Source organism: Uloborus diversus, chromosome 8 (assembly GCF_026930045.1).
Source record: "Uloborus diversus isolate 005 chromosome 8, Udiv.v.3.1, whole genome shotgun sequence".
Lineage (NCBI taxonomy): Eukaryota > Metazoa > Arthropoda > Arachnida > Araneae > Uloboridae > Uloborus > Uloborus diversus.
In genome coordinates, this window is record NC_072738.1 from 38683583 (window position 1) to 38811307 (window position 127725).

The 127725-nt window shown below is 32.6% G+C and overlaps 3 protein-coding genes across 3 annotated transcripts in view; 1 reads left to right on the top strand and 2 right to left on the bottom strand.

Moving 5' to 3' along the window:
* Nucleotides 1-8883, bottom strand: part of LOC129227584 (popeye domain-containing protein 3-like) — a 23129-nt gene extending 14246 nt beyond the window's left edge. Inside the window, exons 1-2 of the mRNA XM_054862169.1 lie at nucleotides 8079-8883; nucleotides 4510-4612 (exon numbers count right to left, since the gene is read on the bottom strand). Coding sequence (XP_054718144.1) covers nucleotides 4510-4612; nucleotides 8079-8665 — 690 coding nt within the window. The 5' untranslated portion in view covers nucleotides 8666-8883. The remainder of the gene's footprint in view (nucleotides 1-4509; nucleotides 4613-8078) is intronic.
* A 31428-nt stretch (nucleotides 8884-40311) lies between these two features.
* On the bottom strand, nucleotides 40312-68007 carry LOC129228318 (putative protein-lysine deacylase ABHD14B). Its single transcript, XM_054862993.1, is given in 5 exon segments — nucleotides 40312-40497; nucleotides 40499-40614; nucleotides 49365-49530; nucleotides 55889-56178; nucleotides 67898-68007. Coding segments are annotated over 5 exon segments (768 nt in total). The 5' UTR covers nucleotides 67908-68007.
* A 619-nt stretch (nucleotides 68008-68626) lies between these two features.
* Nucleotides 68627-121293, top strand: LOC129227328 (vacuolar protein sorting-associated protein 53 homolog; the record flags this gene model as incomplete). Its single annotated transcript, XM_054861872.1, is given in 16 exon segments — nucleotides 68627-68686; nucleotides 70275-70357; nucleotides 71186-71298; nucleotides 73782-73912; nucleotides 84733-84886; nucleotides 85836-85951; nucleotides 91738-91857; nucleotides 95032-95110; nucleotides 96834-96901; nucleotides 100375-100447; nucleotides 107253-107395; nucleotides 110802-110964; nucleotides 116008-116103; nucleotides 117664-117755; nucleotides 119421-119660; nucleotides 121152-121293. Coding segments are annotated over 15 exon segments (1746 nt in total), but the record flags the coding sequence as incomplete, so codon positions are not given.
* Nucleotides 121294-127725: the final 6432 nt, after the last annotated feature.

Genomic DNA, 127725 nt, shown 5'->3' on the forward strand with positions numbered 1-127725 from the left:
ATAATTTTGCTGAGCCGAAAGGTGGGCTAAGGAAAAAGGAGAAGCGTCAGGCTGCCAAATAGCAACTGTCTAACGACCTAAACGACAAGGAGGAGACTAGTTAGACATCTTCATAAAGCTCAAAACTCGCGGTCGCCAGTCGCCAAATGCGACCAATTTTCAAATTTTGGCGACCATTATTTTCACTTCAGTCGCCAATGTGGCTGCCATTCGCCAATGCAACCTTCCCTATAGTCTTGACATATGACCTTTCCCCAAATTCTTTTGTCCACTAAAAGTTCGGCTATCGGATCTTCGTAGATGAAGGAGGGAAAGGGGGGTGGAGTATTGTCCAATTGTGGTTAATTGTGCTATGTGTTCTTGTTCTAAATAGAAAAGGGTCATTCCGTGTCAGATCATCACACGGTTTAGGACGGACCGTCACAGAACTGGATGAAACTTGGTACATGAAGAGATTTAGCCCAGTTATGAATGAAAATGCTAAAAAAAAAATTTCTTTCACCTCATTCAAAAGTTATTAAATATTAATTATTCAAATTTTCATCAAAAAATGCTACACTTTGAGACGGTTAAATCTCATTTTCTCAGAAACTATAACAGATACAAGCTTGAAATTGGTCTTGTTTTGAAGCTCTTTTAATGTGCTTTAATTTGATGTGCAACTTGATAAAATCAAAAAATAATAATTTTGAAATTTAATTAAATTAAATTTTAAAATTTTAATTTTTTAAAAATGGACAATTTTAAAATTCTGAACAAATTTACAAAATTACTTTGTGTTATCCTCTAGCATATTACCAAGTTTCATAATGGGATCTCAATGGGATCAGATGATACAGGGAGGACAAGTTTTACATATATCAAAGTTTCTGCATTTTTGGACAAAATACCTTTCTGATGGATTACTCAAATATTATTCTAAGTTATTAAATTAGCACAGGAAACTATAAATGAACTGCTAATAGTAATGTAAAACCTTCTAATGTCTTACACCTACTTTAAAATTGAATGAAATTAAAATAATAATGGAAATGAAATAAAATAACTGAAAGTTAAAGAAATGAAGTTTGCACAGCAGAAGACAAGGCTTGAATGCTGACTGAAGATAGTTTCAACAGGAATTGTGTATTACAGAACAAGAAAGTATTATAAACACCAGAAAGAATCCCTCTATCCCCCCCCCCCTTTTTTGTGGAAGGATCATTTTGTAATCCCAAATATACCCTCCCCCTCCCCTCTCCTAAAAATTTTCAGATCATCTTCATCCCTTCACCCCCCCCCCAAATAAATAAATAAAAATGAACATTTTATGCTCTATTTGACAAGCATTTCTAGAGGTTTAGTTTCCCTCTTCATGTGCTGGTTTTCTTTTCTAAAAAAAGACAACAAGAAGAAAAGAAAACATTATGACTTAAACAAAACAAAAAAAAAAAGGATCTTGCAAAAAAAAAATAGTTTCAGTTTTATTCCTTCCAAAAGTCTAGACGCTTTTGATGCAAGGGCACTTTTCTTTTTGTTCAGTTAATATGTGTTACAAAAGAAGTTCATGTGAGTGTACTGCTTTTGATTATTTTTGGAAGGGGTTTTGGTAACTTAAGGTGCAAAATCCTTTCTTTCAAAAAAATATTGTCGCCCCCATGCCATAAAATTATGACAGGCTTTTATTAATTCATTTCTCCCTTTTCTTTAATATTAATAGTAGCTATTATTTACTTATTTATTTTGTGTACTCTAAAATTAATATTGCTACAAACAATTATTTTGGCAAATTTTACAAAAACAAAATTTGATTATAACCTCCCCCCCCCCTTTTTTTTGGAATTAGTAAGTTATCTTTTGAAACTAAAGGGGGGGGGTGCATTTGATATTTTATGGTACTGCTGACTGAACTCCACAAGAAAAAACATGAAACATGTTGAAAAATTGGTCAATCCCAAACCAGTGAAAGGTGGAGAAAAAAGCAGTGAGGCAGAACGAACCATTGGATCTCATTCTCAATAGCCACCCCCAGTCTGTTTCATTTTGTTAGCAAAGGGGATGAAAAGGGTAGCTTACTGTTTCAGATCTGAATTTGTAGTGGATTATTTTAAGTTCACATCCCAAGAGAAAATATTTTCTTTTTTTTCCCCTTTCTTCCTTTCCTATTTTAAAATTTTATTTCTTTTTAATTTATTTTTCTCAATAAAATGAGATTTAGATGATTAATATTTTTATTAATGAGTTATTTTTCAGGAACAAATCGTACTAAGAAAAACTTCATTTCTAGTAGACAGTTCTGCATAAAAAAGTGAACATGTTTGAAGCATATTTATTTATTTATTTATTTTTTTGCACATAAAATAATAACTATTCAGCACAATAACCCATATTTTGGCAGATATGTGAAACTTGTCCTCCCTGTATCAACTGATCCCATTAAGATCCCAATATGAAACTTGGTGAGATGTGAGAGGATAACACAAAGTAATTTTGTGATTTTTTTCAAAATTTTAAAATTGTCCGTTTTTGAGAAATTTAAATTTTAAAATTTATTTAAATTTATTTTAAATTAAAAAATTTTGAATTTCATTAAGTTGCATATCAAATTGAAGCAGATTAAAAGAGCTTTAAAACAAGACCAATATCAGGCTTGTATCTTTTATAGTTTCTGAGAAAACAAGGATTAAGTCTCAAAGTGTAGCATTTTTTAACAAAAATTTGAATAATCAATAATTAATAACTGCTAAATGAGGAGAAAGAAAAATTTTTTTTTAGCGTTTTCATTCATAACTAGGTTAAATCTCTTGATGTACCAAGTTTCATCCAGATCTGTGACGGTGCGTCCTAAAATTGCTCCAAATTGTGTTGATTTGACGTGGAATGACTCAAAACAAAAATCGCAATGACGATGACAAATTCGTTACAAAACTTCTATTTCGAAAACTCTGTTTTCTTTACACGCGATCGTAAAAATAGACAAATTTCATACACCAATTTATAAAATTATGCTTTTTTGATCTTAAATTTATTTTTCAACTTTATTTCTCCTTAACAAATGGCTATTTCTTCGTTTTGCGGTATTTTTAAACTACGCGTTTTCAAAATGGCATCGCGCGTTTTCAAAATGGCATCGCGTTGTTATTGGTCATTTTTACCAGTTAAGACGAAAATGTCCTTTCCAAAATAAAAAGAATTGAAAAGAATTAACTTGTACATTTGGTTTACATATGAATAAACAAAAATGGCGCCTTTGAGTCAAAATGCACCGAGACAAGGTAAAAACGATATCGCTAAAAAAAAATTTTTTTTTGTAAGATTTTTGATTTTTTTGTTTTAATCATATTGTTTGTTTTTCCTTTTTAAAATATAAAACCTACTGGAGGAGAGGACATATCCGTTTATTTACTTTATTTCTCCTCAAAAAAGTTATTTTTAAGTTTCGCGGTAAATTTTCAAAATGGCGTCCCGCGTTTTCAAAATGGCGCCGCGTTGTAGATTGTCCATTTTCACCAGTTCAAAGAGGAAAATGTGTGTTCCAAAATAAATAAAGAGAAGTACTATCGTATTTATAAAACACATAAATAATTTAAAAAAATGGCACCCTTGCCTCTAGAGAAGGTGGAAAGAATACGGCTGAAACCCTTTTTTTCTTCTGCTGGATCTTTTATTTCATTTTCTGGTTTTATTTTCGTTTTTTTTATATTGTTTACCTTTCTTTCATTTATTCATTTTTTGACACTCAGGCTTCGATTTTTATAAAATTCTGCATGCATTTGTAAAAACAAAAAAATATTTTTGCAGAATCGCAAATGGTTTAGGTTTTACATTCTGTTCAAGTTTTTGGTATTTTGTTGTTTTCTTTATCAAGGAACTAATTCCTGTTTTGGTTGAAAGCCGTGATGTTTCTAGAAGTTTTGAAAGCTGAAAAAAATTAATAATAATAATAATAATCTTTTTTATTTATTTATTTTTTTTATCTTGAAGTGTTTTGCTTAAAGATAAATTAATGCAGATATAGTTTGCAAGAGAGATGTTAAATAATATCTGGGCAGGGGTGCCCGTTCTCCCCAAGTTCAATCCCCCCCCCCTCTCCAAAATTTTTCCTCAACCCTCTTTTCCTTTTTTATTTTTAGCTCGCTTTTTATTTTATTATTTTTTTAAGGATTTTTTATTTACTTATTTATTTTTAATTATTATTTTATAAGAAACGTTCTTTGCTACGCCAATGACATATACACACATACTAAATAAATAAACGGAATAAAATGAATTAAATAATTTAAATTAAAATAAAGTTTGGCTATCATTTTTTGAGATTTGGTAGCCATTGGCTACCAATTCAAAATTTGAGTTTTGAGGTATACATCTTCACTAATTAAAGTCGCACAATTATAACAGTTAGCTAAACATGTAGCCAGGAAAATTACAAATCTGTCTACGCTTAGTTTCCTGTCGTTCACCAGCAGTAGAGATGACATAAATAGATAGTCGCATACAATATTTATTAATTTTAGATTGTTCAAAAATTACCTGATAGTTATCGTTTGTGCAAACACCAAACCATTCAGGAGAATCAAGAAATTGCTTGGAATCCACAATGTGCAAGGCATGACCATGTTGGGACACAACTAATCTGAAAAGACAGAGGTGATATTGAAATGGAATTTGCATTGCATTAAGCTACATTAAGAAAAATTACTTAATTAGATGAATTTGAAAACATGAAAATGAAATGCTTGTATTCATGATTTTCAGATAACACCAATTAACATATGATTTGTTCTGCACATGTCTTTACCTTATTCTGAAGTACTTTCAAATAAGGAATCCATATCTGCTATCAAAAGTTTGCTATGACATATAGTTTTTAAGTTATTATACTGTCAATATTCTATTTTTATATTTTTTAGACAGATTTTGATCAGGCAACACAGTATTTAATCATAAAAATAACATAAAAATCTTGCTGGCCAGATCTTAAATTTTTGGCCATTTTAGTTTTTTGTAAAATGTTGTGAAAAGTACTGCAGGGAAGATGCAGATTAAAACTCGCTTTTGCAGCAGTAAAAAGGTTGAATTTGCTGCGGCTTTGGCAGTAAAATTGTGAATTTAAGGTATACAAAATAAAAAATTAATTTTTGTAGCAAGTTAGAGCAACTGCATATCTCACACACACTAACATGCATTAGACACGTAAAAAAATAAAAAAAGGAGTTCAAGGGATAAAAACTCCATAACTCCAATTAATAAGTCGATATTCACTTAATCTCACTTTTTATTATTTTCTGATAATATTTCATTATTGACAAGCCATGCCCTATTCCACTATTGCTCACCTAAATTTACTTCACTTATTTACTTTGCTACTTTCATGCACATTTTAGTTACTGTGCTTCTACCTTAAAGACCCAATTATCCGCTATAAATGGATTGGTTGAAAGGTGGATAAGCTAATTCAGAGAAGAATACGGAGGGTTATATAAGAGCTGACAACATTTGTTTTTATTCAATTATTTATTTTTTTTTTTATTTGAATTTGGAAGAACTAAAGAAATTAAATATTAAAATTTGGAAAACTTATTTGTTCATTTTTACCACTTCAATGGTGCCTTTTGCTGAATCCAGGGTTGGGTTTTGGACTGTCCAAAACTGGTTTAGGACAGGACAGGTGGTTTTTACCGCCCAAAACTGTCTAAAAGTGTCCGATACTGTCCAAAACTATGATAAAGTTAAAGGGGTGTAATCTAATCAAGTCGTATTGACTGCAATATTCGTAATGCATAAATATAGACATAACCAAGGTTTAATTAATAAGTTTTTTATAATATTTTTTTCTAAAATGTTATTTTAAAAAATATTTTACTTAAAAAAATTGGCAATAACTACTACATAAGAACTTTCTTATGTAACCGTTGGTAGAGTTATGAGAGGAAATTCACAACACTACCCTGACAACTAATTTCAGTTCCATTTATAATTGAAAGGAATATTATTAAATGTGCAATATTTAATGATGAAAAAAAAAGCTTAATTTTTAAAATGATTTTTGAAAATAAGTTTTACATGATGTTTTAACCAAAATTATTTTTACATCATAGATTAAAGAACAAGAAATTGATAATAATTAAACACTTATATTGTAAAACTTGTGTTATTCTTTTTTTTTTTTTTTAGATCATATTTTTTAATACATTCTGAAACCACAAAAAATTGTAACTTATTGCATTTAAGTCGATTATTGCACTGTATTTTGAACACTTTCTTTTCACACATGCATAAATGTCGAAAAATTTGGTCTACGGAGGAAAAAAAAACTACTGCATACAAATTTAAATTTTTAATAAAGAATTTAATTTCTACATAATTAGATTAAAATCAGCTGCATAAATAAACTACATATATATTTATACTTGAATGTTCACATAGAATAAATATATGTGTCAAAAAAAAACATTTTTGACACATTTTGTTCCGTTTTTGATATTTTCTCTCAAAATAGTTTCTCAAGAAATAGTTTTGGACACTTTCGGACACAAGGGCTTTGAACAGGATGATAAAAACTTGCCAACCCTGCTTTAATTTGCACACATGCATAAACATGGGGAAATTTGGTTGCTATTATCAAAAAAAAAAAAAAAAACCCACTAATGGGAAGAAATTGAAATTTTGATCAAGAATTCAACTTCTATGTAACTAGATTCAAATCAGCTGCATAAATAAGTTGAATATTTTTCATTGAATTAATGTTCAATATAAAAAATTACTTTGATACATTTTTATTCTGTTTTTGATGCTTTCTCACAGAATGCAATTTTCCTAAAAATATAGTTTTGGACACTTTCGGACAGTTTTGGACACAAGGGTTTTGGACAGGAGGGTAAAAACCAGGGTTTTTACCGTAATGTCCAAAACCTTGCCAACCCAGCTGAGTGCATTTTAATTAAAGCTTTATGTTTGTTAAGTTGAAGTGCAGGTTCCCACTGAAGCAAAATTACCCGATTTTATCTTTACTGATTTAAAAAAAACCTCTAAAAATATGGAACAGAAATGAGGAAGGATAGCCATCGTTAACTTTTCCCTCTTGCAATTCTAAGTTCTTTTCTTATGAAACATGAGAAAAGATCATTAATTTGTAATTTTTAGTTTCTAAAAAAAGAGAGGTCAAGGCCCCTTTACATTTAGAAATAAGGGGGCAGTTGCTCCTCTCCTCCCCATTCCCATACGAGCTGCCTATGCTTTTACCCCCACACTTAAAGCACTATTATCGCAAAGTTAGAATTACTTTTGGAGCAGCTCTTCAAAATTGCCAAACAGAAGTCAAAAGTTAAAATGTTTATTACCTACGCTATGGTACCGTATATATTCAGGTGATGTTGACTTCTTTACTTTGAGGTGGAAAATCAGAAAAAAAATCCAAAACCCCAATTTTTTAAAAAATGGGAATGTTTTGCCACAACTTTTGAAAATCAAACGTTTAAAAAGAAGGAAAACGAAATGTAATGAGCATACGATCCAAAATGGGCAATTTTATACTTTTGCACAAAAAGAATTCATTTATACGATTGCAATTTCTGCAACTGGTTTGATTTTTATTGCTTTATTATTTTGAGCTAATATCAAGAAAGTTTTGCACTGTAGTCATTTCACATGCATTTTTTAAAAATAAGCATGTTTTTCCTCAACAATTGGGTGTATATTTACTTCTTTAGCGTTTGTCTAAAAGATTTGGACTGAAATCAGGAAAATGTTCTTAATATCTAGTGTTTTTTTTTCCCAAAGAACTATTGAGAGAAACTTTTGGAAGTCCTGCCTTGAGGAAAAGTCAATCCCCTAACTTTTAACCTCAGTTTTTGTACTCTAAATTTCTTGATCAATATGCAAGTTTATATAGTAGTTTGTCATGGGTAATGCTGTAGTTGTGAGTAGGGGGCATCTTCCGAAATATATGGTTTTTTTATTGTAAAAATAATGCAACTGAAATGAAAATTGTTTCGGACTGCCTTTTCTTTTGGCGAGTCTCCTTAAATATTTTTTTTCCTAACTGCAACATTAATCCTGGGAATCAAGTTCAATGTGACAAGTCTTATACATTGTCTTACCTTCCAGATAAAACTAATGATAGTCGATCTACTTTGGTAACGTTTTCAACACAATAAGGTTCACGAGGTTTCAAAGACTTGATTTCTCTCATACACTGTATGGCTCGCTTAAACTCATGTCGAGATACTCGAAGAGGTTGAAAAAGTTCGCGGTAGACACCTTCCAACTCTACACTGAATTTACAAGGCCTTAATAAGTATAAAATTATTGTCATTTGAATCAAATTTACTACAGTAAATACTGCATTCCATAAGAAAGTATCCAAGGCACAGAGTATGATCCAACCCCAGAGAGTGAAAAATAGAGATCCTATCATCAAACATGTTCTCATATACAACAAACCATGGATACCAATGGGAGCTAAGTATGACAGAAATAAAAATGCATTCGCTATTTGGAATAAAATGTGATTTGGTGGTAGCCACTGATTGAAACAGAAAAGCCAATCCAAATCTGACGATGAAGAATTACTGATGTTAGCAAAACTTTCGATGATGTTTACTGTGACATTGTCTGGATGACTCAGAATAGGAAAAAGTTTAATAAGTTTTGCATCTTCTGTACCATTAAAAACAAGCCCACTCATGCTCAAAACAGAATCATCTTTTTAATCCAATTTAAGAAGTTTGTTCATAAGCATTCTCCATTTTTTCGCGAGTTCAAACTGAAAACAAAATTGGGTACGATGTGCTCCATAACATGCATGAAAAACGATAAATAACGTGCCATTGGTTTTACTACATAGGAAAGCGTAAATTAACAGCTATTAACTGACAACAATAAGTGTAAATAATGATACGAGAAAATTCGTACATAAAAAACTAAACAAAGGTCAGTTCGCGAAAATTTAACACTGTCCGCCATTGCCAAATGGTATTAACTAACTACCGTAATAAACGTAAAATTAATGATTTTTGAAATTATTACGGCAATCATTACCAACATTTTCATTAAAAAATGCTACTATGTTTTTACTTTTTGCATGTATGATTTTTTTAAAGCATAATTAGCTTGAAAGAGTCAACATGAACTCAAGTAAGCCAATCCTAATATGATATTTTACCCACGTATGTAAATTTCACACTAGGATTAGCAATATGCGTTGAAAACAGATTGGGGGGGGGGGGGTGCTGTGCCCCTTTGTCGGATTAATTGATATCACCTCAAACATTATTGAATGTCGACTAAAATTTCGCTTTTAGAGCTATGAAAGGGAAAATTGCCAGTTCCATATCCCGGCCTTTTCACCCAAAGATTGCCTAAAATCGCGTTTTTAAGATTTCAATGGGATACTTTCACGCCGAGAAGAAGAACACCGCGGATACGGCTCCTTATCCTTATGCAAAACAAACGCATAATGCATATGGTAATGTTAAAGGTATTGGGAGCGTGGCGTTAGCTGTCGAAATTAGGTTTTTTCGTAAAGAAAAATGCTAACAAGCAGTTGTGCGTGCAGATGAACGAATAATGATGATAAAGAAGAATGCATGGAGCAGGAAATATCCCTCAAAATCCTTCCACATTCAACTACAGAGCTAAAAAAATAAATCGGTTGTCAATGTCAAATCACGATATTCAAGGTTGTCACGACGGCCATGTATGACCACAAGGATTTTATCGGACTAAAAAAGAGTATTGAAAACTGATGCTGTGTCAACTTTTTCTTTCTTTTTGTGCAAGCCATCTTGTAAGAAGGAGGAATACAAATTTTATGCCTCGAGCTGCTGAAGCATAGTAAGTTATTTCGTCATTAATCTACACTTTATAGTCGTTATGTTTACATCAGTTTTGCCCATGTAACGTTGAATGATATGTATAATACTTCTTGAATTTTCATTTATTCCCGTTAAAAAAAAAAATCAAATAATGGAATTTTTATAAACAAATCATTCATTTTTTTTCAGTTATTTTTTTTTTTAGCTTTGAGTATTAAAAAATGATGTTGTAAACTTGTCTCACTATTAGTACAAAAAAAAAAAAAACTATACCACCAAGTGCAAAAAAAACTATAAATTATTTTCTCTTGTTGAATAGAAAGGTTTATTCTACTAGTCCTGCAATTACCTGAATTCATTCTTATTTCCTTCATCCCTGAACATTAGTTCTCAGGTTAAATAAATTTTCAACATTCATATACAGCTCATGCATTCCATTGATTCAGGTATATTAATTGTAAATTCATGTGATATTTGTCAAGTAATATAAATACTGTACAAAATTTTAATGATTAAAACTAGTCTTTGGAGCTGTGCCATATTTATATCTTTTAAATCTTAGTAATTTCCTGCTGAAGAGATGAAGAACACTTATCATTCTATATTTGTTATTGGATGATTAAACATATTTTCTATACTGTATACATATTATGTGATTCGCCAAATCTTGTACCATAAATTGAATGCCAAGCAGTGCACCTTCAATGCAAAATTACTTTTCTGAGTACCTACAGGTCTGCTTTACTGTTATACTATGTTCGGTGTGAGGGCCCAACGAGAATACAAACATTTTTGACAAAGCTGTTGAAGTGAAATTAAGAAGTGCATTTCAACCAATGTACAGTACAGTAGTCTCGTTAATCAAATTTAAAAATTTCTTTAAAAATCCTGTTTTTAAATAGATATGATTTTAAGTTATGAAAGTAAAAATATAACTCTGAGTGCAGGAAAGATTCCATTTATATTTTGATCTATTAATAAAGCATTTTCATGACCGTGCTTCATTGAAATGTCACTTGTGTTTGAAACAGAAGATAAGTAGACTAATTCTTTGTTAGGAAATACAGTCAACTCTCGATAACTCGAAGTCCCATGGGCTAAAACGTTCGAGTTGTTGGTACTTCGAGTTATGGGGAATTTTCACAACAGTCTCAAAAGTTTGGCATCTGATGAAAACTTCGAGATAAGGAATATTCGAGTTATTGAGATTTGACAGTAATGTGGAAAATTATTCATATGTTTTTAAATGTCTTGTAAACAATTCTAATTTTTGTAACAAAACATAGTTTTTTTTTTTTTCATCCCGATACAAAATTGTTATGCCTCTTTAAGGATCTCTTTCGCTTTTTATACGTAGTATCCTGATTTTTGATTCTCCAGCGTTACGAACGGGACATTTTTTCCGAAAATCGCTCATTTGTTCATTAATATTCTTGCATTTTCAACAATTGCTTATTTGTGTTTTTTTTTTTTTTGAGCAATAACGATTGCTAATTGTTTTCATTTGACCGTCCTTGGCGTTGTGGTTCCTTTTTCAGCTTGGACCGGGAGCCTCTGCAGGCGCGGCTCCTCTGGTCCTAACCAATGTCCTCTAAAATCAGCTCGGCGGTGGTGTTCATATCCTACTTACACACACGCTCATACACTCACACATGCTTTTACACACATACGCACGCGCCTTCGTGCATACACACAGGTCTACGCACACACACAAGCCGACACATGCACGAAGGCGCTCCTACATACACAAAACTATAAACACGTAACCGCCCAGGCCCAGGAGAAGGGGCAGGCTTGGAGGGACAGGAGCCGTTTCCAGAAACAATAACTCCAATGAGTAGGGTCCTGTTGCAACTCATGATTGCGAAAAACATAGTTTGGATTCAAAATTTCATAATTCAAATTAATTTTTCTTTTCTTTTTTTTGTCAAATGTTGAGTTTTGATAACTTTTCTACGATTTTATTCATTTCTTTTATTTAAAATATTAGGCAAAGGACAAAGTGTGCTAACTCAATGAAGGCTTGCATCCATGAACATTTTTGAGAACCAGTCAATTCAAGTAAATGTTTTTCTTTTGGACATTAAAGTATCACACTAGAGGTATTACTTTTAATATCTTTTCTGTTTATAAATGATTTTTTATTTTTCAAAGTAAATAAAATATTTGTGTAATGTCCTTACATAAAATTGATTTTCCAAACACAATTTTGTATTTTTTAGTTTCCTGCTGCATTTTCAGATGGATGAACATTTATAAATGGAGAAATGTTCCAATTCTTACACCTTCATTGGATACATACCTGGTATAAAGTTTTCCCATTAGTTAGAACTATCTAACAACTCTTGTAAATGATTATTACACCATCAATTCTTAATGACATTTTAAAAATAGTAGCAAATAGCTTTTCTTTTCTGTGATGGAAATATACCTCCTGGGGAACCCGCCTTGCTTCTGCAAAAAGGGGTAATGCGCTTATTGCATCATACCTCCAAAGTGGCATCCCCACTAGAGTGCTTTTGATCTTAGGTCATGTTCAGAAGCTGTTTAATGATGCTCCAGTCTGGATGCCACTTTAAGGTAGTGTGGAAATTGATGCAGAACTTTATCTTTCTTCAAAAACCATTACAAATACAAATGTGACGACCAGCAACAGGCTGTGGGCCCAGCTAGGCTGGTTCTAGTCAATTAATTAGTCCGCAATGAAGATCAATGGCTCTCTTAAAGCTATCCACTCCCTTGCTCATTACCGCCTCTTCCGGTAAGCTATTCCAAGTGCCCACGACCCTGCTAAAGTAGTAGTTTTTCCTGATTTCCAAGTTAGCCTGAGATTTAAATAGCTTTAAACAATGACCCCTTGTCCTGCTTTCCCCGCAAAAATTTAACCCATTTACATCTTTCATTTTGATAAATTTAAATAACTGAATCATGTCCCCTCTGACTCTCCTTTGCTCCAGGCTATACATGTTAAGCCTATTAAGTCTGGTATCATAATCTAACTCTGAGAGTCCCCTTACTAATTTAGTTACCCTTCTTTGAACCCTTTCCAATACAAAAATATCTTTCTTCAGATAAGGCGACCAAAACTGAATAGCATACTCCAAATGAGGTCTTACTAAACTCCTATATAAAGGCAGAAGAACTTTCTTAGATTTGTTTGAAATAGATCTATTGATAAACCCAAGCATTTTGTTGGCTTTGTTACTAGCAATACTGCACTGTTGACTAAACTTGAAGTCCTGATTTATAAAGATACCCAGATCCATAATATTTTCTGCCTGATTTATGACTGAACCCTGTAAACGATATCTCATACGCTTATTTCCATGACCTAAGTGTAGCACTTGACATTTCCCTACATTAACTGCCATACCCCATTTATCTGCCCACTTAGTAATATGATCTAAATCCTCTTGCAGCTGTTTTACTTGTTCTTCATTTTCGACAACCCCCATAACTTTTACATCGTCAGCAAAACAATTCATGCTTCCAGAAATATTTTCATTGATGTCATTCATAAATATAATAAACAAAAGAGGCCCTAAAACTGATCCCTGAGGAACCCCACTTAAAACATCACTCCAATTGGAATGATTTCCTCTCACAACTACTCTTTGCTTCCTACCAGTAAGCCCATTTCTAACCCAAAGTAAAGTTTTTCCTCCTATTCCTATGTCAGCTAACTTGCTGAGAAGAGCAACATGCGGTACCTTGTCAAAAGCTTTTTGAAAATCAATATAAACAACATCCACACATTTTTTTTGTTATCTAAAGTTGAGGTAACCTTGTCGTAGAAATGCAATAAATTAGTAGTACAGGATTTACCTTTCCTGAAACCATACTGTAAACTAGTCAAAAGACTATTAGTCTCTAAGAACTTCATGATCTTAATTTTGATCAAAGTTTCCAAAATCTTACAAATCATTTAAGTCAAACTTACAGGTCTATAATTCCCAGCAATACCTTTAGACCCCTTCTTGAAGAGTGGCGTTATGTTAGCCAGCTTCCAGTCCTCTTGCACCGTCCCCGAGTTGCTCATTGAAAATATTCAAAATAACATCCACTAATTCCTCTGCACATTCAACTAAAATTTTTGGATAAATATTATCTGGTCCCGGAGCTTTAGTTGCTTTAATCTTTTTCAAATGAAATAAAACCTCCTCCCTGGAAAATACAAAATCCTCAAGCTGTATAATAGCTTGTGTCTTGTTAGTGTCAACTGTTGAGATACAGTTATCGTTAAACACACTGGAAAAAAAGTTATTTAGAACATTTGCAATATCCCTATCGTTTTGGATTAAATTTCCATACTCATCAACCAAAGGCCCAATTTGACTGTTTCGAGCTTTCCCAGAATTAGCGTAAGCAAAAAACCTCTTAGAGTTCCCATCAATGTCATCTGCCAGCCTTTGCTCCAATTCCCTTTTCTGAATCCGTACCAAATACTTAAACTTTTGCCTTGCCTTACCATACTGGAGCCTCTCCGCACTCTGACCAGTTTCTTTAAACTGACGAAAAGTGGCTTGCTTATAATTAAGAGCTTCTTTAGTCTCCCTGGAGAACCACATGGGCCAAATTTTGGTACTAACACCTTTTCTCCTAAATGGAACATAATCACCAACCGTATTAGCAAGTTTATCCTTAAATTCCGTCCACTGCTGATCTACGTCGCTATTATCCAATCCTGACGAAAAAACCTCTTTCAAGCTCTGCCTAAGTGCAGCAAAATCAGTGTTTCTGAAATTGGGCACAAACCTAAAATTATCATCTTTGCACACTTCAAATTTAACCCGGAACCTAATGCTGTTATGATTACTATGTTCAATATGCTCCCCTACACACAACCCCTGAACAAAACTACCTATGTCACAAAAAACTAGATCCAAAATCGCCTCCTCTCGAGTTCCCTGAGTTACAACTTGATCTAAGAAACAGTCACCAATTACTTTTAAAAATTCCTCTTCTTTGCCATTACCAGGATAAAAATTATTCCAATCAATACCCGGAAAATTGAAATCCCCCATTATGATAACGGATCCCTTACAGGACATGTCACTAATAATACGGTACATCTGTTCATCATGTCCCTGGTTTGAATTAGGTGGCCTATAAATGTTTCCAAAGCTATAGTGCCTAGAAAGAGTAGTGTGTCGACCGGCGCTTTTTTCCCCACGATTCTTGAAGACAAATTGTATGAAAACCGCTAGATGGCAGTGCGGTCGAGATGTACGTTCAATTTCGCGGTGTTTACATTAGTAGACGTGGGATTTTGTTACAATTTAGTTCCGGGTTTCTCTTTTTTTACCTTTATTTCGTGAATATTTCATGAAACAGCGTTTAAGGCTTTTAATGGAGGCATCAAAGTTGAACGTTGGATAAAATAAAGCTTCATCTTGTTTCGTACCAGGGTGCAAAAGTGGATACAAAACATGCAAGGAAAAAGTTACGCTTTTTAAAACTCGAGCAGATGAAGAAAAACTAAAGTGGAACTCGTTAATTCCCAGGTTAGATAAAGTTTTTGATAAATATTGCTCATTTTGTGCTCTGCATTTCGAAAAACATTTTATTGAAACGCATTTTAAGCATATTATAAATGGTGAGGAAGTTTTGATTCCTCGGGGAAACCTTTTTTGAAAGATGAGGCAATTCCGACAATTTTCCCAAATCTGCCAACATACTTTACTAAAAAATTACCAAAGAAAAGGTCCATCAGGAATTATGCAGTTAAAAAAAATGTTCCCTGCTTGAAAAAAATAAAACTTGATTTTTCCGCAGATGAAACTGAAATAACCACGTAGCTTTATTATTAGTAGAGAAATAAGAGACGCGCAGTTATTGAATACTTAAGGCCATTCATTAATTACGTAAGGATGATTTTGGCAATTTTTGATCCCCCTCTCCCCATGTAAGGGTACGTAAGTTTTTTCACACAGCCCCCCCCCCCCCTATTCTTCCGTAAGATTCCATTTCGTTTTTCAAAATGATAAAATAACAAATCTTGGAATCGTTACATCACTGGAATCGTTATTAAATTCACATTATTAAATTTAAATAGTAAGTTTAAAGTAAAGAAATAGTTAGAATCTAAACTGAATGTTTTTTCGACATTTTTTTTTTTTGATGTAATATTAATTAAAAATAAAACATGCCATACATAATGCGACTTTTATTATATTTTACACTATTCATTCTTTGTAAAACAAATAAAAAAACATCTTATCCTAACACGTTTCTTACCTTCCATGCGCAAATGGAACATAATCTCTGCCAAATCACTTGTTGACCGCGCAATTTCTAATGTGAAATACCGACTTGGTAAATATTACTTAAGAATGAGTTTGACCCCCCCCCCCCCCCCAAAGGTACGTAGAGGCTTTTCCAACCCCCCTCCCCCTCGGGACCCTTACGTACTTAATGAATGGTCCCTTATAGTCTACTATTTTCATTGAAGATAAATTAGCATAAGGTAATTTTATATGCTTCAAAAAATAAATGAACACCCATGTAACAAATAGCACTTATTACAGAATTTATCTTTTGCGCAGAAATAAGTTCAATCCGAAAAACGGGGCATTTAAACTGCGAAATGAGCATGCAATCGCTGATTTAAAACGAGTCTGATTGAGGAGCATAACGTACACCTCGAGCGCAGCGCCATCTGGTTTTTCCTCAGATCTGACCTCACTTTTTCCCCGTCGATCGGCACACTACTCTTTCTAGGCACTATACCAAAGCGTAGCTTTTTGCCCTTACTGCTCATCAACTCCAGCCAAACCATATCAATATCAGTAGGCTTATCATTTATGACCAATTCATTGCAAACATAATTGTCTCGAACATAAAATAAAACCCCACCACCTCTTTTACCTACTCTATCCTGTCTGAACAAATTATACCCAGCAATATGTAATAACTCTGCATCAGATTCGGTAGCCCATGTCTCTGTAATTCCAATAACATCCAACTTCTCATCCATAACTATGCTTTTCAATTCATCCATCTTGTTCCTAATACTGCGAGCATTGGTATAGAAAACTTTAAGCATGCCTAAGTTGCTTTTATTTAACACCCTGAAATTTCCTAAATTACAATTGTTAACGTTACTACTCTTGTTCGACACTTTATTTAAATTTCTAGCAAAACGCAAAAAAATTTCATTCTCTCGATACCTGATGCTTGAACCATGCTCCCCATTCCAACTTAGTTTTTTGACTCCGAAGCCCCTAAAATTAATCCACTAACCATTTTGACCCCTGTAGAGCTCAGATGCAGGCCATCCCTAGCAATCCAATCCCGTTTACAATGACTCCATACTCAAACGAGAAGGATTTGCACGCAACATATATTTCTAGGTTATCACAGTTGAAGTGGCTAACATCCCATCAGATTCATTGGCATAGCGAAAAATTTTGCAGACAAGGCTGATTTTCATAAAAACAATGGATTTTTTTTTTGAAAATAAAATTATTTTATTTGAATGTGTCATTGTTATTTTTTATACAAACTGTTATCAAATTTTTTAAAAATCTTAACTCCAAAGTATCATTTCCTAAAACTAATAACTATGGACAAAACACAAGTTTAATCAAAATTTTCAGTCACTTATAAGCATAACGAAAATACATTTTGTTATAGGCTTTACTTCCATCTACTCAATTAGGGAGTTTCGATTAGACAGGGCAAAATATACTGATGCTTGTAATTTATTTTCTTTTATACTATTTGTGAAGTGAATGTTTGTGAAAAAAAAAAAAACCTTGATTGAAATAAATTGAATTTTTGTTCAGATTTTTTCACATAGATTGCAATTCCATTCATTACCCTGTATCATGGATGGATGAACATGACCTATATTCCAACATCCTGAAAAATGCTTCCAGAATTTAGTCAGAAACAGAGAAGGTGCATTGACAGTCGGAAGTGGACTAAGATAACATTTGCCACCTATCCCTTCCAAAATTTGAGTTATTTGCAGTTATTCAAATCCTGTCCTGTAGTTTAAGTGGGGAGAAAAATCTCTTCTTGAGAGGGGGGGGGATTTCTGGATAACTACACAAAGAGAATAAGCATCAATGAACTGTTCATTTAATGCTGAAATAAACAAACCTAAATATATCTTTCATAATTTTATGTATACCTAAATTTTTTAGCCTTGCATTGAATACCGAAAAATTTATTAAAAATCTAAATTGAAAACAATATTTTTACATGAAAAACAAGCATAAACCTTAAAGCATTTGTTTTACAAAACAAATTCAAAACTCTAAATTTAGAGAATCAAAACAGAATTCCAGCTATTTCTCAATTTCTGTTGCAAAATTATTGTTTGTTTTACCTCTTTACATTTCAATATTCTTCTTACATTTCAAATACAAATGAATGATAATAAGTAAGATAATAAGCATGACAAATCAGAAATACAGCACTGTTTGTATGTAGAAGATCAAAATTTCATTTAATTACACTATTTAGCATTTAAACACAGAATTTTTGTTGGTTTGTATGTCATTGTTGAAAGTCCAAAGACCATTTCGGCAACAAATTTCCTGAAGTCATCAGCATAATAAGAAGCATAACAAACATGAATGGCATATTATGTATGAAAGTTTATCATTTTTTTAAACAACGTCATTAGTTTTGATAAAGCTGTCAAGCTAAGAAAACTTGGAAAATGATTTCTGGACATCCTTGTAAACTAAATATTGGAGATCATTCTATTATACAATTCTTTAAGCGAACAGTACAATACTATTATGAGTTTTCTAGAACATCTGCATCAGGGCTATAATTCAGGTAGTAGTTGAGCTTTCTTCAAGTTGCAGAATATCTGGAAGAAACTTTAAAAACATTAAGGGTAAATAAATTTAAAAGCAGAAGTAAAACTCTTCAAATGTGCTAAATCATCAATACGACTGAACACAATTGGCAGGAATGTTTTTTTAAACTAGTTCATAAAATTATAAATGGAAAATAAATAAACACTTTAATTGAAATAGAGCTGTATTTCAACTACTTTGCATTAAGTGTGTTGTAAAATTTAATTTCAAATAACAGGATGTGTTTTAAAAACACTTGAAAAAGTAAAATACATATTACAGGGGAATATTTTACCTAAATCATCAATCTCTTTTGACTAGCATAGATTGTTTTTCATTTAATTATGTACATAAAATTATGTACATATTTGTTACTGAGCATCATCTTTGCTCTTAAGAAGAGAAATCATCAGTTTATGGTGACTAAAATAAGTAATGAACGTTCGTGATTCTAAATTTTTTAGGAACTGTGAGAAAACTTGCTTGTTTTTTCTGCACCTCACTTAGGAATATCCACAACAAAACTGTAGGGGGAGGTGAGGCACGTTGGACAGTGGGGCATGTTGTACGGGTTCCAATTATTTGAATAATATTAATTTTTTTTTGACCAACAAATAGCTTCTATGGTCCTACAAATCCTATAATGAAGTCACATGGTACAGTTATATTGAACAAATTTTATTCCAGAAAGTGTTATTTCAGCAGTCCTGAGTACTTTTCAGAAAACTATGAATTAATTTTTTTAATGGTTTTAGTCAAGATTGTGGGAAAAAAAAATTGAACTCCTGTCTTAAACATTCACATGAATGCCACTACCTCATCAAAGCGCTTACTTGTAATTGTGACTGAAAAAATGTGAGTGCATACTAAAGAAATTAATTAAACTGTTTTTGTTTGTTTTTAATATATAAATTTAAGTGAAGTAAAAATATAGAGAATGCAATATACTGATGCTTGAATTTAAATTCTTTAAAATAAAGCCACATTTTTTAGTAAATTCATTTATCTATACCTGATATTTCAGCTGGCCACATTGATGGGCTATAATTCTCCAGCATAAAGCAAGAAAGAGAATAGCCCAAGTTTTGCAAAGAATAATGATAATTCAAAGCTATTAAATTAGCAAAGTGTAATATGCGATTAGAGTAGTCAAACTATCAAATAGAAATTTATCTTCTGCTGCATGAAGTATCTTATATTAAGTGACGAAAAGTCATTCTTTAAAAATATCAACTATTTATTAAACAATTAACAATTGTAAAAGATAAAATGAGAAAATAATAAAGTAACTTGAAGAATCAATAACTCAAAGCCATACGCAAAATTAAAGTATAATGATGAACTTTGTAGACCTATTATATCTATTTACTAATTCTATTAAATATTACCGAATGTTCCATTGAAGATGTTTTCATGATCTCTATTCATAGATCTCTAATACTAACATTTCAATAATGCATCACGAACACTAAGTTCGGCGAGTTCTAGTAGTATCTATTAGATCACATCTAACTACCGATCAGAAAACTAACTTCCTATTAATCCATTCTAAAAACTGTGAATGGCTATCTCGATGGTTGAAAAGCCATGAGCCGAAAAACCCCCAACTGCAACCTGCAAGTTGGCAAACTAAAGCATCTATCGTAGATGCGAGAAGTGAAAAAGAGAAAGAGTCATATCACACGAGCGTATAAATACTGCTTTCCCAATTAGCATAACGCGTCGTCACAAGTTCGACACGTGCTGAAAACACGTGTGCAAAAAGCTTCTAGAATGTCTGAAAACGAGTGACGTCATCTGACCTTCAATTCGCCGGGAAGCGAAAACAGATTCACTCATTGTTTACGTTTTCCTCTGAAGTTGAAGTACGCGGGAAGAATCGCTTGTCTAAGCGAAAAGGATATTACAACGCGAACATGCTAACATGCATAGTAAGTTTACAATTAAATAGCTTTAGTTTGTAAATGATGAGATACATATAATTAAATAATAACATTGTGCTTAGGATAAACTTAGTGTTTATCAATGTCCCCCCCCATCTCATTATCTTACAAATTCAATAAATTAAAAATAAATTCATATGGCTTCAAGTTTTACATATAAATTCTTTTACAACAATATTAGTAGAAATTAGAAACACGAAAAGTATTTTTCATTGGGAATAAATACAGTAACCCATCGAACTTCAAATTTTCACAAGAATTGTAGAAAAAAAAATTTTTTCTTCATTATTCATCATTGATTGAAAAATTGGGTAGACAGTCCTGTGAAATGTCCTAAGAAAATACAGTCCTTCCATAGATACACACTCAATCTGAAAATAGTTACAACATACAACAAGTAACTGTTCAAATCAGCACAAGATGTATAAGCACTTATAAATTTTTAGTTGTATAAACACATTGAAAGAAAAAAAAATTATGTTTTGACTTCTTAAATACGTGAAAACAATGCGTTAAGTTATACATTTATGATTTGTAAAAAAAATTTCAATAAATTTAGACAATTCAATGCGAGAGTCATTGGTTTTGTAAATATGTCCGATAAATTATCTTTACTTCTGACATATTTAATGTTAAGAACATCTTTATATATTAAATCTCTAATGAAAAACAATTTAACATCGATGTGTTTACTTCTGTGATTTTCAACTGATGATTTTACAAATTGAATAGCAGCTTGATTATCAACAAATAGCGAGGATTTTACTTTAGATTTTACAGTTTTAGTTTCAATACATTCATTCAAAATCCTATCAAACCATATCAATTCTTTGACAGTTTCAGTCATTGCGACGAATTCTGCCTCCATAGTTGAAAGACTTACACATTTTTCTTTAAAAGTGCGCCATTCTATGGGCGAATTATCAAGCAAGATAAGTTGACCTCCGACAGATGTTCGGTCATCTCTATTTGAAGCGAAATCTGCATCAGTATAAGCAATGATTTGGATTTTGTTACAATTTAATTTCAATTTTAAATTCTTTGTATTAGAAACATAACCAAGTAATCTTAATAATCCGTTCCAATGGGTAATACCGGGATTACTTTGAAATTGACTGAAAATGTTAATTGCATAAGATATATCCGGTCTAGTTCGATTTGCAATAAAACTTAAGCATCCTAATAGATTTCTATATGGTAATTTACTCATTTCTTTGATTTCATCGTCATTTTTCGGACAATCTTTAGTTGAGTAGACACAACCTTTACTAATTGGTAATGACGAGATAGGAAAATTATATTTACTAAATCTTTTACATACTTCTTCAATATAATTAGTTTGATGTAGGTGAAAGCCATTTTCGCCTTCTTCAAATTCTACACCTAGTAGTTTTCTCGTCTTACCCAATACTTTTAAGTCAAAATGTTTACTTAATAATTTTAAACAATTTTTAATATCACAGTCCTTTTTACCAAAAATAACGATGTCATCAACATATAATAGCAAAATTACACTAGAATTATAAAATACACAATTGCAACATGAAAATTTGTTAAATCCTAATTTTGACAAAACATTGAAAATTTCATTGTACCACAGACGTCCACTTTGATGTAATCCATAAATTGCCTTATTTAATTTGCAATATAAATTTTCCTTTCCTTTTTCAACAAAACCTGGGGGTTGACACATATATATTTGTTCGTCAATTGGGGCATACAGATAGGCATTTTTTACATCACATTGAACATTTGACCATTTTAAACATACTACTAATAATGTAAAGAAAAACCGAATTATACCAAATTGAACTACTGGGGAAAAGGTATCTTCAAAATTTAATCCTTTAATTTGAGCAAAACCCTGAGCACAAAGCCGTGTTTTGAATCTTATAATATCCCCCTGTTCGTTTTTCTTAAGTGAATAAACCCAGCGACTCCCAACTGGAGTGGTATTTGCTGGTAATTTGGCCAAAGTCCAAACATTTCTATCATGCATACATTGGATCTCAGACTTCATTGCATCATGCCATTTTTCCCGCTCTGTTGACTTAAGAGTCTGTTTATAAGTGCGTGGAATTTTAATATCATTTTCTAGTCAAGATTCTGTTATACTTGAACTAGAATTATGGCTTGCAATTTCCCCCTGAAAGGTATCTTTCCCTTGAAAATTAAATAAGGATGGTTCAAAAACAAGATTTAATTTATCACAATATTTTCTTACATCATGAACAGATCTTAACCTTTTAGATTGACCCTTTTCAAAATAATATATGTCATTTCTTGACCCATCGGGTCTTGGAACAATTTTTCTGACCCATGTTGGATTCCTCATGATCCTGGACTTGTCATCGTCTGACGTATCCCCCTCAGTATCTGAATCACTATTTGAATCTGAATCACTATGAATGTTAGATTCTCTGTTAGAGATTTCTGGCACGTCAACGTCAGATTGACTCTGCTCCTCCTCAGTTTCAACATCCGTATCATTATCGAGTGGACGAGAGGTTAGAGGCCATGATAAAGTATTATTATCCAACTTAGAATGAAAATGGTCTTTGTAAAAATGACCTTCTTTAAAAGAAACATTAATGGATTCAATTACCGCGTTAGTATCAGGTATCCAGATACGATAACCTTTGGTACTAAACGCATATCCAATCATAATACCTTTTTGGGCTTTAGCATCCAATTTGTTTCTACGTTGTCGTGGAGTGCCCACGAATGAAATTGTGCCGGAAGGCTTAAGATGTTTTACAGATGGTTTATTACCGCCATATAGTTCAAATGGAGTTTTGTCCTGATTGGAGTGACATACCCTGTTCCAAGTGTATGCAAAATACAACATTGCATCTGGCCAGAATTCTTTTGGCAAACCACTTTCTATTAACAAGACACGGGTACAATCAGCGACAATTCTGTTATAATTCTCCGCGGAACCATTTTGTTCTGGCGTGTAATAATTAGTAAGTTCATGTTTAATACCAAGCTTTTCACAAAAATTATCCAAATTATGATTAACAAATTCCTTACCATTATCTGTTCTAATAGCTTTTTTTTCTTATCTAAAAATCTTTCAGCTCTAGTAATATGCTTTTTGAAAATTTTTGCGACCTGACCCTTTGATTTAATGGGATACAAAGATGCGCGTCGAGAAAAGTCATCAATGATAGATAAGTAAAATTTTTCACCATTTTTACCAGTTACATTGCAAGGGCCCCATACATCAACATGTAAAAGCTCTAATGGGTATTTACTACGTTTTTCAGTCAACGGCTTGAAACTGACTCTTTTAAATTTACCAATTTTACAGTCGTCACACTGAACTTTAGAATTTTTAAACTTTGGTAAACCCCTTGCTCCCTGCAATTTACTAGTTTTCTTAATACTATCAATATTGACATGCGCCAAGCGCTTATGCCAAGTTTCTAAATCTTCAACATGACTAGATTCAGAATTAAAATGACTAGAATTTAAAGGAATTTGATTTGACTTTTTAGAATTTACAATATATACACCATTCTTAAGTTTTGCTTTTAAAATTAGACCTTCTTTGTCAGAAACTTCCACAAAACCATTCCCCCCTTTAAATTTAGCTCCTCCTTTGTCGAATTTTGTACCAGATAACAAATTCCGCCTTAATTGCGGGGAATACAGAACATCTTTTAGAACTACAGACCTTTTTCCAAATCTTACTTTAATATCTCCTTTCCCTTCAATCGGGAAGGTCTGATTTTTGATGGCAACAGCCATTTTGCTATTTTTTAAAGGTGTAAAAGTTCTAAACCAGTCTCTGTTTCCAGAAAAATGATCACTGGCAGCAGTATCAAAAAGCCATACAGAGGGCTTTTCCTCTACATGGTTTAAGTTAGCTTCACAAATAAAAAAGTTCTTGTACTCACATCGGGTGCTTGAGGGTGAACGATTCCTCTCCCTTGAAAAATGTTGTTTCCTCCTGTATGGGCTCCGTCCTCTTCTATTGGTTCTGTCCTGGGATCCTTGACTTTTCCTGTTCTGGGCTGAAGAATTCCGATATAGTCGTGGACAATCTCTTTTGAAGTGTCCAGGCTGCTTACAATAGTAACACAACTTTTTCCTGGTTTCAACATGAGCAACTTCTGATTTAGTATTTAAATTTTCACGAAGTGCTAGACGTCCTTCTTCTACTATTAGATCAACTATAATTTCTTCAAATTTAAAAGTTGCATCTGGTCTGATTAATATCGATTGTATTATATGGTCAAATTCTATAGGTAAATTTTGTAACAATTGAAAAATTAGAAAATCTTCAGGGAAATCTTTGTGTACAATTTTTATCTTCTCGTAAATGCGTCTTAAGCGGGCTGCGTATAGGTTTAATTTTTCTCCCGATTCTATTTTGCAATTATTTAACTCTGCGTACAGTTGCATCTGAATGCAGCGGTTTTCCGGGAAGAAGTGATCTTTGAGCTTTCGCCAAGATAAGGTAGGTTCTTCTATATTTTCAATTATCTTTTTAAATTCTTGTTCGATGTTAAGAAAAATTAACGATAGGGCAAGTCTCTTGCGGTAGTGAAAATCTTTGATATCTCGCTTAGTGACGTCAGTCTTTTGAAATTACGGGAAGTTCTTCGGAACCAATGACAATATCCCAGCAATCTTTTTCCATAAGTAGGAATTTGACATTTACCGCCCATTCGGTGTAGTTGTTGCTATTCAATTTTTCTATGGTGTAAGTAGGACCTGCCATTTTCAAAAAAAAATTTCAAATTTTTCTTAAATTTTAACTAAAATAGTCAAAGATGTCGACTCTTGGATCCATCGATTCATTTTGTAAATTAGTGAACGGTCCCCCCCGTCACTAACTATCATAGAAATCTTGAAGAAAGGTAATCTCTTGAAAAAAAGTTCAAATTTGGAAAAAATTCATCAAATCTTGAATAAACCTGTATAAAAAGTTCAATTATCTTGCAAAAAATTCTTCCTAATCTTCTTTTAAATCTTGACACTTGAAAAAGGAATTAAATTTCCGATAATCTGACTTCAGACAACAGCATTATATTTCATCTCGTATTTGACTAACTCTATAATCTGGGCTACCATAACCATTGATGGGCTATAATTCTCCAGCATAAAGCAAGAAAGAGAGCCCAAGTTTTGCAAAGAATAATGATAATTCAAAGCTATTAAATTAGCAAAGTGTAATATGCGATTAGAGTAGTCAAACTATCAAATAGAAATTTATCTTCTGCTGCATGAAGAATCTTATATTAAGTGACGAAAAGTCATTCTTTAAAAATATCAACTATTTATTAAACAATTAACAATTGTAAAAGATAAAATGAGAAAATAATAAAGTAACTTGAAGAATCAATAACTCAAAGCCATACGCAAAATTAAAGTATAATGATGAACTTTGTAGACCTATTATATCTATTTACTAATTCTATTAAATATTACCGAATGTTCCATTGAAGATGTTTTCATGATCTCTATTCATAGATTTCTAATACTAACATTTCAATAATGCATCACGAACACTAAGTTCGGCGAGTTCTAGTAGTATCTATTAGATCACATCTAACTACCGATCAGAAAACTAACTTCCTATTAATCCATTCTAAAAACTGTGAATGGCTATCTCGATGGTTGAAAAGCCATGAGCCGAAAACCCCCAACTGCAACCTGCAAGTTGGCAAACTAAAGCATCTATCGTAGATACGAGAAGTGAAAAAGAGAAAGAGTCATATCACACGAGCGTATAAATACTGCTTTCCCAATTAGCATAACGCGTCGTCACAAGTTCGACACGTGCGGAAAACACGTGTGCAAAAAGCTTCTAGAATGTCTGAGAACGAGTGACGTCATCTGACCTTCAATTCGCCGGGAAGCGAAAACAGATTCACTCATTGTTTACGTTTTCCTCTGAAGTTGAAGTACGCGGGAAGAATCGCTTGTCAAAGCGAAAAGGATATTACAACGCGAACATGCTAACATGCATAGTAAGTTTACAATTAAATAGCTTTAGTTTGTAAATGATGAGATACATATAATTAAATAATAACATTGTGCTTAGGATAAACTTAGTGTTTATCACACATGAATCAGTTTTGAAAGCCGTATGTTGCGCACCACTGTTTTAGAGCATTTGAATTCCCTTTTATTTCAATGTTCTATTTCCTGACAAAAGTATTGATTTTCTAAAGACTTCAACAAAGTAAAATAAGCTTTGATAAATTGAATATTTATTTATTTATATATTAATTTTTATGAGTGGTTGAAATGAACTCGGATGCAATTGAATTACTTTTGAGTGGGTGAGGCAAAACCATGAACATGTAATATATGAATATAAATAATGAAAGAAAAATTACTTTTAAAGTTGATGCATTATAATAATAATAATATAAGAAAATAAATAACTCTGATTTAAGGAAGAAGTTACTAAACACTTTATTTTGCATTGGTTGAAAACATTGGATAAATATCAAAATATCCAATATATAGTCGACTCCCGCGACTAAGCAATCCGACTTACGCGAAAGGGCTATAACGCGATTTTTTTCAACAGTAAAGAATTTTTGAGCTAGCGCGAATTCCTCGCCCGCAACATGAAAATTTTCGGAAAGGAACCGCGGTGAGTAAGTTGAATTTCCGTGAACGGACCTTCATCCCTTTAGAATCACTGAGAGCAGAAGTACCCACACTGTACTAGTCTTTTATCGCTTATATAAATAACTACTTCTCATTTTCTATTATTTTTTTTTCCTTCTAAATGCGAAAGTTAACGAAATATAACGACACCAAGGAGCACTGCTTTATCTAAAGTTGGTGAAGATAAAAAGAAAAAGAGAATGTTTCTGACAATTAAAGAAAAGGTAAAGCTTTTTGAAAAGCTGAAGCTGAACCAAAAACTGCTTCGAAGGTTAGCACAACAATTAGGTATGACGGTATGAGTGAATCTTCCATTAGTACAATTAAAAAGTCAAGAAAAGGAAATCCATAAAAGTTCACCGAGTAATAGTATCCAAGCAAAATGCAAAAATTATGAAAATGGAAGCTGTTTTTTATTGTAAATTAAAGAAACCAGGAAGAGGGGTAATGCCATAGATGGAAACTTTATAAAAGAACCAATGAAGCAACTGTATTTAAAAATATATTCCAATAACTGCAGCATAAATCATCATTTTCACTTTTTTTAAGTTGCAAATATCATTACTGAATCAACTGTACAGTACAACTGTAGGGCATTTGTTCTCCTTACTACATGCTATACATACAGTACTGGTTTATTTTATGTCTTTCTTTCCCATTGATCATTGTTTTTGTGCATCATAGCAGTATTTTATGTTGAATAAAACGGCTTTTTTTTAAAAATACAAATAAAAATTCAGTTCTTTATGTAAGAAACAGAAAGTTATGGTTAAGAAAAGGTTTTTAACTGTTTAAGGTTGTGTTTACACGTGTCTAAAATGATTGGTTATGCTTATAAAAGTTTTTACACATACCACAACGCGAAATTTCGACTTACGCGAGGTGTCTTGGAACGCATCCCTAGCGTAAGTCTGGACTCGACTGTATATCAAAATATCGGATATTTTCGAACTCTGATCTTTACAGATAATCTCAAAACCCCACGATGAGCCTTTATTTTAAAATGCAATTCCACACTAGTTAAAATTTAACTCCACATTAATCGAGATAGGATTATTTAAAAATCATTTTCCCACCAAATATCGAAATTTTTACGAACTTGATGTGGGGTGAGAACTTCATGTACTTTATTTTTCTGCTGATCTAGAAGAGTAGAATTTTTCTAAAGTTTGATTCCAAGAAACAGGTTGTGTCATAATGACACACGATAGACGTGAAACAATTTAACTATTCATCAAACACTTTTGAACAGATTGTGTTTCTTATTCATATTTTTACATAAAATTATATACATGTGTCCACTGATAATGATCATCTTCTTCCTTCTTAAGAAGAGAAATGAGCTGTTTACGATAACTAAAGTAAGTAATTACAAATGTACATATTGATCTCCGCAATGCCTGAACACAGTACATGCAACCATACAAAATGAGAAAGGAAGCGAGAAGAGTGTAATGTCTCACTTTTCTCCAATACCTGAAGGCAAGAAAGCCACTGCTTTCCTTCTAACTGACATTGCTTATCCCCACCACTTTTCGTCACACAAAAAGGTTGGATCATAACTTCAAAGCCATCGAATAAAAAGGGTCACTTAAAAAATCTTTGGTTCAGCATTTTATCATAAAAGTATTGATATTTCAACTCGCAAAACTTTAAACATACCTAATTTCTGACAAACAAGAGCTGTGGCTGGAAGGACTTTTACAATCTCAAAAACCCATGATAACGGTCCTGATCTCAAAGGTAATTCAACACTTGTTAAAACATAATTATGTATCAATCATGGCCATAATTATTTAAAAATCATTTTCTCAATAAAAATAGAAATTTTTACTAACCTGAAGCGGGGTGATAGCATGCACTTTATTCTTCAGGTGATAAAGAAAGAGTAGCATGTAAAGGAAATAACTAGGCAACCTAAAAATTAGTAAACCCTAATTAGAGCATAATAAAAAGTACCAACACACTGCTTGAAACGAACTTAGAACATATCAGTTTTCTGTTTATGATGGAACACACAGCGAGTGATATGCTTGTTGAATAAAAAAGAGTAAATTACCAAAATAACCAAAACTGCCTACAATTCATTAAATTTTTAATAAAATAGTACATTTTAAATTGGCTCGCTCAACCTAAAAAATCCATAAAAACTGCCGTGTGTCAAGCAAGTGTTATACTTCATATCCACCTCAAACGCTTTGGCAAATTCATGAGGTGACATTAATTTCATAATCGAATTGACATTTTTTTTTACAATTTTTAACCAATAAATATTTGGCAAAAAATCATAACAAATCATTTTTCCTTAAATCTAAACGTTATTAAAAGATACTGCCAGCAAGCATTGAAAGTTCTATAATTTATAAGCATTTTATTTCCTCTGCATCTCCTTTCAAAAACCAAAAATTTGACACTGTAAATACTTGCGTTGCATAAAGAGAAGATTTAACTTGGAGTTTTATAGCTTGAAGGAATATTGAAAACGATACATTAGTCAATTTTTGTCAATGATCAGGAAAAATAAAAACCCTAACATTAAAACATAAGTTAAAATGGGTTTTAATATCAAGTCACATTTATTTATAAAAAAAATAATTCTGCAACATATAGCATTTATAATACAAATTACAAGTTAAGACATCCTCACGTACATCACAAGTGTATGTTTTGTTTACTTCCACTCGTCGCCAAGCACGAAATTGATCGCGCCAAACCGAATACAGAGATCTATCGTTAAAAAAATTTAATTTACACCATTTAAACTTTTGTCTTGTGTTAAAGTGTTGTTTTTCAATAACGTTGTGATTGGAATAATCGATTTAACAGGAAAACTAACTATAAAAGACCCAAATAAAGTGTCAGAAGGGAATTTTAGCACACCGGAACACATGTTCTTGATATAATTATGCGATAGTTAAAGAAATAGGAATGGACTCAATCAAGTAAAGCTACACACGTATAATTTGAACATTGTAGAACAGTAATATGAGCATTAAAATCTTGGACTCACCTTTAATTTTCCAGATTCTGGGTTTTTCCACAGCACTGTCATACGCTCCATGTTAATCCTACAGGAGAAGAAGAAACACTGCCTCAGGCGGTCTTCGACCAATAGGAAAATAATGCTGCGTTGTCGCAACTCTGAAAACTACGTTTTCATATAGGGACTCTATCCCCTATAAATACATCATTGAGTACATACCCTTTGACCTCCCTCTCCCCCCCCCCCCCCTGAAAATTTTGAAATGATTAGCCTGCCCAGCCCTGGAAATTTTTGAAATGGTGGGTCTGACTTTGGGGTTTGCTGTGCTCCTGAAATCAATAAATGAAGGAATGAGTGGAATCAGGCCCATTATTTAGGAGGCTAGGAAGGGACAAATGGTGTTCCTCAAGTTTGAGAAATAAATGTTTTTTTATACAAGTTGTCGTGGCTTTAGTTGTTTTTTTGTATTGATTTGCATTCAGAAGGGAGGGGTTTTAACCTTACCTGTGGGGGTGGGAAAATTCAACCGCTCAACAGCATTTAGTTTTATGACAAATTGTCGATCGCAGTATGGCGTTAATGCCCCTGTAAGTACTGATGTACCGCTCCCCTCCTCCTTCCCCTAAAAGGATAAATCTGGCTGCACAAGTAACCAAAGTATTCCTTCATTTTATTGGTTCATTTTAATCAAACCTTGTTTTTTTTTCTTTTTAATTAAATCTGTTTACTATGCGGTTTATTGCAACAAGTATTTAACTCTCCACAAATTCTTTTATAATGAAGAAGGCATATCATATTTTATGTTCTGAAATAATGCTTAATACATAATTTGTAAACTAAACAAGAATGAGCTTATTGTAGATATAAATTACATTACTAAACACAATCACTAATTAAAATTATCAGTTATCCAATGTTTTGAAGCACAAAAAATGCAAATAATTGCAGACACGTGTTTTGGTGTTACAAAGGAACACCTTTTTCAATGCAAAAAAGTATGAGCTTCTGGATGAAAAGTCATCCGAGAAAAACAACATGGTGGAAAAGGCGACAGTATAAATACCAAAAAATAGAAGTTAAACGGAACAAAAAAGATAAAAAAGACACCTGGAGCCGAAATTTATTATATAATTCCATCAGGAAAAAAAACGTTAAGTAATAAATTTCCAGGAAAACCCATAAACAATACAAATAGTCCAAAAATGAAACCACTCTGAATAAATTGGCAATAAATTTACTGACAGGAAATACTATAGAAGCATTGTAACAAATGGAGAAATGCAGAAAAAAACAGTACTAATTCAATAAGGTATGAAGTGGTAAAATTAACAGCAGAATATTATGATAAAACGACTTTTTTTTTAAAACTGGGAACCATTTATAAATTCAATGTTTAACCAAATAAATAACAATAGTCTTTGAATTTCATTTTTGCATTTATATCATTTCAGAAATGTACTACAGATTCTTAAAGAATGTAACCAGTTTGAGCAATATTTGCTTAGAATTTATTTATTACTCATTCCTTGATCTGTAGCTAATATGCCAATAAATCTAAACCAAATATCGTCCTTCGTCATATAATTGCTGTCAAGTCTCTGTACGTACAAAACAAATGATTTTAGATTGTTCGGTTGATAGAAAATTAAACAATGGAATGTGAACTAGATTAAAATGATAAATACAATGAGATTGCAAATTGAAAGTTCACCTTAAATATTTCAGATATCTGTCAAGTAAAGTAGGGGAATGTGTGACAAAGTGAAATAGTTAAGATGACTGAGTTTTTTTGAAATGAACCAATTGGAAATATACACAATAGTAGCACACATAGAAGGAAGTTTGTATTTAAAATAAAACTTGTGTGCACTGAAAAACTATTTTTTATTTCTAGGAATATAGGGGTAGAAGTGACCGACTTGTCACATATAGGACATTTTCCGCAAAAAATATAGGACAAATGTAGGACACATTATATAAATAATTTTGCTATGAAAAAAGAAATAATACATATCATATATTATTTATTTATTCTTATCAATGATTTTGTTTTAAAAAAAAAACCTCAAATAAAATTATTCCTTACACCTGAAATGACTTTCCTGTAGTTGAAAGAATAATTTTTGAAAAAAAAAAAAAACCAGTGTACTTTATAGACGAAATAATTAAACAAAATTTGAACAAAGAAAATTTTAATATTTTCTTCCTAACTCATGACCCAAGTACTTAATTCCACTGTTCTTTGATTTTATATCTAAACTGAACCCTTTAACACTTGTATTAAAAACAAACAGAGCTTGAGAAGGATCCTCTTGACGTTTGTCAGAGTCTTCTTCATGCTTGAATGTTTTAGCATGCTGCCTCAATTGTGAAAATCTACAATTGCTTATGGCTTATGGGCACTGAACAGTTGCAAAAATGGCAAAAAGCGGTAAAATCATCTTTTTCTTTGGAGCACCATGCACCAAAATTTGTAGAATTAATGTCCTCCTGGTTCAAAAACAACAAAAAACGGGAATATAGGAAATATAAGACATTTTTCAAAAATATAGGAAATATAGGACGACTTTGATGCTTTTCTTGAAAATATAGGATATATAGGACTACCTCGATCCCAGGAAATACAATTGCGCCTTTAAAAAAGTGGAAAATTTTCACTTTTTTTTATGGGGCGAAGTGAAAAATAAAATATTTTTTTAATGAAAAATGTCCTATTTAATTATAAAAAATATTTCTGATGAAATGTAGTAAATAAAATGTTGAACAAATGAGATGCTATAAAAAATAATAAATGATGATCAAATAAATTTATTAAATAATAAATGTATGAGATATATATATATATATATGAGAATGAATAAAGAAGTGAATTGCTAAATGAAGGAATGTAAATGCAACGAAATTTTCAAGTATGTACACATAATATGAGTTCAAAGCATGTCGTGATCCCGCGTAAGATACTTGTGGCTTCCACGAGGAGGAGGGCACGAACAGTACCCTTCCAGGGTCATGTGGAAAACTGTTCCAATATAATAAAAACAAGATTACTAAATGATTTTTTTTTTCTGAGCAACAATTGCCGTTATCAATGATTAATCCTGAGATTTTCTTTACAATATCTTTTATAGAGCAAGATTAGCTACTACTTTACTCCAAAATTACTGTAATTTGTTTATTTTTCCAAATTATAAGGCAGACAAAAATAAAACGTTTGAAGCCGCATTCCATCTAATTTAGTTCAGATTGTAAAAATCAAATCTAGTTCTTTTAATCGTTTTTTTACAAGTTTAAAAGCATTTAACGCTGTTATATACAAGCGCGACACCCCAATACGAAAAGCAAAGAGGGATGTCTAGTGTGACGTCACACAGCCATGGTTTAGGCCTTGAATAACTTCTTCCTATTCCTTCTCTTTCCCACACGACCTCGGTTGTGATCAGTGTGTTTTCCACATTTCTAACTTGTGAAGGGCTGTTGAAATGTTTCCCCTTTTTTTTAAAGCAATCACGAATTGCTTATTGTTTTTACTTGACCGTTTTAGGTTCCCGTCCATCCATTCTTGGATTTTTGGAGGGACTCCACCTAAGTCGCCCCCTTCCGATGCTGCTCATCCAGCGAGCACCGCCTCCAGGTTGCGTGCATTCCATATCCTACACACACACGCCTGCAATAGGATGTCACAAACAAAAAAAAGTCTATGTTTCAAGTTGCACACCCTCAAATATTTTTCCTTTTAGGTCAAATCATTTGTAAAAAAAGTTTCATATAATTTGATCAACCCGTGCTCATTTGCGCCCGAAAGTAACCCAGCCTGTTTACTAGGCCGAATATAAAAAAAAAATTTGAAAGTTCGAAATTTCATTTTGATAAAACATTGCCCCTATAACCCTACATGTACCACAAAAATATTCATCCAAATTAAAAAATATTTAGGTGTCCATCAGAATGGCAGTCGGAGAAAATGGAGTTTTTCGATTTATCTTGTAAAAAATTATATACATTTCAATAAAATATCAAATTTAAAATCATTAGCGAACACATTTTCAAATCAACATTTGCAAATGAATAATAAATTATACCCTATTACCCGGCATACTGCAAAATTCGGGGGTCACCAGGTTTTCAATAACACTTGCCTGGTCCTTTCCGGCATGCCGGAAAAATCGAGGTTTGGAAAAAGAATTAATACTATAAAAAATATATGTTCAGTTTAAAAATGAATATAAGTTCTATACATATCTTATTAGTATTAATAAACAGTTTAACTTTGTACAGATATTTACTAACAATTTCATTTTTTACTTATAAAAACAAGAAGAAAAATATTGTTTAATTACGAATAATTTTATAAAAATTAAATTAAAACTAAGTAAGCAAACATTTAAGCAGTAAGTTACCACCCCTAAACAAGTGCAAGTTTACCATAACTATTCAATAAATAAAAATTAAACTTACCTCTCTAAAAGAAACCTAAAATAATTTATTTAAAAAAATTATGGACAAATCGCAGTAACAATGATTGCTTCTGAATTCATTACTTTATTGGCATATAATTGAATCCATTAATAATGACCTACCATAAATAACAAGCACATATTATTATGCAATACTGTTGGATATATTTAGATGTTATAGAGTTAATAGCCTACAGCTAAGCTGAAAATTAGGCAACTCATTTCCAACTGAATTTTGAGGGAGTGGTCTGCCCGAAGAAAATAAAATATGAATCACTTTTTAACATTGAAAACATTTATTTAACATATATTATAAAATAGTTACATTACAATAGTTTAGTCCTCCAAAGAATATTAAATTATGCTAGGTCAAAAGGATCTTACAGTAAGTCCATGCAGATGTCAAAAGTTCTGTCGGCGTTCCACAGTGAATTCCCCACAGGTAGAAGGACGGCATCGCAATTTCCCCATAATTGCACGCAGGTCAGTTCATACCCCAGGCGTCAAATTCACCATATCCAGGAAAACATTGAAGATGGACTCGATCCTTTTCTTTGCATTGAAGACCAAACAACCCACTTAAGTCGGACTATAACTTTTCATTTTTATAAACATCATAACAGCATGCGCTTCCAAAAACTGCTGGAATCAATGAAGAATCATTCAAAAAAAACCGACCTCCCCTAAGAGGCCAGTAGCAAAAACTTTATGAGGACATGGACGAACACATACACAAACAACACAAAAAGAGAAGACCAGTGAGAGAGAGATCGAGCTACGGCCGGTCCGAGTATTTATGGCCAGATCCGACCGTGCTCGTAACAATGTGACGTTACCTTATTTGCATATTGCAAGAACAGCTCAACCCAGGAAAACACAGCTTGCAGGTTGCACAACTCTTATTTAATTCGACATTCAGCACCCAACCCCTCAACATGGTTATCTTATGTGATCGACATGTGCCTTGTCGGAAGTTTACCGACAACTGCCGAATGGCGGCAACCAATCATAGCGTGCCACAAATTTTTCCGAACACTTCCGATTCAAACTCAAACATTTGAGTGTCAGTGGCAGGTGGATGGGATTTCCCGTGCAAGGTTTTTCCCGGAATGGCAAAAGGTAAGTTACAAATCCTTTTTTTTTTTTTTTTTTTTAAACAATATTGGTGAAATCCTTCAAGAAACAAAAATAAAGGCATTTAGCCCAACAAATACACATTTTTTTTGAAAGAAGGTTACTTTCGGGATTTATTAATGTTTCTCCTTGTTGAAAAATAAACCTCCAATTATCCGGTATGCCGGAAAATTTGAATTTCCCGGCATGCTGATCAACGTCGCGTTTTTCCAGCATGCCGGATAATGAGGGATAATATGGTATATTTAAAATGAAAACTTTAACCTAAAGTTGAAAAAATTAACATTTTGAGTATTATGTGGGAGACTTAAATATTGCAATAGAGCAAATATTTCTATTTAGCACTAATCACCGAGTTTCCTGTTAGATAATGTACAGAAAAAAATAAATTTTTTGAATAAAATTACAAGGTTTAGGCCTCTGCTGGGCACCTAAATATTTTTTAACTTGGATAAATATTTTTGTGGCACATGTGGGGCTATAGGGCCAACGTTTTATCAACGTGATATTTCAAACTTACGAAAAAAATTTCAATATGGCGTAGTACACACACTTTCAGGCGCAAGTCGACACGGGATGCCGCTGTTCAAATTATATGAAACTTTTTTTACAATTGTTTTGACCTAAAAGGAAAAATATAAGAGGATGTGTGACTTGAAACATCGGCTTTCGTTTTTTTTTTGGGGGGGGGGGGGGGAGACACCGTAGCCTGCACACACACCTACATGCACACACACTTGCAAACACACATACATCTCACACTCATCATTGCAAAAAGAATTTTAATTCAAGATGTCAAAATTCAAATAATAATTATTATTTTATTCATTTTTTGGAATAAATGATGTTTTTCCCCCTTTCTTTTTCCTTGGGGCAACCAAAATCAATACATAAGGTTTCAATAAACAACAATTAAGCTGCAAAAAATTCAAAATTGAACTTAATATAATAACTAATTTTTTGACAGTTACACAGTTTAACAAAAGAGAAATTCTTATTGTTCAATGTAGTTTCTCGTTTTCCCTGAAAAAAGCATTTTTTTTTTGAAGACTTGACTTTGTCAGAAACAAAAACCAAATAGAAATTTTTCCAAAATCAAATTATTTGAAATTTTCATTTCCAAATCGATGAAAATAATGATTAGTAAATCCTGAAAATATACTACATAACTCTCATCATCAATATTTTTATCTAATTAAGTTTCTCTTTCTTCTTAAACTCTGAAGTTCTATGCTTCTTGCCAGATAATCATTTTTTCTTTTGGCAGTATATCTTACTTACTCAAAAGTTAAAACTACTGTTTATTACATAAGTTTCCTAAACAGTCAGTTTTTTGGCTATTAATTATTGACTAATTTCTTCAATAAAAACTTATTTTTATATCTCTTCAATTAAATTAAATTGAGAGATTGCAAAAGTAATGTTTTGTTTAGTGCAAATTATGTACTTATTAATTGCTAGAAAGTCGCCCGTCAAGGTATGAGAGGTGAAAATTGCTTCTACTCTTCTATATTTGAATGAAGCAATTGCCCGTTTGGTGATATTTTGATATTTGAAATTTTAACCCTAACTCCAGTGGATTAACCCTAAACTCTAGTGGATAGCGTTAATTTTCAACCACTTTTTTGATTCTTCATTCCCCTAAAATGACTGTCTTAAACAGTTAAGTTACCGGATCAAGTTCAGCCTTGTCACAATGAAGCCTTTCCCTGCATGTTAAACATTACCAAAACATATTATCAAAATTATCATGCCGTGGCAGAGTTTCATTGTTGAAATTTGCGGGTTACTCAATCATTGGCTATTATTTAGATGAGGATTCTTAGCTATTTTAAAACATTAGAACAAATGTTGCTTGATTTTATGTGATTTTATAGACTCATTTTTTTATATTACAATTTAGTGCACAGCAAGCTTAACATTAAAAAACTTTTTAAAACAACATTATTTCTTCTTTTTTTTAAAAAATATATTTTAATAAAATTATCAATATTTCCCAGATATGTGAAAACCTTCAGAAAACATTACGTTTTTTTCAAGAACAGCTGGCTTTATTCTGTTGTGCCAAAAACTAAAATTCCTAAGAAATGAGAAAACCCTGTATACAACCACCAGATCATTGACTATTTCTGATCTTCTACTGGAAAACTTAAAATATGCTTTAAAAATATGACATTTTAAACAATTTAACAATACTATTTGTGTTTTTAATCCATTTCTCTGTCGCATACTTAATAAGCTGCCACTTTGCCCTTTGAAAGTTGGATGCATTTTTAATAGGTTTGTTAAACAATTTTTTTTTTTTTTTTTAGTTTTAAGCAACTGAAAATACATACAGTTGGCTCTCTGTTTTAACAAACGCTCTATTTAACTACGTTCTCCCTTTAACGACGGCTTTTCACGGTCCCAGATGGTCCACTATAGTGTTAAAAGCATTCTATTTTAAGGACGCTTTCTTCTTAAGGACGATTTTTCGTGGTCCCTTGAAAGTCGTTAGAGAGCCAACTGTATTTTTAAAAAAAATTTGGTTTTTAGTTATGGAAATAAGAGCAACCCCAAATTAATTTTTTGAACTTGTTTAACAAGAATAGAAGGGAACTCTATAATAAATGTAGAGATTCAAGTCCGCCAGTACGCCATTTGTATTAGAATTAACATAATCTGTAAATTTTACCTGGATTTTTTAAGTAAAACTATAAAATATATTTTTTTAAATCATCTTTTTTAAAACCTTCTCAGAAATTATTCAAAAAATATAAAAGAAAAATTGCATAAAAAAGTTTTATCAACAATAGAAACTTTACAGGTGTTGAGATTTCTTGACTACATAGCATTATCAGGTGCACCAAACATTTTTGTTTAAACTTTCATCTACATGCAAAAGTTTCATCAACAATGTTTAGAAAATTATACAGAAGCTTGTGCCATAGGTTTGGATTGCTTAAATAAGCTGAATGCTTTCCTTCTGGGATCTCAGCCCCTTGGCCATTTGGAAGTTGACATAACTTTGCAGAGTTAGTTCCACGATCTCTTTCACCCCATACAATTAAAGATGGTACCTGTAAAAATCGAAATTCAGTGATTTAGGTATAAATAATAATCTGAATTTCCAATAATTTAAAGCTGATATTGGAAGGAAAAAATGTTTCAAAATGTGTATTTTTAAACATTTCTATAAAAAATATTTTTAGATTCTTGAAAATCTTGGAAAAATTTTTCTTCCAAATTTCTGGTCGCAGCAAAAGATGCTTTAAAAATATGACACTGACGAATTATTCTGAAAATAACAAAATGCCGACATATTATGACACTTTAAGTTACTTTGCAGATAAAAAAACAAGCATAGCATGATAAATAAAATTTGAGCACACTTAAAAATGACTGATTCTTTTTCTGGCAGAGGAAATTGGTAATAAAGGATAAATTTCCAGGAAAAAATCTTTTCCATTGACAACAATAATGCATGCAAAAGTTTCATCATTCTAGAATTGGAGTACAACAATATTTTTTGCTGATGCAGGGTGGCGACAGGAACTGGGAAAAAAAGTTCCCTGACTTTTCCCTGATTAAGTTCACCAAATTTCCCTGATTTACATTACCAATGATAATGGTTTCCTTTCTTTGCTCTACTTGAAATCCATTGCATGTTTTTATAAAATGCAGTATTTTAAACGTTTTAAGTTGTGTAAAGTTGATGAACTAAAGATGTATATTAAAAAGATGCTACCTTTTAAACAAAATGGTAAAAAAAAAAAAACATATCAAGTCAATTTTTTTGGGGGGGGGGGGGAAACTTCAGATATTTTTTTTTCAATTTTAAGGCAACTTAAACATACTTACTCTAGTTTTAAAAACATAAAGGAGTTATAAATTGAGTTTTGTGTGTGACTGAAAAATACATATAATTACTGCATAGTTAAAAATTTTGAACATTTAAACTTTGAAGACAAAATGGAGAACTTAAGACATTTCTTAAGATTATAGTTACACAATCAATAAAACTTTGTTTTTCTGTTGTTAATAATAAGTTTTAACTTTTGTTTCTTTTTGTTCTTCCCCTTCTTGTAACTTTTCTGCACCTTCTATTTCTTTTGCTATGCTAATTTCGGATAAATCACTTTTCTCAATAGCTGATTTCAGTCATTGGTTAGCTAATTCTAATAGAGAATCTGGAGACTCTTGATTGAGTTTCTTATCTGTGCGATCACCTCTGCCTTCTCTTTAGAGTCGTTCAGTTGATATTGTTTTACATTTGATTTATTCTTATGCACAATTAGAAGTGCTATGCTAAAGAAAGAAAAAGTAGGAAAAAAAGGGAAAAGTAGGAAAATAAGGAGGGGACCTAAAAAGTAGGAAAAAATACGAACGCTTCGGGGTCTGGTATAGTGCATTGTGAATGTCATATCTCTATGAAATTCTCCTAAAGAATCTAATGGTCTGTTTTAAACTGAAACACAAAATAATTTCAGTTTGTTTGTAAAACTAAAAATATATATATTTTTAATATTCAGTTTTATACGTATGACTAAACCATTCCTTTACGAGATATTTACCTTAATAGCAGTTCAACCTCGGTTTCTTCTTTAAATAGTGCATGATTCTTTGACAATCTTCATCCTGAAGCACGTCATCATCATCAATGGAACATGGGCTGTCATCAATGATGCTCATACTAACGGGTGCAACAGGAACGAAGCCGGCCATCTTGTCAGAATTATTTAATAGATACTTGAGAGAAAAAGGCTCCACTCACGCTAGGGCTTACTATTACAGGTTTTTTGAGATCTAGTGCAGTAATGACTTCAGTCAAAAATTGGCCTCTATCAAGATCGTTAATAGCAGCACTCCGTCCAAACCCTGAAAATTTTTCAAACAATGCAAGCATAAAATTAATTTAATAGCAACAAATCTATTCAAAACAAAAAATAAATCATCAGTTTGAAAGGCTGTCCAATCTGTTTTGGATTTTTTAAAGCAGTGATCTCAAACCTGTGGTTTGCAAGCAATTTTCATGCGCCTGTGAACAGCTAGCAAAAACTGATTTTATATTATCATTTTTATAGTTTGCAATTAAATTTATTGGAGAAAATTTTGGATTAACCTCATTTCACTAAATATAATTGTAGTGAAAATATTATTGTGTGTGTTTGCTTAGGGATTAGGAAGCGTATCAAGTGGTCCTCACTAGTGAAAAGGTTTGAGAATTGCCTTAAAGGATGTAAAGTCCTACACTGTTCAAACCACACACTAATTTTCCAATTTATTTATTTACTAGTTGACCCAGGGGCGCCGACTTGCAAAAATTATTGAGGGGGCTAGACTGCACCGGTGATCCAGGGGTTATGTAATCCCACGGCGTCCTCCCGCCCCACTTTTCAAAGAAAAAAACAAGTTCAGATTTTTTGAACCTTGAAAATGCGAATTTACATATTTTCTGGTGTATATGATTTATACAAACAAACAATATGTGACATGGTCGTTTTCAAAGTCAATCTAAGATTTTGTATACAAATTTTCTGGTTCAATTAGATCATGTCACTTGTCTTCAATGTGGGATATTTTTTACAGTTCTATTTTGGCGGAAGTTGTGCAGTTCTGTGGCTAGGCATTGATATAAGGTAGGGCTTGGACTTGCATGGAAGAGTACTCCAAGTGCGCTTAAATACAAAAAATATTGGGAGGGTGGGGGACATACCGCAGATTTAACCCCAGGAAATTTTCTAAATTGGAGATAGAAAAAGTAAGTTTTACAGTTTTTTAAGCATTTTAGAGTTATATATTATCAACATTAGAACCCCGAAAACTCTACTCTCGCTAACTCGACACATGTTTTGACTTTAAAACACACACACACAAAACCCCTCATGTACGGTATTTTCGTTAAAAAGTTAATTTAATTTATAATATAATAATTTGTTTTTATACTATTACAGAATAGTGAATACATTATATATAAAAAGATTGAAATTATATTTAAATAAATCTTAAATTATCATTAAAAAATTAAGCATAAGATATTGCTGTCGCACTTTGATTAATGAGTGAAATAGCTAATTTAAACTTGCTTTTAATAAGGCTCAGAGTTCATTAAATAAAAATAATATCCCACAGTTAATTTGTTTAATAAAGTTAATATAGTATGTAAATAGCGGGTTTTTATAGGGTCTTATACCCTAAAAATATTGAAGTATTTGAAAATAACTAATGCAGGTACTATAGTAAATACAGTGATAAAATAGTACTAATATTTTGAAATTTTAAATCTAACATTCTGTATGTAGTTAATTCTCTATTTTACAGAGATTTTTAAAATTGCTTTAAATATCAATATTAGAGCTGTCAATAGAAAGGTGCAAATGTCAACCGCCTGGAGTAGATTACCGAATTTGAAGTCGTCGACGACTGGTCGAATATCCAATTCATCCAAATTATATCGCTGGTTAAGAACAGCCAAGTTGTTCAATCACTTCTTCCCCCATTGTTAATCGGAACAGACTATCCGCTGGTTCGCACACTGGGGACAAATTCTAAGTGCTCGCAGCACCGTAACACTATCATTATTCACACCACTCTTTTTCAGTTGACATATTTTTTATTGTAAAAATTATTTGTTGTAACTCATTACTGAATGTATTTTACAAGGTAACTATCTTCAAACAAGGAAAATAAAAAATACTGGAACAAATTTGTGAGTTTAGAAAGCATTAAATAACTAATAATTTTCTTAAATTATTGGGGGGGCTCTGCCCCCTCAAAATTTTTTTGAGGGGGCTCGGGCCCCCTCAGGCCCCATGGAGTCAGCGCCACTGGTTGACCTGTCTAAGGCATTCAGGCTCGAAGACAGGGATTAGAGTGAGGATTTTTAAAAATATACAACATAATTTTGACAAAATTTTAGAACATTTTAAAGACAAATGTTAAATATCAACAAAAACAAACACACTGCTATTTCTAGTATATGCTTCATCTTTGTAAACTTTGTTGCATCCTCCACTCCCCCCCCCCCCCCCCCCCCCACCAAAAGAAAAAAGAAAAAAATAAATTTTTTTTTAATGTTTGCAAGTAAACTGTTGGAAGTTTACATATGCAAAATTTTTAAATATATTATGCGATTCTATGTGTAAAATAATTAGAATAACAACCAAATAATAATCAAACAGACACAAATAGTTATACAGTTGGCTCTTTGTTTAACGACTTTCAAGAGACCACAAAAAATCGTCCTTAAGTAGAAAGCATCCTTAAACAGAATGCTTTAAACACTATAGTGGACCATCTGGGGACCGTGAAAAACCGTCATTAAATAGAGTGTCGTTAAACAGAGAGCCAACAGTACTTTCAAATCAGAGTCACTGCATATGCAATATAGCAGACAACCCAGTTTTCGGTCTTAGCCCTGGCTTAGGGGTGGTAACTTACTGCTAATACACAACGCATATGTTACTGCAATATATCTTACCCCTTTGCAGCTAAATAAAATTAAGCTGCAGAAATTCATTGATGAAAGAACAGTGAAATCAATCTGGCAAAACTAAGCATCTAGGGCAGCGGTTCCCAACCCGTGGGCCGCAAGCAGCATGGAACTGGGCCGCGGACGCTGAGTAGAGAAAGTCTATTCCAAGCATTCCAAGACAAATCTTGGTAGGTACCAGTTTCTCGGGACGATTCGCTAGTGAGATGAGTCATCGCTCAAAAGCTTCCCTGCCACCTGTTCATTCAGGAAGACCCCCTACTGTTCAGGGGTCGACAGCCCAGGGGTCAAGTGGTCAAGTGTCCCTTTTCAAGGTCAATGATCTCCTCCCTCTTTTCGATGCTTGTATTCCGGACTTGTTTTACACCTTTGTCAATAGTTAATGGTTGTGGTTTTCAGTTGATAAATAGCATCGCTCTGTGTCTGTCTGCTGTGAGGAAAATGTATTTCACTTAAACATGGATTCTTGGATTCGAACAGGGTCTTGCCGTAAGACAAAGACAGCAAGTGATGAAGTGATTCCCGCATCTGTTTTGCCTTCAGCTAGTACTGAAACTGCGCTAGTCGGTAAGTTAATGTCCGGTCCAACTAGCAGAAAATTAGCAAAGAAAAGTAAATCATACTTTAGAAAATACAACCCAGATTTTATAAAATTCGGCTTTATTTCTTCTGGTTCCGAATAAGAGCCCATGCCTCAATGCTTGATTTGCTTTGAAACTTTGTCAAACGAATGTATGAAAGTCTCAAAACTTGAAAGAGATCTTTCGACTAAGCATCCTGAATGTGTGGGAAAGTCTTTGGATTTCTTTCAAACGAAGAAAAGAAATTTTTCTATGACAAAATCCACCATGGAAAAATCCTCAAGGCAAAGCACTCTAAGCACCAGAGTTTCTTATGAACTAGCTTTGTTAATTGCAAAAAAGGGTTCAGCTCACACTGTGGGAGAAGAACTTATCATACCTGCCGCAAAAATTATAAGTAATGCTTTGTTTGATGAAAAATGTACAAAACAAATTAATGAAATTCCGTTATCAAACACAACAGTGAAAAGAAGAATAGATGAAATGTCAGAAAACGTAAAAGAAGTTCTCGTTACTTTCCTGAGAAAAAGTGAATATTTTTCGCTCCAATTTGACGAAAGTACGGACGTTGCTGGCCAGGCTAATTTATTAGCTTTCTGTCGTTTTGAATGGAATGGAAATATTCAAGAAGAAATGTTATTTTGTCAGTCTTTGCCAACAAGAAAAACTGGAGAGGAGATTTTCAAAGCTGCTGACAATTTCATGAAAGAAAATGAAATAGATTGGAAGAAATGTGTAGGATTGACAACTGATGGAGAACGAGCAATGTCAGGCATTCATATTGGTTTGGTCGCCAAAGTTAAGACAGTTGCTCCCTTGGTTCAATGGACGCATTGTAGCATACATAGAGAAACTCTTGCAGTAAAAGGCTTGGACGCGTCTTTAAAAAAAACTCTTGACGACGCAGTGAAAATCGTGAACTTTATCAAAGCAAGACCTAAAAACTCCAGACTGTTTAGTGTTTTGTGCGACGAAATGGACGCTGAACACAAGCAACTTTTGCTTCATTGTGAAGTTCGATGGCTCTCGAGAGGAAAAGTTTTGACAAGGTTATTCGAACTCCGCGATGAACTCTTGATTTTCCTAACGGATGGAGCAAATGATGGAAAAATAGCAAGTTCCCATTTAGACTGCATAACTGATGAAAATTGGTTAAAACGATTGGCCTATTTGGCAGATATTTTCAATTCCCTCAATGTTCTGAATTTAACTCTGCAGGGCAAGGATTGTCATAAGTTTTTTGTGCAAGACAAAATCGTAGCTATGATAATTAAACTTCAGAGATGGGCTCGAAAAGTAGACCAAGATTCTTTTGATGCGTTTCCTACTTTGCATGACTTTATTGAGACCAACGAAATTAAAGTCGATAGAAAAACAGCTGCAACCATAAAAGATCACCTCAACGCTATGGCCTCTAGCCTCAGGTAAGCTGAAAATTTTATTCTCCTTAATTTTTTGCCAGTATTTTAATACGTCTTATTATTAAAAACATTAATTTTCTTAAGAACTTCTTTAAAAATTAAATATTTCAAATAATGCAATTTTAAAACTAATATTAACAAATGATAACTATTTTGTATAATATAGTGTGAGTGAATATTCATTCATATGAATGAGGCTTTTAGTAACTGAAGCAGTATTAAGATTTTTCATATTTCTTAGGCACTTCTTCCCTAAAATTGAGGATGAAATTCAGTGGATCAGAAATCCCTTTGAAGAGAACTACCTTTCCAAACTGAAATTATCTTCAAGTGAAGAAGATTCATTAATTGAACTATCATGTGACCAATCTTTAAAATCGCTTTTCAAAATAACACCATTGGTCCCGTTTTGGATAAACGCTCGGCAAGAATATCCAGTTATTGCCAAAATTGCACTCTCACACTTGATGTGGTTTTCTACAACTTATCTTTGTGAACGAGCTTTTTCAACTATAGTATTTTTTGAAGAATAAATACAGAAACAAGCTGAATGTTGAGAGCGATTTGAGAATAAAACTGTCTGGTTTCAATCCAGACATTGAATCACTGGTGGAAGACAAACAGTGTCAAAAATCCCATTAAGAATCTTTTGACTTTTAATACTTGTTTTTGACTTTTTTACAATTTTGTCAGCTACGTGGATTATAATAAAATTATTTTCGTTAAAAAAAACATCTTAAAATTCTTCTGGTACATTATCTTTTACTTACTGCTGAAAAATTTGCATTATATATATACATACACACAAATACATATGCTGTTTGCCATTAGAAGTTATACAAAGCAGTTAGTGGGCCTCCAAATTTTTCTGACGAAATTAGTGGGCCACGCTACTGAAAAGGTTGGGAACCGCTGATCTAGGGTAATATTTGTATTTCTTGTGCAAAATGATAATACTTAAATTAAAAGTAAACAGCTTTAATTGTGATTGAAATTAGAATTACTGTGCATGTTTCTGCATTATAGTTTACCCCTTAGCAAGGGGTAAGCTAAAAGTGAGCAAAAAGGTATTTGTTCACTTTTTCCAGAATGCAAAATTGTGTAGAGTATACAAAGCATTGTTAAAAGAAGAAGTTTAAAATTAGTGCACTCTTTCGTTATCAGACCAAAATAAATTAATTTGTTTGATCAACAATTCTTTAAACTTACTTCCATTTCATAAATTCATCGATGTTAATTATTTTTTAATTACTATTTTTAGTTTTTAGCATTATTACCCGAGGTGGAAAATTCTTTAGAAATTTCGGGAAATCATGAAAATAAGAATAACGCCTTTATTTTATTTAATAGTCTGAAAACTGAGTACATATTTTAAAATAGCAATATACATTAAAGAAGTTTACTTTATAACATTTATAGTATTTAATAGAAAGACTGCAAATGCATTAAATAAAACTTTTTCTAGGTGTTCAGGATCCAAAGGGAAAACTTTTAGGTTTTTGAACTACTGCAGAATTTTTTTGATTGCATAAAGAAGCTACAAGTATTTTTTACTTCGAAAAGCTATGATTCCACATGTTATTGCGTCATTATTCATCTCCAGCAAATTTGCCACAAGGTTTATGGGACCCCCTGAATATACACTATGGTTATGACTTAAAATTTTTTTCTCCAAGTTTTTAAATGCCTGTGGCAAATGGTGAACTTTGTGCCCTGACTACTAAAAAACTGCAATTGCAGATGACTCTAAAAAAAAGTTCCTTTGCCAAAACGTTTCCAGTTCAGTATATTACACACTGTTGTAGCCTGTAACACCAATGACAAGCAAATGAAATTGCTCACAATTAAAAACTTATATGGCCACAAAAGTGATTTATCAACCACAGGACATGGTGATAGAAATTTAGAAAAATAAGTCACTTGTCCAATGAACCAGCAACAAAAAAAAACTCCCTGGCCCCACACACTTTTAGTGGTCTGTTCTTGCTTTCTGGTTTCTAACAATGAGAAATTAAAGAAAAAAGACTACAATATGAAATAAAATTAACATGACAAATGGAGTTAAATAGCCGTTTCCAGTAGATATATCTGAGAGAATCAGAATAGGGAAGAGAAGGATACAATAAAAGGCATCTTTCTGTTCACCACACCAACACTATTTAAGGAATAAGGAACAAAATCTTATCTGTGTTATTGTTTTGGAAGGTAATAGGGTGACAAAAACTAATGCTGTTAAAATATCTTTACCTTTTTTTTTGCAAAGAAAACCTAAACACTGCAAATATAGGTGTTTTCTCTCAACAGTTTTAAAACATTGAGATTCTTCATATTTTTGATTTGAAAACAAGAACGACACTTTACAGTACTAGTCCCATAGACCACTAAAATTGATATTCTGCAGGTCTGATGGATGTTTTTGTGGTCTTGGACCAGTGGACCATTGTTAATTTCTAGCCCTGGGACATTATCTGCCAGAATAATATTCCTACAGGTTATTAGTCACAAATACTCTTCAATAAATCAGGATTTCAAGTTTAGTCAACAGTGCAGCATTGCAAGTAACAAAGCCAACAGAATGCTTGAGTTTATCAATAGATCCATTTCAAACAAATTTAAGAAGGATCTTCTGCCTTCATATGGGAGTTTGATAATATCTCATTTGGAGTATGCAGTTCATTTTTGGTCTCCTTATCTGAGTAAAGCTATTTGTGCATTGGAAAGGGTTCAAAGAAGGGTAACTAGGCTAGTAAGGGGATTTTCAGGTTTAGATTATGATGTCAGACTTAAAAGTCTTAATATGTATAGCCTGGAGCAAAGGAGAGTCAGAGGAGACAAGATTCAGTTGCATAAATTTATCAAAAGATGTTAGTGGGTTACATTTTTGCACGGAAAGCAGGACGAGAGGTCATTGTTTTTCGCTATTCAAATCTCAGGCTAAACTGGAAATTAGGAAAAAATACTACTTTAATAGGGTTGTTGGCACTCGGAACAGCTTATCGGAAGAGGTGCTAATGAATAAGGTGGTGGATAGCTTTTAGAGGGCAATTGATCTTCATTGAGACTAATAAACTGACTAGGACCAGCGTAGCTGAGCCCAGAGCCTGTTGCTGGTCGTCACCTTTGTATTTGTATTTAAAATACATGACAGGAAACCTAGTTTTCTGATCAAAAGTTTACCACAGAGATTTACCAGAAATTGATGGATGAAATTCAATATTAAATTGCACTGCACCCATGAACTACTTTTAACACACTTGAATGTTGACAAATCAGCTAGAAATATATTATGAATGAATATTTTTGTCTTGTAAGGAGAGAAGAAAAAAGTAACCAGAATTGCAAAAAAAAAAAAAAAAAAAGAGGATTTGAATCTGAAGTTTGTTTTAGCAAGTTCATTTTTACTGTGCTGAATGCACTCTACTTTTAGAGTTTTCACCTGTAATTTTTATTAGTATGGAACATTTTTAAAGAATTGATCAAAATAATTGTCATTTTCTGATTCTGTATCAAAAAGTTCACTATTTCTTAAAGTTATAAACCTAATATACACACATACATATAACTCCAGTCAAAGTTCACAATCCAAAACTTTCAATAACTTAAAAAGCTGATTATCATTAAAAAGATTATCAAATTAAAGAAAAATAAAAATCAATGCAAAACAAAATTTTTTTTCTTTGTGTGTGGAGGGGAGGGGGTCAAATTTACACGTCTGTATGTCCTTCTTATTCAAAAAGATAGAATGTGTTCTTAAATGTAGAATGGCAATGGTGTAAATCATTAACAAAGGGGGAATGGTGTAAGTCACTTTAAAACAAGTTACAAGTAACTTTTGATAAAAGTTGATTCAAAATTTAAAAAAAGCACCAAGCTACAAATATAAATCTCGTTTTTGAAAATGAAATTTAAGCAGTCTTGAATCTGTATCAGCCCGTTTTAAAAACCTAAATCTTCCACTGAAAAAGACCATAAATAACTACAAAGCTCATATCATAATAAAAACTACTGTGACAGATTTTAATTTATTAAAACTATGATAGTGAAATATGAAACACACATACAAATTGTGACAATGCATACATTTATGATAATCCATATGATGAAAGTAATCATGAATATTGTTGTGGGATTTACCTGGAAGATCAACAGCAACTGTATAGTACCCAAAAGCTGCTAAATTTCTTAAAGTACCAAGTGTATTCCAGGTTTCTGAATTGTAAGACTGACCATGTAGTAGCAAAACAGATATGCTACGATTAGAACTTGCTGGTTTTGCATAAAGAATATGAATATCACAATCCTATTACAAGCAAAAGAAAACATGTAAATACATACATCTTAATGATAAGTATAATCAGGATTTCAATCATCTGTACAATATGGCATTCAAATAAATTCTGACACTGCAATATAGTGTGAAAGACAATGGCACAAGCAGCCTATTTTTGGAATGGGATCACCACTTTTGATGTGAGTGGCATGGGCGCCCATACACAAAATTTTAAGGGCGGGGGGGGGGGGGGGGGGGGCTCAGATTTCCTCATGGTTTAGCAAGATATTTTCAACATAGAAACCAATTTTAGTACGGATTAGAGTTATTAAAATTTGACATTTTTAATAACTTAATCATTAACTGCTGGAGAAAAAATGTGTTTACATTTTTTGAAAAAAAAAAAAAAAAAAGACTAAAAGCAAGGAAGTTCAAATTTGTAAGGGGGTATAGAGCCTCCAATAGCCCCCCCCCCCATATGGGAGCCCTTGGGGGTGGTGTAGTTAAAGAAGGCCACTGAGATGAAATGTCCTGGATAGCATATCTTTCAATTAGAAAAAAAAAACTCTCTTTATAAGAACAATGCTCATCTTCTGAGTTTCAAACTGTTGCCAAATTTAAGAACTGTAAATACGGGACAGACTTTTAAAGGGAGATGGGGGGTGCCATTTAAGAGGGAAGAAATCTGAAAATCAGATTTTCACAGCCTTAAATTTAATTAACTTTTCTCACTGACATTCACAAAGAAAAAGGAATATACTACAATAAGCATATGAATACAAACTACATTTTTTACAACAGCACAGCTGTTTTCCTTTGTGAATGTTAGTGCGAAAAGTTCTAACGCAATGTTTGACATTGTAAACTTTGTATTTCCCAATTTATTAACAATTTTTTCCAGACTTGGAAGATATAGCAGTAGTTAATATGGATGACTAATATTTAAAGAAAATATGCACTGCTTCTCTAGCCAATGGGGAAATTGGAATGATTAAAATAATTTTAATGCATCATTAATAGACAATTTGTTTCTTAAATTCAGCAGAAATAGGATTAAACCTTACAGTTGAGACAAACTAAAAGAGGTTAACAAAAAAACAAACTAAAATTCAAAATCTTAATGAATAAAAACTGAACAGTTTTTTTTTTTTTTTTTTTGTAATGCAATAATTATAACAACAAAATGTTGATAAACCCAATTTTTTCAAAATATCACATTTGATACTTGATTTTACTGCTGCAACAATTAATTTCAGGATGTTACGTGTTTTTCAGCTGTGATAAATTTTACTGCAACTTATATGTGTTGAATTTGTCCCTACAATGAGTTCTGTTTTAACTAACTGAACAGAAAGTCATTATGCTTTAACACTAGAAAGACGGAAGCATTCATTTTGAACACAAACAGTTTTCAAATGCTCATGTTTGCTGCGTTTATTTTTCAATTTTTTTTTCCTTCATTGACTTTTTCTAACTATTTATTAAGAAAGACAGAATGCTTTAACACTAAAAAGATTGAACCGTCTATTTTGACCACGAACAGTTTTTAAAAGCTCATATTTGCTGCGTTTATTTTTCAAATTCTTTTTCCTTCATTGACTTTTCCTAACTATTTATTAAGATCTTAAAAAAGTAAATTTTACATCTTTATGGTTATTATTATAGTTGCTATAAACAGGGTTGGCAAGGTTTTGGACACTATGGGAAAAACCCTGGTTTTTACCATCCTGTCTAAAACCCTTGTGTCCAAAACTGTCCAAAATTATATTTTTAAAGAAATTGTACTTTGTGAGAAAACATCAATACCAGAATAAAATGCATCAAAGTAGAGAACATTTATTCAATGGGTGAACATTCAACTTATTTATGCAGCTGCTTTTAATCTAGTTATATGGAAGTTAAATTCTTGATTAAAATTTCAATTTGTATGCATGAGTTTAACTTTTATTTTACTTTTTTGATAATAGTTCCCTATGTTTATGCATGTGCAAACAAAAGACGGGTTAGTAAGGATTTTACCGCCTGCTCAAAACCCTTGTGTACAAAGCTGTCCGAAAGTGTCCAAAACTATTTTTGTGATAAATATCAAATACAGAACAAAATGTGCCAAAATATTTTTTTTTTTACTATTTAATATATTTATTCAATGTGAACATTCAAGTAGAAATATATATGTAATTTATTTATACAGCTGATTTTAATCTAATTACATAGAAATTAAATTCTTTATTAAAAATTTCACTTTGTATGCATGTTTTTTTTTTTTTTCCCCTCCCATAAACCAACTTTTTTGACATTTATGCATGTGTGCAAAAGAAAGTGTTCAAAATATAGTGCAATAATTTACTTAAATGCAATAAATTACAGTTTTTTGTAGTTACAGAATGCATTATATTAAAAATATGAACTAAAAAAAGAATAGCACAAGTTTTAAAATATAAGTGTTTCATCATCCATTTCTTGTTCTTTAATCTATAATTCAAAAAATAATTTTCGTTAAAACATCATAAAAAAATAAGCTTTTTTTTCTTTGCATCTAAATATTTTTGTACATTCAACAACATCCCTTTGAGTTATAAATGGAACTGAAATTAGTTCTCTTGGTAATGTTATGAACTTTCTTTCATAACTCTATCAACAGTTACATAAAGAAGTTTTTATGTAATAAGAGTTTTTGGCAATTTCTTTTAAGTAAAATATTTTTTAAATGAACATTTTGGAGAATAATATTATCAAATACTCATTAATTAAACCTCATTAATATATATATTTATGCATTACGAATATTGCAGTAAATACGAATTGATTAGATTACACCTCTTTAGCTTTAGCACATTTTGGGACAGTTTAAGATAAATTCGGACACTTTTGGATGGTAAAATCCACCTGTCATGTCCTAAACCAGTTTTGGATAGTCCAAAACCCAACCCTGGCTATAAATGGTTATAACTAAAAAGACTAACTACAGTTATTTTGGCCACTCAACGAACTTTTGCTTTTGCGTTCCGTTTTGTTCACTTTTCTGTTACATATGTGCACTATGGATTTTTGTTAGTTGTTAGGGTGAGTAACATTCTTTAGGTAGCAAGTGTGAGTAGCCCCTGCTGGTCAGGGGCACTTCTTTGCACCATTAGGAAATGCAAAACAGATTTGGGTCGCATGCTTCTTTTTTCTGCTGTTAGAACAGGGAGCAAAGGGGAGAAAGGTGAATAAGAAAAGCATGTGACTCAGGGTTCGAAAATATCATGATATTTTCGAAATAAGTATCAAAATATCATGATATTTTCAAAATAAATATCAGATATATATTGTGATATATATATCACAATATATAGCGATATATAGCGACTGATATATATTGGCGAACCCTGATGTGACTAGACACGCGAAATTCTATTAGTTCAAAAAAGGGTTAGGTTTAAAACAAGTGGATTCTAAAAACTTGTACTGTAATTCTTTTGTGCACCAAAACATGTGCTTTGCATGAAACATAGGCTTTTATTTCCTTCGATGTGCCTTGTCACATAATTATCTTCATGATGTCGCAAAGGGCCGTTAGTAAAAAAAGCTTAACAGAAAATGAATTCTACAACTGTTGCAGGAATTTTCTGAAACTTATTCTGGCCCAGATGAACAGACTTATCTGAAGAGTACATTCCTAACAATGAAAATAATTTACTTTCATCAAATGATTGCGAATGTTTTCCGGCACATGGACCTTAGGAAAAAGGAAACAATGTCTAATGAAATGCTACGGAAACAAAACTATAAACATTTGTTCCGATTGCAAAAAGATTGTTAATGGCTTATGTAAAGGCAAATTGATAAAGATGAATGTTTGTAAATATTGTAAAAGGGAGTTATGCAAGTACATAGCAATATTTATGCATGTATGAAAACAATGACATGCATGGTCAAAAATACGTGTTAGTTATTACATGCTTAGAAAAATATCTCCTATTTTGTGCAAATTTAAAATTTCTAAATATGAATTATGTAATGCATGTGTATACTACAGGTGATCAAACGTAAAATTAAGAAGAAAAAAAGTTTCCTCAGATCGATTTACAGCAGGAGCGGATCTAGAGGGGGGCCATGGCCCCTCCCAAAGCCTTGTGATTGTAGAAATTTCTTTAAGAAAAAAAAACGGAAAATATTATGAGAAGATAACAAAATTTAGCACATGTGTTTTACTGAAAAAGAAGTATAGGCCTTAACTGGGAGATAAATTATATCCCTATCCTCAAAACAAAACTTTTATTTCCAAAATTTTTCTATCTCTAAATGCTGCTGTTCTCAGAGTATACCTATTGTTCACAAGACCAAAGAGAGCCTAAATTTTTGTTTTTATGGCTTCAATTTTGAAAATAGGGGGAGAACCCCCTTTTCCCATGTGTTTTGACAAATGCCTTGATATGTAGCAAAAAATTTCATTTTAAGTCCTTTATTTGGAAAAAATGTCAACAGAAGTTAGCTTATCCAGCCCTTATCACTTAACTTGCTTAAAAGCAACTTAAATGAAATTTTTTGGGACTTCAATTTTTGATAGGATCCCCTCACTCCCTAGTTTATATCGTGATGATAGCTTTAAAAGGAGGTTTTTGGAGGAGCTCACGAATCTTCCACCCCTTTCTAAAAAATGTAGAAATATAGTTAAAAATCAAATTTTTAGAGCGTCAAAGGCAAAATATTTCCAGGAAGGAAGGATTCTAAGCACCTTCACACTTCCTTTAATGTAAGCAAACATTACCTAAAGGTGCATTTTTAAGCTGTACAGCTGAAGAGCTAGAGAAGAGCACTCCTCCTCTTCTAACTTCTCAATGTATAATGACAGAATATTTTGGTTTCTAAGCTTTATTTTCAAAAAATATTTTGGGGCCAGCGCCTGAAATCTGACCTTTCTCCGTACATCATCAAAAATAAACAAAATGAGATTTTAGTTTCCTAATTTTCAAAAATTACTCGGAAATTTAAATTTTGAAACATTTTTGAGTGAGATTCCTAAAACCAACCCCTCACCTAATGTCTCGATACCCCGAAAATTGAGTTTTTAAAACTTCATTATAATAAAATTTCTGAGGAGTTTGGAGTTTGTTCAAAAATTTCGGATGGCCCCTCCCAAAACAATCGGCTGGATCCGCCACTGATTTACAGATTATATTATGATTTAATTGTTAAAATAATTTATGACAAATGAAAACAAAACTTTTCTATGATTAAAAATCCTGAAAAGATATACTTTTTAATATTTCATGCATGGCGGTCAAAATGACCACTGCTAGTCTTTCTAGGTATATGGAAAACATTGCATTTCTAGTGCTGAACAATTTTTGTTATTACTCTTTATTTCATATTTTGCGTTTTTCATCCTATTATTTTTTTTTCTTAAAATAATCTCTCATTCATTGTGTCTATTTATAAAGTATTGCTAGAATATGGGACTTAAGCCGTCCCATGTCAAAGCTCACCAGGACGTGGCATAGTTTCCCCAAATAAGGGACAGTCCCTTAAATTCCGGGACCTTTGGACATCCTGGTTTCAACCAATCACCATCAAAAATAACATTGAAACTTCTGAACAATGGTGAGCAGTCACTACAACTACAAATAGCCTATTCATCAAATGGTGGCCAAACTTTTAGAGTAAAATCACAAAAGATGTGAATACTGCCATGGTCAAGTAAACAGCAATATCTGCAGAAATGAATTTTCGAGATGTTTGAAGAAATGTGTTTCGGACTTGATACTAAAAATAGGGATATGTTGAAATTAGACGCTCCCCCCCCCCCCCCCAAAAAAAAAAACAAATAAGCTAGCTTGTACAGTAAAGCTAAGGTACAATAAATGACAAAAATGCAAAAAATGACGAGTGATGCTTTAAGCAGGGGTGATCAAAACTTAAACTTGACTTTCTTTTAATAAACCTCCATCTGAAATATAGAATGACAGTGGCGTAAATAATTAAAAGTTACTTTAAAGCAAGTCATAAATAACTTTCATAGTTCATTCGTAATAAAAAGTAGCTATATTTTAATGCAAATCTTGCTCTTGAAGTTAAAATTCATGCAATTTTGATTTTTTACAGAGGTTTTTAGAAAACCTTCATTTATTTCAAATTATGTTGACTTACAACACTCTCATTCATTTATCCTTCTTTAGAGGCCCGACTGACCAAGAAATTGAAAATAAAACTAGTACTAAGACTTATTAAAGTTGCAAATATACACTGCTGGCCTATAGGGAGGGGTTTTGTTACCCTACAGATTTTGTTGCAGAGGGCCCAAAATTTATAGATCCGGGCCTGCTTACTATGTTGAAAAACACACAACAGCTGAGTAATAATATTATTTAAATCAAATTAAAAAAAGTAAATTGAAAAAATTAATTACCTCAACCTCAATAAAGTCTGATTGAACCACCATTGCAGACATCATTTCATTGATTTCTTCAGGGATTTTTTCCTTGCGCAGATTCACCTTTTTCCAAAAATTAGGACTCAATTTTCGATTATTAGCTCTGCAGGCCTCTATTTCCTCACTAGGGGAAAGTGGAATTCTAAACAATTCTGTACTTTCCTCAAATACATCATTCAGTTTATTTGATGAAGTTCTGTACATAACAATTCCAACAGACATCCATGCTAGCAAGAGAAGTACAGTAACGCTCATTATTTTGTGAACTGTAGAAGAAAATAAAAATTTGGATTTGAGAAAATGAAATAAAGTTATAAAACACATAAAGAAAAAAATAATAGTTTAAAAAACTAAACAAACACCCTTTTTTAGCAACATGAAGTAAAAAGTAAAAAATAATCTTTGGATATTAAGTATGATGAAATAATTGACCAAATAATAAACTTCAATGTAAAAATAAACCGTGGGGTGCTTGCTATCTATTTTCATTTTTGCAAGGACAACAAATGGAAGAAATTTAAGACAACTGATACGAAGCAGCTCCCCTGCTTTTTTCACATTAAATTAATTGCTTGGTCAATTATTTCATCATACTTAACATCCACAGATTATTTTTTACTTTTTAGTTTATGTTGCTACAAAATCAAGTTTTTTTAGTTTTTTAAACTATTATTTTATTTTATTTTATTTTTAGTTTACTTGAACTCGAATAGTTGTCTAATCCAGCTAATCCACAACAGACATCAATGTACATGTGTGTAAACCATATTTATATTACTTTTAAAATTAGATATATGTTTTAATAAAATCATTGTTCAACAATGACCATGATCAAGAATGAATTTTTGTTTTTTACCAACATTTTGGCATGAAACTAATAAAAAATAATTATAATTCACATTATAATTACTTTTGAACATTGAAACAAATTTAATCTGATGCAGAAAAATCAGGGGCTTCTATCGATATTTAATTCTAATTTTTGCAAGCACTTTTAATCCTCATACTCCCCCTCAGGATGTGGGCAAAATTTGAGTTGCAAGATTCCGTTACAAGATACATGCATACAGGCAAAGATAATAAAAGCGTGTCAAAAAAGGTAGCAGTCTTTGAGTCACTTTTTTTTTCACAAAAATAAACTATTTGTGACATTATTATGTGAAAATATGTTCACTTTAATCAAATATTATAACCAAAACAATTAAATAACATGCCTGCTAATGTCCCAGCATTCCAAAACACAAAAACAAAAGCCAGTAAACAGTTGTAGTGTGTGATGTATGGTAAAATCAATTTCCATTGTCATTTTGAGAAAAATAGGGATTCTTTCCCATCACTAAAAGTACATAAATATGAAACTTTCTAATGTTTTATATGCAGAAAACTTTATTCAAACATAGCTACTAAATAGCAAAAGAAATATATATATAACTAAAGTTTATTTTTAATCATACCTTATTTTCAACACTTCATTTGTTTTAGCAGCAAAGTATCTTTCTTGAAGGGCACTTTTTAAAACTTTTAATAAAATTTGATTGAATAACTAGCAATGGTTTTTCTTTTAATGACACATTTTCAAAAAAATTGTGATTTTCCATAAAATACAAAGTCAACAAACCTAACAAACTAAAGCATCAAAAACATGAATGATAAAAACATAGATAAACTAGTTGACCACTGCAAAGCATTCCTGGATGACAGAAAGAATTCAAAAGCAGGGCTGCGCATTGCGCAATCCCTATGTGCAAGGTCGTGCGGAGCATGATATGAAGGCACCAGAGTCAACGAGTATGATGTGGCCATCACAAAACTTTCTTCTATATCTTTCTTATAATTCTGATCCCTCCCCATAATTAACAAGGAAGCAATATTCCCAACAAAAACAAAATTACACAAGCCAAAACTTGACGACCATCCCAATTCCTGATTTATCTCAAAAGCAAAGCAAAGAATGAAAATTGAAAATTATTTTAAAAGCCTTGTTTAAAATAATTACAAACATTTATTTGTTAACAAACACGAGATGGCAATAGTTAGAAATTTTAAATCATTGAGATAATATTTCCGATACAATTAAAAACATGAGAAATATGCAGTCGACAGTCTGTTACGATTTATCTTTCTAATTGTTGCAATTATAAAGCTATTTTTATTCACATAAATAAAAAAAATCAGCTCCCCATGGAGCGATAGGCGCCAAAATTGAACCAACGCCCGTTTACATATGGATTCATATTTATTCCAAATTTCATCCAGAAAGTAGCATTACTTCTTGAGATATGGTACTCACAATGGGAAAAAAAGAACGTTTGATTGTGCCACACCCTTTTCAGCTGCTGACGCCAAAATGTAGAATCATTTCTTATACCCTCTAAGGGCTACTTGTCGATAAATTTTTGTTTGATTATGTTCATTATTTTTTGAGATACAGCAGTCACAATTGAGAACAAAAAAAAGTTCTATAGCTCAACCTCCGTTTGAGCTATTGACACCAAAATTGAATCAGGACCTGTACCTGTTAGGGGCAACATATGGACCAAATTTTGTTTGATTCTGCCAGTTACTTCCTGAGGAATAGCAGTCACGCAAAACTCAAAAAATGTCCCATTGCTCCACTTCCCTTGGAGGAATTTGTGCCAAAAAACAATGGGCACAAGTTCACATAGGGGCACATATGTGTACCAAATTTCGTTCGATTTCATGCGGTGGTTTTTGCTGTAGAGCGGCCACAAAAAACTGGTCACACACATACGTGACACACACTGGGACACACAGACAGACATTTTCTAAAAATGGTCGAAATAGACTCAGCACACCTCAAAACGTTCGAATCCGTCAAAATTCGAAAATTTGCATGAATCCAATACTTTTATCTATATATCAGATATAGAAGAAAGTAAAAAGGTGCCGAGCTCTACCAATCAAAAATGCTCCAATTAGGGAGAATCTTCTTATTAAAAAAATAAAATTAAACTTTTCATTAAATCCAGGGCCTGATTAAGCCATAGTAATGCCCAGGCCTTGGCAAAATTTGGTGGTCCTCTCACAAGAGAATCTGCACATTTTTCATGTGGAAGTTTCCGAAACAGGGAAGAAATAAAGAAAATTTACCCTATTTTAGTATTCCTAAAATTGTAGTGCCCAGGTCCATGGACCTGCCGGACCATACGTTTATCAGGCCCTGATTATGTCCAATAGTGGCGGTGAAATTACACAGCTTATTGAAAAAAGCATAAAAATTATTGCCTTGTTGTGTCTAAATATGCTATTCAAAAGCGCAATCTTTTGCACTGAAAACACATGCTGCTAATTATAGCATACATTAGCAATTTTCTTCCTAATGTAGAGCAGTGAATGCTATTTCAGAATGTCATTAATACATAAAGCTGAGCATATGAGGGGCAATAAATCTCATGTTCCCCATTTTGGTTCTTGAGGTGATTATGTTGTAGTGTAATTTGTGTAATATGTCCTTTTTTGATTTCTAACTATTGTTCATGGTAGTTTCGACTATATCATAATATCATACACAAAACATACTGTAAGCCAATTTGCATATATTTTACTTGTGCGTAATATTTGTAAATTGTAGTCATCAATTTTGGTTGACTTTTTAGTTAACGACTTGACCATAATTACTCGATTCTCTCCCCTTCCTTTTTTTCTTTAATTATTTGCACATTAAAAGAGCTATGGACAATGCATTTGTTTTAATTATCACATTCAAGGCCTTTTTAACGATTCCGTATTTTAGAATTATTGGTTTTACCGGAAAGAGGGGGTGTTCAGTTTCATATTTTAAGGTGGAATATCCTTTATATTTCAATTTAGAAATATAATGAGTACCCTGTTGTCATGTTTTAACAAGCGTATAAGTTAAGCAATAAATAAATACTTTTGTGCCGAGGAATAACAGGAAATATCCAATGTTGTTTAGCACATAAACAATGGAATATTTCCTGTTAGGAATATGAGTGTTTAATTATTCATCAATTAGAGATTAGAAATATTTAGAGCAGCGTTAACTTTGATATTTAAAATATTTTCTTTTTCCAAAACACATTAACATATCAGAGCTACTGAACTCGAAATAACTTCAAGATATGAAGTAAAAATCTACACTGTAATCCAAAATTAAATACGTTTTTTTACACAATGTTTATAAAATAAAATTAAATGCCAAACGTCCACGTCAAATTTGTCAACAAAACCTCATTCCAGGGGTTAACTATATTTTCCTCAGACGCCACTGCATAAAAGTGCTCATAAGACATTTGCATGACGGCACTGATCAGGTTTGGAGCGGGCATGTTCAAAAGACCTTGTTTTTTCAATTTTTTTCTTTTTAAATAAGAGCAAAAATATGATTTTTTTGTTTTTTCCCTCAAAGTGGTGATAAAAACTTTAAAATGACATCTTATTTTTAAAGTTTAATGAAGTATTAAGGAAGTTCTGGCATTCATTGGATGATATTACTTGATTTTACACCCTTTTATAAAACAATTACATGCACAATATAATTGTTCTTAGTTTTGTATAATTAATTACTAATTTTACAACAAGAACAATTGCGGCAGCTGAAAACAGAAATTGTCACACAAGTTACAAGCTTTATAAAACTAATACTTAATAATAAAAACTGAGAGTAGTTAAACTGTGCATGTAGTTCCTTTATAAAAGGATATTAAATAAGATAATATTAATGAATGCTTGATTTTTTGATGCTGAGCTAATTAAAAAGAACTTTGAAAATAAAAAATAGTATTGCCAGTAACTAGTAAGTAATAATAGCATTAGTAATGTCACACTAGTTATGATGGAATCGCCCAATAGTGAAATTTGTCACACAACCACAGAAAATCCTAGCAGAAAAATGACTAGCTACCCCCGTGCAAAGCATTCACGCACAACAGCGGCAGCTCAAAAATCCGATTTTTTAACAGCAATTTTTCAAAATACAGCCACAATGAGATTTTTTTCTTCTGATGGTGATGAAAAATAAAATAAAATTTTCTCATCATTAACATTAACTCATTCTTGTAATTTTATGAAGTATTTAAGGAAAAAGTTACAAAAAAAAAAAAATCAAGATTTACCATGTTAAAATAAAAGTTTCCATCTTTGATTTTAATGTAAAAACATAACTGTGGTTCAAAATGCAGAAATGAGTTTAAATTGTATATTTTTAGAAATTTTGGTCAAAATTAACCTACGGGAAAAACAAGAAATCTCATAGTGAGATCGAATTCACGATCTTCATGTTTTCAGCACAACACTCTAATCAACTGAGCTTCACTCGTGAGGAGCTATATATTACAGCAATGCTTAGTGAAAGACAGAATAAATCCTTTTTTTTTTCAAAAATTCACCACAATGTAAGCTGTATATTTTTTGCCAAAAGCAATGTAAAAAATCTTTAAAATGCCTTACATATCAAATTTGATGAATTATTGAGAACATAATGGAGTTGTCCCAAAAAACAAAAATCTTCTAGAAATATTTTTTTATGACTAGGATAAAGCTTTTAATTCAAATTCATGAAAATTATTTCTTCAAATTAAAAAAAATGACTTCAACTTGATAAATTCAACTTTCTTAATCTAGTTTATGTCTCAAACTTTTACTCAGCATTTGACTGTGTACATATTGTTTTATGTTTCAAATGTTGTTCAGATTTATAAAATTGTGAATTTCAGGTTGGTGGAGGACTTGAGACAGTTCACTGTATATACCGAGTTTTGATTTTAAATACACTGTTTTTGAATTTAAGAATGTGTCTTCTATGAGTTCACCCCCAAAAACTAGGTAATTGTAGCAGTAAACTAACCATGGCAAAAGAATTCAATAAGATGAAATACTGCTTACCAGCATAAGATCACAAATCTAGTCTTGCTTGTGACATTGCCTAATAAGTATTTCTACCATTAGTTACAAACTTGATACATAATGACTAAAACCAGCTGAGAATGTGTTAAAACTGATTTAACTTTTGCATTCTAATGCAAACTAATTTTGCATTGTAATCATTTGAAGCATGAGGCTAGGATATGTCCATATTTGGAATAGAATGGGAAACGATTGGGCAGGATTCCTAAATTTTTACAAGAAATGACTAGGAGTTAAATTAAAGGTTTCACTTATTTTATATATTCAGATAATTTTCAGTTATAACTTCAGTTGTATGACTATAGCAAATTCAGCGAGAACTGATAGTGGAAGTAAACAAAGCAATGTCACACTTGGCGATACCGTTGTCGGATTGGCAATCGGATGGCAAAAACAGCCCCAAATAGATAAGTAAACTGTTCCTGAGAAGAATCGCCAATCCAATGAGTGATTCATGATAGTGGAAAATGTTGGCGCCATACAGCAACCCTTTTTGTCACTAATTTCCATATATGGCTAAAAATTGCCTTGAAAAATTTGAGCCATAAATACTAGGTGAAATTTGTAACACGGGCAAAGTTATTTTCAGGGTTGCCCAGATGGGAGCAGTGTTGCCAGATAGGGGGAATTTCCCCATTTTGGGGAAATCTGGTGCTCTCTGGGGAAATTTTGGGGAAATGGATTTTTAGGGGAATTCTTTGGGGAAAATTTTTTGTCTTGGGGAAAAGCCTTAGGGGGAAAAAAATTTCGTATTTAAATGTGCGTCTTAACATCTGGTAGTTACATTGTTTGTATCAAACAGCGTTGGTTTAGCTTTGCTCAACGTTATGCAATTCACATTTCACATTATGGGCAGTTCTCAAAAGGTGGGAACAAAAAAGTTAACTTTGAGCAATTTCAAAAATTTTCAAATTTGATATCAATTTTGCTTTTATTCTATAGTATGCATACCTAGAACACAAGATATGAACATGAAAAGACAGCAGGTATTTGTAAAAATTGTTAATTAGCAAATTAAATCAGCAGTCTGTAGGTAACGGATTTTGGACATCATCATAATGTAAGTTTCACCATTTTTGACAATTGTTAATCTGATTTTTAACATTTCCAATGAAAATTTTATTTACTACTTTTTGAATTTTGCAATTTAATAATAAAGAGGATATTAATGAAGTACTTGAATGGCTATACATACTGCTCTTTACATATAATAAAGTTTTGGAATGATTTTGAAGAAGTTGATGAAAGGTAAAAAAATGCTTAAAATTAAAAATAATACAAATATAAAAAGTGACATCATCAGTTTTAATAATAAATATTTTTTCTAATGTCATAAGAATTAAAACGATATCTAAAAAAAATTATTGAAAAAAGAAATTCGTATTTCTATTTGGAGATCGTTAAATTAAGTTTCCAAAAGAAAGAAGAGAAAAAAAAAATCTAAAATAATAAAAGCGGGGGGAAAAAAATGCTAGCGCAGGTGATAACGTCGCCAAAACTGGTGCAGCTGACGATAAACTACTCAAACTTGGAATTCCCCTCTGGTAACCTTTAGCTTATCGTATACTGTGTTGTCTCCAATGGAGGTTTGCTTGGCGATTTTAGCGCAACATGGCTTTCGTTGCGATCATAACCAGCCATGTTTCCACTGTAATTTATGTATTGTTCAATGTGTAACGTATTAATTATGCAAAATACCGATGGATTAAAGAAGATAACATTATAATAACCTTTTTTATTGAGGTTAGAAGACAGTGGATCATCTAAAAATTATGAATAAACGGACAGAATTATCGGCGTCAAGATCGTAACACCATTTGGACATCTTGCATGTATGTTTAAGAAAAATGACTTTTCTTCTAAGATACTGCATAAAAGCTTATGAAAACACTTTTAAACAATTAAAAATTGATTCTGAGGATCGATAAACACCTTGAAAACGAAAACATCATATACTTAGTTCTCAAAAAATAGCATTGTAAAGATTGTAACTTTTGGACATGCATCAAATTTCAAACTTACTTCTTTTTAAAATCGTTTACAAAGTAAATAATCTGTCTTTACTTTTGTTATTTGTGTAAAATATTAACAAAAAATTATTCAGTGTAAGATTCATGCCTTTAATTTTTTTTTGAAACGTATGGAAATAATTTAAAAAAAAATTTTTTAATGGTACATTTGCTCAGTTAACGTTGGTATGTCCAAAATTGTGCCTTTTAGCAAAGAAAATATTTTTTTGAGGGCATTTGAAGATCATTTTTTCAAAAATTTATGGCAATTCTTGTCTCTATACAGTATTATAATTTAACTCAAAAATTTTTGAGTTAATTAAAATGAAAGTTATTTGGTGTTGAAGCTTCAAAGTTGAGGTCTGTGTTTGTTCCCACCTTTTGAGAACTGCCCTTATGTGGAATACAGTAGAAGACCGTTATAACGCCGACCTATATAACGCAATTCTCTATAAACCGCACAACTTTTCAGAAGTAAACAATAGGTTTTGAAGCTTAAAAAATCCCTCTGTTTTGCTTTGAAAACATAAAAATTGTTAGGCAAAGTAAATTTTGAAAGTTTTTCATCTTTCCATCTTAATTCAAAGCTTTTAAATTTAGAATTATTAATCATAATAAACAGAAAATACCAGACGGCTCTTGCAAATGCAGCAGTTATGCAAACCATGAAGCTAGCAGAAGTGCAGGATAATGCACTTTCTTTTGATTGTGAAACATATTTATTTGTGAATAACTAATTGTAATATTGGTACGTTAATATTCTTTGCAGATAAAACTCATTCCGAAGTGCTAATATCTAGATATATTCTGAATGTTAGTTTTAAAATTTGTGAAATGATCTATATAACGCAAAATCCTGTATAACGCAAAAGCTGTGGTCCCAAGGTGTGCGTTATAACGGTCTTCTACTGTATTATGCTACGGAATTCGCATTACTAGTTCTGCATAAGTAACTAGCTGATACGTGAAACAGGCAAAAATAAGTGTGTTGAAGAATGTTCTTAGGTAAATATATACAAAAATCATAGTTTAAATGTACATACAGAAGCAGAGTGTTAAATAAGAGTAGAAAAAAAATATTTAGTTATTTCTTATCTCTCGGTCAGACGCTTGTATTTATGACTAGTGGCACCCGCACGGCTTTGCCCGTAGTAGAAAATTAAAAGGTATTTTGGTTCCCTTGTATATTTACAAAAAATACATGATGAATTTCTTGCCAACTGGCTTGCTCACGTTACGGTTCCACATTATGATTACTTGGTAATTTAGTCGTCCATCTTATGATAATTTTGCTGAGGGAAATATTCTTAAAATTGAAATAAAAAAAGAACAAAATTAAATTTTGAAAAAATCGCTTGAAGGTGCACACCCCCATGCTACAAACTAATTCTTTGCCAAGTTTCATGAAAATCAGTTGGTCAAGGTGCTTGCGCGTCACAGAGATCCTGACAGAGAGAGAGACATCCGGACAGGGAGACTTTCAGCTTTATTAATAGTAAGGATAAAAAAAGATAAAGACAAACAATAAGCAAAAATGGGAAGAAAAAAAAGTTGGGGAATTTCATAAGAAAATTTGGCTATTTGGGGAGAAAAAAAATTTCCAAGAGACAAAAATATCAGAGCAAGTCGATTCATTTTATGAAAATATTAGAGGAAAAATAATTTTTGAATTTGGGGAATTTTGATAGAAAACATTGCTTTTTGGGGAAAAGTTGGAAGGGAATTGGGGAAATCTGGATTTGACTATCTGGCAACACTGGATGCAGTGGCGTACCGAAGGGGAGGCGGAGGGGGCGGTCCGCCCCAGGCTCCGCTTTGACATAGGCCCCCAAATTTCAATTTTTGGTTTTCACCAATATTGTCGCACATCTTGGTTTGAATGCTTAAACAAGTTGGCTTAATAAATCATAATTTTTTTAAAGACCAAATATTTGTTCAGGGATACAATCAATACCTCTTCGGGATCAATGGAGGGTTTATGATACCCAGGCCCCGCTTTGACATAGGCCCCAAAATTTTAATTTGTTTTCTTTTTCGCCAGACGTGCCTTATGTCATGGTTTAGATAAATAAAAAGTTGACCTTTTATGTAGAATGAATATTTTCTCAGTGACTCTTGCCTAAACAAAGAGAGGGCAAATTATGTCCCACAGGCCCCGCTTTGACATAAGCCCCGAAATTGTATCTTATTTTTTCCAGTAGATCTGTCATATACATCATGATTAGAAATATTAATCAGTTACCTATATATGCGAGTATATATCATAAATTTTGTTAAATATGACTTTTTTTCATAGTGACCCGTCCTAGTGTTCAAAGGCACATGAGCGCTTGGGCCACGAATTTAATGGGGGCCCCAAATTTTTAAATTAACTAAACCTATAAAAATATTTGCTTTTATTTTGTTAAGTGCTGTCAGCAAAGTTTTATGCATTTTTTTTTTCAAACAATTTATAAAAAAAAACTAATGCATAACAGATGCACGTTTTTAATTTTTAATCATTACAGTATACAGCTAAAATATCTGTTTTATGTTTTGTTTTGTGTATTAAGACTACGATGGTCTAGTCTTAATTCATACACTATTTTTGAAACCAAATTCAAACATATAACCAAGAAAATTCATTCCTAAATGAGAAGTTGTCTATCCTTTGTGGCGTTGGAAAAATCAGTCAGATAAATTTTTCTTTTTACCAGTTGCACTTTTGTGGTTTTAAGTTTCGTCTCCTGCCCGAAGCTGTAACTTCTAAGAACAAATCGGACCCCTTCTGACTCAAGCAAAGGGGACCTCCTTTTTGCTATGCCCCTTTCGACAGCGTAAAACTGTTTAATTGGTCAATCCTTCGGGACTTTTGACCTTGACTTCATAATACCTCCTCCCATCCATTCTATACTCGATTGCAAGCTTACTTGACTATGGAGAAATGAGCTGCGGCCAAGCAAAAGAAATAGTTCCTAGCCCTTTGTCTGATAATCGGGGGGAAATTACGCTCTTCGCTTTAGAAATCGGATTAGTTAGTTAAACCCATGCATACGCAAAATTTTTTTGTCTTAATTTCTGTCGAACATTAAATATTTTCAATTCTACCAGCGAAGAGCGTTTTCTCCACTTCAATCAAACGTGCCAGGCAAGTATAGGGTCACACCAGAGTTTTTTTGTCTGAAGAACGTAAAGAGCATTTTTTTTTTTTGTGGGTGAGACCTAGCAGAAAAGTTTTATTTAGACTGTGAACGTGTGAATTTCATCCTTATTTAGGTAAGCATGTTTTAAAAATATTTTTCTCTGAGATTAGGTGATATTATCAGGGAAATAGTTCCCTGGTGTGTCTTACTCAAAGGAATAGTAAAGGTTTTTTTTTTTTTCTGTAAAAGCTAATTTTTATCCTAAAATTAATTAAATCTGGAATGCCTAAAAGTTTCTGTTCACTGTACTTGGATGTTCAGATGCAATAAATTTTTAAGATACAATATAATTTTAAGACTTTTTTCTGTTTTTGATATTTTCTGACAAAGCACAATTTTATTAAAAATGTAGTATTTACTTAAAACCATGTGTTTTACTGTGGTATTTACAATAGTGTCCGAAATCAAACCAACACTATTTAAATATGTAAAAATGTACCACTTAAAATAATTACTGTAATATATGGTACGTACACATAGTTTGAGAAACTTCAGTTTTAATACCAGGTAGGCCCTCATTTCGAGTAGCGCTCCAGGCCCCCATCTGTCTTGGTACGCCACTGACTGGATGGGAGGTTACTGTGATCTCCCAAAATGTTACCATATTCGGCAAATTTTCCTGACAATTCGGCAAGTTTAGAGACAGAGTAACAGAATTGCCAATTCTTAAATGATGACTAAAATTACTTATTCGGTAGGTAAGTGTGCATGCTCGTGTTTTATCGTTCGGTAAAATTCGAGGTTACATGAGATTTCATTCGGCAAACTGAGAATTTTCCCCCTCCCAAAAGCTTGAGTTTGAAGCGTCCTTGGTTATTACGTCACGTTTATAAATGAAATGCATATATATATATATATTATATAGAAACTATGATACATCGGTTATACATGAAAAAAGAAATACTCACTGAGAGCCATAGTTTTCAGTTAATAGAACTAGAAACAAAGTGAAAAAAAAGTTTACATAGAAAACAACCGCTAAGTAACATCAAAGAAATTTTTTACAACCCATTTGTTTGAAGAATAAATTGAAACGTCCAATTTAAACATCTCGTACTTCGTTTTTTCAGCTGCGATGCGAAATTCGCAGTGTTTTGTTTACTTTTTTAGTGTTGCCAACCTTTTAATTGAAAATCGGTAATTTTTCAACGTCAGATTATGGTTGCGTTCGACGAAACTCACCGGTCAACCGGTAAGTAACTGGTTACTAACCAAATCGTTCTATTATCAACCGGTTACCACGGCGGTTACCATTCTAAGCAGTTGATTGGTTGATTGGAGCACGTGATCATTAGCTGTCACGTGATTAACTAACCGGTCGCTCTCGGTCGAGCTCGTCGAACGCAACCTATTTAGAAAAGACTCAGAAACTTTGAATGATAGATTTACTAACCATGGCCCCACTAACTTCGACTACTTTTACTCACAGAGGTTGCGTTCGACAAACCTCACCGGTCTACCGATAAGTAACCGGTTACAAACCGCAGCGTTCTATCATCTATCGGTTACCTCACCGGCTACCATTTTTAGCTGTTGATTGGTTGATTGGAGCACGTGATCATTAGTTGTCACGTGATTAACTAACCGGTCGCTCTCGGTCAAGCTCGTCGAACGCACTCAGATGTCAGATATGGCAGCAAGAACGTGAGTTATGGTTCCTTCGCGTTCATTGTTTACATCACAATTTTCTTACATGTGTACGTGAAAATTTCTCATCATATCAACAGTAAAAGTTTTGAATCGTAAATAGGAATCCCTTTCAAATCGATTTTCGATAACAAGTGTTTCTTGTGTAATTTAAGACATCTAATCTCCAATTAAAGTATAAAAAAGTTTAACGTCAAGCTGTTCGGAACGTTGAATGCCATGTTTCACGAACGCCTCTTTATTGTTCTCACAAACTGTCCTTAAAAGGACTAATACCTCTTTGAACTTTCCTATATTTATCTGTTTCCTTAATTTTTCTTATATCCAAATGAGAAAAGAGATTTGAACTATTAGTTGAAAATAAATTGTGCAACTACCGTTTCGATGACTTATAAAATAAGTTCTATGCAGCCTATGAAAATTCAAACAGATAACTTGAAAATTGAAAACATTTAAAAAAAAAATTTTTGTGGGGGGGGGGGGTGTGTGATTAGAATGACTGGAATCGTCCCTCCTCCCCGGAAAGATAGAGTAAGTCGATCTGTCATGCTTCTAGTTTTTGCCCTTAAAAGGAAAGAAAACCCTTCAATGTCTTGTAGCGCCATCATACAGCCTCGAAGGTAGCAAAATGCGTGCATGCAAGTAGTTAGCAGCTTTGACTTTCTCTTTGTTTATCTATTCTCTTAACACCAAAAGTGAGAACTAATGAAAAGTTGTGTTTTTTTCCTGAAGGCTAAAGCAGTTTATATTAACAAAGCTTGCTTTTGCTTACAAAGTGTACTAAACACAAATCTTTTGTCTCTCTCCCACCATCCCTGTGGAAGATTTTAAAATGATGGACCTGTGGGTACTGTCCCTAATATTCACACTCTGAGGTATCCATTAACTCTTTCCCGCTCGTTCCCTTGAAATTGTCGTGCAGGGGTTTTGACTTCCATTTCTCGCTCCCGTGATATTGCCGTGCTGGGGTGTGCAATATTAACCCGACGAAACTATTAAAACCAATTCATTTATTTTGCCCGGAATACATTTTATTTCTCTCTTTATACACTAGATGGCAGCAACAGTCCATTTTAAATGTGATTGCAGAGATGAAGAAAGGAAATTTGGTACTAACTTACCAGATTGTGACGTTAGCCTCTGTATCTCAAGCTTTGAAATTTAACACACAAGAAAAATTTACTTATCTTTATTTATATTACACAAAATATTAATAAAATTCTTTTTTAATGTTTAAAAGACGTATTTCTTAAATTTTCACTGTTTGCTTGGGCTTGCTTTTTGACTTTTCGTAAAATTTTAAATTTTTTTAAAATTTCAATCTAAAAATATTAAAAATTTAATGCACGTGTTGTTCATACACTTATTTTTATATTACTTTCTTAAATAAAAAAAATAGACATTTTTATGACCGTTTTCTGGAAAATGGTCCGATCGTTAAGTGGTTAATAAAAAAATTCATCATTATATGTGAGAGAAAAACCTTTGCATTGATCTGAAAATGAATACAATTTAGATATATAAACTGCCAGAAGATATTCTGTGTCTCATTTAGTTAAAAATTACTTTGTTTCAAAAGTGCCTCATTTAAAAATGAAAGTTATAATGTCTTAACTTAATTTTGCTGATCTTTTTCAGGCAGCTTACCATCATCCTATGAATTTCTATTCCAATGACATTTTGTCCATGTTTTATATGAAAATAGATGGAAAATATAAGAGGTATGTTGTATATCTCAGGTATTGTAAGAACAGTGAAGTCTTAATTAATTCTGAAATAGTAAAAAGACAACCACTCACTTGGTCTTGACAATTTTCGAAGGATAACTATCTCAGTGGAACGTTGAATGTTTATTAAATTTGTCATAGAGTTTAAATTTTTTTAAAAATATTGTAAGTTTCAGTGGCGAAGCAAGGGGGGGGGGGTGAAAACACCCCCCAGAGCCATTGGTTTGAACATAAATTCAAATTTTAATATGGTAGTTAATGCATATGAAAAATCTGTTTTGATCAAAAAACTCCCTTCAGAAGGTATTTCTGACTGCGCTGGTGGCAATTTTCAATATGCTACTTCAGAGCTTATGGTTCTCAAATAGTTAAAAAGAGAGGAGAGTTTGTTCTGAGCTTAACATGTAGTGGAGATCAAATTTTTCTCAAGGAGAAAAACTAGCAATATTTTTTTCATATTTGAGCATTTTTTTGTAATATTTCTTTTGCTTTCACTGTTATGCTTTGTGCTAACTTTGTATTTGTTCATGATTGCTTACTTTCATTCCACTAAAATTACCTAAATACTCTTAAAACTCAATAAAGATAATAAATCCTCTTGAGCTGATAAAGTCTTAAATGAACCCTTCCACAGGCAGGAGTCTTGCTCTCAAATTATTTTCAAGGAGGAGACCTAGAAATTTTGGTGTGAGACCCTCTATCTTATCCTGAATTTTATCCCCTAATATGTGCCTCCCCCCCCCACATACGTAAAAAAAGATATTTTATCTATATTTTATTTTTATTGCAAGCTAAATTGTGATAAAATTTTCTGCTTTTCAGAAATTCAAGAACCAGTAAAGATGAAAATGGAATTTGATGATGAAGCAGTAGAGGACGAAAATCTCAATAATCACATTGATTTTCCACCAGAAGTTCAGAATGCTATTGAGCAGGTAAAATACATGGTGTCTATAAAAGAACTCAGGGTTTTAAAAATTTATATCTTATTAACTATAGGAGATAGCAAAATGTAGTTTCTCTGAAACGAGTGGCTCATCAAGTTTTGCTCATACCAATTGGAAACGTTTTCCAGTCTCCATATATTCCAACTCAACAACAGATGGATTGGAAGGGAAGGACCTGTTCCAGGGCCCCCCAAGAGCTCTGATATGACTCCCTTGGACTTTTTTCTCCTGGGGGCATATCAAGAATCTGGTGTATGCGGAGAAAATTTGTAATGTTTGCCACCTCTGGGAACGAATAATCAATTGTGTGGCAACCATCCCCCCAGACATGCTGGCCAGGGCACAGAAAGAGATGGAATACCCTTATGATTTGTGCTGTGCCACTAACAGAGTTCATATTGAACTTCATTTAAATTGTTTAAAAAAACTTGGAAAATATGACCTTTCCAATCATGTATAAAACATTTATATAAATTTTTTACTTCATTAAAATGCTTTGCCTCAAAACCCCAGAGTTCTTTTATAGACACCTTGTATATATACTTTTTGGGTACCACCCGTGCTTACTATTGCTTAGTAATTCTTGGAACTGTAAGCAGTTCCAATTGGATTGCATTACAATTTGAACTCATGCATTTGCTCCCCAGATACCTAGTTACTGTACGTGCATTCTACTGTACAGGGTTTGTCCAGTAAGTAATAGAACTGAGTCGATTTAAAAAAAAATTATTGAGCCAATTGTTACAATTCTTTAAAAACTTCCAAAATAGGCTCCTTCTGTGTCGCTGCAGCGCCGCCATCGCGATTTCCAGGCATCGAAGGCGTCACGGTAGGCATTTTCCGGAATAGCCTTGAGAGCCGCGGTGAATGCTGCTTGGATCCCCTCTGTCATCTCAAAATGCTTCCCTTTCATCGGCCTTTTCAGGCGAAGAAACAAAAAAAAGTCCGGGGGGGGGGCACATCTGGGCTGTAGGGCGGCTGCGGAAGTGTTGGGATGCTGGCCTTGGTCAGGCAATTTCTGATCGTCAATGAGCACTTTTGGAACCAACTTCGTGCATGTTCAAATGCACCGTCACAATGTCATGATCCACAGATTTTGGTAAATTTAACATTTGGGCAATTAAACAATTACTTAGTTGATGGTCTGAGTTCAAAACTTAGCGCATATGAGTCACATTGCCGGTGTTTGTCGAATTTGAAGGTCTTCCAGCACAGTCTTCATCCGCGACCTCTTCCCGGCCCGCCAAAAGGCCTGGTGCCACCGAAACACACCACTTCTTGCTAAAGCAACATCTGGGTAAGCCTGCTTGATCATATCAAACGTCTCTGTCGCATATTTTACCGAGTTTCACACAGAATTTAATCGCGTACATCTGCTCTAACGAACGCTGCACTTTCGGCATGCTCCACTCACAGAAACACATCGCGCGAAAATGCCTGTCCTGACTCTCCAGATGCTCGGAGACAACTGACTAGCCGCTCGTTCGTTATTTAGGAACGCCCTCTCCCGAATCCAATCGGCGCATGCAGGCTCCGAAGTACAGTCGCTGCGGAAGAAAATCAGTCCCATTACTTTCCGGACAAACCCTGTATCCTTGTACATTGCTTTTCATCTGACCACTAGTTGAATTCAAACTCACACTAAGACTGAAAAAAATTTCTTTCAAATTAAAATGTTTTCTGTACTTAAATATATTGTGCGTTGGTGGGAGGAGGAAATATAAAAAGGAGTTTTTTGAAATTGAAGTCTTAAAAATGTGATGAAGAGATGAGATTCGGAAGCTCTATCCTAAAAATTTCCCTTAAAGTTCTAAGTGCTCAATGTTATATAACCTTTGAAGATGTTAGAGAGGAGGGTTCAGGCTATGTTTGATTAGTTATTTGGTGTACATTTTCTAATTGTAAGAATGCTGCAAAATATACCTATTTACAGTGCTGTAGTGATCAGGGAAAGCCATTCCCCAAAATACTTTGTGTTAAAAAATGCCGCAAATTTTATGTAAATTAGTTTTAAATCACCCTTTAAAAAAAAACAGGTGTTTTTCAAAATTTTGTCTTGCTTTAGGCTTACTCTCTCTTTATATCTCTTTGTAAAATCTTCTGAAATGTAAGGTGTGTTTTAACTAAGCTTTTTTAAATTCTGCTTATGAATGAAACCCTTTTGATGAAACTACGATAACTTTCAGAGCTATTAGCCAGCCTTGCCCTTTAATGACAAATCGAAGAGGCTTATTGATTGTATTATTTCAAGGTGTATTTGTTAAAATTCATGACAAGTTTCAAGTAGAAAGCTTACCATAGATGTATTTCGTTTAGGTGAAGTTAATTTTACTATTCAAAGTATGTGTTGGCCCATAAACCAATATCATAACGATGTGATTTTGTAAATTTTTTAAAATTTTCTACCGATGGTTATGATTTGTTTCTCATAAATTAATATTTTCGATTTAAAAGATCTGTTTGATTTTCAGGTTTTACCAAGTACAGATCCTTTAGATCATCCTGATTTCAATGCAGTCGATTACATAAATAAATTATTCCCCACAGAGCAGTCATTGTCTAATATTGATGAAGTTACAGGAAGAATGAAATTCAAAATCAGGTATGATTTATTATCAGATCAATCAGTTTAAATGCATGTATCCAATACTTTTCACTTTTTATTTTAAGTTTGAAAGTAATTAAACCCTGTTTACAGAGGCAGCATTTCAGCGTTTCATTTGGGGGGTCAAGTTTCTTTAATATGTATTACCACAGTACGGTCCCAAACACACATTAGCTAACAGGAAGTGGTCAAAAAATCGGTTTAATATGAATAAAAATTAGTGTTTAGAAACAAATAAAATTTTGATTCACTTTCTAATAAGTTATCGTACAAAACATCTCGATACTAAAGTTTTTATACCTTTTGGAAAAGTTTTAGTGCACGATTTTTGAAATTCGGAAGAGCAGGGAATCCTGTTACTAATCTATTAGTGCCCACTGCCGCGCTGTTTTGCCACTACAGCCAAATAGATTTTTTTTTGCCCATTGTGCTTCGAAAATAAGTCTTTAATCTCCTGAGACAAAAAAATCTTTCTCTACTAGCTGAGCTAATTGAAATAGTTAAAAAACAATTAAAGTAACAAAGTTATGTATGAAAACGCTTTTTATATCTTGCTCTTCAAAATCACCCAGGCAGCTTCAAAAATTGTGAGGAGCTTAATTTTTCATCATTGAATAATCTAGTCTCCTGGGCGCTCTCAGCATCAATGAGACGTCATCTGCCTCCAGCTCTGTTATTCACTATTCCAGACTGATGAGTCCATTACAAGGACAAACTGCAGTCTCTGGATGTGATAACCAGTTTTTAGGTATATTGCTTGTAACTTTTCCTGCCTCATGCTTAAATTTTTACTTATAATTGAAACATTTTATTTTTCGTTTTCAAAATCCAATCCAGATAATTTAGAGCCAACCATACAAAAAAATAATTATAATCAAATCTTGTGTTAATTTCATTCAAAACTGAATCTATTACTTCATACAAAATATTGAAAAATCAATGTTTGACTTCACATCATCATGTGGATTTTTGTCACTTTTTTTTTTTTTTTTTTTTTGCGCCTTTTTAAAAGTGGCTCGGAGGAAGAATTTTTTTTGAAAAGTTTCACGATTTATTGAAGTATACATCTATGTAAAATCCATTTTCAGTTTTAATTGTAGACTAGCTTTTACCCGCGGCTTCACTCACATTGATGTAGTTTTTTTTCAATCGATTCAAGTTAACGATCAACACAGGCAGAGGTCAAATAGTTACCAAAAAATGGTTTGTCTCCAGTTTCGCTGACATTTCAAATTGCCTGCCCCTTTAAATGTATCAAAAGGTATGATTAAAACTGAACTTCTGGGGGAAGGGGGGTAAATGAAATGTCGGCGAAACTGGGAAGACATCCAAAAAATCACACAAAATAAATCACGAAAACGTTCAGGAGTTCTAAAGAAGTTAGTTTGGATAATTCTCAAAAATTCCAATTCGTATGAGGTCAACTATTCTTAAATAAAGTGAAACAGTTTCGTTATAATCCCGATCTCCATCAAATAATATCCAGCACTACACCGGCTATCTAAATTATTGTATAATGTATAGCTTCTTACCGGAGATATCGTCCCAAAATAGGGTCAATAATCACTACAAATTCTGATTCTAATAATGTCCCTTTAGTGTGAGAATATCAAACCTTTAAAATCCCCATTAGAAGGAAATCAACTGTTTCTAAATAACGTAAACGATCCTGATTACAATGGCAAAAAGTTCAGAGTGAAAATACCATTAAAATCAGAGTAAGGACAACAGTTTTTTTTAAAGTTCCCATTTAAATGAGGACAATAGTACAAAAAACTTCTCATTTCGCAAAAGAGAAAAATTACCAAAAGTCTCTATTAGAATGGTCTCTATCAGCGTTTTCAAATAACATTTCCCTCTGATGATCTCAGTCGTGATTATTTCTAAAAATCTTCATCAGTACAGGTCCGATAGGATAAAAAACAAATAAAAAACAAAATGAGAGAAAAAAGAAAGAACAATATTCTCCATTGTCGCCATTAAAATAGGGACGTTAATTCCACGAAATCCTAATTAGCATCATTAGCCCTTAAAAACACACACACACAAAAAAAAGAAAATGAAAAGTTTCATAAAAAATTTAAATAGTTCACCAGTGCACTAACATAGTCGCCTGGTAAGACTGGAGATAAAAAATGAATTTGGTAGATTAATTTACATTTTAATAGTAGTTTTAATGTTATTTAAGAGTGTAGTTACACTAATTTGGCGGATTAATTTTAACTTCAATACCTCATGGTATTTAATGATCTTTTTACCAAAATTAATTTGGCGGAATTTTTACATTTTAATACAACTTTTGTAATGACTGTAGCGCCAAGATTTTTGAACACTCGTCGCGAACACGTTATTATAACCCTTCCTATCAAATACGTTTTTAAAATGTCATCTTGTTTAGTTTCATTTTAAATTTTTGCAATTAAAAGCAGCGTTAAAATGTAAAATAATAAATCCAAATCCATTATTAATCGCCAAAGGACCACAGTACCATACATTCGCCAGAGACTTGCCAAGTTTATGAAACTGCGTAAAATGTTTGGTTAATCTTTATTCATAAGATATGATTTTTAATTCTGAACAGAAGATGCTATAAAGAAAATGTTTTGCATGCATTCGGCCCTTTCTGGCGGAAAAAAAAAAATCTTTCTTCGACGGTAACTGGGGGTAGGGGTGCAGACTGTATTTCATAACGTTATTTCGTTACCAGATAGTTGTATGTAGCAAAAATACCCGGCGTTGCTTGGGTCTGTAATAATTATGAGGAACAATCGCTACTTTTATTCGTTCTCTGCTTTAACTGAAATAACTCAAACACACCTCTTTGACGTGATTAAAAATAGAGCTTCTTCCTAACTCGTAAAAGTAAAATGGCAATAAGTATGAAGAACAAAACAGTACTCTTTTAGAAACGAAAAAACGATACTTAAGCATATACAAATTTGAGGAATTTCTAAAATATGAAATTAAACTTCACTTGTTTAAAAAGATTTATCTTTTTTTTTTCTTTTTCGAACATAATCTAAAACCTTCTCTATATTGCTGTTGAAGTACAAACTTTTAAAAAACGTAGACGCCCGTAATCCCTTACTGCGATTTAAAATGTTATTAAATTTACATTAACCGTATTGGGATACCTTAAATGAGGCTCTCCTTCCCTTTGTAAAACTGTGTGTTACTAATTTTCATCGAAGAGATAGTGTCGCCAAATACTGAGATACTTCTGGTGATTATAAAATGTTGCTACCCGAAATGTTTCCAATAAATAGTAAAAATTTGACCATTTTTTGAAATCAGACGCAAAGACAAATTAATGGAAGTTTTTGTGCTGTTTATGGATTTGCTTGATTTAGTTGGCGAATAATTTTACGTGTTAACAAATTTAAAGAAAGGAATATTAAAGAAATGGCGATATTTGGTTACATGATGAAAACCGAGAAACAGTATTGCGTACTCTTTAGCTTCACAAACAGCGACAGTTGAAAAGATTGCCAAATGCCTTAGCTATTGAAATGATTCCACAAAAAAAGTTTGGCTAGATTCCTGCTGATCGATTAAATACCCAATCAACACAAATAAATAAAAAAAAAAACGCATTAATTGCCTCAAAGTTGCATTAAAATGGAAAATAATCAGCCAAATCCATTTATTATTTTCCAATCTTGTGCAAAAATCTTATTTCAAGATTTGATTTGAGAAAAGCCTTGAACAGTCACGAAAAGCAAAGATAGTCAACAATACAACAATTATCGCTATCGACAGGGAGTTGAGATGATACATTAAGTACTTTTCTCCGCACACACCCCACCTCTTAGCCGTAGGCCTTAGGCTTGAATTGAGGAAAGCCTTCGAACATGGAACTAAAAAGCTCATAACTCGTTTTTTGTTCTACTTAAAAATTTCGAATAGGTGCCATCTTCAGCAGAAAAATTAGAGCTTTCGATGAACATATAATGTAAATATGTGCAAGTATTTTTTCATCCCCAAATTAGAGAATTTATACGAAAATTGTGTTTTATTGCCCCCTAAGGGGGTTTTGCCCCCCCCCCCCCCCATAACGGTACGAAAACTACCCTATGTGTTATTCTGATGCATAAGCTATATTATTGTAAAATTTCATCGAAATCCGTTCAGTAGTTTTTGCGTGAAAGAGTAACAAACATCCATACATCCATACAGACAAACTTTCGCATATCTAATAGTAGTAAGTTTGAACTATAGTAGTATGGTGCACAGATCAATTGAACTGTGGTTTGAATAGTCCGAAAATTAAACGTAGCGGAATCAAGATGTTTTGATAGAGTAAAGCATTTCTCAAAAACTTTCTTCAATACAAATTGAATAAAAATTCAAACGAAGACATACATGAAAAAGGGCATGAGGTTTTTCGCCATTGAAAGAATCGTTATGCAATCATTCTTCCAGTCGTCAAATCACTGCTTTGAAGTTATAAAGAAATCTTTTTATGGTTTTAACTCTTGAAGACCATCTTGTGTCACTTCGAGATTGCATAATTATAGAGCCCAATAAAAGGTATTTGTTGATATATATATATTTTTTCAATAATCACATACATTTTTAAGAAGTTTCTATGAAAGCACATAATGCATTGAGCAGCTGAAACGTGTTTCTAGCAGAAGAAAGCAATGAACACTCATTAAATAAATATACACTAGGGTGGAACGAAAAAAACAAAGTTTTTATTTTCGAATTGTAATAGTGCAGAAAAGTTGCGATTGATGAAGAATTACAAAACAAAACAAAAATTTTAAAAATCGGATAATATCTTCCGATTCCGCAACGAGCCTAAAATTTGAAAAAATGGAAAATTTCATGTGTTTTTAGCGATTTTTTAAAAACTTTGCTCTAACGTTTCTTTTTAATACTCTAAGAGGGAAAAGTTACGATTGCTGAAGCCTTCAGAAATTTAAAAAAACATATTGAAATCAAATAATACCTTCTGATCCAGGAACAAGCATGAAAAGTAAAAAAAAAAGGAGAATTTCATCTTTTCTTATAGTGATTAAAAATTAAATTGTTCTTCTTGTTTTTTTGTTCCGGTGTTACAGGGAAAAGCCTTTTAAAAAACACTATATTACACATAAACATTAATTTATTTCTTGACTTTTAAGGTATCTTCTAAACATGCAAAACTACCATTCTTTACAACAATGAAACATTTTCAAATAATAGAAAGTTATAAAATATTTACCAAATTTACAATCCAGTATACAAGTCTTATTATTTTAAGTGTTACTTGTTAAAGCTAATTTATAATCAGATTTTTTGGAAAATTCGGGCATAATTGACCTAGATTTCAATGTTGCTCTTATGTAGTCATCTCTTGATTTAAATCCACACAATTCGAGTGAAGCCTCCGTCACAAGCTTCACACACCTTTCGACAGCTTGCGTATGGCAGGGGAATAGTTTTATATCCCAGTCGGGTATAGTGCCTGTTGCAATAAGATTTTCAATGTCTTTGTTAGGAACTTTTCGAAGAAAAGGTGGAGAAGATAACTTTGTCGTGTTCCAATTAATAATCTCTGTGTAATCTTCTACTTCGAAATTTAGAGATGGAATGACAAAGTTTCTAATGCTTTTGCCTTTAGAAACAGACTTCCTGGCTTTTAAGACGTTTTTAAACGCTAGTTCTCTTATGTGCCTCCTTTCATCAAAGATTATCGCCATTAATAAGTTTTCGGGATGCGCAAAGAAAGAGTTTCTTTCAATGACAGGGTAAACAACTTGTTTTAGATTGTCAGGTAAGTATCGACAGGTTTGAATTGTTCTGTAAACATGAATGGCACCGTCTGTGAAATTTTTGCAGTTCTTTATTTCAAACCAGACCGGCATGTAACATCTCAAAAAAGTCACTATGTCTTTTAAGTCACCTGATAGGATTGATACACTTACGTACAGTCTAAGGACTCTATTTGCACAAGTGAGCCATCTGGAATGTGAGAGTGGGCCAGGGTCACGATTTGACAAATCATTTGGGCAATTGCCATCCTTTATTGCCTGAGATATATCTAAAAGATATCTTTGATCCTTGCTCAAGCACTTTCTGTTTACATCTGGAATTGTACAGTCAATTGCTTGAAAATCTATTACTGGCAGTTTTTCGCAACCTCTGAGTTGTTCTCCTATTGGTCCAGAAAACGAATTTGGGCCAGTTGCCACCATCCAAATACCGAAAAAGATGGCGAAAAGGCAACTCAATGAAATGTAATAAACAAATAGCCCATTGCAATGGTCGTCCAATATAAATTTCAAATTGACGAATCGCGCCACTTTTCCACCCAGTATTGATTTTAGTACCATCGCAACCTACGATGGCTAAATCATAAAGTGAAATTCTTTGTTCATTTAGATATGAAACAATGCTATTCACTATTTCTTTGGCTGATCCAGAGTTTGGAGACACGTGGCCAATATAAACGGAATCAGGTTCTTTGATAATAGAATAATGCTCTTCTTTCACTGTTCGCCGAAATTGCTTTGATTGAATCTTATCTATATATAAAGTATCATCTTTTCTTCCGTCAAATTAAATACCCCGAACGGAGTCTTGTTTAATGCCACTTTGCAGACCTTTTCTATTTTGGCTCTTTTCTCTCCTAATTTTTTGTCTATCAACAACTTTAGAAGTATCTGTTTCAGTCACTAAGCCAACGTCTTGAAGCACACTGGATGCTATGGCAGCAGTTGCACGATCAGATACGCCGTAACGATCGCTACTTAGTGCCGTAGTTTTCAGCTTAATCCTCATCTGCCAACGGGTTTTCTTCTCTGGGTCCGTTGACTTGTAATCATTATCAGGTTCTCTCTTGACTGAACAACTTGGTTGTTCTTCATTTGAAAGATCAGATTCATCTTTCATGACTGAAACGCACTCAGTAACTTTTCGTTTTAAGGCATAGGCTTTTCTTTGAAATCTTTTTTTCAACCTTTTTGTTTCCTTTTGGTCCAAAGTTCCAATTTTTCCTATGCCATGTTTCCTCTGAAGATAGAGAAATCTTTGTTCAGAGATCAGTATCTTTTTAGATATTTCACACGTACATTTCATGTAAATTGGACATTCACAAATGTCTGGGGTCTTTTTACAAGTGCAAACAACATTCATTACGCACTTACACGCAGAGACGTCAAAGAGTTTCCTTGCTTCACTTTTAAATTTATCAATCCTTTCTTTAAACTTTGGTTTATCCTTGTCTCTGTTGTAAGATCTCATGAAACTGAGATTTTTTTGTAGAAGATATAATTGAGCTGAGCAGTTCTTTTCAGGGAAACTGTAGGAATCGAGGCCTTATCAAAGATACATTTAACTTTTTGCGCCACTATGTCCTTAACAATGGAAAAACTCACTTTCGTGTTATTGACTTTTCTAGCTAACTCAAATCTCTCTTAAAAGCAACTTTGAAGTACATTTTCATAAGTAGGGAGCTTATTTGTTGGCAAATCTCTCGGGTGGTCAAATATAGGGCACTCAAAGGACTTTCTCATAATTCTTTTCTGCAAAGATGGATTCATGTTTGAAACACGTTTAGCAGAGCAAATCGACTTCACACGCACATTAGAAACATTGAGAAATACTGATGCCAGCATGACTGCTTTATTCATTTAAGTAAGATACCTATAGACACAAGCCAACTAAAAAGCTCATAAATTCAAGATCGTAAGGCGCTAATGGGGCGTATTAGATGCATACACTGTACTTAGCGGCATAAACAAATATAAGTCTCGCGGGATTAAAGGGCCATGTGGACAATTTCACAGGCTGGCTAATATTAAAATATCACATTTGTTTTATAAACAAACGTTCGTCCATTAGTATTTCATACCGAACTTATGAGGATCGTTAAACTAAAATAAAAAAAAAGCTGAAAAAGGGCTTAAAGTTTACATTTTTTCAAACATGTAGGTTCGTTGCGCGATCAGAAGATATTGTTTTATTTCAAAAAGATTTTTTTTTTTTTGTTTTGAAGTCTTCATTAAACGTAACTTCTCCGTTCTGTAGCCTGAAAAAGTACATTGAACCAAAAATGTTAAAAATTCGAAAAAAACCTGAAATTCTCAACTTTTTCGATTTTTTAGGCTTGTTTCTGGATCAGAAGATATTATTCGATTTCAATTTTTTTTTTCTGAAGGCTTTACTAATCATAACTTTTCTGTCTTAGAGCTTTAAAAAGAAACATTAAAACAAAATTTTTGAAAAATCACTAAGAAAATACGAAATTTTCCATTTTTTCAAATATTCAGGCTCGTTGCGGGATCGGAAGATATTATCTGATTTTTAAAATTTTTGTTTTGTTTTGTAAGTTTTCACCAATCGCAACTTTTCCGCACTATTACGATTCGAAAATAAAAACTTTGTTTTTTTCGTTCCACCCTAATATACACTTAAAAAATGAGTGTAAATGTGAATGTAAAATATCAAGGAATTTTCTTGCGAAAACCTTGCAGCCACACCACTTTGCACGAGCCTCTCATATTGGACACACCGTACTGGGCACAGAAGTATGAATGTCTTCTTTAGTTAAAATTAACCATGGTTCTCTATCAGTTTTCTGTGTTCTGAAAAGGGCGGAAAATACTTCATGAATTTCTAAGTCATCATACAAATAACGAAAAACACTTTTTCCAGTCTGAAAATGTGTCGAGTTTCATCAAATAGTTACTGAGAACCAGCGAGATTTTTTTTTAATGAACATTGATTTCCGACTCACATAAATTGAATTCACCCATTTTCTATCATTCTGCTTAAAAAATTTTGGGGTGCGACCGCCCCCTCTTGACCCCCCTATTTGCCGCTCCTGCCTGTTTATTTATTTTTTTTAATCAGGCTGATATTGGCCAAACATTATCCTAAATTGAAAAAAAATCTAGACAACTTCCAAATATTAAAATGTGCTCCCAAACACAGTGGCGGCGCTAGGCGTCGGCGACGTCGGCAACTGCCGAGGGCCTCGCGCAGATAGGGCCTCGCAAAATTCTCAGAAGTTTTAAGATATTTCCATGTTTTCGATTGAAGCTCTCATTAAATATAACAGACGCAAAAGTAATCAAAATAGTGCGTGCAGGAGAGACTGCGCAGAGTCAGCCTTAGCAAATGTTTGGCCCAATTCTGTCGGGGCCTGAATTAAAAATATTCATTGGCAACAGCTAATTGATCAGCTAACTCTATCCACCCCCCCCCCCTTCTTTTTTCTCTTCCTTTCAGTTCTTTTCTTTTTTCTTTTGTTTCCTAAGTTTATCCAAAGGTAAAGAAAATATACAAAACGCTGCTCCTCCGAACTCTTCCCCCTCCACACACACAGACACACACCGAAAGCATTATGGAGCAACTGAAATTTTGTTTCCAGATCTTAAACTTCGCGATATTTCCAGCTTAAAGCTCCCAAACGCTCAACAACGTCGAAAATCGCTTAAAATTGCGTTTTTTTTAGCTTGAATTTCAAAAATTACCGAGCGTAACATTACAAAATATGGCAATACAATCGCATTTTTAAGGATTGAATTTCGGAAAATATTCGGGCAAGGGTCCCCATATCGCCTTTCTTTTATATCATAAGCAATTAGGCTTTTTAAACTTCATTAACAGAAAGTTCAAGTGGAATGGCTCCTGAATATAAAATATTCCTAAGTTTTTAGGACCATAACTTTCAAAAATTTTCGAGGGATCTCCCTTCCTTCCGGTAAAATCTTCAAAGTTTGTCTAAAATTCCGTTTTTGAAACTTCAATTTCGAAAATTTGCAGGAAATTGATTTTGACTTTTTTTTTTTTTAAGAATCGATCTGGGACAGTCAGTGGCCTATAATTGCATTTTTAAGGCTTCAATTTCTAGAAATTTTCACCGAGACCCCCTGTACCTTTTTTACCTTAACATCAGCAAAGAAAGCCCAAAATGGCGTTTTTAAACTACAAATTTCGAAATCTTTCCGGGGGAGAACCCCCAGACCCCCCTTTCTATCAGGTAATTTTTTCCACAGTCAAAGTGCCGGCTCCTCCCCCCACCACGAAAAAAACTTCTTTTTGACTGTGCTACTAATCACGTAATGTTTTTGTCCCAGCAATTAAGTGAATTGGGAATCCTAAGTGCCAATAGTTAGTACAAAAACTAATTCTATGAATTCAATTATTTGTCTCACAATATTTTATGATTAAAAGGGCCTCGCAAAACTGCATCGCCGACGTTTACTTTTGCTCTCGCGCCGCCACTGCCCAAACATTTCATGTAAATAGCACAAGTTGCTCTTTGTGTTTGTTACATTGTATAAGCTTACTCATTTTGAACCATTTGAAACCACCCTTTTTGAAAAGTTTCCTATCTACAAATAGTCATTGCAATTGAATAATATTTTGTGTGTGTGTGTGTGTGTGTGTGTTTTTTTTTTCTTTCAAAACAATAAGTTTTTAAGGTATTCATTTATTGATGTCAGACTGGAATAATAGATTTGGAAGGAATTCAGTGGTGGTAGTCTGGAGAAAAAAAGATGTGGGGCTTACAGGTACTAACTTAAAACTGCAAACTTTTTGTAACTAAACAGTGGTAGGTAGTTTGACTTAAAAGTAAAAAGTGGGAGAACTGTGTATTTTATCAACTCCGACCATATCAACTAAGCTGCTGGAGGAAATGTATTTTCCTCAATGTTGATGGCTGTTGTTTTATCAAGATTTAAAATTTAAACTCTCTCTCTCTCTTTTCTTTTTGCGCAGTTTCAGTAGTGATTATGCCTTCAAAGAACAAAATTTCAACTCTTTTTTAAGTAAAATTTATTATAGTTACTTATGTTTTGATCATCATAAATTATTTTTAGGCAACTGGATGATGAGATTCGTACAGTTGTTCGTGGTCAGACAAGTGTTGGGCAAGATGGCCGTCAAGCATTGGAAGAAGCTCAAAGAGCTATTCAGCAGCTGTTTGCTCGAATCAAAGACATAAAAGATAAAGCGGAGAAATCAGAACACATGGTAATTATGCATATGACACTAAGTCCTAGTCTCTGATTATTACACTGGAATCAAAATCAACCGTAAGCAGTTTTGGAGAATCAATATTTAATTCAGTTCTTAAATCTTGCTACTTTCCTTCCATGTTGTCAATTTTACAATCTAGTGTTAAGAGAGATTGAGTGAATGAGAAACATTAAATAGTATTTCAATGGTAATATTGAAAATTCTATGAAAACTATAAAAATATAATATTACTTTTTTCATCATTTCTTCGTATTCAACTGTACTGGCAACTATTTCTCATGGGCTGCAATCTAAGAATTAAAATTATATTACAGTAAAACCCCTCTAATCTAGGGGTGTCCGCAGGACAGGGGTTTAATAATGTTATTTGCCTTGGAATCGGGGGAATTAAAAATTCTCATAAGAAGGGTGTCCGTTAGGAGGGGTTTTACTGTATAAAGAAATTGTTTATAATGTCATTAAACGCATCAAATAAACAGCAACATTTGTCTGATCTAGTACAATATGTAGTTGCTTGTAAAAGAAAAAAAAAAGAAAATGCTTTTTCAGGATGTTCTTATACAGAAGTAAGTTTATTTTATGTCTTATAAAATTTTTGGCTACGACCAGCCCACTCGCAAAAGCTTAAGTAGTCCAACAGTTGGCTAAAACTGGAATTAGCTGTCTGAAACAGAGACTCTTGAACTATTCAAGATTTGTCTGTACTCCCTGATGGAAAGTTTTGCTTTGTCAATTACAGTCTCATTATTAAACTGCATGAATTTCAATATAAGTAGATCAAAATAAGCTGGGCAAAAAAAAAAAAAAAAAAAAATGCATGCATTTTTTTTTAAAATTTGAAGTAACAAAGTATTGATTCAAATTCAGCTTTTACAACTTTAAATAAAATTTAATGATCAATTTTTAGTTTTGAATTTTTTAAGTAAAAGCTGAATTATTTTAGGTAAAAGAAATTACTCGTGATATCAAGCAATTGGACCATGCAAAACGTCATCTTACTGCTTCAATACTTACGTTGAATCAACTTCACATGCTGGTTGATGGTGTAGATAAACTTCAGTAAGTTTAGTTTATACTATAATTATTGGTTTAGGATCTTTAAATTATTGATGACATTTTCGTGAAATTTCTGTTTGAAAAATTTCCACTTTCTTGATGGCTATTAAAAATTTCTCTTCCTGAATTTCTAAATTGCTTTTAAATTTCAAATGTGCCCCTGAAAGTAATAAAGTTTCAAACGAAAATGAAGTGTTCCATTTATACTTTTTGTATAATATTCTATTCAACTATGACTGTATCTTAAATCAACTGAGTAATGAAACTTATGTTTAGACAGATGAGAATTTTTTTGGCGAAGGAACCCCTTTCTAGATTTGGAATAAGTGCAGTGGCAGTCCAAGAACTAGAACAAATACAAATGTGACAACCAGCAGCAGGCTCTGGGCCCAGCTAGGCTGGTCCTAGTCAGTTTATTAGTTCCTAATGAAGATCAATGGCCCTCTTAAAGCTATCAACCCCCTTGCTCATCACTGCCTCTTCCGGTAAGCTGTTCCAAGTGCCCACAACCCTACTAAAATAGTAATTTTTCCTAATTTCCAGGTTAACCTGAGAATTGAATAGCTTAAAACAATGATCCCCTCGTCCTGCTTTCCCTGCAAAAATTTAAACCATTGACATCTTTCATTTTGATAAGTTTAAACAACTGAATCATGTCCCCTCTTAATCTCCTTTCCTCTTGGCTATATATATTTATCTTATTAAGTCTGATATCATAATCTAAATCTGAAAATCCCCTTACTATTCTAGTTACTCTTCTTTGAACTCTTTCAAATGCAGAAATATCTTTCCTCAGATAAGGCGACCAAAACTGCACAGCATACTCCAAATGAGATCTTACTAAACTCCTATAGGAAAGCAGAACCTACTTTGATTTGTTTGAAATAGATCTACTGCTAAACCTAAGCATTCTGTTGGCTTTGTTACTTGCAATGCTGCACTATTGACTAAACTTGATATCCTGATTTATTAAGATACCCAGATCAATAACATTTTCTGCCTGACTAATGACTGAACCGTGTAAACGATGACTCGTACACTTATTACCATAACCTAAGTGTAGCACTTGTCATTTTTCTACATTAACCGTCATACCCCACTTGTCCGCCCACTTAGTAATATGATCTAAATCTTCATGTAGCTGTTTTTTTGTTCTTCATTTTCTACAATCCCCATAGCTTTCACATCATCTTCAAAACAATTCATGCTTTCAGAAATGTTTTCATTGAAGTCATTCATAAAAATAATAAACAAAAGAGGCCCTAAAACTGATCCCTGAGGTTCTCCGCTTAAAACATCACTGCATTAAGAATGATTTCCCCTCACAACTATTCTTTGTTTCCTTTCAGTCAGCCAATTCCTAACTCAAAGGTAAGTTTTTCCTTCTATTCCTATATCAGCTAGTTTGCTGAGAAGAGCAACATGCAGTACCTTATCAAAAGCTTTTTGAGAATCAATATAAACAACATCCGAACACTAAGGACACAACAGCCAACAGCTTATCATTATGGAAAAAACTCAAGCTTGTATTTACTTAAAAGACAGTTTATATGCAATCTATAAATGTAAGTTTCATTCTTTGTTTGACTTCTGTGGCATCTAATAGTAAGAAAAAATAGTAGTAGGATGACAGCACCAGTAACAGACAAGGGTCCAATAACAGACAGTCATAAGTTTGGATTTAAATAATAAGAATTTTTGGGTGGGTTAAACTGATGTTGCTGTGGCCAATGAATACGGTGCAGTCATTTAGTGTTATCAGAGTGAATTTCATGAGTCAGTTGGTATTTACAAGGTAGTAGTGGAAGGTTATGAATAGCCACTATGAGATGAGCTGCTGTTTCATGCTGCGGCTAGCTGTTTACATTAAGAAGGTGAATGTTTTCAACCATCATTTTGCATTGTAAAATGTCGATATGAGTGCATGCTGGAGGTATTTTTAATGTTTGAACTATGCTCTTTCGGTTTTCACATCGTTTTTCATGTACAATCACTTCTAATGTGAGTTTTATCTATGTCTGTTACTCATCCCCAGAAAACTCTAGTTTTCTAGTAACAGACCCATGTCTGTTATTGGTCCTGAAGCCTTTTTCATTTTTTCCTATTTTTTTTCGCTCCAGAAGAGGTTATTCATTGATCTGATTGTGCCTCAGGTTTAATATTGAAAATCCAATAACGTGACTAGTCTCAGACAGGTTGTCTGTTACTGGTCCAAAAGGGTGTCTGTTACTCATGCCATATTTTTTGGAACCTCGGAATAGTGAATACACCTCTTCTTTTCAGTTCAGGATGCCCCCCCCCCCTTCCCCCCACACCAGGAAATTCTGTTACAGTGAAGAACAGATGCAAACAACCTTATTGGATGTAAATAATAATGGTATGAGTGTTACCGCTTCAGCAAGGAAAAATAGAGTCCCCCGAGCTACACTTTTGAAGAAAGTGAAATGGGTTTATCCTAGCATTAGCAGGATGGGTTCAGGCCCGGTACTTTTAAAGGACGAGGAGAAATTACTGGTAGTCTGGACAGTCTCATCATCTAAAGCAGGGTTTCCGATATTAAAAAAAGAATTTTTGGGCAGTGTGTAGCTGCTTTTAAAGGAATTGGGGAGAACTTCTTAGTGTCACCTTAAATCCGTCCCCTAATCATCCAGTAATTGGTCAGAACATCCAACAACCTGGAACATCCAAATCCTGTGAGACTGGTGATGGTGATAAGATCATTAGTAGTGTATTGGGTGGTATTCCCAGCCCTTTCAAAAAAGCCCTTGTATGGACCTGCTGTTTCTGTCCCAGCCAAGAGTAAATGTAAAATCTAACAATAATAATAGAACACAAGTAGCAGTTAATAGTTTCACAAGAGTGGCAAAGCGAGGTATGGAAAAAACAGCAATACAAACAGGAATAAGAAGAGGCTAAGAAGATAAGGGCTGAAGCTAGACTTCAAAAAATAGAAGTAACAGGAAGACATCAAGAAAAAGAAAGCAGAGGAAAAGATGAAGAAAATGAGAGAAGAGAAAAAACCAATAACGAAACCACGAAATTACAGAAAGAGGAAAGTGTCATCATGTACAGAAGAAGAAGAAAAGTGCCATCCAGGTTCGAATTCAGAAGGAGATGAAGAAGTATGAAAAAGACTGATTACTTTTGTATCTTTTTTATACATTTAAATAGTTGAGTAAAGAGACTGTTAGGCACGTTGCTCTTCTATTTATATTACAAGTAAAATTTTTCCAATTTGGAAGTTTAAATCCAGATAAATTGCACTAGTTGAAATCTAATATTTGTTTGTAAAAACCTCGCTCTTGTCTTAAATTCTAATCCACTATAATATTAAAATCTGTTCGCGTCCGTCTGTCTGTCTGTTTGAAGATCGATCTTCTCCAGAACCGCCGCGAATCGAGAGTCGAACGATGTTCCGATCAATTCGAAATTTTTCAAAGAAAACAATAGGACCAATCTCGTAATTGTACGACGTTAATTAGAGGAGATATTAATTAAAACATTAATTAACATTACGTTATTCAGGAATTATTATTTCTTTCCTGTTGCAATTTTGCATATGGGTGAGCAAATGAAATTCTAAAAATTGTTTTAAAAGAGATTTTTTTGGCTGCTGTCCAAATCTTAAAACAACATTTCCATCTAGAATTTCATTTTAAATTAGTTTAAAATTGGTTGCCCTATTCAGACATAGCCTTTATTTTATCGTCTGTCCTTTTTTCATTTTTTACATTCAACATTCTTAATTCTTTTCAGCATATGAAAGCTGTTTCTTTAGCTATGTTTACTGATTGTAGTGTAAGTTTATCATTCACCGGCCTCATATTTTGGTACACTTAGGATGTACGACTAATTATGTTTATTTTGTTGGACTTTTTCCCGTCGCATGGGTGAGTTTTCGAATTGTAATAACTCTCTTTTTCCTTCCTGTTTCTATTTTTAAGATACAGTTTATATCGTTAAAAGAACATGGTAAATTAAGATTGTTTGGATTTCTTTGTGAAACAGAGTAGAAACGAACAGAAAAGATCGTTTTTAAAGATTTTAACTAAAGCTAAATTGGAATCTGATGACTTGGTATTAAATTAATGCTTATTGGTAGTTATTTAGTCTTGGTGCTTTAGTTTCACATAATCAACCAAAAAGTATGTGTCATTCTATGTAAAAAGCTGATTGTAATTGTACATAAATAGTTCAGATATAGTCTATCAGATGTAATTCATTTTAACGTGAGCACAGATTATAGTGGATAATGCATATATTTTCATCTTTTGTGATAATTGAAAATACTCATAACTTGTATCATTGATAACTATGATTAACATTAAAGAGATTTTTGACAAAAATATGCTCTACTGGTGTTTTGCAAACCTTGCATTACGCGTATTTATTTACTCCTTAGCACTTTAGAAACTGATGTCAGAGTAATACAAAAACATCAATTGGACATCTCTTTCATTTTTTAAGTATCCCGTGCAACGCTGGGCACGCAACTAGTTTATTTAGTAATTTTTGTGATGAAAATTTTCTAGTTGCATAGGTACTCAATTATTGTTCATTTGAATTCAAAGGCTTTTGCACCAGAAATAAAGAACATTTGCAAATTTTTAAGAGAAAAAGGGAATTTCGTCTATTACTCATCCTGTCTGTTACTTATCTTTTTAGCGTGTCTGTTAACTGGGTATCATCAGATATTTTGGTGTCTGTTACTGGGGTTCAGAGCTTTCTTCGAACTTCAGCAAATAAAAATAAAATTGACTAATTCAGAGGACTCCGAAGCAGCCAAACATTAGATGAGATGTTGTTGCATGGGAGAAAAATAGTTTTAAAAATCTAAATACATTTAAAGGGTTAGAAAATTGAGTTAACCTGAGAGCCATGCCTTAAGCATGTCTGTTGCTGGTGCCGCACCCTAGTGAAAATAGGAATGAAATTTCAAAAAAAAAAATTAGCCTAGCGATAGTTTTAAAATGTTCAATTTTTATTGATTAACTGTTTTTGTCCTTGATTATCTTTTTTCTTTCTTCTTCTTTTTTGATACTAAAAATATTCACTGTATTGCATGTATACAAATTATATAATGATCTAAATAATTGATTATCTAGATCAGGAGCTCTCGGCTTTTTCAACCCATGTACCCTGTTTTGTACTACATGAACTGTGCATATCTCTACCAAAACACTTTAGTCTCAGTAATATGTGTTATGTCAGCTTAAGTTAAACTGATAAATTGTTGAAGTTTACCTACCAATAGGTAATTTAAATTAAAAACAAGAAATTCTATTTTAATGGACACATGTTACTAAGTTTTTTATATCCAGAATAAAGTTAAACTGCTAAATTTGTTAAAGTTTAATTACAAATTTTTAATTTAAATTAAAAACAAGAAATTTTATTTTAATGGACATATATACATATATTCAGTAAGTTACTGCCCTATAGCCAGGGCTAAGGCAGAAATACATAAAATACACGGCCAGCTCAGTCATTCCAGCCGAGGACTGCAGTTTCGTGCTTCTTAGCATTAAAAATCCCTTTTTAGTTCCTTTTTTCTGAAATTTTTACTATCTTTGCTGGTTTTCTCCCTAGAGACAAAGTAAAAATATGCTGAGAGCCCTCTTGACTATATTTGTAATGTTCTTCAAAATCATCAGTTACCCAAGTTTATTATGCCTTGGAAAAATACTTCCTCATGTTTGCCATATTTACATGTTTATAATATATATATTTGAAACATCATTGAGGAGTGCAAAAATTTATTTGTGCATTTAAAATTTCTTTTTTTGTAGGAATTTAGTAAAGAAGCGCCAATATGGTGAAATCGCTAACTTACTGCAGGGTGTGACAAATGTATTGGATCATTTTCAAAAATACATCAGGATCCCACAAATCGCACACTTAGCTGAAAAGTTAGTAATTTTGATTACATTTATACCTTATGTACTTAAATGTTTTAAAATGTTTCTAAGGGGTTCTTCAAAAGTTGTTGGTTTGTGATCATATAGTTATATTTTCCTAGTAGCAATTACGAGGGGGCGCAAATGATATGCATGCCTCGAAGGGGATCCAAAACTGAATATGAATAAAATAATAGTTTAAAAAACTAAAAAAACATGCTTTCATAGCAAAATGAACTAAAAAGTGAAATATAATCTTTGGATGATAGTAGTTGACCAATCACTTAATTTTAATGTAAAACAAAAAACCGTTGGGGTGCTGTCTATTTACATTTTTGCATGGACAACAAATGGAAGAAATTCAAGACAACTGATCAGAACCCCACCCATGCTTTTTTGCATTACATTAAAATTAAGTGATTGGTCAACTACTATCACCCAAAGATTATTTTTCACTTTTTAGTTCATTTTGCTACGAAAGCGTGTTTTTTTAGTTTTTTAAACTATTATTTTATTTTCTTCTTTTTAGTTTAACTTGTTTTCCGAAAAAATATACATTTATTTCATCACTGTTCAAAATCTTTTATTTTCATGAAATTTGCTCAAAAAAAGCGACTCAAGGTCTCGGGTGGCATTCGAAACGTGATCTCTCGAACTCCAAAAAGAGTAACTGTACCCCTTAAAGTGTAATAGCTGAGCTCTAAAAACATTCAACTTTGCTGATAAATTACCTGTAGAGTAATTGTCTAATCCAGCTAATCCATCTCAGTCATCGATGTATGTGTGCAGAAATCATATCTACATCATATGGAAATTTGAGATGCATTTGAATAAAAGTTTTGTTCAACAATGGTCTGATCAGCAATGAATTTCCAATTGAAGGCTGGCTCACCTAAATTTTGGCATGAAATTAGTTAAAAATAATTATATTTCATGTTCTAATTACCTTGGAACATTGGAACAAATTTTGTCTGATGCAGAAAAATTAAAGGTTTTTGTAGATATTTTAAAATAATTTTGCTAGCATTTTTTAATGTATTTTTTAAAATTTTTCCTTTTCACATTGTTGGATTTATGCCAAAATATTGATTAAAATTGGAGGAAACTAGCAATTAAAAGAGTTAATTAATTAATTTGATTATAGAATATTGCATTGTCATCAGGTCTGAGGTCGCGTGCCAAATTTCAAAAGAATCCGATTGCAGGAAGTGGGCGAAATTTGAGCTGCAAGATTCCGTTACAAGATACATACATACATACATACAGGTGAAGTTAATAAAAGCGTGTTAAAAAATCTTTAAATTAGACAAATGGATTCTTGAAAATGTATCAAGGCCAAAGGACGGATCTAGAAATTTTTCAAGGAGGGGGTGATAATTCATTTCTTAATTAACCTCTTACTTCGTATCTGATTTACACATGCATTTTTGGGGGAGGGGGAAGCTGTCACATCATTTTTATCTAAATTCTAAAACAACTGAAATATAGCAGTTTATCCAAGCAACCTATTTCTCCACTTTTCTGTTGAAAGAGGTGCTCTAAAATTGTACTTTAGAACTTCAATTTTGTAATATTTCCGGGGGAATGTTTCAAAACCCATGACCTCTAACACTATCGAAGGTCGTTTATGTCAAAATATTACCCTTTTTTTTAATAATTTTGCTTGCCGTTCCGGTGCTAAGAGAATTGCATTAATTGTACTTACTTGTTTTTTATGTGAGAAGATTCTCCAACTTAAAAATGCAACTTTCCAAAATTTTCTATCACTTAGCAAATGTGGAGTGAAATGTAAACAAACCTTACAGTATACAGTTAATCTCACAGTGAAAAGAAAGATTTTTCATCGAAAGTTAATGTTTCAGTGAATTGACTGTTGCCACTACATTTGTTTGGAGTTTTTTGAAAGGATTTCCTGCAACTTGTCAAACAGAATATGTAAAAGAAGTAGACTGTCAGTGAGGAGCTATTTAAGGGGTGAACGTCTGTTCGTCGATCTCTTCTCTTCTCATCTCGTCCCTTTTGCTTCGATGATCCTCTAAGCTCATTGTCTCTGGACTTGCTGCCCAGATGGATTCCCTGGTGATGCTGTTGTTGCTTACCTGTTTTTGATATGGATTGACGTCTATTTGCTGATATTGGAAGCCAGGTTGGCCGGCCCTCCGTGTTCCCAATAGTGTTCATTTATTTTCAAGTGGCCGAGTTTCAGAAATGTCGATGTCAGGGCTGAGTAATACTACAGAACGTTTTATCAACAGTAATAAGGGGACATAATTGGTATAATTTTAAATTATTGTTCTTTCATGTTAGGTTTTTCTGCAATATTTTGTCATATTGCTGAAAGTGTTTCTAGGATTCATTTTGGAACTTTAAAATTTTCTAATCAGTATTTTTTTTTGTGTTAATAAATGTTAATGATTAACCTAAACTTGTTTCATACTTGGCTCAACCAAGACACATTTGTGAGGTCCACTAAGATTTAATTAATTTCCTCTAACATTTGGTAGCATAGAGGGTGGTTACCTCTGTGTCTTGGCATTTAGAAGTTAACTTACCTTAAACGTAAGAACGTGAGAAATTACCTTAAACGTAAAGAACTTGCTTGTTCTTCCATCGCTCAGTATTGTTATACTTCTGGCCACTGTTTTGATTTTTCATTTGCAAAGATTATTCATAAATGTTCTTTGGTTTATGACCTTGATTTCTGGGAAGCTTACTATATTGGAAAAAATTCTCATTCTCTTGTCAACGATTTTTCCAGCGCTCCATTTTTTCCATGATATTGGGAAGCAATTTTTATAATTGCTTTTTTGGTTTCTTCATTGTCTCTCTCTCTCTTTTTGTCTCTTGGCTTCTGGTTGGTTGTCTCTCCCCCTTGCTCTGAGCCCAGGATTGAATTGTCATTTGCTGATTGGTTGTTTGATGTCTTGTGTCCTGAATTCCTATTGGTTGGCCCTTTTTGGTATAAATACCGATGGGGTCCATGTGGTTGTTGTTAGTTCTCTCGCGACTTTTGGTTGTGCTGGTGAGCTTTTTGCATGGATGAAAAGGCTCCATTGTAACCTTGAAATAGGTAGATGCTGCATTTTCTTCAAAATTTGTGCTTTATTTGCAATGGTTTTTCACTTTAATCATGTTGTAGCACAAAGCTTATATTCATTTGGTAAAATTGATGTTTTTCTGTTACAGGTCTCAAAAAATAAAAGCAGATTTAACCTCTCAAATAACTAGTGATTTTCAAAATGCATTTGCTGGTCCCAATTCTAAGGTAAAGCAATTGCTTTTGCTTAATATTTTGGTCTTATTAAAACCACAGTATTACTTAATTTATTTTGCAATGTGCAATTATTTTTATTTAAAATTTTTATGCTATTATTTTAAATATGAATTTGAATTTATGGATTATTAACTTATAAAGTTTTAAAATTCAAATTATATGTTTGCTTGTGACATATTTCTGATGTTTGTAAACTAATTGTTTGGTCAAATATTTTGTAACTTGTATTTTCTTATGCAAACAAAGTAAACAATTTATTTTCTTGAAAACTAAGATTTGCTCCTATTTATTTTTGTGTGTGATGTTTCCACAATATATCTAGAAATATTAGCAATTCAATTTTTAAAATTCATGAATAGTTCTTTTAATGATGCTGTATTTTTAATTATTACACTGTTATGGACATCAGCATTTCTTTAATTGTTTTCCATTGAACTCCAGGGTTTCTAGAGGGTTCTCAAGGGTTCCACGATACTTGCATGCTTTTTTTCAAATTCAAACTAGCTGTACTCACATAGTTGTGCTTGTGCTATAAGATTAATAAACAGCTCTTTGAGTGCCTGTAAAGTTCCCTTCTCACTAGAAAATGGAAATAAGAAAAACTTCGTTAATTAAAATGTCACATGTATAATTTTACCTAAGCTCCATGAAGGAATAAAAAAACTCCATTATTCACTTATTTTACTGTGTTTAAAATTTCTTTCACATTAGAGAAGACTTCACCTTTTTTTTTTCAATGAAGCAAAGCTTCTACTAATTCAAGCTCTGAATGCATTTCTTATCGATTGTAACCAGTAGGCCAGTGCTGTTGTGGGAAAAAAATGTTTGGGTTAACAACATTTTAAAAGTGTAAATATCTTGGTAGTCAAATTTTTGTTAAATCAAAAAAATCAGTTCAGATTAATAGTTGAGCATACATCAATTTTATTTAAAACTAGTGGCACCCGCACGGCTTCGCGCGTAATAGAAAAATTAAAGGTCTTTTGGTTCGCTTGTATATTTGCAAATAATGTATGGTGAATTTTCTCGCCAATTGGCTTGTACCGACGTTACGGTTTCACGCTATGATAATTTCGTATCTCGCCAATTGGCTTGTGCCCATGTTACGGTTCCACGTTATGATGATTTCGTAATTTATGATAGTTTTTTTCTTAAAATTGGAATAAAAAAAAAACCACATCGAATTTTCGAAAAATCGCTTCGAGGTGCACACCCTCATGCTACATACTAACTTTGTGCCAAATTTCATGAAAATCGGCCGAACGGTTTAGGCGCTATGCGCGTCACAGACATCCTACAGATATCCTACAGACATCCTACAGACATCCAGACATCCTCCGGACAGAGAGACTTTCTGCTTTATTATTAGTAATAAAGAAAGGCAGTTTGAGTCCTTTAAAGTTGTGGTTTTCTTTTTCTTTTTTTTTTTTGCTATAATAAACCAAATGTTTCAAGGAATGGTGTTCCCCTGTGTTTCTCTCCCCCCAACTACAATACTAGGTGTAACATAATTTTAAAAATACATTTCATTGTATTCTGTAAAGATTGGACATAGGCATAAAACATTTAGGTAATAACAGTTCATGATGAATTTTAAAAGAATAGATAGTGTAAAGATATTTATAATCATAGAAGTAATTCAGTGTTGTGAGCTGTTACTTAATGTTAAACAATTTAGTAATGAGTTTTTTTTTTTTTTTTTTTTTTTTCATAGCACTTCACAGCTAGTCAACAGTTAGCAGAAGCATGTTTGGTTGTATCAATTTTGGAACCTAAAGTTAAGTAAGTATACTGCCATGGGCAGTATCTGTTTTTTTTTTTTTTTTTTTTCATCTATTGTTCTTAAGCATTATTGCACAATCTTGATTATTTGGTTTCTGCTGAAAAAAAAAGCTCAAAAACCCATCTAATTCCAGTATTTCCCTGTTAGTATTGAATCAAAAATGCGTTTTTTTAAAAATCTCATTTCTGCAGATACTGTCCTTTACCTGCCCACAGCAGTATAAACCTATTTATTTACTTATTTTTCTTGCAATTGAAAATTAATTTATACACAGTAATATCAATCTGCCTATTCTTAAAAAATAAGACTGATTTATAAAAGTTTTTTTTTTTTGCCATATCTTAGATTTTTCCTAACTGGAGCAAATCTTGAAACTGACACCCTTATCCATCTTCCTTCACTTTCTATATCAAGTTTCAATGGAAAAAACGCATAATCTGAGTAAATTCGCTGCTTTTTTGAAGTTGCCGCCTGGGGCAAGAGCCCTGGCTCGCTCCCCCTAGATCCAGCACTGCTCAAACAGGGAGCAGATTTCCTCGAATGCCTTTCCTTTTCAATGGGACTAATGCTGCTTCCTCCTATCTCTTTCCCTCTTTGTTTTTGCATTTTTATTACCCTCAAAAGTGACTGTCTGCCATTTTCTTTGACTGACAGGTTTTTAAACTGAACGTATAAATAACATGCTCATTCATTTATGAGCATGTTATTTATGTGTTCAATTTAAAAAATTAACACATTAATAATATGATTTAAAAAATGATATTTATATTTGAGGGCTTAATCAGAAATGTTAAGGTTTTTTTCAAGGTGTGAAAATACTCTGTGACATATTTTAAAGGCATAAAGTTCGTTTTGGAGGAATAAAATGTTTATGAGAACAGTGAAGAACTATTTATTGATCAGTTCAACGTGAAAATTAACTTTCTAAGGATGAAATGGAAAATGGCAGCGAAAGAAGAAATTCTTATTGTTTTGAATTTTAACATTTGTAATAATAATTTACGTTTTCTATTTAAAAATAAAAAAGAAGAAAATTACAAAGCATTCAACTGCAGTACTTTTAATTTTCAATTGTTTTTTGCCCCACAATACTATAAACTCAAAATATAAAGTTTGAAAATATGCTTGACTAAATTTTTGAGGTATATTTCTAATGCTTAAAACACACTTGTGAAGGCATTAAAAATATATGTGAGCTTTATTACACTATGTTTCATGCTTTAATTTTTTTTAAATGTAATACAAATTTCTTGGCTCAAATTCAGTTTTTAATACTTGCTTCCCCATGCGAATGCCAAATCTGCTTTTTGTGTAAGTTCACCCCTGACCACAAAGCTAAAACGTGATCTCCTAATATTCTGCTTCTAGGAAGGCACACTACTGTTCAAGCTGTTCACTATTATTTATGGTATTGATACAATGCCATGCTAAGCGAGAGAAACTGCAAATGATAACATGAAAACCAGGGTTCGTTGATTTAAATTAGCGTGATTAAAATCATCATTAAAAATCAAGTGATTTTTTTAAATCATTGATTTAAATCAATTGATTTGAATCAAGTGAGTTTTTAAAGAAAATCATTAATTAAAATTAGTTGATTTTATTTTAATAAATTAATTTTGCATTTTTAAAATGTATTGCTCTAAATTTAACTACAGTGCATTGTACTATTTGAACTTTAACATGTAAAACTACATTGATCCCTCTTTCTGTGTGTACAACAGATTTTCACTCTATTGCTTTTACTCCAAAATTACAGTTTAAAACAAAACAAATTTGCAGTTTTTCTTATACACCATGACTAATATAGTTAAGAAAAGTAATTGTTCAACATATTTTATACTAAAAACGTACACAATGATGGAAACCTTATCTTTAAGCAAAGCCTAAAACAAAGTCACGTCTTATCCATGTATTGTAACATATTTGCATTTGGAGTAGGATTACTTTTATTTTTGTTTTGGTTTGATTTGTTTTTGTTTTTACAGTAAATTTATTTCAACTTGCAATTTTTTTTTTTTTTTTTTTTTTTGTAGCAAACTTTTTTACGTCTTTATACATAAAGGGCTAATCTCTGTCCGGATGTCCGGGGTAAACTTCAAAACTACTGGAGGGATTTTAACCATTTTTTCACCATAGATAGCTACATTATCGGGGAACAACTTAGGCTATAATTTATTGCTAAAAAACTTAGTTTAAGAACGTCGTGATCGAAAACAGTAAATGTGTCATATAATTTCCACATCAAATGATTAAAGATTAAACCCATTGTTTCGAAAATTCGTTGCCTAACAACAGGAACATTAAAAGTAATCATAATGTAAATTTTGAATCAAGGCCTCTCTGGAGCAAGCATGATATTTATTGCTTTCTTAGGAGTTGCATCCTTTTCTTTATACATAAAGGGCTACTTCTGTCCAGATGTTCGGGGTAAACTTCTGAACTACTGGACGGATTTTAGCCATTTTTTCACCATTGATAGCTACATTATCAGGGAGCAACTTAGGCTATAATTTATTGCTAAAAAACTTAGTTTAAGAACGTCGTGATCGAAAACAGTAAATGTCATGTAATTTCCACATCAAATGGTTAAAGATTAAACCCATTGTTTCGAAAATTCGTTGCCTAACAACAGCAACATTAAAAGTAATCATAATGTAAATTTTGAATCAAGGTTTCTCTGGAGCAAACATGAATCTAAAGTCATTTAAACATTTGGAAACTCACTTTTTGCACACTTAGTTAAATGTAGTTGAGATCATTTTTTCTTTTTTTGTCTGTGTACTATTAAATAAATAAAGCGCACGGTTTTTTTTTAGTGATCTTTGTTTTTGTTAGATATATTTTGGAAATTCTTCAAATTTTTATATGCTTCACTTTGCGCTTTCGTTTCTAAATGAATACTCTTTCGTTCTTTATACTTATTGCTTTCTTACTTTTATGGGTAAGGATGAAGCTCAATTTTTAATGACGTCAAAGCGGTGTGTTTTGAGTTCTTTCAGTTAAACAGAAAACAAAAGAAAGTAGCGATTGTTTCTCACAATTTTTACTGACCATTTGAACGATTTTTTCAAAATGAATTCTACTATTTTTTCAAAATGAATTCAATGCTGGGTATTTTTGCTAGTATAGTCATATTGCTTTAAAATTGTATGTGTTATTCAGAGTTATTAATGTATTCAGTTATCATTTGCAACATCCAAATGATGTTCTGATATCTTGATTCCTTGAATTTAAATAGTTTTTTGAAATATTAGTTCTGTTGTATTATTTTTAATTATTAGATAAAAGATGTCATGTTGCTAAACATACATATTTCTCATGAAAATAGTTAAATCAATTTGTGAGCTATAACTTCATTCTTAGTAGTTTGTAGAAGTTTACTGTACTTAATAAATGTTTTAGTTTCTATAGTCTATATGTAAATTGTTTATTCAATCATGATGATTTTCTGTTTAATGCTGCTTCGTAGGAAAGAACTATTGAAATGGTTTGTTGGGATTCAGCTGTCTGAATATTCTCATTTATATCAAGAAACTCAGGAAGTAAGTTAAGCCTTTGAAAACGTTTTCTGGTGCATAAAAAATTTTTAGTGCTATTATGTATGTAAACCATACATTTCAATTCTTTTTACTCATTAAATATCCGTGGTTTTCTCATTAAGTAATAATATCATAAAAAAGCAAGTTAATCCATAAAATTGGGTTATTGAGCTTATTATTTTAGTCAGGGCATCCTGATAGTAAAATTCATTTACAAAACTAAATAGCAAAACTGCATTGCTTATAAGGTATCTTCAATCTATTTTTTAATCTGTACCTATTTGATAAGAAAGGGGGTTAGGAATGGTATTCAATAACATATATATACAATGAAACCCCTCTATTACGGACACTAACGGGACAAACTTTTTTGTCCGTAAGAGAGGGGTGTCCGCTTTACAGAGGTTTTTTTAATTTAATTAACTTTAGTTATTTGTTTATGTTTTTTGAAATCTTAAATGAAATATGTGTGAATTCTATTCTTTCATATGCATAGATTTTTTTTAATTTACTAGTTTTTACCAACATATACATAATAAACAATTATTTTATCAGGTTAAATTCAAATATTACAGTTTTGCACACTCAAAGAGATTTAAATAACAGGTTCGCATAAAAATTACATACCTAATTTGTACTTTTAAAAAATTGTTCGATTGATGTCTGTTGATATGTTTTGATCGATGAAAGTCTTTCATTTTCGAAATGTATCTTAAGTTCTTGTACCAAGTCTAGTCCTTTAGGATCGTTGTGTTTAATTGAAAATTCCCTGAGTCCATCTAATACGCTTAAAGCTTCGTTAACATTTTTAATTGTTTTAACGTCTTCTTTTACGGACAGTTCATCTTCATCGTCATCCTCAACTGTATGATCTTCGTTAATTTCGCGCACTATGCTTGCAATTTCTGTTTCGCTTTCTTCAGTGAAAACTTGGTCGTCGATGGGAGCATAGTCTTCAGCGGTCACATTTGTGAACCCTGCTTGTTGCATTAACGACTGCAAATCGGATCCATCATTGTCACAATCAACTTCGTTGTCAATTTCCTCTGTGGCAGATCCTTTTTTGAATCCAACGCAATTAAAGCAACTTACTATTGTTTCTTTTTTAACTTCCTTCCATGCGTGCTTAACCCAGCTGATTGCATCTAACACATCAATTGTTTTGGACAATTCGCTACTTGTTTTAGTTTCTTCCATTTTATTGATTAAATGCTTCATAACTAGTTGTCTGTATTGAATTTTAAATGCTTGAATTATCCCAGCATCCATAGGTTGGCATTTCGATGTTGTGTTTGCTGGCAAGAAGACTATTTCTATATTTTTCAAGTGAAAGTCTTTGGGATGGGAGGGCGCGTTGTCCATAAAAATAACAATATGCCTTTTTTCTCTCCCCAACTTCTTATCAAAAGTTACAAGCCAATCAGATATGACACTGGTTGTCATCCACGCTCTTCTATTTGAATACCATTCTACAGGTAATTTTTTTATATCCAGTCCTTTAAAACACCGAGGTCTGGCTGCTTTTCCGATGACAACTGGTTTTAATTTTGTACCATCCATGCTGGCACCCAACAAAACTGTTAAGCGTTCTTTGGAGATTTTGCCACCAGAGCAGTTTTCTTTCCGTAAAGTTAAGGTTTTATCTGGCAGAGCTCTATAAAACAAACTGGTCTCATCAATGTTACAAATGTCACATGGCTCGTAATTTTCAATCAAACTAGGCACTTTCTCAAACCATTTCTCGCAAACGTCAGCATCCACATCCATGGATTCACCACATATTTTTTTAAAAACGATATCATGTCTCGTTCGAAAACGATCTAACCATCCATTGGAAGCTTTGAAATTTTCTATACCCATTTCAGTAGCTGCTTCTTTCACCTTTTCTTGTAAAATAGGGCCAGAAATCGGAATATTTTTGCTTCTTGCGGACACAAACCATTTAAACACAATTTCATCCACTGCAAGGGCATTACTTTTAGGAAAATCTTTTTTCTTCTCTTGGTTTCCATTTATGAACCATTCTTTCTTAAACTTCTCTTTTCCTTTTAATATACAGCAAATTTGTGTGCGTCCCACACCAAACTTTTCAGCAATGTTCCGTATTCCAATTTTATTTTTTTCTGCGAAATCTATAACTTCAATTTTTTCTTTAAGAGAAAGAGTACGACGCTGACGATGAGTATTCAGAGCCATTTCAATGAGAACGATGAAACAACTGAATGCTTTTACCCTTAAGTTTACTTTATGATATTGCATTGGCTTTACTTTTACTCTCTATAAAATATTTTTGTTAGATGGCGCGTCAACTCGGCTCCACTTAGACACAACACGCCTGCTTGTTAGTCATCTGAAAAGGAACAAGGCAACGGGGGAGGGTGGGGGTATACAGACAGAAACTTGCAGAATAATCATTTTCTCTTTTCTTTTCTTTTATTTTTGACGATTTGATGATGTTTTTTGGAATGAAAAATGCATTTCGGTGTCAAGCTGAAAATTTTTTGCTACGCAGTAGATGCAAAGTAAAATTGCAAAGAAATATTTTTTTTTATCTCCGTATAAGCTGGTCGACTTTGCATTAAATGAAGCCTTTCAATGGAGTAGCTATTTAATTCTCAAGTTTTAAATACTGTCCGCAAAAAAGGATATATCAATGTAAATGACTTCGAAAAGGGTGTCCGTACGAGAGAGGTTCCTTATACATTAGGTTTAATGTCTCTCTGCCGGGGAATTAAAAACTGTCCGCATAAGAGGGGTGTCCGCATTAAAAGGGTGTCCGTTAGGAGGGGTTTCACTGTATATATATATATATATATATATATATATATATATATATATATATATATATATATATATACATATATATACATATATATATATATATATGTTATGATAAACCTAATATAAATCTTCTTTCTTTCTTTCTTTTTTCAAAATGAATTAAACAAGAATTTTACATTATAATCACATTTATTTATATTCTGTGTTGCTTATTTATGATGTGTATAAAGTAAAGAACTTGTCTTGGTAAAGAATTAAGTTCTTTGTTTTGAGATTTTCTCTCTTAATTTATGTATTGATTTTTGTCATTGATTGTAACTGTGTGTGTGTGTACTGAACTTTTTGTTAATACATGCATAGCTGCCAAGTGCTCTGTTTTTCCCGGAGTTTCTCCGATTTTTATTGCGTACTCCAAAAATCCGATTTATTCCAAAAAACTCTGTTTTTTGACTTTGCTTGTTCACTTTTCGATTTTTGAGGAAAAGAAAGAAATTTCCCTATCCTCAAAGGCAGGAATTATGCACAAGAGAAGACAATTTGATGCTTTGGAAACTTAGTGTCAGGATAAACACTGAGAGGGAGCGTCGATCGGAGATCATCGTTTTTTCATCGAGCATTTCTGCTACGTGTAAAACGTAGCCGCCATGTTTGGTCATTCACAAGATGGAAGTTAGTAGACCTAGACGATGCTTAAGTGCCTTTGTTTTTAAAGACAAAGCAGAATTGGGCGTTTCTTTTAACTGCAAACTAATGAAAATAAGAAAAATGGGCTGCAAAATGGTTTTTTTTTTTTTTTTTGGTTATTTTAAACAATTTTATTGAGAAATATGAAAAACAGTTTTACTATTTAAAATTTCATCTTATCCTTATTGCTTTGGACACGAATGTGCTAAAAATTCGCAGTTAAATTGTAGTTCCATGGGGATTTTTTATTTTTAAATTATTTTCATGCAATAAATTCAAAATTTTATACATGAATTTTTGACTTAGTTGCCATATTGTCATTTGAAAGATTTTAGTTACGTTTTTACGCAATGCATTTTCAATACATGTAGGATATGTATAAAAGCATATTTTTAAAAAACGTTGCAGTTTTATTAAATCAAGCAGTAATCATGTTTTTTTTTTTTTTTTTACTTTTCAATATGTATCTACGTAATGTTCCTTTTTTAACGTAAAATAATTTTATTTTCAACTTGAAATGTTTTGTTGAAAATCTAACATGAAAATTCAGAAAAGCCTTGCAAAGGTGCTTAGAATTTATGGAAACTTACGGTACAGAAGGAAGGTTTGGCACAGGCCATGATTTCGTGCTCCTATTTTAACCCTCATTGCTCCTATTTTTTCCCTTAAGTGCTCCTATGTTTTTTATCTTGAGATTGGCAGCTATGTACATGATATTTAGCATAGTATCAGTCAAATGAAAGTTGTATTTTCTGAAGAGAAGGAAATTACATGCATGCATCAAGAAATGTTCCTATTTTTAATTATTTTTATTGCAGAAAATTTTTGAACATGATGCTGAATTCAATAAATAGTGTGTTTTTTCATTTGAGGTTATTATTTTCTTCTCAAATCTTTCTTCTGATTTTGAACACTTATTTTAGTGTCACCCTTCCAATAGACACTAAATTTTGTCAAAAATAAAAATGAAGATATCTTAAACATTTTTTCTGTACTTTTTTAAGTGTTTAGAAGCAGATTTTTTTTCTTTAAAATTTTGACTACTAAGCAATCTTTAATTTGAAACTAAGCAATTTTTTATACACAGGGTGATTCAAAAAAGAATTAGAAAACATGTGATAATACACACCAATGCAAAAGTTTTCATCTGACGTTACATTGTCTGGCACAAAATTTCAAATGCATTTAAAAATGGCTGCTCTGCTTAGATTAAAACAACACTTTTGCTGTATTTAATGGGGAGGAAAAGTACTGTGCAAGCATTTTTAACTATAGAAAGAAGAAACTGGAAACAAAATTTTCATCACTGAATAGATGTCATTATCCCATCTATACGGTTAGAATGGTTTTATGCTGGAATAACTGCATAGGGCTGGTGTTAGGACCTTTTGTTCACCCTGATGTATATTAGCTTATGAATTCTTCTTTCTCAGGGTACACTTGTATGTCTAGGGTTATAGGTCTTTTTATACAAATAAATCACTACAGGAATGATGTTTCAACATTTAAGGAGGTGCCATGCAGGTCCACTTTAAAGAAAAATCTGGAAAAATCCAAATACTATTATTTATTTAATGTTGGATTTTACACCAACAAAATGTTGTAAATATTGTTCAGTTTGTACTTAATGTTATTATTTTACACTATGTTTTGATAGAAATATGCTAATTATTAAATGTTAAATATTGGGGATGTGTTGTTTTTTGTTCGAACAAAGTGGATGTGTAGGATTGAACTAGGTTGGGATATGTTCTCTTCTGCCTAGATAATTTGTTTTCTCAATTTATTTACCCCCCTCCCCCCCCCCCCCCCCCAAAAAAAAAAAGTTAACAAACTGATACACAGTCCGGTAGTTTCAATTTCCTATAAAAGCTGTCGCAATAGCTGAAAATATCACTAGCTGGTGAGTTAAAGGTGATGTTAAACTCGCAAAATACTCTACAAAACACAGACTTTTTTACTTGCAACATTACATCAATAGAGTTGTATTCATTGAAAAGTTTTGTAATATTAAAATCAGAATGCAAATAAATTCTCTTCAACTTTTTTGTGATTAAATGACTTTCTCTTCCATTTAACTTCTTTTTTCCCTACAGATTTTCTACTAGTTCAATCACCACCACGATTCTTGAGACTTTGATTTGTAATCAACTTTTTAGCTATACTACTTAACCTGTGTTGCTTTCAATTGAGTAAGGTGCTTAAAAATATTTTTACACTGGAATTACTTTTCCATTACTGTTGAAAATGCTATAGTTAACATTGAATCCATGTGGTTTCAGCTCAGTGTCAAGATTATTAGTGTGCTCTAGCCACATTACTGCATGAGAGTGAAACTGACAAATAAAAATCATTCATTACCTCAACTTTGTATTGTTAAAAATTCTGTAAATAGTAATTATTTTTGTGATTAATTTGTTGTAATCTGGCTAAATTTGGCGTTTATTCCATTATTTTTCATCTAAAATTATCTTAGTAAGTAACCTGTAAATAGTTTCTGGTAATGTACATTCGACGGAAGTATACGGTCCCCCATTTCAGCATGATAAAAGATTTGTGAATGGAATTTAAAAAAAAAAAAAAGAGAAAGTGGTAGATTGTTGTAGGATTTTCTTGAAATTTCTTTGCTGTTATAAAACTCCGGGCTTCTTGCGAATGAGAGGAGAGTCAGTTATGCTTTTTAACTGTCTGAGATTCGTCTGAGCCGTTGCTCTGTTTATTGTGAGGCATTTGCGCTGTGTTCTTGCGTTATTTGGATGTAAATACATGTGCCTTTGTTGAGTTTATGGTGTTAAATTGATATTTGCTTAATTGCTGATGATTGATTTAGCAGTTGTAACTACATTTCCTGTACAAAGCTGTAAATAAATCTCCTGTGCTTTTCTCAAGAACTGTGTTGTCATTCAAAGAAGGTTTGATGTTTCATCGAAATCATAACAGTATTTTTGTGGATATCCTTGCTTTTGCATCACAGCTCCTCGTTTGTGGAAAAAACGTTTCATAATATGCAACTGCATTCTTTGTTGAAAATCATCTGTATTGGTAAGTGCTATAACCTGTTCACAGGAGAGGATACAGACTACCATTTTATGGGGGGGGGGGTCCATGCTAAAGAATCCCCCCCCCCCCGGAAATGAACCTACGGTTTTGGGTACGAAAAATTTCTTAAAATGCTTGGGTATCAATAAAAAGCACAAAATCTGTCAGAAATGGGGTTCCTAATGGGCATAAACGTGGTAAATTATTTCATAAGCAATGAAAGAAGAAATTTCAAAAATGTATTTTCAAAAATAATTACTAAATGTTAGAATTTCATTATGCAACACTTCTATTTGTTTTCTAGATTGCATGGTTAGATAAAATTGATAAAAGGTATTCATGGTTAAAAAAGCATCTAATTGAATTTGAAGAAAAATTTGGTCGCATGTTTCCTCCTGATTGGGAAGTTAGTGAACTCATAGCTGTAGAATTTTGTCATATTACAAGGTATTTGATTTTAGTGTTCTTATAACATGACTTTTAACCTCTTACAATTTTCCTTGAATAAAAAAAAAAAAAAAAAAGATTTGACAAAGTTGTTAAAACATTATTTTTCACTGTGCAACTTTTGTATTAGTGCCATAGAGAAAAGGTTAATTTATTGTTTCTATACTTTAAATCATTCTGTTTAAAATTTGCATTGCTATGTTACAATGTTGGTCGGGATCATATTAAACAAACTATTTAGTTATAATTTGCTTATTGTTCATAAAAGTATGTTAGGATTAATTCTTTTTAAAGGTTGTGGGGTTTGTTTATGGACTTCCACTTTCCGAAAGTCTTTAAACAGACAACTTGCGAACAGTCGGTTTTGCAAAGTTCACAAAATGCTGGATTCTAAAAATGAGAGATTCACTAAATTCTGAACTCTGCATCACTGCTTTCTTTCAAAAGAAAGAAGAGCTAGACAGTTGGGTCATACAATGAAAAGTTAAAGGAACAGTGCAGTCAGTAGCGTATCTACAGGGTCTGGCGAACTTAAGAAATTACCCCCCCCCCAGGTCGCCTCGATGGGAAGTCACTGGAGGTCACCATGACCTCCCCCACCAATTTGGGGGGGGGCATTGACTAATTGGCTGGAAAAATTAGGATACAGTATTGCAACTTAAATATTCTAATTTTCTTTTCTTTTTTTTTTAAATAGTTTTTAATGATGCCCAATGTTCCTTCTCAGTACATGAAATGTATGTACATGAGTACATGCTCAAATATTTTATCATTCCGTAAAATTGGGATTTCATTCAGTGAATTGAGAATTTTCACCTTCTCAAAAATTTTAGTTCCCCCCCCCCCCCCACCATTTCACATAAATTCAATAAAACCAATAATATTTGCAGTTCATTAATAAATATAAACAATGTACATTCTTGAACCAAATGAGAAGAAACATTTTTCAGTTCCGTTTATAGCAATGTACTTTTTTTTTTTTTTTTTTCAAAATAGCTTTAACTTTTAATAGAACTTGTTTCAAACCAATAGGAGAATGTATAATAAGCATAATTTACACATTTACTAAAAGAAAGAAAGAAAGAAAAATTAAGTTTTTTTTTTTTTTCAAATAAAAATCAAAGTGTTTAAAAAATTCTATTATAATTAGGAAAGCAAAGCAAATGCAAAAAGCATTGCTAATCTGAAATTGAGTTTAAAAAAAACCATTTACATGCAGGCAAAATAAAAGCACTATATATTCGCTAATTCAGGCCTCCCAATATTTTGTTCAAATAAGGCTTTTTATGCTTAGATTATTTATTATAATGAGAGTAAATACGTAGCCTAAGAAAAATTATACACTTTAAGCTATAACACGACAAAATGTTGCCCCCTTCCCGAAAAATTGGAATCGTCCGGCATAGTAAGCCCTCCACTAACCGCTCCCTGGTATACAAATTGTGTGCTTAGCTAAAAACTTTAGCTAACTCAATGAATCTAAATAGAATTTCATGCCACGGGTAAAATCCCCCCCCTCCCCTTTTTTTGAGAATTAAGGATTCACTTTGTTCCTCTAGCTCTTTTTCTTGCAAATTTTATTATTTTTTTTTAAAAATTTTATTTATAAAAGCATTTTTATCTGTCGAAATACCACTCCCTGGCTGTAGCACCCCTGGCGAGACCTCCTGCCAACCCCTTGGTACGCTACTGGCTGTTGGGTGGGTCGCAATTTGTGCTACCCAGGGAAGTCTTATCAATTTTTCATTATTTTGTCTTATTTTTGAGAGGAAAAAAAACTTCTTTGTCCAAAAGAAAAGTTTTGTATAGTATTATATCAGTGTTCAAAAACCAATGCCTTACTCATTGACTACAGGTTTTTTTCACCTTTAAATATATATATCCCCTCTTGCTCTTTTTATTGCAATTTTTTTAAAAAAAATTTTAAACACATTTTTTACATTTTTCAAATTCTGTAATCGAAAAAAAAAATCTCTTCATTTTAAAAAATTTTTTTGGAAATCAGTCAAAATGCCGCCCTTCTGGCTGCTACGACCCTGGCAAGAGCCACTCCTGCCAACCTCTAGTTATGCTTCTGAGGACTTTTTTTTCTTAAGTGTTTATGAGACTTGTTCAGTTGTTTTCCTCAGTAGCTTTAAAAGTGGAAAATACCAAAAAAAAAAAGAAAGAAAAAATTCTAGAAAAATTTATAGCCTGATTAAAACAGAAACTCTTATAATTAGGGTTTCAATATATTTGTAGCTTTTTTCTCCTAAAAATTAACTTGCTTAAAATTCAAATATTCTTTGGCAAAACTAATCAAGCGTTTTAAAGTCAATCAGCATGCCTGTAAACTCAACTAAACTATTCTTTGCCAGCAACCAGTCCTCCTAAGCAATCTAGATGATGTTCACCAAAAAGAGAGACTAGATATAAACAATGGGATTTATGGGATGCATCATTTAGTGCCATCAATCATATGTTTGGCTCAGACATGAACAAATTCGTGCCAAGCAGACGGTAAATGCAAAAAGTATTGCTTTTTTTTTTTTAAATTTCAGAAAATTCTCAAAAGTGGCCTTCTGGCATCCTATTTGTTTGCTTTCGGTCTATCCTTTCCATTAACAGAATATAGTGTATTTTCAACATAATACGCATACCATTGGTGATCAAAAGGTTTATTGTGGAAAGATACCTAGTCACATACTTTTATTGAATGACTACTTTACTGCACAATGGCTTTTTTACACAACTGCAGTCAAAATTTTCGTCTTTGTGTGATTTAAAATAAATATTCTGCTAAAATGATATTTTAAAAATATCTGTCTCCTATTTTTTGCTTTTGAATAAATTTTGAAGGTATTCTATTACATTGTTGAAATTACGTGCAACTTGAATGTTATTAAATAGTCTCTTTTTTTTTATCTGAACACCTACCAAAAGTTTTGTTAAGTAACTTTCTAGTGTTTTAAATAAATATATGGTATAAATTTTAAGAACTGAAGATGTGATTAAAGAAAAGCATACATATACAGACAATGAGAGTTCATGCAGGAGAGATGATTCATAAATTAAAAAAAAACATTAACAGCATTTTTTTTTCTTTTAAATTGATGGGATCCAGAAATAAAAGGTTATGAATTAAAGTAATTATTTTATGTGTACATTGTTTGGACATGCTTGTTTTTTAGCTTGAGCTATAAATGACCTTCTCAAATTATATTGCTTCGCTGTACAAAATTATTACAGTAAAACCTGTCTAGAACAATACTGTTGGGACCTAAAAAATATGATTATGCTGACATTTTGCTGGAACCAAGGGAGATATCGTTATAGACAGGTTTATTGTTTTAGACAGTATTGTTATACACAGGTTTCACTGTATATTGTTCATTATCGAAAATAAGTGTACAAATTATTTTTCTAGGAAAGAACTCGGGAAAATTATGGTCTCTAGAAAATCTGAATTAAATGTTCAATTGTTGCTGTTTGCTATTGAGAAAACAACAAACTTTGAATCGCTTTTGTCTCGTCGTTTCTCTGGAATAACTTTAGATGCATCTGTAATTAACCAAGCAACAAATAGTGAGGTAAAAAGACCTTCTTTTCCTTTTGAATTTTTAAGATAATTTATTTTTATTTATTCACTGGTGCAAAATAACCTATTTAAAAAAAAGGAAGACTTTTATAACTATACAATTAAAGAAATCTAACTGAGACAAATTTACAGTACTAAAAAATTATAAAGAACTCTCTTCAGCATGAGGGAATAGAGCAATGACAAAAATACCTTTAAAAAAATTTTTATTTCAAATTAATGCCTTACCAAAATGGATCTACTTTACTGCAGTAATCTGTGTAAAAATAATCATTTATGAATTTTAAACCTTTGATGTGCACTCACAATATATCCTTTGATGTTTTTAGGTTATGGTTAATTTCATTTTTATTTTGCTATGAAGGTTTCTTTTTTTTCTTTTTAAAATATGAATAGAAGTGCAAGGTTAGATTTCAATGTTGCTGCACTTTCATGCAACTACATATATTACTAAGTTTAAAATCAGTGCACTTTCATGTTATTGTCTTTTATTTATTGCATTGGAATAGTGTTTCGTCTGATATATTAAGACGAGAGAGTATCTATGTATATCTATTTATGTCACTGTAACTTCTGAATGCTAGAGACTTGACGCTCTAAACAAGTAATTTTTTGTAATTTTTCAGGCAACATGTTCGGCCAGGTTATATTATTCTACATCTTTAATTAGCAGAAATATTAGTTTAAAAGTCAATTCTGAAGGGCTTTTCATTTGCATTATTTTTTTTTCCTCAGCGATTCTTCATTTCCAACTGGCAAGTTGTTTATAATTTCTCTCTCTACTTAAAGCAGAAGTGTATCGGTAGTGGGAGAAAAGTGGATCTTAGAGTAGTTTGATTTAATGGTTAAGTTACACAGTGTAAGTCAAAGTGGAACTTGGAATGGTTATATTGATGTGCTGCAGTGAATATCAATGGTCTGCTCATTAATTAATGTAACATCGAAGGCAGCAAAACTGGCGAAGCTCCCGAAGTACACCAAGTGGCAAGAAGGAGAAGACCCCCCCCCCCCAAAGTACATCAATGAAGGCAGCTAATCCAGCATGTGTTCAGTAGCGGATACAGCCGGCGGACAACCGGGCATTTGCCCGGTGGGCTGGTCATGCTTCGGGCTGATCAACTAACAGCAAAGTATTTCGGGCCTGTACTAGCAGCAAAATGTAAATTTTGCGCGCATGTGTTTAGAATAATGCAAAACACATCCACAGCTCCTCTTTACGCATGGGCTAAAACTTGCGAGTGGAGAGAGGCAGGGCCGTCACCAGGAGGGGGTGGAGAGGAAATTTCTGAAATGGGGCTGCCCAGTGCCTGATTACTACATAGGCTGAGTAGGCTTAGCCCTGGGACCCCATGTTCCTAAGGCGCCCCAAATTTTTCAAAGAAGTATGCATAGCATTTGAATGATATGAAAAATACATGTATTAAAAAAAAAAAGTTATGACTTATTAATTGGAAAAAACTTCTTTAAAGGGGAATTTTTAATCATTCTGCCAGTAACGAATTTCCTTGGTCACAATTATGAGGGGGCCCAAAGGAGTTTCATAAATGCACATAAGTGATTTATACATAGTTGTGTGATTAGACAAAGAGGCCTCCAAAAGTGCATTTGTGCTTTAAAAATGTAAATCAAACACTGCATAGTCTTCAGGGGGCTTCCAAATTAATGTCACCCTAGAGCTTCACTTTTAGTTTGTCAGGCCTTGGCGGCTGTCAATACATTTTTAGTGGTGTAATAAAAAATAAATGAATAAATTTAAAAAAAAAAAACAGGGAAACCTTAGTGGTCGTAAAAAGTTAAAATACTTTTTGTTTCTTTGACGCTTTTATTTATAAATGACAATTCACAATTGCTCTAAAGTGCATCTTACAACAAGGGCCGACGTGAAGTCATGTCAGCTTAGTTTGAGAATAGGGGCCTGGCTCGGAATTGGACTCGTGCAGATGGTAAAATATCCTAATGGTGAAAGGTGTAAAAGGGGGAATGTGAAAAAAATTGACCTATGTCATTTGTTTCCCCTTTTGCTCTTGGCGACTCTGTTTATAACAATTGGAATAAAAGTGACAAAATATTTTTTTTCCATAAAATTACTTAACAAAATGCAGTTTCAAAATACCATTGAGGAGCATGAAAGACCCTACAAACATTACCAAACCAAAGGCTGCCGAAATGTGAGATTCAAACATTTTTTGACGAAACAAAGTATTCTGTTCGCTGTACAAACTCACGGTTTCGGGCTCTCAGTTAAAAAAGAAAAGAAGTTGATAAAAACCAATGTCAAAAGAATTCTGGTGGTCCCAAGAACCTCCCCCCCCCCCTCCTAATATCATCGAAGATCATTTAAAATTTTGAGCTTCAATTTTGAATAACTTCATAAGAGAACAGCCGAATCCACTCCCGCCATAACATTTCAATTTCGAAAATTTGCTGGAGGAAAGCACTGGAACCTCTACCATTTTTTTAACATTCTCAAAGATGGTCTAAAACTGTGTTTTTAAATTAACAGTATCAAAAATTTTCTGGAAAAGTGCTCCATCCCCTCCTCTCTCGGCATCATCAATGAAGAACGTTTTAAATCTCGTTTTTAGTGCTTCAGTTTCGAAAATTTTCCGGGGTGAGCCTCCTGAAAACTCCTTTTCCTTACATCACTGAAGGTCAGCAAAAATTTCGTTTTCGGAACTTAACTTTCAAGTAACTGCCGGTGCCCTAGTCTTTACCAAAAAAGGGTTTTAAGACTTCAATTTGAAAATTTTGTGATGGATGGCCTCAGAATTTATCTCAACTTAAAATCACCAAAGATCTTCTAAAATTGCGTTTTCAGAGCTAATATATTTTAAAAGTTTCAGAGAAGAACCCCCGGAACCGCTCTTCATAGCATATACTCGAAGATAATTTAAAATTTGGTTTTTTAATTTTCACTTCCGAAAAATTGCAGCAGGAGAAACCCTGAACCTACGCTCTCCTAACATCACCAAATATTGTCTAAAATTGAGTTTTTAAGACTACAATTTCAAAAATTTTCCAGCTGAGATGCCCCCTGGACCCCCTATTTCAGACTCAATGTTAATCTTTCCATTAAGCTTATACTGCTAATACTTTAATGACTCCCAGAAGCCAGAAACCTAAGTTGACTCTCTCTTTTTGTATTGATATATGCGTTTGGAAAAAAAATTTAAGGGTTGCCAAACTTGTACCCGACCCCTCCCACCAGGTTATTGACATTGTATCGAGTCTGGGGGTCGTCAGGGTATGGCAGTATAAAAAAAGGAATGTTTATGATAAGGCCCAATAATGTATGTTTGTGTCGAGGGACTCATCACGTTCTAAGACGGCCCAAGTCTTTCATCTATGAACATCGCTAGATCAGTTTCATAAAACAGGGAAATTAAGTTGTTTGTTGTGACTGCAGAAAAGGACATACTAGTCAAGCAGTGTTATCATTACGGACATATTCAACCAAGTTTCGGGCATTATAAAAGTACTTAAATGGACAATTACAATCAAAATATTCCCCCAAAATAAGGTTCAGCTTATACTGCATCAATTTGTTCACCATTAAAGAGCAGAAGTGTTCCTATTTGTTAACTTTCGTTTAAATTAAACATATTTAGTTGTTAAGAAAATTTCCTCAAATTTAAGTGATATTCCAGTCATTAGGTCAAATTTAATATCTATAAAAGCTATGGGGCTGTCTCCTAATTCCAGGGCCGATTTTTTCATCCAATCCACCACTGCATGTGGTGGCTATTATTAATATATTTGCCAAAGTTTGTTCACTGAATCTTTTTCTTTTTTTTTTTCTCATGGAAATCATACTGACAAAGATAATAAATTCAACTTGCTTGTCTGTCCAGGATTGGAGTCATAAACCTCAAGAGAAGTGATTTATGTACTCTTTATTGGCGGTCTATGGAGCTAGCTCATTTCTAAAGCACACAATCCTAAATCGACCTCATTGATTGATGTCTTGTAAAATTACGTCTTTTTTTCATTTGAACTTAAATTCTTTTTATTCTTAGGAATTCCAATGTGTTTTTATTTTGCAGAGATTTTAATTTTTGTGTGTTTAGTGGACAACTACTTACTAGTTAAATGCAGATTACATATTGAAATGCAGTTTGTTTCTTTGGTCCATAGTAGAGGGGAAAAAATGGATTTGCAGTCAATCAAAATTCACTACTGCCAAGTAGTTTAGATTGTAACTCTTAACCCTTGATTGGCAGGATCCCAATGTAACTATCCCAACAGATTAACTTGTTTTAACTGGTACGTCAGAAATCTCACAAATCTTACTGCTTATTTTTTGTGCACTGAAGTATTTTGGCATCCATTTGTAAGCAACGTAAAGAATAAGAGTTCAATGACTGAGTTCAAGCATATAATTAGTTGAAAGTAACGAAAAATCGAGTGAAAAAGGTTAATGATTGGATTTTGTCAGTTAAGGCCAACTACTGACATGGACAAAAGGACAAATGCAAGAAAGATTGAAGTTGTAGGAACAGTTAGGTCCTTATGAAGTTAAATCGCTTTCTTAGTCATTTTTGTTCTACTTCACAGCTGTACAAAAATTCTAATTCATTGGTTTGACAAATGTCCAATGTCCATCATACTTTCAGACAACTAGATAAATTAATCTCATATCATATTTTGAGATGGATAAGGCACACGATTGGCGATTTCATAACTGCCCTGGTATTTGATTACATTTTGTGTTGTTCATTTGCCAAATACTTTCATTCACGTGTTTCAGCTTTTGGAGTTATTAGTCTTGGTTTGGGTGGTGAAATCAAAATAGCTTTCAGACTAGTGATGGTCAATTTCTATTTCAAAGATTTATCTCTCCTCCATTAGGGGTCAGAAAGTTAACAATTTCGAATATATCCTGGATGATCTAACCCTTACATTCATGCCAATTCATAATCTTGTGAAAATGTCCTTGGTGTTTATTAGCAGTATAAAATTGGAAAAGTTAATATGGTGATTTTTCAGATTAACGAGATATTTTCATAACTGATTCCTTTTCATTATTATTTTTCAGACTTCTAATCCATTTGAAGAACCTGATGAGACAAATCCATTTAAGGAAGATATCAAAAAAGAGGAAGGTTCGCCAGAGAGCACTTCTGCTGAAAAGGTAAGTACATCTTTAGTCCGTTAGTTGCATGAAATCTTGAATTTAGTTACGGAAATGGGAAGGTGTTATCGGTTTATATGTCTAAAATTAAGTTTTGTCAAATGAATCATTTGTGCAGATCTGAACACTTGTTTTAAAGTTTATATTTTCTGTAAATGTATTACGAAAAAAAGGTTTAAAAAAATAAACTCCTTAGTTCTTATGACAAAGCCTATAAAGTAATCAATTTTCACTGCAATTTATTTCCACCCAAACTTTTCTTTCAAAAGGTCAATGTGCATAAAAGCATTTTATTAAACCCTTTCTTTGTTCATTATAAATTTCCTTTTATTCAAGGCTGTTGCTGAATTCTATTCAATCTTGGTCCTAAGGGCACAAGCACCCTTATAAACTTGGGTTTTTATAAGGTAAAAATATTGCCACCAGGTCATAGGATACCTTCCTTTTCCTCCAGTTTTCAGTTTTGTGGTATATGATGCCCTACAGCCAGGGGCGTGCACAGAGGGGGAGAAGAGACACCTGTTGGCCCGGGCTCTAGCCTGAAGGGGGCCCAATGTTTTTAAAACTAGGCAGGAAATATAGGGATAAACAATATGGAGGGGGACTGGAAAAGTCATTTGTGACGGAGCCCAAAATTTCTGTGCACGTCCCTGCCTACAGCACATTTGTGATAATCCAGTTATTACATCTCTGAGGTTTAAAAAAATAACCACATAAAGAAATTCTCAATTGCAGATACTAGAAAATTCACATTGTTATGCAGAGGCAAATCTGTTGGAAGGGGGGGGGGAGTCTTAACAAGTCTTTAATAACTGAGTGTGTGTGTGTGTGCAGATATTTTCATCTGCATTCTTTTAGTAAGACACCATTGATTCACCTGAATTATGTATTCACTTCATGGCGTATTTAAAGGGTGGGTTTTTAGAGTTTAAACCTCCTCTGAAAATTTTCAAAATCATTCCAAAACATGTTTTTTATTATAATTTTTTTCTGAAAAACTTATTACTGCTGTTTTATTTTTTCATAATTTATTTATTTTTAAAAATTTTCTTTAAAAATGAAATTATTGTGAATGTCATTTTTATAAAACAACACAGCATTTTTCTTTAGATTTCAAATACTGCTACAAACACACCAAAAGGCTTTACATTTGAAAGCGCAAAACTCTACATTTTACATTGTTTATGTGTAACATAATGGACACATCATTTTTTTTACTTTTTCATTTAATAGAACTTTTATATTTGCTTATATCAATGTCCTTAAATTAGCATCCTCCAATTTAAACAATTTAATGTAGCAAAAACCAATAGAATAAACGAATAAAACTGAATTTTGTTGATCATGTGGATTTCCCGAGAGTTGTGTTGGTAAAACCCTCCACAAAACAAAAGTCTGATTACGGCCCTGATTCACTCATAATTAATGATCAAAAATTTGGAATGAGTTTTTATTATTTGTATCAGAAAGCTTCTGATAATTATAAATGTATTTGAACTGCAAAAAATAAATATTATTTGAAACATTAAGCTACTTTAACACTTTGACTTGTCCATTTAGTCATCCATCATGAAAATTACTAATCCATTCCAAGGCATCATATCTCGTTGTTTCGAACCTCATCTAACAATTTATGTTGAATATCAAGATCGGTAAGTTTCTAAGATATTGTAATGTTTCTAATGTTTTGTGCTGTTGTCTTTCTTATTATATCATTTTTTTAAACAAAATTACTCTGATTATACCGTCCTCAATTGTACTGCATGTTAAATTGTTTTTCAGTTGATTTTTCTATTAGTGTTTAGATCTTAGGAACAAACAATTTTCTCCAATTCTGCAGAATATAAAATCATTTTGCATCATAAACAAGTTCAGGTGTGTTTTGTCTGGGTTTTTTTTTTTTTTTTTTTGAGCAATCACGATCGCTTATTGCTTTTATTTGACTGTTTTTAGCATTCCTATGATTTTATTTTTCCACCAGCACCCTCTGCAGCATCACCGTCGACCGGCTCCTCACGATGGTGCTCCTCTAGCCAAAGCCGTCTCGAGGTTGCTTCCATATCCTACACACAAACGCGTACATACACACACCTACACACATATATACGTTCATACACCTACACACACACACACGCATACAGACACACAAGCACATACACCCACCCACAGATACCCCCCCCCACAAACACACATACACACAAAACACATACCCATACACTCATGCCTGGACACAAACACAGATGCCTACATACACACACACACTCGTGATTGCGAAAAACATAATTTGAATTCAAAATGTCAAAATTCAAATTTTTTTTTTTCTTTCCCTGCCTTAGGAAGAGTTACAAAACAATTAATCACCTCCAAAATGTGATATACACATTTAAAACTATTTGTTCATGAATTACTAAGCCAGGCCATTTGAATTCCAGGATATTTATGTTTGAAAAATATCAATGAATATGTAAGGTATTTTCATTTTGTAGTATCAAATTATCATATTACCCCACATCAGTGGGGGTATTCCGCAGAATTCGAGATTCACCAAGGTTTCAATAACCCTTGTGTGATATGAAGTAATGTGAGTTCTATATATTATTGTATTTTATTATTAAATGGGTTAATTTTGTAAAAATATTTATTAAAAATGTTATTCTAATAATTCTTGTAAAAAAAATCTAATTGATTAAGAATAATTTTTTAAAAAATTAATAAAACAACACAACCATTTATAATCCTAAAATTAAAATATTTTACAATGACATAAAAATTTAATACAGCTATTCAATGAATAAAAAAAACAAGTTTACCTTTCTAATTGGAGCTTAAGCTAATTTATAGCTAAAATTAAAAATGAAACACAATTGCTATGATGGTTTCTGAAGCAATTCTTTTATTGGAATATAATTAAATCTATACTGAATGTCCTACATTAATAACTATTGTATTAATTTTATTTTGCTTATTGTTTAACTTTGAATTTTTATAATTTTGACCAAATAAATTTTTCCAATTTACTTTTTTCTTTTTGCAAAAAAAAAAAAAAAAAAATTAATTTGCATGCCGAAAAATTTGGATTTTCCGGCATGCTGGCCGACTTTGCTTATTTCGTACATGATAGGTCATGCAAAGTAATATCGTAATTTATAATGAACTTTTAGGAGCCTTTATCAAAAAACTGTAAAACAGAATCAAACTAATTTTAATTTTGTTGGTAAACAATATGTTAGTTTGATATTCCCTGATATATTGATGTTAATGTAATGTTCATAATATTAATGCCTTTAAAATAAGTGTTTCAACAAATCATTTTTCAGAAATCTAGCTCAATTGATGAATGGCTTCATAGAAGATTCTCAAAAGTCTGAACTACCTCGTCCTGAAGTCGACCAAGCAAGTGTCTTACCATCTTGTGCGGACCTCTTTGTTTTCTATAAAAAGTGCCTTGTCCAGTGTTCCCAGTTAAGTGTTGGGCAACCCCTTCTCCAGCTAACCATAGTCTTTCAGAAATACCTACGAGAATATGCTCACAAAGTTCTCCAAAACAGTTTACCCAAGTATGTCATTTAGTAAGGTTTTAGATGTAGGTAATAGAGTCATTTTACCCTTAAAAATGTCATCATAATGTAGCAATCTTTTTACATTTGATGTTTGATTATTCGCTAACATAGGCGGCTGATGCATCAAAAAAAAATGGGTCAAAAGAATGTGGGGATAGGAGGTGGTTGTCTCTGAAGCTGTTTTTTTTTTTTTTTTTTTTTTTTTTTTTGTAAAATAGAGTTAGATTAGAGGCTTTTAACATTGCTGATTCTATGACCTCCAAAAAATGGAATGTGGCCTCAAAAATTGGGACGGATGTCATCGTAAACATTCCCCTTCCAATTCAAAGTTCCATTTTCCTGAAATAAGGGGAGAAAAGTTCATTTATTTGGAATTTTTAGTTTTTACTTTCGTGAAATGAATCAATTCATCCTATAAAAAACATTTTCAATCGATCGTTTTTTTTTAACTCTGAAAAGTGAGGAAGCAAGGTACCTTTACATTTGAAAATAAGGCGGCAGTAGTCCCCCCCCCCCCTCCGTACGAGCCGCCTATGTTCGCTAATGTAAAAAGTCACCAAAACTTAGTGTTTGGGTGTGAGTGAATTCCTTGATTTTTCTCCACTATTTCATTTTGTCTTTGTTCTGGGAAATACACTTGAAGGAATTTCCTTCACTAAGAGAATAAAATGCTACTTACTCATCAATGTTAAGGTGTAACTTGAGAAAATGGATAGTATTCAACAACAACGGTAATCTATTGGTGACCTTTGTTACTGTTCTTTGCAAGTTCGGAGAAGTTTCCCGTTTTGTTCCTGCTTCTTGCTATCCTAAGCAGCTGTTTTTTATTCTACTAATGTTAGGTTAAAAAAAGTTTAGTTCTGAAACAGTTTAATACTTCATCAATATAATCTTCAAAGAATTATTTGTTTCAGTTTACAGTATACTACTTTTAAACTGCTGATGTATAAACTGAAATTCTCTAAAATAATACAACCTTTCAGAAGTAAACAATATGTAGAGTAGTTTTTTTATTCTGCATTACAAACATAACAGCATTGTTCAGCAAGTTAAATTTTTAAACTGTTCTCCTTCTTTCACCTTAATTCAAAGCTTTGAAATGAAAAATGAAATTCACCATAAAAAAAAACCCCACCAGATTGTCTTTGAAAATGGGATTAAATATACAAAACATGAAGCCTGGGCAAGCGTAGTAATATGCACTGTTATATTTATTTGTGAATGTTAATTAAATTGCATAGTTAGAGTTTTAAAACTCATTATAGTTAAAACTTCATTCTGATGCACAAAGATGATGTATTGACATATTTTGAATAATATTTTATAAATTTGTGAAATGATCAATGTAATCTTTAAAACATGGAACTTCTGGTCCCAAGTTGGTTGTTATAACAGTCATCTACTGCATTAAAGTTCATTTTAATGCTGAAAAAAGTTTTTTTTTTTTTTGAGTTTCTTCATTTGTTTTATTATGTATGTTTTCAATAGAGGAAGCAATACTCCATCGTCTGCCAATTTAATTCAGAGTCTTCTGAAAGAAGGTGAAGTCACAAAATTTAGCCCAGCTGAACAGATTCGTGTATGCAGTATATTGACTACTGCTGATTATTGCTTGGAAACTACTTTACAGGTGAGAGTTTTTCCTTTATAAAAATTAAATTTAAAAAAATCTTAGTGTAGCAATATATATATATGTTACAGTGCAAGACCAAAACTAGAGAATGGCTACTTTCACCGGTGATTCACCAAAAATATTCAGTCTTCCATGGATATCTTTGATATGTGAATGTTGATAGTCACTTGCTAATACTGACATTTACCAGATATTCACTATAACATATATGAGCAATTCTCTAGAAAGGTGCAATTTCTTCTCCCAGGCTCATAGCAACCTTAGAAAATTACTTCAAATTCTTTTATTGTTATTATTTATGTAGAGGATTAATGTCATTACAAAAAACTATCTGGGCAAAATTTTCTAATTTAATTGCCTACCAAGATAGCAAAAAAAAAAAAAAAAACTAGAAAGTATCTCTGAAAAAGATTTTTACAATATTTCAAGTATCCTAATTCAAATAAAGTTTGTTTGCTTGATTGCATACCTTAATATGTTTCTTACATAGTTAAAACTTGTCATTACCATCTAGCAATCTTTTACAGGCTTTCCTTTCAGTTTTAGTAGTAGCGATCATAACTTTGTTAATAAAATAAAAATTGTGTGTTAAGAAATATCTATGCTTTCTGATCAGTTGTAAGTAACATCAAAGTAAATGGAAAACAAAGCTCTGCTGTCATTACCATCCTTACTCAAGGCGAATTACATTTAATATTATCGTGCAGTTTTGTTCTTTTTATGCTGACATTAAGTGAACATTTGTTTAAAATACATAAAATTTTAATGAAGGTATTCATATTTACTGTCTTGTCAGGTGAAAATATTTTAAAATGTCATCATCACCCAGCACAAAAGTTTTGTTGGTAATGATAGGTTGTATTTCTAATATTTTAGATTATTTTTTGAAAAAAAAAAAAAAATTTTTTTTTTACTTTATATGTTTTATTTCATAAGTTTAATTGAAACTCATTGAAAAATTAGTTGATTAGTATTTAAAATTGTTTAATACTTTAGCATTTTGAGTATATTTATTTGGATTTTAGATGATACATTCAATGAAGTATTAGTCAAATGATTCATGAATGATTGAATGAATCCCTTGCCAGAACATCCCTTGTGAAAAAGTTGAAAAAATTGAAACTTTTGTGATGCAAAATAACACTTTTCTGAAGGCTTTCCCAAATGTGTAATAGAGATGGACAAGATAGAGAGTGTCGTGAAACAATTCTAATTCCTGAAAGGGTGCTGCGAATTCAAAAAGGTTTCTTCACATTATTTAGGTGTGAATTTCCATTTGAATAATTTTGAGTTTTATAGAAATCCAATCCCCCTTATTATTTTACTCATGAAAATTGATAATTTGTAGGCGACTTCAATTCGGTAGCTTTTTGACCTAGGTGCAGCTGTTATTGAACTTTTTGATTCTCTTAAAAATAAGAGAGGCAGATTTTGCTCTTTTCCCCTGTTTTAGTTGAGAACTTTCCTACTGATTAAATGCATCAACAGGTTTTCCCCAAACAAAAGAATTACATGTATTGCAGTTTATTTTAAATTAGCATATTAACTATTAAAAACTTGTGAAGGACTACATCATCGCCTCAGAGCAACAGTAAGATATCTATTCCTAAAAATAACACTAAGACATCTTACTGTTGCTCTGAGGCGACAATATACTCTTCTTCCCACCATATTAACCGTTTACCCGCCAATGTTCCAAAAATGGAACATCATATTTAACTGAAAATTTTCCCAAGAAATAACGTTAAAATAAACAAGTTTTTTTAAACACAGTTTAGTCTTATTTCAAAGTATTTTTTGATTTCCTGCTTGATTGTTTATATATTTTCAATTATTTTTTGCGATTTTTCAAAGATAAGTGTTTTTTTAGCTTTTTGCAACTTTTTCTTATAAAATTTTCCAAAAATTGGCTTTTTCAGAAAATGTGATGATATTTATTATAGTTGTGAAAAATACTTCAATGTATGATTTAAAAATGCTTGTAGAAATGTACAATGATATTTCCAAAAGGTATACCCCTTCAAAATAGCATGTTCCAATTTTGGAACATTGGCGCTTTTAGGGAGTCAAATTTCCAAGAAGTAAATCGTTCGACTTCAAAGGGGAAATTTCATTTTTCGTAATATATGTTTCTTTTTTCTTCTCATTTTGAATGTACTCTGATGTAGATGTTGGCAAAACCAAGTAAGTTTATATTTTGAAAGGATATGACGTTTCGTTAGCAAAGAAAATAATAACAGTCTACTGTTTGACGGACTATATGGCTCCGAATCCACACCTGCTCAGACAGCTGCATTGTCACGTGATAATAAAAAATAATATTAGTGAGCGTTTTATTCTTCATATTTTAAATGCAGTTCAATAATTCGCTAGCTTTGTTTTCGACCGAAACCAAATTCTGTTTGACGTATACCAACTGTTCATAAATGTTAAAAAATGTCTACAAGATTTCTTACTGTAGAACAAGCTGTGGCTTATTTAGAGACATTGTCAGATTCGGATTTGTCAGATGTAGATATATGCGAATTACCCCCTGATGAACCAGGCAATATCAGTGAGGAAGAAGACATTCTAGAAGACGAGTTACAACCTATTACACCAATTGATGTATGTGGACAGGTGGACATTTTTTCCTCCAACTCTTGTGAAAATTTAACAGAAAAATTGGAGGAAGAACAAAGTCTGAAATCATTAGATGATAAAAGTAAAAAGCAAATGAAAACGGAAAAAATAAAATGTTGGAATTATCAGGAAATAAAAGTGGAAAAAGAATGAAAATGGATTTAACTTGGGAGAAGAAAGCTATTTTTCAGAAACTGATTTTGTCAGAAAGTATTGAACCGCTTCGACACGCATTTCCGAATATAGTGGATTTATCTCCAATTGATTTATTTTTTAAAATTTTACCTTTGCAGTATGTTGAACACTTAGCAAATATGACAAACTTGTATGCATTGCAAAAAGGAGAATCACTAGATGTTGACAGAGATGAAATCCTAAATTTTTTGGTTTGCTGCTATTGAGTGGGTACCATTCCGTTCCTTCTGAAGATATGTATTGGAGCAGTGCAGAAGATACATCTGTGCCAATTGTACCAACAGTTATGCCTCGAAATCGTTTTCGAAAAATAAAAAACAACTTTCATTTGATGGACAACCATGAATTAAAACAAAACGACAAACTTGGAAAAGTATACCCTATTTACAAAGAATTGTGTAAAAACCTTCAACAATTTGGTGTATTTCATGAAAAATTGAGCATAGATGAATCTATGGTTCCCTATTACGGTCGACATTCATGTAAAATGTTTATTAGAGGAAAACCAATAAGATTCGGCTTCAAAATTTGCATGCTGTGCTCTTCAAGTGGATACCCATATTCCATGGAGATTTATTCTGGCAAAAAAGAAGGATCCCCTGATGTGCAATTAGGATCCAGAGTTGTAAATGATCTATTATCAGTTTTGACTGACACGTCTAAGCATGAAGTATATTTTGATAACTTTTTTACATCATATGACTATAATTTCTCAGCTATCAAAAAAATGTGTACGAGCAACAGGAACAATTTGTGAAAACCAAACTGGCAATTGTCCACTAAAATCCAAAAAAAGCCCTTTCTAAAGAAGATCGAGGAAATTTTTACTATCGATCTGATGAATCAGTGTACATGTGCAGCTGGAATGATAATGCAGTGCTTACAGTAGCATCTAATTCTTATACACATGAGCCACTTGCATCTGTAAAACGTTACTCAAATGCGCAGAAATGCAAGATAGATGTGCCATAACCTCATCTTATCAAGAGATACAATGAAGGAATGGGGTGTGTGAACGTCTTGGATAAACTTTTAGGGAGCTACAGACCTCATTTGAGGAGTAAAAAATGGTGGTGGAATCTTTTTAGTAATGTTCTGAATATTTCAGTTGTAGCTAGTTGGTTACTTCATTGTGATTTACACGAAGTCAAGATGAAGCATTTAGAGTTCCAAAGAGAAATAACAATTAACCTCCTAAGAAGAAAAGTACGAGTGGAAAGTCATCCAGGGCCTCGTTGTCATTTACATAAACAATCAAGAATGTCTGACGGACATTATATTGTATCTGCATCCCAAGGATGTTGTGCGGTGTGCAAAAAAAAAAAAAAAGACTAAGAAATGTTTCCATTGCGACAAACGACTTCACCAGCAATGCTTCCTTTCATATCATGGGTATTAGATATTTCTGTATTGGATTTTCTGAATTCTGGTATGTACATAAATGCAATTTAAAATATTATTTTTTCCGTAATAAAGTATGCTAAGATAAAAACCGCATTCAAAACCTATTAGTTTAAAAAAATTCTCTGAAAAAGAAAACTTCATGCAAAGCACCAATGTTCCAAAAATGGAACACACTGAAAAACATAGTAAAAATTTTTTTTCTGGAAATTTTATTTTATTTCTGTATTAACTAGACATAAATAGACATAATTTCAAAAAATTACTCAAATTTGATCTTCCGTCAATAGTTCGGCGGTTAAACGGTTAAGACATACAGAGTAGTCATCATAGTCTTGGCCATCCCGAAACATATTAGCTACTAAATGTACTCTGCCCCCCCCCCCCCCTCCACACACACACAAACTTAAAGGAACAAAAACGAGTTTATAACGAAATTTGATTTTTAAAATTTGGAAGCACTCTATTTAAAGAATTTAGTTTGGCTTTCAAAGTAAGTTTGCTTCAATGTTTTTAGAGAAAGAAAGGGAGAAAAAAATTCAGATCAGCACATGAGGCCACTTAGAGCTTAATATAGCTCAGCCGAAAAGAAATGAATCTATTAATATTATTTTTAATGCATTAACATTATATAAAACCTCATTAAAAGATGTAACAAAAAGAAAAATATTTATGTAGTTTTAACTTACCACAAGGCACCCTGTCATGTTTGTGCTTCCAGGGCAACTGCCCCCCCCCCTTTAGATGTCCCTGATCATAGTAGCCCTTGGTGTGGCTTTCTGTAACCGACTTTTGTCAGGATGTTCACAGTACAGTGAAACCTGTGTAAGTTGACCACTCGCGGTGCAGTACTTTGGTGGTCAACTTATAAAGGACGGTAATGATTTTTTTTTTTTTTTTTGTCATTTCTTGCACCTTGTATTCATTTTTTGAGTAATTCAATCCTTATTCTTTCTGTTCAACTCACTTTCATTGTTTAACATTATTGAAAGTGAAACAATAATTAAAAATACTATTTAAATAATTTTGTTATTTTTTCCTTGTTTTTAACTATATTAGACACTAGTTTTAAAAATTCCAAATGTGCCGGCTAATTTTCTCTGGCTTTCTCCATTTTCAATTAATTTTAATATAATATTTCATACTTTTTATTACTCTCAAGTTCAACTAACTTTCTTTTTCAAGCCTTTTTTGTACAACTTATAGCACAGAGAGCAATAAGTGCGACTTTCTCAGTTCATAAAAGCAAAATTAAAATGTCCTATCTCTTAATCCCTTGCACACCAGAAACATGTAACTTTACTCATTAGCAGGCCCAGATCTGCGTATCCACAGTGCGAAGGGCCCGCGTCCTTAAAGGTGCTAATGGCCCTAGAAATTGAAGAAAAAATAGAAAAAAAAAATAGCGCCAAGACTTATTCACTTTACAAATAGACACTGCTGGTCACTATGGAGAGGCCCTACATATTTTGCTGCAGGGAGCCCAAAATGTATAGATCCCGGCGTGCTCTTTTTAGCACAATTCCTGTGTTGTCACAACATACTGCAACTGAAAGAAAAGAATTTGAACTTTTCTACTGACTCCTATTTTCATTGAACAGAGTACAAAAAGCTACCTCAAATAGAACAAAGAATGAAAAACAAGTTTGAAGAATATAGAGCAGCATAAGCTTTATACTAGTCTGTCATCAAAGCATTAAAAACATTTTTGAAAAAAAAAAGAAAAGAAAGAAAGAATAAGAATAGTAATAATAAATATATTAATAAATAATAAAATAAAATAATTTACTGAAGAAAGTTTTAAAAAATAAACAGAGTGGTCAACTTACAAAGGGTTTTTTACAATACTCCAAACCAAATTTGGCGTACATTAGTGGTCAAGATAGACAGGTGGTCAAGACAGAGAGGTGGTCAAGTTACGGAGGTTTTCCTTCGTTATATGAGATTGGACTAATTCCGTTCCTGACAAAAGCGGTCAACATAGACAGGTGGTCAACTTACAAGGGTGGTCAACTTTACAGGTTTTACTGTATTATGAAAACCATTTAAGGACCTTTTTCTAGTAGTAGTACGTTAAAATGTTTTTCAGAGGAACAATGGTTCAAAAAAAAAAAGAACTTCATATTCATAAATAAGAAAAATAAATTTAGTGTTGAGCGTAACTTCCTTAGACTTAGTGCCATTAATTAAAAGGTGGTGAAATTCAATTGC